The sequence below is a fragment of the Brassica napus genome, chromosome C3 (genome assembly GCF_020379485.1).
Source record: "Brassica napus cultivar Da-Ae chromosome C3, Da-Ae, whole genome shotgun sequence".
Lineage (NCBI taxonomy): Eukaryota > Viridiplantae > Streptophyta > Magnoliopsida > Brassicales > Brassicaceae > Brassica > Brassica napus.
In genome coordinates, this window is record NC_063446.1 from 20998348 (window position 1) to 21121729 (window position 123382).

The window sequence follows — 123382 nt, forward strand, 5'->3', positions numbered from 1 at the left end:
CTTCGACCACCTCGTTCTTCGAAATTTCCCGATCGATCTTTACCGCCCACGATTCGACCACCACAAAGACACTCGACCATTCTCTCTTTCTTTTTTTTTTTAACGGGTTTCTACACCCACGACCCTTCTCCTTGAATGCACCATTGACGACCCACTTGAAGCTCCAGAAACATCACTCATCTTTCAATTTCTCTTATCTCTCCCACAAATCAATTTCCCCAATTCGATTTTGTTAGGGTTCGTTACTGTCAGTGGTTTAGGAATCGGGTTTTTAAAGACTAGGGTCGGGTGAAGATCGGGTTTTCAAGTGGGTTTGGTTATGTTTAAAATGAGTTTATTTTGGTTCCATAATGGTTCACCCAAGTAAACCATTAAATTCGACGGTATGGGGAAAAAGAGTTCGAACTTTCTAATTGGGGGGGGGGATATAGGATTCGAACTTCTATTTTGTGGGAAAATAGAACGGGGTCAAAAGTCTGTGTGTATCGAGTGATATATGATACTTCTCAGGGGGGAATAGATCGTCAACCCATGCATAATCCCATAGAACTAAATGCCATACTAATTATTTCCAAAATATTTTGTATTTTTTATTTCTTGCATTATAAAAAAAAATCCAAAAAAAATTGTTTCATTATAAACCAAAATCCAAAGAATGTTTCATTATAAACCAAAATCCAAAAAAAAAAAAATTGTTTCCAGTATCATCCATGCATGCCTTTTTCTCATCACCTTTTCGGTCTTGGAATTTCAGAGACTAACTTTTATAGTCTTGTTATCCACTCACAAACCAAGAGGTTATACAAAAACTACCTTCACGTTGGATGACACTAAGAAGCAGATAAGAGCTAGTAGATGCTAACTAGTACAAACGCAGTGTTACTTCTGGTTGTGGCAACCCTCGTAGCCACCGTGATATTCGCTGCAGATAGTAAATGATATCACTTAAATTACTCTATAATTGATTTGTACTCTCTGAAATAAGAGGTCGAGTCGTAGTACTTAAGGATCGAATTCACAGGGAGCCAAGGCACGCAATATATTTATCTAGTTATGTAGTTAAACTAGGCAAATAGGTTTTAAAGCAGTAAATAGCATGGGTGAACAAGTAATTGTTTGATTGATTGATTGAAATTTTAAGATTAATATGGGAAACACTAGACTTAGGATTTCTATTCAGACAATCAGGATTACAATGATATAGATTACTAAGCATATATGGATATTCTAGAACTCAAACAATAAGAATAGTCGATCAACTTTCGTATATTTAGACTATCTATCGCCGGATCTAGGACCTCAGTTGTCGCTTGTTGGTTCTGAGAAAGTGTCTACGGATTCCAACAACGGGGTGTCAATCGATACACTTTTCAGCCCGTCGATCGATGCAACTAGTGAGTTGGCGATCGATGAACCTTCCAGGGAGCGTTATTGCACGGGTTTGACGTGTTCACTAGGGTTAACTAAATCAGCTTCCGCTTGTTTTTAGCAATCCTAGCACAATCTAAACTAATCAGACAAAGAACCAAACTTCCGCTTGTGCCCTACTATCTATAGGCAAGGTCCTAGTTAGCTATTCTAGAGCACATGCATTAAGACCAGTCTAGTTGATTAATATCCTGACACTTAGCAATTCTATATTTTGGACTATATCTCTCATGAATATCTGAACCCTAAATCTAACAAGATGAACTACTCAGACATGACTAAGCAATTCATAATAGTAAGATAAGAAAACTGCATAGAATATAATAGAGTAGAAAAACTGGAGTTCCAATCACAAATCTTCTAAAGAAGTTATTGGATCTTCTCTCCAAACCTAAGACTTAAGTATTTTTCTGTATGAAAGTAAGAAAGCGTGTGTTACCTAGAACAATGGCAGAGCACATAGATATTAGGTTAAAACTCGTCAGGGGTAATCTGGTAATTCTTGTGGGACTTGGGCTTAAAGTCGGTTGGAACTCAATCTGGCTTCCGCGCGCTTCGCCGTCGATCGACAACACAAGGTGTGTGTCGATCGATTATTGCCTTTACCCATCGATCGATAGTCATGGTCGATGGTCAGCTTCGGGCATGTGTCATTTTATCTCCAAAATGCACCAAAATTACTACTTTCTTCCAAATCACTCTAAAACCTGAAAACATACTAAAAAAGACTACAAAACAGTTATGTAGTATCTGAAAACACCTATATACCATGGTTAAAAATGGATAAAATCCATGGTATATCAGTACATTACCGGGAAGGTTTAGCAGCTCGGACATAGCGATTTTGGCCAATAACTCCAACTTAGCTTTGCTTCATACATTTTCTGGTCTCATTTGGGACTTGGAGGATTCAGATTTCGTCATTCTAATAATTTATCTGCCTCTGGTCTTGTGGTTTCTCCTCTCTTGCCCCTTACTTTGCACGTATATTCAAGTTTCCACGGTCTTGTAGATTTCAATGGCCAACAAATGCTTATCTCTATATCCTTTTGCGGTTTGTTGATGAGAGAGTGCTGATAATAAACATCTCACCTCTGAATCCGATCAAACCTATATTTGTGCTTCAAGTGGACAAGCAGAAAAGATGTATGCTTTATCTATTTCATTTAGCTAACATATATTTGAGTACTAGATTATCTCTTTGCTTTATTTATGATTGTGATAATAATATATTCGCATCAATAGATGTTTTACTGAAGATATGAAGTCCGCGATCAAGCTCACGTACCGCACATTATTTTTCAATTCCCCTAACAACAATTATATACGACTGCAGTATAAGTAATTGAAATTAGGCTTTAACAAGAACGGGGGTCCATAACAGCCGATTTTTAAATACACTAGTTCGTTTTCCGCGCTACGCGCGGATAATTTACTTTTAAAGTTAACAATTTTACAATTTTTTAACCCCTAACATATACTCTATTTGTTCCAAAAATATAGACTTTTTAATATTTTCACACATATTAAGAAAACACATCAAACTACCATAATAAATGTATTGTTTTATGTAATTTTCAATTTTCAAGTCAATTAATTTTCTTGAAGTTTGCAATTTTTTCATAGAAAACACAAAAAAATACATCTTTGTGAAACAAATTTTTTTTTCTAAAAAGTCTATTTAATGGAACGGATGGAGTAGTATAAAAGGAGGGGGTGGGAGGGTGGGGGGATGACATGGGCTGATTTTGGTTGTTTAAATGTAGCATTTTATTTTATTTTTGTTCTTCTAAATTGTATTTTATAAGTTTTTAAAATATTAAGACTAAGTTTAGAATACAAAAACTGTTTGAAAGACAGATCGAAAAAGTTGCTTTTAGTTGGGTTTTCTTGAAGATCATCCTATGAATTGTATAGGTTTTTTTTGTTTTTTCTCAAATTCATACATTAAACTTGAATTTTATCTTGTCTTAGATGCTTTTGATGATTTTTATTATGTTGTCAAAGTAAAACTGTGTCGCTAGCGATGAAATGAGCATTAGCTTCCCTGTAAATAAGAGATATTAATCATAATGTATTACATTTTGGGTTCTTGTTTTGACAGTTATTTATTGAACATGTAATCTTTTCCACCACAATAATTTTATATTTTTGATTATTTATGCTTTTTAGCTATGTGAACATAGATGCTTAGTTGTTGTGAAAGCTTTACAATCGTTGGTGTATATTATAAGTTTTATATAAGATGGAGGGTATGTTAGAAATGTAAAAATTATATTTCATATATACATGTTTTAACTAATTATAAAATTATGGAAAGTATATATATAATCTTTCATCAATTTACTTTTTACCAATTAGGAATTTATAAATTATACAATTTGTTTTAAAAGAATAAGTTGTGGCAACAAATATAACGACTTTACATTTTATATAAAGCATTATCATAATATACTAATTTTAATAAAATTCATACTTAATATAACTATAATATTATTTATAATTTTTTATAAATTCAATATTAAGATTTATAAAGTCATTTATAAGAATTTTATAAGATTTACAAATTGTTATAAGAGTCTATATATCATTTATTAAAAGTATACAAAATCATTTATAAGAATTTTAAAATTATTTATAAAAATTTAACAAATCATTTATAACAATGTCTGAATAGACTTATAATCAAATAAATATACGTTTTATAAGAAGTTATAAATCATACAAACATGTAATCTCTTCGTTTCATTTTAATTGTGGAGGTTTATGTACACAGAATAAGAAAATATTTAATTTTGCATATTTTTAAAAATAAAAAACACTATTATTTATACACCTAACCATATTTTAACCAATATAAAAATAATCTGGAGAATATTATTAATAAATTTTGCTTTAAATTCTAAAGCAACACTTATTTTGAAACGAAAATTTTACTCTACAACAAAAATTAAACTGAAACGGAGGAAGTATTATTACACATGACTTGATATTTTATGTAAAATTTATTAAAGGTTTCAAATAAAATAATTTTAGATTTATAAACACTTACGCTCATAGAAAACGGAACAAAGTTAACATGCAATGTTTAATAGAATGTTAAAAGCTACTAAATAAAAAAAAAGAATATTTCTACTTTTATGTTCGGACAAAATATCATAAAGAAGTAAAATATGAAAGATGCGGAGAAAATTTCAAAGTTTTACTGCAAATGGTGGTTCAGTTTTGATAAACCTGACCTGGTATTCTTTTACGTTACAAACCGTGTATTATTTTACCCAACCTCACATGCAGTAAAAACTAAAATGAATAAGTCTTCGGTAACTTGTTCATATTCAAAGATTTATTTCTTATTAATTCACAACACAACAAAAAAAATTAAAAAAATACATATTATATATTCTTCAGGTCACCGGGAGACATAATTTACATAGGATATAAAATGTTTCAGATCAAGAAACAAAAAACTTTGTAGTGGCTTTTGCTCATAGATTAAACTGTGTCTCATTCCTTCAAAGAGAACATCGCTTCCTAGACTGATATATATATATATATATATATATGTTTTCTTTTACATTCGTAGAGTGAGAAGAATACTGAACCAATTTTACGGGTAGTTCAATCACAATAATTAGGAGACGTATGCCACTTTACTCCCTTTGTTTATGATTTTTCAGAAGGAAGTAATCGCTGGTTGGCTTCTTAGGTATCTTCTTTAGTAAGTCCCATTGGTTTATTTTTAGATACACAACCTCTTTGTCTGCTGCATTTATGAGATGCTGCTCTGATCTTTCTTCATCATCTACACTGAATATGGCTCATGAAAAACGTACTTAATTAGGACTTAGGAGCCTACCAAAGAATTAAAGGCGTCTGAGAAGAGCTAGCAATGATGAAACTGTAAAAGTGAGTAGGACAATGAAGCATAACCTGTTTGCAAACTAAGTAGTGAAGCTCATATGGGGAAATACCACCTTGCCTCGGCTTAGTGAATACATCATTGCATGACCTCATGAGGTGTGGAAGGTTGCAGTCTCTACTAACTCTGAAAATAGGAAAACAAATTTCTAAATGATAAAACAATCTTCCAAGTGTATGAAAACATAAATTGATTAAATCTTTTTATTTTTGTGACACGGATGTCAAGTGTAGTTAGCTAGCCTATGATGGGTTTTGGCAACGCCTATCATGTTAAGAAAGTGGCTGAAGGCACGAGCCAGTGTCAGTGCTTCCTCTAGCAACATGTTTGATATTTCAAAAGTGTAGTTGCGTCTCCAAAAGCTTCGTCGTGTCTTCCATACCAGCCAGACAAATATTTAACGCACTCTGAAAGGTAACGCCAAACAAAAAATAGTATCAACACAAGGATTTTTACTCTTTATATTATATATATGCAGTGAAAACACTTGGTTGTAAGATTCCACAATCCAGTCTCCAGCTATGAAATAGTAATACACAAACGCATAATTCCATACTCTACAGCTAAAACAAATCCATCCAAAAATCTATCAAACAAACAGTTTTCTTCTAGCCTTCTTATTCCTAAACAATTATTGCTAGTATAAAACAATCACAAACATGCTATACTTTAGGGTGATCATGTATTTTCCTGCAAACGCAAGCAATTAGAGAAAGACTACTATATGTTTTCATTTCCTTTTAGAACATACTGATCACAGACTAAAGATTTCATTTTCCCCATTATTAATTCTACCGAAGGATTAGAGGAGAAAGTTACGGCTTTTCGAACAAAAGACAACATAAAATCACATAGAACATCAAGTAGGCCTGCAATTTAGCAAAAAATATTGTAAGGACTGTTGTGAGATAAGCTTAACTTCTTTGTTGGATCGTGGCCTTTCTGTTGAATTTTTTTAATTAAAATAATTTTATCACTATAAATTATATGCAAATCAAAGAACATTAATACTATATGTGCTTTTGAATTACTCCATCTCAGTCTTAAAAATCTTAAACATGAGATAATCATGTGGACACATTGATACCAAACATTGGCTGTCTTAACAAAAACTACACATCATGGATGGGACAATGTGTTACCTCTTTGGTTAATTGAGATGGAGAATAGCACCATCTGAAGGATATACAATATTACATTGATGAGGCTACAATCGTAAGCTAATTAATAGTACCAAAATCATTAAAATCTGTAGAATCCAATTTAAAATTCTGCTCCAAAAACAATACCTCAGAAGATTCTCATATTCTATTATTGCGGTTCACCCTGTGGAGCAATTTTTTTTGGTGATTCTCCTTGTTCTGTGAAAAACATCAAAAGAAACTAATCATCATTATTTGCATATCTCAATAGATCATGATCATCATCATAATCACCTAGAACAAATTCCAAATATGATCCAATCCGGAGATGAAAACGCAAAATATTACCTTTGAGCAGACCATCTTCGAAAGAGATTTAATGTTCCAACCCAAAGATTAGGAATTTAAGCTGTGTAATGGAAGAGATCAGATCGTCAGAACGCAATCGGGAGATCTTTGCTAATTTTCAATGGAATCGATGAAACTCTTGAGTTCCCGATAAACAGGAGTATCAAAGGAATGCTTCCAAGCAGAGTCCTTCACTGGTAGAGACACCACCCAATAGCTCGAAGTCACTAATTTTCTATCTCTTTGGTGGAGACCATCTTCTTCTCCGATGTATAACTCCTTCAATCAAAAGAGACAACCGACTACTGAGAGAGAGGGGATGTGGAAGACTTAACTGTTTGCGTTTTAGATCTAGATTTCGAAACAGACAAAAAAAAGAATGAGGGTTGATCTTCGACTGTGGAGGATGTAGATTTTGGTAAATTGCTTAACCAACAAAGAATTTATATAGGTGTAAAACAAATGAGAAGTGGAAGGGTACATCTGACATAAATGAAGGAGTTAAGAACATGGATCAATCATTCAGAGTGGGTGTTGGTTATTGCAAAGTAGCTGAGAGCTGAGGAGAGTGGAAACGATCGTGATGGAGAAGAAGAGTCGGAGCCGAAGGAGAGAGGTAGGTTTGATATGGGCCATAACCAAAACTGTAGAGCCCATATAATTCGACCCAATTGCTAGTATCGAGTAATGACATGACATAATAGATGCATATGATTGGCTGATTTTTAATGCCGACGTGGACCTTCTCTTTGTTGAGCTTATTCTCCTTTTATTATTGTTAGATTATCCTACCGACTTTGAATTTAAATCGACTATTTCATCCCTTTATAAATTGTTACTAGATTTTGAAGCACGGGAATATTTTTGTTGACAAATTTATGATATAACTGTTTGTTAACTAATTTATTTCGCTATAAATATTTTTGGTTTTCGTTCGACTCTAATTTGCTTTTATTGGTTTTGATTTCAGTTTGGTTGTGATTTTTGGTTTTGTTGTGGTTTTTGGTTTATAAATATATGAACAATTTTGGTTATATATGAAGTTGAGTTTTGGTTAAAGTGATTGAATATTTTGATATTTTGTGTGGTATGGATATATAAAAATTTCAAATTTTTCTGTTCTGATTACATTTCTGTTTTAAATCATTTCAAATAATTAATGTAAAATAAAAAAAATCCTCATATTGTGAATCACCACACTACAAGAAAACAGCGATATTCTGACGGACATTCCGACGGAAAATGAAATCCTCGGAATATACCGAGGAATTTCCGAGGAAATTCCGAGGAAACACAAAATTGGGTTTCCTCGGAATTTCCTCGGAATATACCGACGGAATTCCGAGGAAACTACAGTCCGTCGGAATATTCCGAGGAAATTCCGAGGAAAACTGTGTTCCTCGGAAAAAACCGATGAATTCCGAGGAAATATTATAGCCGTTGGAGAGCCGTTGGGGGATTTTACAAAATTCCGAGGAAATTCCGACGAACTAGTTTTGTCCGTCGGAATTTCCTCGGTATGTCGGCAGGATTTAAACTATAAATACAAGCACTCCTCTTCCTCTTCATTCACTTCATATCTTCATCCTCCCTCTTACTCTATTTACACACGAATTTGATTCATAAAAAATATGTCTTCTTCAAATTATTTTCGTTCTTGGATCGATCGACCTCATTTGGATCCGAACACGAGATTGCTTACGGAAGAATACCAACGAGGTATAACTGAATTCATGGGGTTAGTTCACCGACAACCGGAAGCAAAAACAGGTATGTTAAGATGTCCTTGCTCTAATTGTAAAAATAGAAAGGTTATTAAAGAGTGGGATGTTTGGACTCATCTATATTTGAGTGGGTTTACACGAAGTTACAAAATTTGGTATCATCATGGGGAAACTGATTATGAACATGGTAGTACTAGTGAACCTCAGCCAGCGGTTAGATTAGAAGAACCAATTAGAACGGATGTAGATTATGGTGTAGGTACTGAGCAGATGGTAAATGATCATTTTAGAGGGGAAGATTTACCCAATGCAGAAGCTAGGAGATTTTATGATATGTTGGATGCTGGAAAGCAACCATTGTACGAAGGTTGCAGAGATGGTCATTCAGCTTTATCATCTGCTACAAGATTGATGGGCATTAAAACAGATTATAATTTGGCTGAAGACTGTGTGGATGCGATTGCTGATTTTGTAAAAGGTATTCTACCCGAGGATAATGTAGCTCCTGGTTCATACTACGAGGTTCAGAAACTCGTAGCTGGTCTTGGTTTATCGTATCAGGTAATAGATGTATGCAGCGACAACTGCATGATTTATTGGAGGGCGGATGAACAGCGGGTTACATGCAAATTTTGTGGAAAGCCTCGTTATAAAGATACGAGTGGAAGAGTTCCAGTGCCATATAAAAGGATGTGGTATTTACCTTTGACGGAAAGGTTGCAGAGGTTGTATCTGTCTGAACGCACAGCGCAACCAATGAGATGGCATGCGGAGCACTCAACAGATGGTGAGATCAGACATCCTTCAGATGCAAAAGCGTGGAAGCATTTCCAATCAAAGTATCCCGACTTTGCGTATGAGAGAAGAAATGTCTACCTTGGATTATGTACTGATGGTTTCAGTCCGTTTGGCAAGAGTGGAAGACAGTATTCTCTATGGCCCGTCATTCTTACACCATACAACCTCCCCCCAAACTTGTGCTTGCGACGAGAGTTTTTGTTTCTCTCGATTCTCGTTCCCGGACCAGAGCATCCTAAGAGATCACTTGATGTGTTTCTTCAGCCACTAATATATGAGTTGCAACAACTATGGGCTCAAGGTGCTGAAACATACGATGTTTCGTGTAAAGAAAACTTTCAAATGCGGGCAGTACTAATGTGGACAATAAGTGATTTTCCAGCATATGGTATGTTGTCTGGATGGACAACGCATGGAAGGCTATCATGTCCATATTGTCAAGATAACACTGATGCTTTCCAACTAAAGCACGGAAGGAAAACGTGTTGGTTTGACTGTCACAGGAGATTCCTACCACCTGATCATCCATATCGTAGGAGTAGGAATTTGTTTACGAAGAACAAGAGGGTGTTTGACAGTCCACCTCCGGAAATTTGTGGGAAAGATTTGAAGATACAACTAAGAGATTTTGGTGCAGAAAGGACGCCAGAAGTCGGTGGACATGAGCGTTTTCCGGTAGATGCTGTTGGAGAACTACATAACTGGCACAAAAAAAGTATTTTCTGGGATCTGCCATACTGGGAGGATCATCTGCTAAGGCATAATTTAGATGTCATGCATATTGAGAAGAACTTTTTTGACAATCTCATGAACACGATCCTTAATGTTCAAGGTAAAACAAAGGATAATTTGAAGTCAAGACTGGATTTAGTCGATATATGTGCTCGTTCAGAACTTCATGTTGATGAGAATGGTAGGGCTCCTTTTCCCATATACCGACTTGATGCAGCGGAAAAGATGCGTTCTTTGATTGGATTTCAAACGATGTGGAATTTCCAGACGGTTACGCATCAAATTTGCGTAACTGTATCGACAGAAAGGAAGGAAAGTTTACTGGCTTGAAAAGCCACGATTGCCATGTAATGATGCAGCGCCTCCTTCCGTTCGCCTTCAAGGAACTATTACCACGAAATGTTCATGAAGCAATTGCAGGGATAAGTGGTTTCTTCCGCGATTTATGCACGAGATCAGTGACTCTTGAAGGTATTGAAAATTTGAAGACTAACATAGCCGTGATTCAGTGCAACCTTGAGAAGATATTTCCTCCCTCATTTTTTGATGTTATGGAGCATCTTGTTATTCACCTGGCAAGAGAATTGGAACTTGGTGGTCCTGTGCAGTATAGATGGATGTATCTGTATGAGCGGTATATGTTCCATTTGAAGAAGATGGTGAAAATTTTAAGTAGGGTGGAAGGTTCTATAGTCGCACAGATGATCAATGAAGAAACTTCAAACTTTGCCGAGTACTACTTTCCAGCAGAAGTTCAGACCAAAAACAGAAGACCTGCTCGGCATGATGATAGAGGCGAACGGGCAACATATCATGTTACGGTTCCAGACATTTTCACAGACGTTGGACGACTTAGCGGAAAACCAAAGGACCGTCGACTTACTGAGCAGGAGCGCAGTCATTTGCAAACATATTTGCTCACCAACTGCGAAGACGTTCTTCAATATGAGAGGTAAATAAATGAGCTTACAAATTTTTATTTTAACAAGTTGAAATTTAAATCTTAATTAATTACATTATTGTCATCATATACAGGATTTTCATGGCAGAAAAGCGGTTCGAGTATAGATACGCCACAGAGGACGAACTAGAAGAAATGAAGCAGAGAGAATTTACTGGATGGATGTTTACTTATGTGAGTGCTTTAAACAAATTAAAATATATTTTATCACATATTTATACTAATTCATTTATTGATATAATATATATATATATATATATATATATATGTGCTATTAATAGGTGTCTGCTGGTTTGGCCAGAGGTGAAACATTTGACGATTGGATACGTGAGATGGTCGTTGGACCAAACTTTGTTGTGAAGTCATATCCGAGATTTTGTACTCGAGGATATGCATTCACAACTCAGAAGAGGAGACGTTCGAGTACGACTTATGATGCTGGCGTTTGTTCTGCATCAGGAGATGATGTATACTACGGACACATACATGAGATTTTGGAAATCAAGTATTTGGGCATGGTTGGATTGCGCTGTACTGTTTTCTATTGTGATTGGCACGACAACACCCCAGATCGAGGTGTGAGAACAGATGCATTTGGTGTTACATCAGTAAATTCGAGGCGAAAGCTGCAATATTATGATCCTTTCATTCTTGCTTCCCAGGCCGATCAGGTAATTAAATGTTAATTATTCAGAATGATTCATCATCATGTGTATTAATTTATAATTTTTCTAAATGTTACAGGTTTGTTATATCAAGTACCCCCGGGTAAGGAACAGAGATGATCCATGGGTTACTGTTACAAGACTCAACCCGAGAGGCCGAGTTCAGGGAAGTTCTGAGCTGGAAGACCCACTACAACCAAGCACATCCGGCAACTGTAGTGCAGCAGAAGATTTAGCTGGAGTTGGCCTTGTAGTCGATTTAACCGACTTTGGAGAGGAAGCCGTCGTTCACGTAGAGGATGAACCAGTGATTGGAGAGTTTCACCAAGATCCAGATTCAGATTCATCTGGTGATGATGACTCGGAAACAGACTACCATTGAACTTATTTTTTTTTTTTTTAAGAAATACCGAGGAAATTCCGAGGAACACTTGATATAACCTCTTTCCTCGGATAATAGTTATTTGGTTTATCTAGCAAGGCAAAGCTGAATACGAATTAAAAGCTACACAAAACACAACCAAATAAAACAAAGAAACCATGTAAAAGAAATACGAACTCATAATTAAGAAACCTAAAAAAAAACTCAGTTCAAAATTAACAGAAAATAAGACCATAAAACGTTAGAATAGAAAAGAAAATAAAATAGCCGGTGATAGCTCCTACTCCTCGTCTCCTGCTCCAGATGTTCCTGCATCGTTGGGTCTCTTGGACCTCTTTCTTACCCTGTGTGTACCACTCGAACCCGAACCAGAGCTGGATGGAGAGTTGTCCCGATGAACTACATCATCCTTTTGGCAACGACACGGCCTGATACGTGAAATGGCAGCCCAGATCTTGTGTAGCATGTCGTTGTTTGTCTTTATGCTCTGATCTCTCCAATGTTGTTGCTGGCGCGAAGTGGCGTTCGGTGGAAGCTCTTGCAGCTTGTACTGGCTGGAGTCTGATGGGAGTAGCTGATGGGGTTGTGAATCATCTGGAATGGCTTGTGCAGCCTCATCTTGTCCTTCTTCATCAACCACGCCCTTGCCTTTGGTCTGATATTTTGGCGTGAAGAAGGATGGCTTGTCTACTAGTGCGGTAGCAGGGGGTAGAACTCAACTGCAGCCTCTGAAAGTAGAGCAGTCAGGCCGATCTGAGGCAGGTGGCAGTAGAGTGTTTTCTTCGCTCGGTCCTGGAATACGTAGACGTAAGGACCATCCCGATGGATCCTCGAGTGGGGACCAGCTATGAACTCCTTACTTACTAGAGAAATGACATCCAGGTAGTTCCAAGCAATGTTGTTCGATCTGTCCAGTGCTACCTGCTGGTTCTCGCAGTCTACACCCACATGTCTAAGGATCCGAGTAATCACTGCACCAAATCCACATGCATTGCTCTTGGATTTGGTTACTTTCCCCTTGTATCCTGCTAAGTTTGCGGCCAGCACCGCTCCCATGTTGAAGGCAGTAGCAGGTGGGAATGTAGAGTTTCCAAATGCCGGTAGCAAATGCCTCACACCTTGGTACAGGAGGCACAACTCCCATTGCGTGACTGATGCGGCTGTGGTTGTCCCGTATAGCAATGAGCCAATGAGGCGTGTCGCATATCTCAGTACTGGGCTCCGGATAAGTGACTCCTTTGCCTGAGAAGATCTATAAACCCCTGTGCCAATCGTTTCCCAGAAGTTCAACAGCTCTGAAGTCCAATAAAGACCAGATGTCCTCTCCCCCGCACTCAATCCAAATAGTCCGCAGAGGTCTGTGAAAGATACCTCATAGTATACTTTCTGCACTACGAATGCCAGAAAACCTTCCTGATGGCTATCATCGGGACGGGTGACGTATGCGGATGCTATGAACTGGCGTACCAACTCCGGATAAGTGGGTTCCTTGAGGTTGCATAGCTGGCCTAGACCCATGTTCTGGAACAGTCCTTCAATGTCTGCTTTGATTCCCAATATTGTCATCGTCTCAGGACATGCTAGTTGTGTAGCCGGAACGGCTACCTTCTTCATGTTGTTGTAGTGGGTGGTATCAGACTTATCCCACTTCTTTGGCCTTTGCTTCTCCAGCTGTGACGAACCCTCTTCTTGTGTGTTTCTCTTTGCTGATGTTTTCGTGCGCTTCATTCTCTACAAAATAGAATCATTGCTATCAACATGGTTATAATCAATTAAGAACTCAAAGCAACATGAAAATGAAAAGCGAAATCAAGTTGTGATAAAAAAAAAACGAAATTGAAAAAAATTCTCTATCCCTAAATCATCTCAAATCATGTTCCAAACTCGTTGATCACAGACAATTGTGTTCTATTCCATGTTTAAACATCTGTTTCATGCATATTTGATCAAGGAATCAACACGGAAATAAGAAATTCACAAAACCCAAAAAATTGCTCAAGAACACGATTTCAGAATGTGGAGATTCGCGGAGTATACCTGTCTTAGGGTGAAGACGAGTGTAGGAATCAGGTAGAGCTCGAAAAATCAAGTGGAATAGAGCCCAAAATTGTTCAAATCGGATGATTATAGAGAGAGAAAGGGGGGGAATTATAGGGGAAATCGGAGGGGATGAGAGTTCTAAGGTTTAGATCCAAAAAAGGTCGGGTTTTGCCTTATAATTCTGTTTTCCGAACACACATCGATCGATGCGTTTTTGTTCTATAACGCATCGATCGATCACATTCTTACGGCCCGGGCCATCTTGGTAATCGATCGATGCGTTTTTGTTCTATAACGCATCGATCGATGCGTTTTTAAAAAAACATACAAGATTTTCCGAGGAAATTTCGAGAAACAATTCAGATTGTCGATCGATCGATGGGATACTCTCATCGATCGATCACAATCTTACGGCCCGGTCCATCCTAGTAATCGATCGATGCGTTTTTGTTCTATAACGCATCGATCGATGCATTTTTTAAAAAAACATACAAGATTTTCCGAGGAAATTCCGAGGAACAATTCAGATTGTCGATAGATCGATGGGATACTCTCATCGATCGATCACAATCTTACGGCCCGGTCCATCCTAGTAATCGATCGATTTGTTTTTGTTCAAAAACGCATCGATCGATGCGTTTTTAAAAAAACATACAAGATTTTCCGAGGAAATTCCGAGGAACAATTCAGATTGTCGATAGATCGATGGGATACTCTCATCGATCGATCACAATCTTACGGCCCGGGCCATCTTAGTAATCGATCGATTTGTTTTTGTTCAAAAACGCATCGATCGATGCGTTTTTTTTAAAAAAAAAATTACGTTTTGAAACCCCAAACACTAGTTCGTCGGAATTTCCTCGGAATATTACGAGTAAATTCCGAGGAAGAAGAGGGTTTCCTCGGAGTTCCCTCGGAATAATCCAAGGAAATTCCGAGGAAATAGGGTTTTTAAACCGAAAACAACGTTTTGCCGTTTGAATAACACCTATATAACCCTTATTAAGTGTCTTACGTTCATTATGAAGTCAAAAATTTGTTCCTTACCGTATAATTAACACTTTTCCGATTGTATGAACGAAATCTCGCAACATAAGAGAAACACTTATACCTTTTAATGAACGGTAAAGGGAATACTTTCAATTAGTTTTGAAATTTGTTATTTCATGGTTTATGCTCATGTATACAAAGAATCCTCAATGGTATGCATTACAATTGTATAAGAAATGAAATACGGCAAAAAAAATTGATGTTTTGAAACCCCAAACACTAGTTCCTCGGTATTTCCTCGGAATATTCCGAGGAAATTCCGACGGATATTTTACTATCCGTCGGAATTTCCTCGGAATATTTTCATTTTACCGGGCAAATATTTCGCGAAAATTGAAATTAGAATTCCGACGGAATTCCGACGGATAATGTCCGTCGGACCCTAGGTTTTATAACCACGAGCCCCTTCTTCTTCCCCATTTCTCTCTTCTTCCTCTGCGCGACTCCTCTCTTTCTCTCCGGCGATTTCCCCCTGAAATCCGACGATATCTCCGGCGATCTCCCTCTTCTCTTACACAAATCATGTAAGGACCCTATCCCACTCTCTTAGGTTCTATTTGTTAGGTTTTTGTGTAGTTTTGATAGATTTTTGTTAGGGTGATTGGTTAGGATTGTGATTTGGTTGTATAATAGGTTTAGAATTGTGATTTGGTTGAATAATTTGTTTTGTTGAATTGATTTAGAATTTTTTATAATTTTTCTATTTTTTGAATTTATAAAATCGATTTTTGTATATAAAATCGATTTTGGTATTTTACAAAACGATTTTTGTATTTTACAAAATGATTTTTCTATATAAATTCGATTTTTTGAATTTTACAAAAAAAAATTTCTATATAAATTCGATTTTTTGGATTTTACAAAACATTTTAAATATCTATAAAACTTTTTTTGTGATTAAATACTATTATTTGGGATTTAAAAATATTTTTCATATATATATATATATATATATATATATATTTTATATATTATTAAAACTATTTTTTGTAATTATTAAACAATTTTTATTTATTAAAACTATTTTTTGTTTATTAGAACTATTTTTATATATTTATTAAAAAAAATTAATATATATAATCTTTTTCTGTGATTAAATTATTTGGGATTTTTTTTTAATAAAAAAATTAATTTATATATTTCTGTATTTATTAAATATATTTTTTTAATTTACAGGTCTCATGATGATCAGACCCGGCCTCGACAGCGTCGTGGTCGTGGTGGTACGGGGAGCCAGTCTCGGGATTCCAGCCATTTTCAGGATTCCCCTTCGCCCCACAGCTCCAACCATACATCTCCCTCTGCTGCACCCGCTCATGCTCCTCTCGCTCCCGCTGCTGCATCCGCTCCTGTTCCTCCGGGTCCTCCGGGAGTGATGAGGGTTGCGGAGTTGGTTCAACAGCCCGGTCGTGACCATCTTCCGTATCTCACTCCGTATCCACATGGACGGGGTCAAACATGGTAATTAAACATTTTTTTTTCTTTAAATTTGGATTCATTATTAACCGTTTGTTCTTTTAATAAGGTTCAACCGATCCGGGAACGGGATCAGCGCATGGATCAACCGTATGATGTACTCGGCCCTCGACAGTGGACATCCGACTTTCACTCACTTCCCAACCGACAAGCAGGTTCTGTGGTTTCGTCAGTTTGCGGTAAGTATTCTAATTTTTTACTTATATTTTAATCTTTAATATAAATTTTCTACTAATTGTGTTTTTTTTTCAGCAAGAGTTCAACTGGAATTCCGATGAGACGCTCTTTATCTATCACCACTTCGTCCATAAAGTAATGGACAACTATGGGAAGCAGATCCACGAGTGGAAGAAGAAGTGGGAAATCAATAAGGTTCGATTTAATTTATTAAACAATTTTTTAATTTATTAAACTATTTTTTAATTTATTAAACTTTTTTTTTTTTTAATTAAAAGGTCCCAAAGTCGATGAACGACACGGTCTGGAAGGAGTTGTGTGCGCATTGGGATAAGGAGGAGACGAAAGAAACTTCTTCCACCAACTCCACCAACCGCAGGAGCGACCGTAAAGGGAAGGGCATCTACAAGCATAACTTGGGTGCTCAATCTATTGCCACTCTCGGAGATCGCATGGTAAGTTCAACCGCTTTTTCTTCAATTATTTGAGTTTCAGAATTTAAATTTATTGTGCATTTCTTCTAATTTCTAATGTTTCTTTAATTTTATGTTTTTTTTCAAGGCGGAAGAAAATGATGGCGAGCCGGTCGATGATCTCGCCCTAATGAGGAGGGCGTATACCAACAAGAAGACCGGCCAGATTGATGACGGTCTTGTGAGGGACGTGGTCGACCTGGTCCAAACTCAGGTGGTAGACGAAGTGTCTCAGCTTCAAACCGAGGATGACGCTTCGACGGCTTCGACCAACTTGTCCCGGTTTCGAATCAACGAAATCGTTGAATCCGTAAGTTCTTTTTTTTTTAAAGTTCAATTCATTTATTTCTTGGTTTAAATTTCTAAATTTGGCTTTTTTCTATTCAGTCGGTTCCAAAGAAGAAGGGACGTTTGTTCGGTTTGGGTCGTCGCACCCGGTCGGTTCCTCCTTCTTCTGCACCACCGCCCTTTGTTGATCCAGAAGTACTTACGGCTCAGTTGAAGGACAAAGATGATCGAATATCTTTGTTGGAGACCCAGATGGCGGCTCAACAGGCGGGCTATGAGGCACAGAGGAGGCTGAACCAGCAAATGATGGAGATGATGCAGAGGATGTACCCGAACGAGGTATTCCCGGACGTGCCAGACCCGTAGTTTTTTTTTTCCCAATCTCGGAATGTTTTATTTTTATTTGTGAAACTTTGAATATTAATTAATATGATTTCAATTTTACTTTTAATTTCATATTTTCGAATTTAAATTTCAGAAATTTTATTTTTTCAAAAAAATTAATATTTTTTACATTCCGAGGAAATTAATTATATTTTTCACTAGATCGATCGATGCGTTTTTGAACAAAAACACATCGATCGATCCGTTTTTTTTTAAATATAGCGAGGGACATTTCCCTCGGAATTTTCCGAGGGACAACTCCCTCGGAATATACCAAGGGAACAGTTCCTCGGAATAAACCGAGGAAAAAGTCTGTCGGTATACTCCTATCGATCGATGTATATATGTCCAAACACGCATCGATCGATGAACTTCCGAGGAATTATCCCGACGAAGTTCTACCTCGGTATATTCCGAGGACTTTTCCGACAAACAAGGGATCCTCGGAATTTCCTCGGAAATTTATTTCCTCGGAATTCCGTCGGAAAATTCCGAGGGATTTCAGAGGAAAAAAGAAATTCCGAGGAATTATTTCTGACGACGTGTTTCGTCGGAATTTCGCCGGAATAACGATATTCCGACGAAATTCCGACGATTTTTTCCTTCAGAATCCTTGATGTTTTCTTGTAGTGCCAATATAATGAAATGGGAGAAATATTTAGAAAATTATTTTATTTACATATCTATTTATTTAAGGTATAAATAATATAGCAAAGAATAACAAATAATTTTAATAACATAAAGTTACTATATTTAGAAAAAAATGTTATAGTTTTTATTAAAAATATAATCTCTAATGTTTATATTATGAAAAAATTATAATGTCGATATTTTATATTTTCAAATATTTTAATTTGCTGAAAATAATTAAAATGAGACGCATTATTACTTGATTTTAAAATCACATGCAAAATGATCAAGTTGGGTCGCAAAAACCAATTCAACCAGAAATCAAAACAAACATATATCTTATTTTACCTTAATAGGTCCAAGCTCACTGCCCTTACAAATATAGTTTATTGTTTTGACCGATAAAATCATGTTTATTATTGGAAAAGTCACAAAATTAATAGAAAATTCTGTAATTAATTGGAAAAATCAGGGGCATAATCATAAGAAGAATTGTGATTTAATATTATATATCTGTATTATTTTCTTGACTGTGAGAATATCGACGTAGACTGACGATGGTGTTTCTCTCGATCCCCAATGGAACGACTCTGTCGATCGACGTAAACCCTAACACAACCACCATCTCCGCCTTCGAACAACTTGTTCACCGACGTACCAACGTTCCTCAGCCTCTCCTTCGCTACTCGATCCGTGCGCAAAACCCTAGCCGTGTGTTCCACGACTCCCTCCTTTTATCCGATCTTGGTGTCTGTCGTTTCTCTACTGTGATTATCCACGTCCCTCTTTTGGGTGGGGACGAGGGAGCGCTTCCGCCGCGGTTCCCCGAGGAACCAGTTATTTGGATCACCGTTGCTAGGCTCGAGGAAGCTGATGGGCACACGGCTATGGTGTGGAACACTATTGAGATGTGTGTAGAGACTCTTCAGAGAGGTGGTGTTGTTATTGACAGAGAATGTTGGATCAATGCGGCTAGGGTTTGTGAGAGAGGTAGGTATGTCGTAACGTGCAAGGCAATCATCAAGAACTTTATCGGTATTGGAGTTGATGAGGAGGATAGAAAGAGAACTTGGCTTGCTGATGCGGAGATGAGCAAGAAGAGAGGTTTCATTGAGACGGCAAGAGCGATATATGAACATTCTCTTACTGTCTTCTTGAACAAGAAAAGTATATGGCTTAAAGCTGCTCTTCTTGAGAAGAGCCATGGGAGTAGGGCATCTCTTGATGCCTTTTTGCGCAAGGCAGTGACAAATGTCCCTCAGGCTGAGATTCTCTGGCTCATGGGTGCTAAAGAGAAGTTGCTTGCTGGAGAGGTTACAGCCGGCCGCGCTATTCTCCAAGAGGCTTGTGGTGTGATTCCAAACTCTGCGGAAATCTGGCTTGCTGCTTTCAAGCTGGAGTATGAGAACAAGGAGATGGAACGGGCGAGGATGCTTCTTGCAAAAGCAAGGGAAAGAGTAGAGAGTGAGAGGGTCTGGATGAAATCAGCCATTGTTGAGAGAGAGCTTGGCAACGTAGAGGAGGAGAGGAGATTGATTGATGAAGGGTTGAAGCAGTTCCCAACATTCTTCAAGCTTTGGTTGATGCTTGTGCAGCTAGAGGAACGGTTTAATAATCTGGAACAGGCCAAGAAAGCTTGTGAATCTGGTTTGAAGCACTGTCCTAACTGCATACCACTGTGGATCTCATACGCCAATCTTGAAGAGAGAGTGAATGAGCTGAACAAAGCTCGTGAGATTCTCATCACGGCAAGGAAGAAGAATCCTTATGTGGCAGACCTATGGTTAGCTGCTGTTCGAGTTGAACTGAGGCATGACAACAGGGGAGAAGCAGAGAACTTGTTGTCAAAGGCTCTTCAAGAGTGTCCCAAGAGTGGTATCCTCTTGGCTGCGGACATTGAGATGGCGACACGTTCTCAACGTAAAACAAAGAGTATGGATGCTATGAAGAAGTGTTTTCGTGACCCGCATGTCACTGCAGCTGTCGCCAAGCTCTTCTGGCAAGAAAAGAAGGTGGAGAAAGCTAGAGGGTGGTTAAAACGGGCTGTGACCTTGAACCAAGACATTGGCGATCACTGGGCCTTGTATTACAAATTTGAACTTCAACATGGAACTGAAGTGAGGCAGAAGGCGATCCTTGCCAAATGTTTAGCTCGTGAGCCGAAGCGTGGTGAGAAGAGGCAAGCTATCTCTAAAGCAGTGGAGAATGCACACCAGCCTACCGAGGTGATCTTGAATAAAGTCTTCATTGCATTGAGCAAGGAAGAGAAAGCTACTTGAAAGTAACAACTAACAAGTTCCTTTGTGTTTTCCATGATCATACTATTCTCATAGCACATTTTTTAGCTCTTGTTTTCTCTTTGCAGGCTCAACTTTTAGCTGTTCATGTTTTTCTTCAGTAGCAAGAACCCTTCAGTAGTCTTCTTTGTGGGTTTCTGTGTGTTTTTATTCAGCTATTAAACTATTATTGTTCGTGTATTGCTGATGTTTCTTTCATGCCTTAGACTTCCTTCTGAAGGAGCTTTGTCTTCCTGATGTCTAATATTGGCGTGTATGTACAACAGTACATGTCATGGACTCCACTCCAAAGTTTCTTTAGACAGTGTAAGCAACTAATAACCCCTCATAGAGTTTCTGGACTTGTTTGTTAACGCTATTGATAACACTGATTGTGATATCAGGTAAATATATTAAACCTCTTGCATGTTTAAATCAACCAACCAGTTTCTTGCTAACCTCCAACAATTTCTTTGGCTTATGTACACACTTGTTTTTTCGGAGAGATGGTTCTCACAAAAATGAAGACGAGCTCTTATACCGGCTGCAGTAGAGCCTAACTTTAAGAGTCGCTCATAACCATGACTGGTCTTGAGATTTTAGAGGCAATAGACAATTTTATTAAAAAAATAATTAAATAATTTTAAACAATTTTGAGACCTATTTATATGTAAATTATTTTTTTTAATCTATGACCATGACGTCTCTGAAACTGCAGATCAACTTTCCCTGTCTTCGTTGAAATCGCAGCCATCTATTTATGAATAAGGTACATGTCCAATTGGGCGAGGTCTCTGAGGTCACCATGGCATTGGTCTTCCTAAGAGTTGTAGTAATGCATGAACATGTTCACAGTCGATTGTTGTGAGATTAAGATGATTAAAAGCATTCATAATTACCTTTAGGACATTATGTCTGCCAAAATCAGGATCAAATCCATCAGAAGACAGCTGACTTTGTGGCGGTTGAGGACTTGCAGATTTATAGAACCACAGGGACCGGAATCTACTAATAATTAGGGGCACAACTCAAAGAAAATCCGCTAGGCCACGTGGTACGAAAACTGGACCAAACTAGGCTGTATTGAGCCCATCACAAGTCTCAACGTATCTAAACCAAACCTGAAAATGAACTTTACTGAAACATGTTGCAGACCCATTGCCGGATTTAAGCTTTTACGGGTCATTGATATTTAGTAAGAATTTTTATAAAATATATTTTCTTAAAAAAATTAGGAGCTTATAATTATGTAAATTACTTCTTATCAATTTAGGAATCAAGCCTAATATTTCATTAACCTGCCCCATAATCAGTCATGGATATACATTTTAAAAATTCCTATTTTATTCTTAAAATTAACAGAATGTCTTAACCTCTGTCAATGATGATGATAAAATTTAAATTGAATATATCAATACACTCACTGATCCAGTTGATACATATTAAAAGAATTGGGACGGACCAAATGTACTGAATCAGATTTTAGATACATAGATAATGTCTTTTATAAGATTTTATAGCTTAATAGATTGGTTCTAGTCTTCTAGATAAGAGTTTCAGGCATGACTGAGAATTAACAAGGGGTTGATTGATTTCCAGGCATAAACCGAAAAATACAGAACAAAAATATTTGACAGTTTGATCTGGTCTGCTTTGGATATGCTTGGTAATATACGAACAGGTTTGGTTTAAACTATTAGAGATTAAGTATTCCACATCGGTAGTGGAAGACATCATAAAAAATATACAAGATAGATATGAGCCAATCTACTTATAACCAATTGGTTTTAGGTTGGAATCTCATATATATCAGAGCCCGATCCAAACAGTCGAACTCGATCCACATAGATTTGATCCAAAGTTGACCAATCAATCCTTATCCGAAAATTCAAAATTGACGCTTAAATAGCCATCATCTCAAGCATACGCATTAGAGACTAAATATTCCACATCGATAGTTGGAAAGAATCATAAGCAATATATAAAATAGATAGGCCAATTCATTTATCACCAATTGGTTTTACATTGGAAACTCATCTAACTTAACATAAACACTGCTACTATGGTATGTTTATTAGATAAGAGACGCGTGATATTATAATCTTAGTTCAGTTCAAATATACTTCTTGTGTTACAAATTTTAAAACCAAAAGAGCATGTAAGATCTAGTGAAAATCAGATTAATTTTTCTTTTGTCAACAAGATATAAAACCTAAAATGATTTAGCTAACTAAACCTAAACTGGAAATATTAATTTTACATGAATAATAATTAACAGCTGTATTTGACCATTTCATGCCAAGTTGTCTGTTTTATATTTTTCACTGGAGATAAAGGTGATATGCTGAAAATTTAAACTTTTTGATCTATAATCCTAATTTCTTTAATTTTTCTCTTAAACATATGCCTACATAACCACATCGTGGTGGCCTAGTGGTTTCCAATAGAGGAGAAGTTGCCATGTTGGTCCAGGCCAGGGATCGACTCCCTTCTATTGTGAAATTATTAGTTCCATATGTGGCCACGCGGATATGGGCCCATGCTTACGGCCCATTTGAATACCCGGAAAAGGATTCATCTGTGGGTTGCACTTCCCACCCGGAAATTAGATATGTGTCTTTAATAGAGCCGAATTTAACCCTTTACCGTTCAAAAAAAAAACATATGCCGACTTCATGTCCAGAATTAAGATGGACCCCAGAAAATGCTACCAAAAGCAGAACCAACAAAATTAAAGTTGAACAACAAATCCATTATTAGGTTTGTGATCATTATATGATGATGGGACGAGAACTTGATCGGTAACATTTTCCAAAAAGATATGAAGAAATAATACAAATAGATAATGATATTGTTTGTCTATGTATAACACGAGTGTGGAGCATAAACAGAAAAAATATTAACTAGTGGATATATATGAAACCGCATATTTGACTTTGATAGTATCAAATGTTCGTGGCTTGTTGGTTGTTGAACTCTTTTATTAAATTTATTTAATATCTTAGGGGTTAGATTTTTGTGATCCTTTCAGTTGATGTGGTATGGTTAGTGGTTTATAGTTGATGTTATCAGATCAGAGTAAGACGTAATGTAAACCACCTTCTTAAATAAATCATATCTCCTCGTGAGTGTTGCCTAAAACTTAGATCAATAGCCAAACAAGATAAGGTATTTTTAATTGGTCCAACAATTCAATACAGTTATGGTGAAAAAGGTAAAATGAAACCTGGGTGTGTTTGGTCTTGTAACATTCGGTATTGGTTCTGTGTTCTATATAATGTATTTTCAACAGTTAATAATAACATGTTCCAGCATATCATTAAATATTAATAACTATTACTATTTATTTTATCCTATATATCTAATTTTAATACTCAATCTATAAGAATTAAAATATTATGTATTTGGTGAGGGTTTTAAAAAAATTGTTTCTTGCATTTGATTAAAGTAGAGTTGCATTTGAATTAAAGTACAGTTCTTTTTATATTAATAAATAAAATATAATTTATTATTTACTTAATAGTAGTGTTAATATAAATTTAATTAATTATTAAAAAATAGATTATTTATTTAGTTCCTTACATTTTGGTTAGAGTATATATTTAATAATAATTAAATATATTAGGTATAAGTACAATAATATGAAAACTAATTAAATGTAATAGTCCAACCTAGACTATTTGTAAGTAGATAAAAATAGGACCATAAATTAATAGATTAGATAACATGTCTTTATATTTTATCAATACATTTAATTTTTTTGAACATTTGATATCTTCTAAAACTGATATTATCTATTATCTAATAAATCAACAATTTTTTTTTTTTAGTTATAGGCTCAAATTTCCCTTTATATTTTATATTTTCATGTCTTAAAATAAACATTGTTTTGACATATCCAGACAGAAGAAAGTTTGATAAGTTTTCATTGTACCTCTAAAATTTGACTTATTAGAGAGTTAAATTACGTTTTTATACCAAAATTTATGTTGTTAACCTAAAAGAAAATTTTTAAAACTAAAAATTAATCTTAACATGATACCTAATCTGAAATGTATGGACTATAGACTATTCAACTAAATTGAATTTAGCTATGTATAAACTAGTCCAACTGTTTCGAACTGGGATTATACACAACTTGAACTTACAAACGGCATGGTGATAATAGTTAATCTGTAGTAGATTTGGTATGTTTCCTAAAATACTAACTGCTTGTATGAATAATTGATTATCATAGGTAATATTGTTACATCAAATCTGTTCATTCATTGATCAATAAAAAAATATGGTGGATGAAGACATTGCAAAGATGATTAGATCGTTATATTTACTGTTACTGAGGTACAAGAACAAGACCCTCTCAATAAATGTTATCAAGAAACAAGAAAACACTCTTTTCGACACATCAACACTTTATAATATACTAGATCTTCCCATAGATAGGAACATAGGACTCAAAAGCTATACTACACCCAAAATGCAACAACCACTTTAATTGCATTAAGAAAACGCTCACTGAGCGGTTTGAGCCTCCTTGCCACAGCCACTGCTGCTCCAACCACTGGTTGTTACGGCCAGGGAAAATGTAATCTCCTATTCACTTAAGAACAAAAAGAAAAACAAAATGATGTGATGTTTTTTTTTAAACATCTAAAGTTGCAAATTATCCGTTTAGTGATGGATTTGTTTAGCCACGGTGAGCCATTCTTGAGAAGTAGTTGAAGTCATGGTGTTGGACTCTTAGCTGTTTCAGCCAAGAATCAGCAACACTAAGAAGAGATATAACTCGCTCTTGATCTTGACCTTGATCATTTTCCGAGAGCCAAACATTTCCTTGCATCTTGTAAGTGGCTAACCCGAAAGGAAGCAAAGTTACACCTTCTCCTTCCTTCCGAGTCCTCTCCTTCTCCCCACCATTTTCTTCTGGCTCCATATCTGTATATCCAGACCATAACAGTTACATTTTTGCCGGATATAACACATCGAAAGACGAATGAGAAGATGAGTTAGTACCTTGGAAAGAAGATGAAAGAGTGTGATAAGTGAGGAAACAAGTAGACAAATCTTTGATGGTTCTTCCCATTGGTATATGGTAAATAGGGTACCACGCTACAGCCATCCAACTTGCCGGGGAAAGATCTACGCTTCTCAGCGACATCAATCCAGGGTACCTTTGAGCCAACTCATTGATCTGAAACCAAAACCAATATGTGTCATTTCAAGTTCTGAGTCTTGACTGATGAGATCATTGAGTTTACCTTATCCATGAGAGGAACGCGAGCATAAGGAGCTGATCTCTCAAAGTGTTGCATATAAAGATAGCCCAAACGATCATTGGGATGCAAAAGAGCGTCATGCTCAAGTCCTTCATCAGAAGCAGCACTTCTTGAAAGCTTATCACTCTCACTCTCCTCACTATATGAGTCACTAAACGAGCTTTCCCCATCTTCAGACTCTTCCCTAATTAACAACATAAAGGACTCAGTTAATTAGATCATTTACAAGAACAAAAGGGTTCGTGATCGATGTTTACCTTAAGTGGATCAAGGAAGAACGAGAGGTGAAGATCTGGATAGCAGAGAGGTAAGGAACATAGTATTGAACAAGAGATTCTCCATTAGTGAGGCGAATGGGAACACCAGCTCCATAAGCGCTCCATTCATCGTAGCAATCCCATAGATCACTCAATCTGAAATACTCTACATTTTCTCTCTCTAAGTGATGCCAAATCATATTCAAACTCCTAATCTCTGTCTGCAAAAAGAAATCATTTTTAAAGTATTGCATCATATTAAAGCATTGCAAGAGAAACAAGGAACGTTTCAAACCTTGGGGAGAGATTGGGGTGGCACTACAGGTGTTGTGCAATGAAGGAACCTGTCAAGGTTCGATTTTTTCATTGACCCTTTTCCAAACACCATGATTCCTTTCTAAGAGAAGAGAGAGATTGGGTTTCTTGATCCTTGTTTGAAATGTCCCAGAAACAGAGCAGAAACAGAGGAAAGGAACAAGGGAGAGAGAGGAATGGGGGAGTTTAAGAGGGAGACACGCAAGGGAGTGTCTGAGCTTTGACGTTAGGACAGCTGAATTTAAGGGCAACGGAAGTTATGGACAATAAATTTTTTATTTCTTAAATTTAAAACAAATGGAAGAAAAAAACGAAATCTGCTCAGTTACTTGCAGAAGAAAGAAAAGTCTTTTTTTTTTTTTTTTTATGTGGAGAGAACTGATTTTCCGTTGTTTGTTTGTTTCTGTGATCGAACAAAAAAGACGAATCCAGAAAACAATGTAATGACCCAACTTGTCAAAACAAAGTTTTTTTCTTGGTGTTTGATGAGGATAACAATTAGGCATGGGCATTTTAACCTGGACCCGAATATCCGAACCGAAACCGACCCAAAAATACCCGACCTGGAACTAGATCGAAAATTTACAAGTATTTTTTGGGTCTAAAATTTTTTTACCCGAAAGAACCGGAACCGAAAAAAACCCAACCCGAATAGACCCGGACCCGAAAAGAACCTACCCGAATAGACCCGACCCGATAAGAACTGATTTGTATCCGACTTAAAAACATGTATATCTAAAACTATGATGTTTTTGTGTTCTATTTTATATATATTATTTTATGATTTAGTTGAAATATCTTTTGTTAACAACATTTGTTATTATTTTTTAACATTTTTAAAGTAATATAAAGCTTTAAAATGTAAAATTTAGAGTTTTAAAACGTTTTATTTTAATTATTAATAGTTTCATTTAAGTCTTTTTTGTAAAATTTTAGATATATATGATAAATATTCAACTAAAGTTGATGGAATTGGGTATATCATGTTTTTTTCAGATCCTAAATACCCGAATCCGACCCGGACCCGATATGGACCCGAAAAATTACGGGTATTTTATGGGTATTTTAATTATAGAACTGAACCGACCCGGACCCGAAAAGAACCGACCAGAACCCGAACCGAAAATTTCTAAGTATCTATTGGATCTAAATATTTAGGACCCGAAAAAATCTGAACCCGAAAAGAACAGGCCCAAACCCGATCCGAAGACCCGAACCTCCATGCGTAATAACAATTTTGCCGGAAAAATGAAAACTTTATCGGAGAACTCTTGAAACAATGGAAAGAAAAAACAGAGGGTATCGGAACATGAAACAGAGACGGGTAATATATAAGTTGAGTCAAAAATTTCTATTCTTCTGGGTTTTATCTTCTTCTTTTTTTAAATTTTAGAAAATGAATATAAAAATAATAAAAAGATTTAGAATTAATTAATAAGATAAAATAAGTAAGAGAAGACTGAAATTAAGGGTAAACAGCTAATCAAAGATTATCTCAAAGTTTGACGATTTTCCTCGTCCACATCTAATGAACCTCACGCGGTTTTTTTTTTTTTTTATTCCCAGATCGACTCTTAGATGTTTCGATTAGTAGATTACAAGAAATAAAAAACCTAAGTAATGGTTAAGTACACTTAACAAATTTCTACATAGAAAAGTATATTAGGCTGCCTAACTTTTTACCCGATGTTTTTCTCTAATACTATGTTCTAATTATGCCATATATTTTGATTGACTGTCGTAATACCATGCCGTCTAGGAAAAACGCAAAGAAAATATGTACTATGTATATATACTCCATAAATACTGGACTTATTTGTTTTTTATATTGGATTGATATATATATATATATATATATTACTTTAAATCCATTGGTTTATATTTTTATATACTTCAATTGAAAACTAGTTTAGAAAATTCCACAAATTAGAAGAAAAACTATATATTGAAAGATTTATTTTTGGGTTCACCCCCTACGATGAACTTCTAGGTTCACCAACCAATAGGATTGTGTTATTTTATATTCGATATTTTTTAAATAATGAAACAAAATATTGTCAAACTATATTATCTTTTTAAAATTAAAAGGTAAAAAGAAATAAATAAAATAGTAGTAATTACAAAAAAAATATTTTTAACATCGTCAGCAAAACATTAAACCCTAAATTCTAATCCCTAAACTCTAAATCTTAAACCCTAAACCCTTAGGTAAACCCTAAACTCTAGGATAAATCTTAAACTCTAGGATAAATCTTAAACTCTAAATCAAAATCACTAAATATTAAAACACTCAAGGGTTTAGGGTTTAGGATTTAGGGTTTAGAGTTTTAGGGTTTAGTGTTTTTATTTAGCGTTTAGAATTTATCAAAGGGTTTAGGGTTTACCCAAGGGTTTAGGGTTTACCCAAAGGTTTAGGGTTTATTATTTAGGGTTTAGGGATTAGGATTTAGGATTTAGTGTTTTGCTGATGACGTTAAGAATATTTTTTTTAATTCTTTTTTTCTGTAACTGCTATTTGTTTTTTTACTTTTTTATTTTAAAAACATAATATAACTTGAAAATATTTTGTTTCCTTTTTTAAAAGATATCGATTTGAAATAATGAAATTATATTGGCTGGTAAACCTCTAGTGGGTGAACCCAAGAATACCTCGTATTGAAAGAGGTAACATTTTCTACTTGTAATTAAGACTAAAAGTTGCTGCTAGTTACAAAAATAGCTAAGATCGGTGAACTCTTTGGTCGTATATCACAAACATATGTTGTACGTTTATTTTCAAACAAATAATTATATTATTTCGTTAAAAAAATTTACAACATATATTATATTTTAAGTCAAAATTCAAAAAAAAAAAAAACTAAAAAAATTGACACTATTTTAAGATAATTATAGTAATCAAGTAGAGCATTTAGATAACTACGGCTGCTAAAAGTATTTGTTTTTAGCGTAAACATGATGGAATTTTATAGCACTGACTTACTACCATTCGATTCGTATCGAAGGTAGTTGCCTTCATGTATTCATAATGGTTTCAGCTGGTAAAAGCATCACTAATTTTAGACTTTTAGTATGAAAATTGTTTTGAACTTTCTAATTGCAAGTGGCATCGTAGACAAAATAGAATATATAAATAAATGTAACTAATATATATATATATATATATCAATAAAATTATGTAAATAATTATATAGAGTAAATAATTTGACTTGAGACTCTTCAAATGATGCTGCTCTTATGTTTAGGTTCTACACTTCTACTTAAACCCGGTTACAATAAACACATCTTTTATAATTTTAGTTTAAAATTATGACTCATATTTGATGTTTCCCTTGTATCTTTGTAAAAACTAAAATCTAATTTTTGTAAATTGGCTTCGTAAGACCTAGGATGTTATACCTAGTTTGAAACTTTGTAATTAGTACTTTTTTTGTTGTCATCAACTATACACATTCATATTAACTCTTCGTAATTAGTATTACTACTTCAAATAATTATAATTAGACTACATGATAAAGATTCGGCTAATTATATTTTAATTCCAAAACATCACGTCATTAGACTACGTGATAGAGGATCCGCTCATCAAATGCCATGTAAATATATGATTTCCCATCCTACAGATGTTGTGAACTAGACACTTGAAGAAATGAAAACTTAATGAGCCAATTAATTAATCAATTAGGAGTCTGGATATAGTTGGGAAAATAATTATGCGTAAATATCACATTATTATAAAAAAAATCACATTACTGAAAATAAAAATAAAAATAAAAGTATCACGTTATTGGACGGTACTACTACGGTAGTCATCACGTGTAAAAAATGTCAATTACGTGGAAATGTACCAACTTGGTTATCCAATCAGAAAAAAATAGAAAACAATTTATTAAATATAAATCACGCAACTAATCTTCTTATTTTATTTTTAATACATAGTTTTTTTTGGAAATCTGTGTTTCTTTTGTCTTTGCCCCATGTGGTAACTTTAGCGATGGCAATATATTACAGAATCCGTGCGACTTCTGGGCTTGTCACTGGGCCCACGAAAGGACTTAAATCACACACCCAATCTTTTAATTTTTTACTGTATTTAGTGCAGTTTTCTTTTTCAAGTTGAGAGATAGAGCTCAAGCCAATCGAAATGAGTCGGTTTATACCGAACTTGCAAGTCGGTAGAGTTTTTAACTTTTTGATAAGTTTTGACAAGGTCTTTTATGGACAAAACCGGAATGTTGGTATTGCTAGATGGCCGGTTAATGCGGCGGCTGGATATGGATGGGTTTAAATGGCTGTGGTGGTGGCTGATGTCATTATCGAGATTTGGGAACTGAAAGCGAAGGTGATGGGAGTGAGTGACGGTGTAGCGTTTGAGTTTTGTCACGTGGCATAATTCACATTGTAGTAGATTTGGGCCTTATTAAAAGTATTCTGCATTCTCTATTTTGTCTTTCAGCCCAATTTGGCCCGATAATTGATTTAGTTCTAATAATACTTCCAATTCCAAATAGGTTGGGCATTTTTCCTCGGGCCAAAGTATCTACCTAAACGAGAACAAAAAAAACGAAGCCGAATCCGAACTGCCATGCAGAAATATCTAAACAAAACTTATGAGCTGATACTTTGAGGTTTGTTTATAATCTGAACCCAACCGAAATCTGAACTAAAATATATATGATAAAGGTAATTTAGATATTTAATAGTACTCTAAATATTTTTGTAGTTTATTTTATTTGTTATTTTGAATACTTTTAGTTAGTTTATACAGTTTAACTAATTTTTAATTGGATTTTTGAATTATTTATATATTTTATTTTTTTTGTCAATTTTGACGATTCAGACATTGGTTACAATCTGATCCGAACCGAAACCAGAAAGAACCGAACCGAACCCAAAACTCAAATGAGACTTACAAGCATGATACTGAAAATTCAAAAATCCAAAAAGCAAACCGAAACTGACAGGTCCCCGAACGCCCAACCCTACTTCTAAAACCTCTTGTGAAAACTTTATATACTTTTAATTAGATGGAATTTGGATTTTGAATTTGATATAGTACGGTGGATTACATTGTATTTCTTTTTTGAATTACAGACTGACAGAGGGATATCATATCATGAGCCTTTAATATGTTATGCGTATACATAAATTGCCAAAGCGACCGGTTTATTTTAGATCGGTTTACAGATGTGACTAGTTAACATTTTGGGGAGAAATAGATGTAGAAGCTGAGACCAGAAGTAGCTGTTTGGCTCTTGCTGGTTGTAGTTTCCGGGAGTGCTTGTTACTCTTGTTAAAAATAAATGTAGAACCTGAGTCCTAAGATGATACAAAGTACAAACGAAAAACAACTTTCACTAAAAATTACATTATATCTTTACAGGTGCGTTGCTCAAAAGAAAAATCTTTACAGGTGCATAATTAAGAGAGTTTATAAAGAGCTACTAAAAGTTAACAGGAGAATTAGTATTACGTAATCACTGTCACTGGTAAACTAAATCGAGACGGCATATGATCAAAGCATTGACACAACCGGAACTTTAAATAAACCCAACAAACTATCGTTAAGCAATGTGTAACATATAGTTTTGAGACTACGATTTTAATGCATACAAAAGACTATACGATAGAGCGTACGATGAAAGTGATCCATCACCACCACATGACATCACTATCATATATACACATGGCCCATGTGACATGGAATTCAGAGTCGGACTACGATGAACATGGCTTCTTTTCAGCCACAAATGCAGTGGAATCAGATGATGGCCAAAGATGAGAGCCGTGTCTCCAAAGAAACTTCACAGTTAGATCATCACCAGACCAAGGAAATGAGACTTATGGTAATGTGAAAACCGAGACGGATGCAGAGAATGAGAAAAACTGTTGGAGATCAAAACTGGTTGGGGCCAGAAGGTGTTACACGAGTTATCTCACTCGTGAAGAAAAGTCCGAAGACTTGAGATGAGCTTCTAATGTTATTTCTGATAAAACTGTACTTTCTTTAGTTCTTATGCCTGAGCATTGTGAGCCGCTCAATCTGTTCTATTTATCGGCTGGTGTTTGTGTTTGATGTATTACACAATATACATGTTCTAAACTTCTATATTTAAATTCCTATCTTATATAAGAGAAAGAAAAAAACTATTCTTGATGTTCTTCATCACTTTTGTGCTTGCAGTCTATAAACTTGAAGCTACATGCAGTATCTCCTAGTCCTGTTAAGTACAAAACAGCTTAGAAAAATTCTCAGCAAAAACATCCAAATGCTCAAGATTGAATTTTCAAGGCAGATTCTTGAAACAAAAAAAGAAACATTTACAAACCTCAGTACTGCTGGAGTTTGTTTCCCCCATAGTTTGCGCCTCTGCTTTTTCATTTGAGTAACTTCAAGAATTCAAAATTGACAATTAGCAAGAAGCTTAACTCATATGTTGAAATAGAATGGAGACAACAGATTAAAGATGAAGGAAGACTCACGTCGACAGTATAGTAACCCAAATGAGTTCAATACAATCCACCCAAAGAAGCCTTTGGTCTACCGGAATTACACCATATGTAACCAAGTGAGCCAATGGCCAAAGCTTCCACCCTGCCTGCACAAAATCAAACCAAATAAAACATTGTCTTATATGATTATTATTAAAACAAAAAGGCAAGGAGAGATTATTACAGTGATCATTGGCCAAAACGTGGTCTTTATTTCGCCGAAAATCTTATCTGGGGACTGGAAACGCAACAGCCCTAAAACAGTATAGTAGATAGTGTTCCAAATCGCTGACCACACGGTTTGATCAAAGGCAACTTTTGCAGGGACAACCCACCAATCTTGGAAAGGAAACAGAGCCTTGTAAACCCAAAAAAAAAATGTTATTACAACCTATGTTAACAGAAAAAAAGAATAGACTTTTTTTTATTGTTTTACCTCGCAGAATTGGTAGTAATAATGAGAGAGCGAACCATGGAGAGTGAAACCAACAAGACCTGATCTAAGAACACGAGTTCTATCAAACTCAAACAGAGGCTTTCCTTCGTAACACTGTACATAGCCAAAAAAAAAATGGTTAAGACAGAACTCGAAAAATGAGAAGTTTTTTTTTAGTTTAGTTTAGTTTATGTAATTTTACTTGTGCAATCCAATCTCCTAGAGAATACACAACTCCGCTGATGGCCATCTTCGCTAAAACAGGGTTTGTTTTGAGGATTTGCTCATACGCAACCCAGTTGTGTTCAGGTGCGTATCTAAGTATCTCGTAGAGAGTCCAACCCTAAAGAAGAAGAGTAACGATTGTTATATAACACAATCACAGAAAAGGAGAAAGCTTTGACACTAAAAGCTTACATGCCAATAGTCATGATCGATGGAGAGAAGCTTGGTGACGGCAACGGTGCCGGCGGCGAGAACTATGGCTGCGTTGATTCCACGGCTCATCAGCCGATCGGTGTCTCTGTCTATTTCTTCTGCATTTGGTTCTTCTTGTGGATCGAAGGTGTCACTCTTCTTCACATCGATTGCTTCTCTGTCTTCAGTGATTGATCTAACAACGATCAAGCTTCTTCGCTCTGTAATCCTCTGTTTCTGAGTCTTTAAACGGTTTAGTCTGAGGGATTGGGTATGGGTTCTGATCGATTGAGGAAACTTCACGGAGAGGATTATGGTGGTGGTGGTGGAGCCGCATAGAGATGCCATGGGCTTTGTACTAAGGAAGAGTCTTTCCCAGTTTAACTCTTCTTGTTGGTTTTGTCGGAACAAAAATGCAGACTTCGGTGACCAAACTCGGCTTTATTGCGATACTGACCGAACCGGAGTTTGATTAAGATAAACCGATAAGCTCAAATGAGAACCGGTTTGCAGGCTAGTAAAGCAAAAAATAAAAAAAGGTCCTACCGAGATTTGAACTCGGGTTACTGGATTCAGAGTCCAATGTCCTGACCACTAGACCATAGGACCAATTGCTTTCAATCACTTTAGGTCTGTTTAAGAAGAAAATGTATTATTCGCCATGGTGGCCACCGAGGCAGCAGTCTTGGGAAAAGCTCCGATCAAAGTAATGGACCAGAGCTGTGACAAGTGACAACTACCAATTTTTTTAAAAAGTTGGCTTCGGGCATATTATTTTTATAACTAATTTAAAAGGCATAATTCCAAAATTATATTCTATATGATCAACTCATAAAAACATTTCGAAAAGTTGTTTTAATTTGAACTTTATTATTATAACATCTAACTTTATTGATTTCAAATCCAATGTAACAGATTACATGAAAAAACATAAGGTACAAAAAATATGTTATTAAGAAAAAAATTGAGAAAAAGACAAAAATAGCACTAAATCAAGTTTATGTTCTCAAACTAGCATTCAAGGTCAAAAGTCACAAAAATAGCACTTAATGTTTTATCAAAAGTCACAAATTTAAGGTTTAGAGTTAAAGGGTATGGTTTAGGGTTTAGAGTTTAGGGTTTAGGGTTTAGATTTTAGGGTTTAGGGTTTAGGGTTTAGAGTTTAGGGTTTAGGGTTTAGGGTTTAGGGTTTAGAGTCTAGGGTTTAGAGTTTAGGGTTTAGGGTTTAGGATTTAGAGTTGAGAAATGAGGTTTTGGGGATAAGATTTCAAATTTTGAAAAATAAAAATATTAGAATTTTCAAAGGATAAACTTAGAAAAGTGCTATTTTGGTCATTTTAGTTTTTGAGTGCTATTTTTGTGATATAAACTTAGAAAGGTGCTATTTTGGAGATTTGCCCAAAAACTGTTCGGGATATTCCGAGGATTTCATTTTTCGTCAGAATATCCGTCAGAATACCGCTGTTTTCTTGTAGTGTTTGATTAAAAGCAAGAAGGGGTATGCAGATATTCATACAGCAAAACGAATGGAAGATATGGATTTATAGGTTTAAAAGCAAAATAATTTCAATGCCATGGACGGTTACAAAGAAGCATGTTATCTCCTGCACCAGTGGGAGTGTGTTGGAGCAGATTATGATGTAACAGATGGATTGCATCAAATGATCTATATAAAAAAGGTATTTACTCACAACAGTTGAGAGCCTCAAAAAAAGATCTTACAAAACCAAGAACGATGTGAAGAAAAACTAGCGGATCAGCATGTCCTACTAATGCGTTAAGAAGCATCGTGTTACTGTTGTTTTTAGTAAATTTTTTTGGTCATCGGTTTTTTCCGAGAAACACATTTTTCCTCGGAATTTCCTCGGAATATACCGACGGAATTCCGAGGAAATATCAATCCGTCGGAATATTCCGAGGAAATTCCGAGGAAAAATGTGTTCCTCGGAAAAAACCGATGAATTCCGAGGAAATATTATAGCCGTTGGGAGATTTTACAAAATTACGAGGAAATTCCGTGGAACACTTAATATTTTCGATCGATCGATGGGATAATCTAATCGATCGATCACATTGTTACGCTTTGGTCCATCCTAGTGATCGATCGATGCGTTTTTGGACATTTATCCATCGATCGATCCGTTTATAAAAAACCGTTCGAGATTTTCCGAGGAAATTCCGAGGAACACTTGAGATTCTCGACCGATCGATTGAATAATCTAATCGATCGATCACATTGTTACGCTTTGCTCCATCTTAGTGATCGATCGATGCGTTTTTGGACATTTATCCATCGATCGATCCGTTTATAAAAAACCGTTCGAGATTTTCCGAGGACATTCCGAGGAAAACTTGAGATTCTCGACCGATCGATGGAATAATCTAATCGATCGATCACATTGTTACGCTTTGGTCCATCTTAGTGATCGATCGATGCGTTTTTGGACATATATCCATCGATCGATCCGTTTATAAAAAAACGTTCGAGATTTTGTTACCCCAAACCCTGTTTCCTAGGAAAAGCCTCGGAATATTCAGAGGAAATTCCGAGGAACACCTGATATACTCTATCGATCGATGCGTTTTTCTACATATATCCATCGATCGATCTGTTAAAAAAAATTGACGTATTGAAACCCCAAACACTAGTTCCTCGGAATTTCCTCGGAATATTCCGACGGAATTCCAAGGAAGCAAAGGGTTTCCTTGGAATGTCCTCGGAATATTCCGAGGAAATAGGGTTTTTAAACCGAAAACAATATTTTGCGGTTTGAATAACACATATATAACCCTTATTAAGTGTCTTACGTTCATTATGAAGTCAAAAATTCATTCAGCTTACCGTATAATTAACACTTTTCCGATTGTATGAACGAAATCCCACAACATAAGAGAAACACTTATACCTTTTAATGAACGGTAAAGAGAATACTTTCAATTAGTTTTGAAATTTGTTATTTCATGGTTTATGCTCATCTATACAAAGAATCCTCAATGGTATGCATTACAATTGTATAAGAAATGAAATACGGCAAAAAAAATTGATGTTTTCAAACCCCAAACACTAGTTCCTCGGTATTTCCTCGGAATATTCCGAGGAAATTCCGAGGAACAATATAAATTAATAGAAATACATGCACACGATATTCTTTTTCCTCGAATTAATGAAAATATTCCGAGGAAATTCCGACGGATATTTAAGTGGCCGTCGGAATTTCCTCGGAATATTTTCATTTAACTGGGCAAACAAGCCGCCAAATATTTCGCGAAAATTGAAATTGAAAATACTGAGGGAATTCCGACGGAAAATATCCGTCGGACCCAAGGTTTTATAAACTCGAAACGCATCTTCTTCCCCATTTCTCTCTTCTTCCTCTCCGGCGATCTCTCTCTCCTTCCGGCGTTCTCCACCTTCTCTCGCGACGATCTCTCCGGCGAATCCTTTCCATTCCCTTACAAATCATGTAAGGACCCTATCTCACTCTCTTAGGTCCTATTTGTTAGGTTTTTAAGTAGATTTGATGATTTTAGAAGTTTTTTGATAGATTTTTGTTAGGGTGATTGGTTAGGATTGTGATTTGTTGTGTAATAAGTTTAGAATTGTGATTTGGTTGTGTTGAATTGATTTAGAACTTTTTTTATAAATTGTTTATTATTTTTGTATTTAAAAAACGTTTTTTCTATATAAATTCGATTTTACAAAACGTTTTTTGTATATAAATTTGATTTTTGGATTTATAAAAGATGATTTCATATTTATAAAATATTTATATTTATTAAAATATTTATATTTATTAAAACTAATTTTGTATTTATAAAACATTTTTTTGATTTATAAACACTATTTTTTTATTTTTGTATTTATAAAAACTATTTTTAAATATACAAACCGTTCTTTGTATATAAATTCGATTTTTGGATTTATAAAAGATGATTTCATATTTTAAAATTAATTTTGTATTTATAAAATATTTTTTTGATTTATAAACACTATTTTATTATTTTTTGTCTTTATAAAAACTATTTTGTATTTATAAAAAGATGATTTCATATCTATAAAAATATTTATATTTATAAAACTAATTTTGTATTTATAAAACATTTTTTGATTTATAAACACTACTTTATTATTTTTGTATTTATAAAAACTATTTTGTATTTATAAAAAGATGATTTCATATTTACAAAAATATTTATATTTATTAAAACTAATTTTGTATTTATAAAATATTTTTTTTTTTATAAAAACTATTTTATTTTTTTTGTATTTTAAATATGTTTTCTATTTCAATTTTAATTTTATATTTTCGAATTTCAATTTAAAAAAATAAATTTATAATTTTTTTTTAATTTTGGAAATATTCTGAGGAAGTTTATCCCTCGGGATATTCCGACGACATCTTCCTCGGAATATTCCGAGGAATTTCCGACGAACTTGTGGTTCTCGGAATTTCCTCTGAAATTCATTTCCTCGGAATTCCGTCAGAAATTTCTGAGGGAAATTCATTTCCTCGGAATTCCGTCGGAAATTTTCGAGGGATTTCCGAGGAAAGATGAATTTCCGAGGAGTTATTTCCGAGGACTTTTTCGTTGGTATGTCGTCGGAATAGCGTTATTCCGACGACATACCGACGATTTTTTCCCTTAGTATGCAGCTGTTTTCTTGTAGTGAAACGCTCTCCCATTCGTTCCTTAGTATCTCGGATGAAGAAAATGTGCCTATCCATTCATCATAGACGTGAAGAACCATTACATCCGAAAGTGACCACATCGTTTGAAAACAAACTCTAGCTTATTCCACCTTGAAAATCAACTCCATGAATGTGGAATAATGAAACTCTTTTAATCTCTTCACCCAAATCATGTGGAAAGTCCGAAGAAATAATGATATAGATCCGACCAGCAACATAGGTTATATACGCCGGTGAAAGCACGAGGAAGAGCACAAATGGTGAGATGGCAACAAGACGTAATTTGGATCTCTCCGAATCGGAATATATGATGTCCAATTCAACATGAACTGGTTTGATTACTTAACTATTACTAACTATAAAGAAATCAAATAAGAAACTCCGACGGCCGAAGCCGCCGTTTTTCCGGTGAAAAACAAGAGTGACGGTTGTTTGAAAAAATCGCCGAACCTTAATTAATATTGTTATTCTTAGAATTTGCTTGCTATAATCACAATTTAAAGTTAAGAATCAATTAATTGCAGTAATATCTCTTTTACACAAAAAAAGATTATAATATTTTCCTCTTATTGTTTATTTTTATAAAATTGACATTGTAATAAAAAAAAACATACTACTCTAAACCCAAATCGATATTGATATCATTGGGATTATTTTCTCTTAGTCTATATTATTTATTCTAAAACTTTAAAGTAAACATTATGACATATAATTTATACTATAAATATTGTGTAATGTTGCAGTTTTATTTATCAAAATAAACATACAAAAACTAGTAAAACATTTTTGACAAATTTGTCTTTCAAAACTTATTTTACAAAACTAATCATATTTTATTATTTTATTGTAACAATATAGATATTTTTGGTCTATTGCTCCAAAAATCCTTAACACGACTTGGTTGTAACGATTTGATCTTGCTTGTTATATTCGGTTTGGTGTTCACTCAGGAGCGCAAGACAACTTCATCTAGTTTACCACTTCTGAACGCTACGTTTGAGGAAAGGTGGCAATCTCAACGATCAATATTAGAAAATAACTAGTATTACACTGAGTCATATTCTTTAGGACATGATTAACTCCGGTCTCTAAACTGGAGTTCTTAACTCATGATTTGACATTTTTTTTTTACACTTTTCGACTAAGAGACGATTCTTATATATCTTATTTAAGAGACGGTTTATCTAAGAAAAGCTAAGAACCGTTTTTTAGCTGAAGCTACGAACCGTCTTTTAGTTGAAGCTAAGAACCGTCTCTTAGCTGAAGCTAAAAATCCCAATTAAAAGAATAAGGTTAATTCGTAATCCTTATTTACATTACCAGATAAACAGCGAGATGCTGCACAGCAGCACAGGTAGTGTGGGAAGTGAGTGACGTCATCTGATAGTGACTGGCACGTGAGACACTCGCCAGCAAGAAAACAGATGTGAGAATCCAATTCCAACTAGACCTTTTCTTCCTTGCGGCCACTTTTGTCTTTTTCACCGTTTCCACTTTTCACCACCCCCTTCTATTCTCCATCCACGCGCCTTGGCAAAGCGCGTGTCTTTCAGCACACCGGTCACACTAACAGAAATACCAATTATTCTCTGTTACTGTCCAAAAAATTGGACAAGTTTGAAACAAGTCGCTGGTCGGATTTGGAATCTTAAACAAAAAAAGACAGTGTTACAAAAAAAAACCAAGAATGCAACTTGATAACAGTTGTACACATCATGGCGTTAAATCATTGATTAATCAATTGAGTTTTCATTTGATTAATTATGTTAAATGGATGTTGTACTGATCTCAAGCAACAGTATCATTGGTCAATTTTTAATTCATATAAAACCATGAGCAGAGTTTCCTGGTTGTTTCAGTAACAAAAAAAAAAGTTTGCATTTTTTTCTGGATTGGGTTTAGTATTTTTTTCTGGATTGGGTTTAGTAATAAAAGAAGACTTATTATTGGGTTCACCCCCTAGGTGAACCTAGAGGTTCACCAACCAATAGGATTATGTTATTTCAAATTTGATATCTTTTATAAAAGGAAACAAAATATTGTCAAATTATATTATATTTTCAAAGTAAAAAGATAAAAAATAAAAAAATAAAAATAGTAGTAATTACAAAAAAAAAATTTAACGTCGTCAAGAAAAAACTAAACCTTAAATCCTAATCCCTAAACCCTAAACCCTAAATCCGAAACCCTAAACCCTTGGGTAAACTCTAAACCCTTGGATAAATCATAAACTCTAAATCAAAAACACTAAACACTAAAACACTCAAGGGTTTAGGATTTTAGTGTTTAGTGTTTTTGATTTAGAGTTTATGATTTATCCAATGGTTTAGGGTTTACCCAAGGGTTTAGGGTTTACCCAAGGGTTTAGGGTTTCAGATTTAGGGTTTAGGGATTAGGATTTAGGGTTTAGTGTTTTGCTGACAACACTAACAATATTTTAGGATTTTTTTTTTTTTTTTGTAACTACTATTTTTTTTTATACTTTTTTTATTTTAAAAACATAACATTACTTGATAATATTTTGTTTCCTTTTTTAAAAGATATCGAATTTGAAATAATGAAATCCTATTGGTTGGTGAACCTAGAGGTTAACCTAGGGGCTGAACCCAAGAATAACTCATAAAAGAATAAAAAAGAAGACTTTCCCACTTTTAGTTTAACACACCAACCATTCGTTGATGACGATTCCTCTACTTTTCCAGTAAGTTTCACTTTATCTTCTCTTCTCGAGATTGGTTAACTTCTCCCTCGATTGGTTATGGATCTTGTCGCTTTATTGATGGTTCTTTGATGGCTGCTTGTTTACAGATCCCTAGACATCGTCTTGTTCGATTAATGTTTGGTTTACTTCATCCTGACTTGGAACAATGAAGAGATCTAAGCTCTACTGTCTTCTTCTTCTTCCTCTGCTCTTGTCTCTGCTGATTTTGTCTCCTTCCTTCTCCTTTGCTGCTACTAATCCTGATGATGGTAAACACTTCTAGATTTACTTTTATGTTTGGTCTTAGTAGATTTGAATTATAATATCCCCAAGTGAGATCTGTTTATATTGCTTGAGAATTAACCAGCATTGTTGTAATTTTGAATCAGTTGCTGCAGTGAACGGCCTGTTCGCTGCACTTGGATCACCTATTCTCCCTGGTTGGATTGCTGCTGCTGGAGACCCATGTGGTGAATCTTGGCAAGGCATTCTCTGCAATGGCTCAGATATAATAAGCATGTTAAGTTCTTTTCACAGAGACTAAACAACTATCATTCATTTCTTTATGTTAATTATGTTTTTTTTTAATGGTTACAGAACCTTAAATGACGCCAGTTTGGGAGGAGAGCTTGGTGACACCAACTTAGTTAGGCTCCATTCTATCAGGACAATGTAAGCATTTTTTTCCACACAACATGTTACAATACTGACAAAGCCATATCTCTTGTAACGTTTTGTATGTTTTACTTTGCTCTCTTTCTCCAGAGACTTCAGCAACAATCATATAGGAGGAAGCATACCTTCTACTTTGCCGGTTACATTGCAGCAATTGTATGTATACAAAACCTTATACCAGTTTGTATGTATATACTATATAGTTTGTTGATTTGAAATGGTCTTTACCATTTTGGCAGTTCTCTTTCATCTAATCAGTTCACCGGAACAATCCCTGAATCTTTAGGAACACTAAGTTCTCTGAGTGACATGTAAGTTCTCTTATTACTACCCAATATCTGTCTGAATATTTCTAATTAATACTATATTCTTTTTCAGATTTTTGAATAATAATAATCTATCAGGAGAGCTACCTGATGTGTTTCAAAACCTTGTTAGCCTGATTAATCTGTATGCTTCTTCTTTTTTTATGAATGGTTTTGTGAACAGTTACTGTTTCTATGGGTTCCTGTAGTGATCTAGTATCTTTGTGCAGAGATATATCAGCTAACAATCTAAGCGGCATGTTGCCTCCTTCAATGGGGAGTTTGTTAGCACTTACAACATTGTAAGTTTTTGTTCTTTTTTAATTTTAGCCTTTTCTTGGTTTCCTTCTTCACCAAAGCTGATATATGTGAGTTTGCTCAGACATGTTCAGAACAATCAGCTCTCAGGAACTCTAGACGTTCTTCAAGACCTCCCTCTTAATGACTTGTAATGTTTCTTTCTCTCACAACAATGGCTCCAACTCTTTAGCAGTGATTGTCTTTGTTGTTTAATGTGTTTCTTGGAAACAGAAATGTAGAGAATAACCTCTTCTCTGGAGCCATACCGGAGAAACTACTAAACATTCAGACATTCCTGTAAGTATTCTCTAAACATTCATGTTTTTTTTTTCTCTCTTTCAATTGCTTTTGTTTATGCTTAAACTTGGTAATGCAGAAAGGAAGGGAACATGTTCAACTCCACCACAGTTGTTGCACCATCATTGTCTCCGTCTATATCTCCAACAAAACCTTCTCCTCCTAGGCGACCATTCTTTGGAGTCCCACCACCTCCTGCACCTGAAAGAAACCGAGGGAAAGCTTCTGATGGACCTTCACCTTCAGAGGAATCCAGCTCTTCACATACTAAACGGATAGTCCTCATATCATTCGGTGGCGTCATCCTCTTCATAATCCTTGTTTTAGCATTACTCTTGCTCTTGCCAAAATGTGCAAGACGAAGAAGAGTCTCTAAACGGCATCAAGTTGGTGCTGACAGAGTACACAGAGAGAATCCTCTGGAGAACATGCCTCCTGTACTGCCACCACCTGTTCGGTCTGAGAAAGGTAAAAAGATTTTGAGATTATGCAATGTTTTTTTGGACATTGCTTACCTAACGTCATTGTCCTTATGAAACAGTGCCCTTCACCAAAGCTGGACAAGAACCAAAGGTTTTTCATGACCTTGAACGGTTGCAAAGACCTCCTCCTCCACCGCCGCCTCCTATAACAAGACAGGAGAGTCAAGATATTGACTTTTCAATGTTAATGCCTCCACCGCCTCCTCCTCCACCTCCACCACCACCTCCTCCTCTGGCTGAGAAGGTCACAGTGATGCCAATCAAGTCTCCGGAGAGACCCTTTAAGAAGCCTTCCCCTAAAACACGCTTACATGTTACTTCCGTGAAGCACTATTCAATCGCATCTCTTCAGCAATACACGGAGAGCTTCTCTCAGGAGAATCTCCTCGGCTCAGGCATGCTTGGGAGTGTTTACAGGGCTCGTCTTCCCAATGGAAAGCTCTTGGCTGTCAAGAAGCTGGACAAGAGGGCTTCTGAGCAGCAGCAGGATCACGAGTTCATCGAGCTAGTGAACGATATAGATATGATACGCCACGCCAACATCGTTGAGCTTGTTGGTTACTGCGCTGAGCATGATCAGAGACTACTGATCTACGAGTACTGCAGTAACGGTACTTTACAAGACGGTTTGCATTCAGACGATGAGTTCAAGAAGAAACTCTCGTGGAGTACACGTGTCAGAATGGCACTTGGAGCTGCTAGAGCCCTTGAGTAAGTTTCCTTGTTTTTTATATTACTTAAAGAAAAAAAGTAAAAGTAAGTTTCTGACTTTTTGGTTAATGTTGATAAGGTACTTGCATGAGGTGTGTGAGCCACCAATCATACACAGAAACTTCAAATCAGCCAATGTTCTACTTGATGATGATCTGAGTGTTCTTGTCTCGGATTGTGGTTTGGCACCATTGATATCATCAGGCTCTGTGAGTCAGGTAAAGTAGTTAAACCCAATGAGCTATTGTGGTTTCTTGAAGCTCTAAAACCAACTTATCTGTTGTATGAATCAGTTATCAGGACAGTTGCTTGCGGCTTATGGTTATGGAGCTCCAGAGTTTGACTCAGGGGTCTATACATGGCAGAGTGATGTATACAGTTTTGGTGTTGTCATGTTAGAACTCTTAACTGGTAGAATGTCCTACGACAGGTATGGGTTCTTCACTTAGTTTTTTTTTGGGGTAAATCTCATAAATAGCATCTTTTTAGTTTATATCACAAAATAGCACTTATTAACGAATAAAAACACTTGATTAACCTACATCCTAAACCCTAATCCCACCCTCTAAATATTAAACCCTAAATTCTAATCACAAAACCTTAAACTCTAATATATAAATACATTTATTTTCACATTTTAATGAATGCTATTTTGAAGATTTTCTCCCTTGTATGCTATTGAAGGGTATTTTTTGTTTGTTTCTTTGGGGTATATGTGTATTCATGTGAGTTGGTTTATAGGGACCGGACTAGAGAAGAGCAGTTCTTGGTGAGGTGGGCAATCCCTCAGCTTCATGATATCGATGCATTGGGCAAAATGGTTGATCCATCTCTTAACAGACAGTACCCTGCAAAGTCATTGTCACACTTTGCTGATATAATTTCCCGATGTGTTCAGGTAAGAAGCACATACTGAACTATGAGAAACTGTAGTTAGACGAGTGTGATTGTGTTTTGCTTGACCAAAAGGGTGTTTTTTTGTGACAGTCCGAACCAGAGTTTAGACCATTGATGTCTGAAGTAGTGCAAGATCTTCTAGAAATGATCAGAAGAGAGCGTCATGGTTCAGGGGAGCCTAGCGTAGACTAGTGAACTGTAAAGAAACATTTTTCTTGATGATCTCTGTGAATTCGCGGAACCAAGAGATGTTCAGTTCTCAGAAACAACCAAGGGGAGTAAAGCAAAGACATAGAATGAGTCATAATCCTGAGGAAGCACATTCTGCAGCTATAAGAGGCTTATTTCATGTAAATTTACTCAAGGGAAAGAACAGTGTGCTTGCTTCCAATCTCAGATGATTTGATTGGTGGGAAGCTTTTTTTTTTTTTCTTTTGTGAATCTAGATTATCCCTGTTTGTTGAAGACCTCTTCTAGTATAAAATTGTGTGTTTACTTGATTCTTTGTACCTGTGTGTACTTTAAAAGATATAATAATCTGCTTTGTGTCTGAATTCTTTTCAGTGCGTGCAACGTGTTCATATGAAACATTGTACTTGTTAATTTGAAACAAACGGATCTGTATTTTGTTAATTACTGAAAGGATTTGCATCATGAGAGAATATCTGTTGTTTTTTGTTGCTGAGTTTATTACAAAGATCAAGGGTTCAAAACTGTCATTATTGAGCAATAGTTGAACTAGAACAGTGAAACAACCAAATGGACATTACAAGAACCCAAGATGAACAAAAAAGGAGTAATAAATGGGCTCCAAGAAGAACAGACAAAAATTGCTCTCTCCACCAAACCAATATCAGCATCATCCATTGCATTATCCAATAGAATATCAGATTATTCACAGGTTGAATCCAATATTTTTTCACCCCCATGCATAGGCCCGACGTTTTTACCCCAAACTGAAGTCCCTACCTTAACACGAACCGGAAATAATGAAATCCAATCCGAACCGATATACAAAAATATCCGAAAGGGACTTAAGGGTTTGGTACTTTGTTGTTTGGTTACAATCCGAACCGAAATCTGAAGTAGGATTAAAAAAATATCTAAAATTAGTTAAATATGTTACTATTTTTATATATGTTAAGTAAGGTAATTTAGATGTTTTAAGGTATTTTTAAAGATTTATGTTTTATTCTTTTAATTTTTATTTGAATACTTTTTAGTTAGTTCAGTTAGTTGAACTAGTTTTTAATTAGATTTGTGAATGTTTTAAATATTTTGAATATTTTTGTCATTTTTTAAGTTCTTAAAAGTATTTTGGGCGATTTCGAACATTGTTTATAATACGACTCGAACCGAACCCGGAAGGAACCGATCTGAAGTGATAATTAGTAAAACCCGAGTAGGACTTATTAACGTAATAGCGAAAATCCAAATATCCAAATCAACCGATCCGAATCCGATGGCCCCCACGTATTCATGCTCATGCACCACCTTTTGAGTTTTCGTTTTTATATTAATGGGATATTGAGGAATAACAGAGAGAAATAATAGTGTAAACAAGAAGTCCACCATTAGGTAGACTTTAAAGGATAACACAGTTCCACACAACAACAAAAATTTTGCTCAAAGAAAAGGGAGAAGAAGAAGCTTTTTTTATATAGCGCGAAGTCAGGAGATGATACATGAAAAATTAACCCTAGATCTCCAATTATTGTTTGGGTTGTTCAAGCTCTGGTTTCATTTTCACTTTGGTGAATCACATTTCCAAAGGGTATTTGAATCGAAGGAAAATGCAAATTCTTATCTGATCTCGGGGGTGAAAGGTGATTCTCATAGGATTTGAGAACATTGTAAGCTGTGCAACTGTTCTACTTTTCCATAATCTGACAGTTCTTGTCTCAGATTATTTGTCAAGCCAATGTAAAAAAGCTGAGTGGCCCTATTCGGAAAAAAAAAATTTGATTTTACCTAAGAATCAAAAGAAAAAATCTCTGGTTTTCTTATGTCCTTGTGTTCACAAAGAAGAAGCTAAAGAGCCAGTTTTGTAGAAGCATCGTTAGAGCATCTTTAATGGAGATGCTTAAATAAGTGATTAGTGGTGGGGCCCACCATAAAAGAGGAAGAAAGGATGCCAAAAACGCCCGATTTAGCATCGATATACTGTTTCGCAGGCCCCACTGACACGTGGTGGCGGTCCGCGATTGGTTCGTTTTTAATTTTTTTTTTAATCAGAGAAAAAACCAAAAAAAAAAAAATTAAGCACCCCACTTGGGGTGCTAGGGTTAATGGTGCTCTTATCCTAACACCCCATAATGGGGTGCTTAAATTTTTTTTTTTTTTTCGGATTAAAAAAAAAATTTAATAAACGAACCAATCGCGGGCCGCCACGTGTCAGTGGAGCCCGAAAACAGTGCAAACATTGGTGCTTAAATAGGCTTCAGAAGTGCTGGTGCTTAAAATTTTTGTGGGACCCACTCACTATTATATTAGTTTTTTGTTAAACAACCCCTCCTAAGCACTTGAGATAATCTATCTATATAAAGTTGGCTTTTCTCCTTCTTATGACATGTGGAAGGGCGATTTGTTGACATGTGTCCTCGTGTTTTTTTTTTAAATCCTTCTTCATTTAAATTATTGCAATTTGCTCGATCAATTTCTAATTATGTACTATCTAATGTTTCTCATATTTATTGGTCCCTAAAATTCAAGAAATAAATAAAAGAATATAAATATATTTTAAATATTTAATTTATTCACAATTCAAAATTGCATAAACTTTCACCATTTTATTATTTACTAATTTTTATTATTTCATTTACAAATTATATATTTATTTCACTATTAATATCATAAGATAATCAAACTAAGAATAAAAAACTAGAGCATCAACGCAAATAACCAAGAAAGCAGGACAAAGAAAGAATAATATTCGAAAGGCCAAAGCCACCAAGAAGCAGGAAGATATATGGCTAAAGCACTGGAATCACAACCAGTAGCTAAAAGGTAAGAAACACCTCACAAACTAAACAAGAACCTACAAGACGGTCATGCAAGTGCAAAACCACAAAGCTCTGGATAGAAGGGACCAAAGCTCCAAGAGACTAACTCTGCACACCTATACCAAGAGAAATATAAAAAGAAAAGAAACAACTTGAGAGAGGGAGAATGAAAGACAACCACTGAGAAATCAGAGACTAAACTTGAGACCAGAAATAACCTTCCAAGCCCACATAGCATACACGAACGAAAACATTATCCAAACCTGAAATGGCAAACATGGTGAAAGGGAGAGCCACCAGAGATGCGATGAAAGCAACAAAGAGATGCGAGAATAGAGAGGGAAAGGGAGACGAAACGAAATCAGCAAAGTATGGAGCCGTCCTCGAGATATAAAAGGGAGCATATAAATCAGAACACCAAAAAATAGATCTTGAAAACCAAGACGAACATAAACACTATTGACGGTAAGCCAACAACGATGAATACAACATCAAAGACGACTAAACTCTGGCCCAACCAAAGAGACGCAGTTCCAAACATCAGTTGAAATCTAAGGAAGAAGAGGACCTGTCAATATTGACTGGAACAGCCTACAATGTCGTGAGAATCAACCAAACAACTGAAAACTCATAAACCTGATCTACAAAAAATACCATATAATCTCACAGGTGAAGAAGGCAATGAAGAACAAGAGAAAGAGGTGAATCTTTTTCCGGTGATGGTGAGAACTATCTCACACCAGAAAGGTAACGAAATACATAGACGATGACAGCTCAAAGTCAAAATATGGGGAGAGGGCAAAAAAACATAGTTATAATTTTCAAAAAATAAAATAAAAAACAATTTTGACTCTGAAACCGTTAATCTTATAATCAACAAATGCGTAGATACAAAGTTATTGAAATTCATTATTCTTTTACGTTAGAGGCTCACTTCACTACTAACAAGTACTATACACACAAAAACAAATTATTCAAAAAAACAAACACAAAATATATTAATATATCACCTACTACTACAAAACACACTAAAAATACCAAGTAATGCTCTTAACAAATAAAAACGACAACAAAATTACATTATCCAAAAATTCATGCTCTTAGCAATAATAAAACAATATTCTGCGCGAAGCGCGGACATCCCCCTAGTGATACTCTAAGAGCATGATTATTGGGAGGTTCTTAGGATGAGGTTCTTAGCGGAATATAAGAACCCGTCTCTTAACTTTTAACTAAAAAAACTAAGAACCGGCTCTTAAATAAGAGTTTTAAGAGAAGGTTCTTAGCTTTTTTAGTTAAAAGTTAAGAGACGAGTTCTTATATTCCGCTAAGAATCTCGCCGAACCTCCCAATAATCATGTTCTAAGTTTCTTCCGGTGAGTTAAAACAATTATTATAATATGTATAAATCATTTAAATGAAAAACAAAATAGAGAAAGTCGAATAACTTACGTGCTAATGTTACAGACGCACATAATATTTTATTATGTACACCACAAACCAAAACTTTGATTTCCAATTTGTCTTGCACGGTTGCACATAAGATTACATATATTAACATTACATAAGCAAAAATTGGGAGTGTGGGCCCCACTAGGTGAGGGCCCATACAAATTTTTCGTGAGCTTTGGTACAAGCCCGGCTCTGTTTAAGCATATGTTAATGACCTCAACTGTAAGCTAGGCTGAATTAAGGAATGGAGGATAAACTCTTCTTCACCTCACAAACAGGTAATAGAATCATTAACAGTTATCTGACCAACAACAAAAGTTTCACTACCAAGAAATTATCTTCTTAATAACTTGTTACTCTGCAAACATTTATCTTTTTGTACAGATAATATTCTTACTATTGTGCTGTGTGGAACGAATGTAGGTCAACGAATTGTACATCAACAAAACCAAGATGGTGATACGGCTGTGCAGTACACAGAGAGGGAAAACAGAGGGCGAGTAAAACAAAGAGATCAGCATAAGTCTTTTCTCGTTTGTAGCCAATAAGAGACCCTTTTTATGTGAATTGAACAATGTGCTTGCTTTTGAATCTAAATGATTTGTTTGGTTTGAAGTTCATTTTAGTTTGTGAATCTTTAATTAGTCTCTCTTTTTCTGATATTTGTCATTCAATAAGCTCTGTGTTGCCTTCGGTATGAAATAATGTACACTTGCTAGTTACTAATCATAAAACTTTCTTAATAGTGTAACATATTCATTGTAACTGTTACCCAACAAAAATGGATATGTAATTGCTAATTGTCATTCATGTAAAAATTTAGTATTTTTAAAAAAAATCTGACACACCACTTTGTTTACAGGTAAACCCGTTACATTTTTACTTGACTAACGAGTAAGCCATGTTAAATGTTTTTACGATACAGAAAGGAAAAAAATGCCAAAAAAAATCCCAAGTCTCAACTCATAAACGTGCCATTTTAATCACCAATTTTCAGTCAAACACAAAAAATCTCATATTTTCGTTGACCAATCTATTTTAGACCCGTTGAAATTCAACCATTAAGTCTGTTAGTAAATAATTAAAATTTTACGGTCCAAAATGATATGGTACGAAAGTATGTGATCTAATTTATTGGTTCCAGTTTAAAAGTTGAAAATTAAAATGTCTTATTTAAATTTGAAAATTTTATGTGTTTTTTACAAAATAATTTACCAAATATAAATTATATATGATTTTGGTAATACACGTTACTTTGAAGGTTATAACTAATCAATCAAAAATTTATTTAAAATAAACACAATGGAAGACAATGTATGTGTTTAGATCTTTTGAATTATATATTTTATATTTTTTTTTGCTAAAGAGGTTTTGTAAAAATAACTTATATTTGCTAAAGAGGTTTTATATATCTTATATTGCTTAGTGTTTTAAACACGCAAACTCAAAGTAAATTCATTTATAACTTTAAAATATTAAAACAATTTTGTAAATATTTTTTTATAAAAAATCATGTCATCTGTAAATGTTTTGAAACAGTTACGAGTATTATGTTTATGTCTGAAATTACTTTAACTTATATACTTTTTTTATTTTAGGTTATATATGAACTTACTTTCAATTATTTTGAATTTGTTAACATCATTATGCATTCTTAAATATAACTGACTAGGTTTTTGGATTGATCAGTTATAATCTTTTATTTAATTTATTTAACCTATTAAACATCAAATTTTTGAGATGAGACTACTACATAGGATCAAAAGCTAATTTGTTTATCAGAATCATAAAATACCATACATATAAAAATTTCAAATTTAGGTAAGTAATTTTAATCTTCAACTTTTAAACGTGAACTAGTAAAATCTCACACTTATGTTGGCCAAGCTATTCTAGACCCGTTAAAAGTCATCCGTTAAATATTTACTACAGTCTTAACGATTTACTTTCAATTGGTCTAAAATGATGATCAATGAAATATGAGATTTATACATGTTTGACTGAAATTTTGGAGACTAAAATGGTATGTTTGTGAGATGAGGTTTTTGGATAATTTTGGTAAATTCATGATTTTTGACGTTTCCCCCCATAAGAGGCCATTTTCATGTGAATTGAACAATGTGCTTGCCTTTGAATCTACAATGATTTGTTAGGTTTGAAGTTTGTTTTCCTTTGTGAATCTTCAATTAGTCTCTCTGTTTCTAATATTTTTTATTAAGTAAGCCCTGTGTTGCCTTCCGGTTGTGAAATAATAATGTACACTACTTTATTTTCCTATCAAATTCACTAACTAACTAAAATCCCCCCTTCTCTATTAATTTCTTTATACAATCTCTCTAAGAAACTAATTTCTCTTTTTTTTTTTTGTTAATTGGCAAATAAGCTCTAAATTTATTCAACCCAGTAAAACTTTTGTACAGAAGCTATAACTATGGATTATATCTATAACCAGCTAGAACTAGAGTAGAAACAAAGAATTAAAATTTGAAAGAAATCTGATCATCATCTTGTGTAAACCATATTTCCATGGTAGACGCCATTCACGCAAGAAACAGCCTCGAGCGACATTTCAAGTTCGTCAACGTCATTTTCTTTTTTTTTTGAATGAATGTTAAATTTATTCATAAAAAAAACCTTATTACATCAAGTGTAAATCTTTATGAATAAAGTCATATCTTCTAAACCCTCCAAAATTCCTATAACAATTTTAAATTCGAGTACTAAACCAAAACTGTAAGCCATTCTCCCACCCTTTCACTCTTTTTGATCTCAAAATACTCAGCTTGTTCCTTATGCCTTTATCCACCATTTTCATAGTAGCCCCAATAGGAGAAGGTTTCTCATTATACTTTATCTTGTCTCTCTCCCACCATAAAGCATGAAGTGCTGCCTGCAATGCATACCGTAGACAGAACCTCTTCTTCTTTTTCATGCCCTCATCGGAGATGATTTCCAATATGCTCAACCAAGCATTTGTATAATCACTGAGTAGAATCCCTTTAGTTAGGTGCTCCCATAGCTGATTAGAGAAAGAGCACTCAAAGAATAAGTGGTTCCTAGACTCCGGCTCCCTTTTGCAAAGAACACAAGTCGCATCAGCTCCAGGATCCCACTGAGTAATTCTATCCATAGTTGACAATCTGTTGCTAGCAGCAAGCCAGGCCACAAACGCAAACTTAGGAGTCGCCTTCGAGAACCATATACTCCTTGACCAATTACATCTCTCCCTGGCCATTCTTAGCAACCACCAAGTTTCATGAGCTGAAAATCTTTGTTTATACCCTGACCCACATCTCCACATATTAACAGCCTCAGCATTCACTCTCAACCTCTCGCTAACAGTCTCCATTTCTGCCTCAATCTCATTTAAAATTCGAGAGCGATACCTTCTTCTTCTTTTATCCCTCATAAGAGCTTCCTCCACTGTAGCCTCTCGTTTAATGCCCATGTCAACAATGCCTCTCTTCTAATAAAGTGATTAAAAGTCCTTTCTCAGACCAATTGTCAAACCAGAATGAGGTCTTTCTTCCATTCCCCAACTTTTTTTTATGAAAATTCCTAGCAACCTCCCTTATTTTTATCATCTTTTTCCACATCCAAGACCCCACTTAAGTGTCCTCTTTTATCTCCCAAAAATTCTTCTGCTTTAGCAAATTACTCTTTATCCACTTCCCCCACAATGAAGATCCCGAAAGCAGTCTCCATATGATCTTTAGAACATTAACTCTATTGACAACCTTGAGGTCTCTAATTCCCAATCCTCCCTCTTCCTTCGGCCCACAGACAGTAGCCCAAGCTACTTTAGCTCCTGTAGCTTTCAGCTTCCGTCAACATCATTTTCACCATTGCTAAACTCTGATAAGTCAGTCCAAAAGCCTATTGTTAAAATCTTAGAATACGAAAGGGATTCAGCGGAAGAATGAGTAAAAGCCAGTGAAAGAAACAAACGATGGTTGGCTTATATACTCATTTCAGATTAAAGTGAGGCCCTTGTTACAAACAAACGATGGTTGGTTTATAAACCTGACTATTTAAACCTAAACCGAAACCGTACCAAATTGTGATCGGCTTTGGTATCAAATCAAACCATAAAAAAAAAGTAAAGGCCGAACAAAAGGCAATGAAAGCCCAGTCCAAAATAAAAGAACCCTAAGACTCGAAATTCAAGAACATCGCCGGTAAACTTAACGACGGCGATGACTAGGCGGTCGAGCTACCTTCGGAAGCGCGTCCAAGAGTTCATTTAGCGTCGCTTCTCTTCCCTCTCCTCTGTTCCATGGCTTGTATTCAACCCCAGTCTTGAACGCCACACGTACCTCGCGGAAAGCTTTACGGATTGTACGATATAGATCTTCTCCGAATGTTTCTTTTACCGCCTCTAGATCATCGACGTTGTAGGGTTTAAACGGCACATCTCCACGTTCCTCTTCTGGCACATCATAGGCTGAGATCATCTTACCAATCCAGAGATTTCTTAGTTGGTGGGCTCTAGCGAGAGTTTCCTCTTCTGTTTCTTCTTCAGATTCCTTGTGACTCAAGCAATTATGATAGAACTTCTGAAAATCCATCCACCCCATGCTTCTTTCAATGCCAGCATACTCATCATCATCAAGGGATGGGTAAATCTAGCAAATACATTGGTCATCATCATCATTACCGTAATAGGATAAATCTATAGGATAAATCTAAAGCGTTGCATGATCAACACACTTACCTTAAGTAGAGAACATGATGCCAATAGTAGTTTTTCTTGTTCTTGATCCAGTTTGTCTTCAAGTGTTATCAAGTAAGAACGCCTGCCATCAACATCCTCTTCTATGATTACACGTTTCTCCACCTCTGGTACCGCTTCTTGATCATCACCCTGGAGCGTGATCACGTAACCACGCCTTTCGTCAGCATTTTGTTCCATAATGACTGCTTTCTCCACCTCTGGTACCGCTTCTTGATCATGATCCATTCTTGAACAGAGTTTAAAACAGAGACAATGGCAGAGCTTTAAAAGGGAGACAGAGACGATGGCAGATTTGAAAAGAGAACGTGATACTTAAAAGAAGAAGGATGAGACTTCTTTGATTAGTCGGTGCCTTATTTGGGCCTTATTCGTATTCGGCCCAAACAGTGAAATAAAAGAATCCTTAAGAAGATTGACAATGGCAAAACTTTATACTTTGTGATGATCAACAACCACAAGTGACTAGAGTTTACGCTTGTCTCTGTTTTTTTGCTCTGTTCTGGTGCTCCAAGTCTTAATCAGATGCAACATAGTGATCAAACGATGTAACGTGGCTTTAAATCGTTTGCATGTGATCAGAACCATCGTCTTACTTATTCCTCCAAATATCCTTGAAGAACAGGTTTAGACCTATTGTCTCTGTTTTGCTCTGCTTCTAGTTCTGTTACTAATGCTGGATTATGTTAGCCTTAGTCTCTTCACTAATAATTCAAATCTTTAATCAATTTCCTAGGAGTGATTATCAAACTGTGAACCGTGGTACACTTTTTCCGACGATGTTGACCACAAAGCAACCAGGATGGTTCACAGCTATGCATCTGGGTCGGGTCCTAACGCTGCAGCTTGGAGACCTCAGATTATAAGACCAACTCACCAGCACAAAATGGCTAACCAGCTGGCTAATATAGAAGGATTACAGAAGCAGACGTTTGTTCCAAGGCCTTTATTTGGTCCAGCTCAGACCTATTTCGTTCAACAACCACATCATCTCAATGCAATAGATTTTTCCATGTACCGTTATTATCCTTACATGAGACCTGAGGCTAATCATTTTTTCAGGAGTGATCAGATGTTTACTCTGACATCACCAAGTGGACAGCCAAGATCCTTTGTGTTAAGTGAGCCAGCCAATATCCTTTGCTTACTGCAATACCCAACGCAGACTCAGAGGCTCGATGATGGACCATCTTCCCACCAAGGTCAACATCAGCAGCAGCAGGCTAAGCCTAGACATGTCAATTAGAGCCGAAACCCACAGTTCGAACCCATCCAGCCCTAAAAATTATCGGACTTAGGCTTAGTTTTAGAAGCCTAAGCCTAAGCCATGGTATAAAAAACGGTTCTTGACATGATTTGTTAAGTTTTTTGTTTTCAATTAATCTCTCTGTCTCTCTCACAGATTGGTTTGGTAAGTTTAAGTGATATTTTAGTGACTTGTTGATAAAGGAAGATTTCTCTTTTGAATAGCTTTAGATGGATTCACTCTAGTCTTCTTAAAGCTTCTTTTATTACAATGCCCACTTTGTATCAATTTCCTAGGGGTGATTTCAAACTGTGAACCATGGCTCAACTCCTCAGAATCGTTTTCGCGTTGGCAGTCTTGTTTCCCAGTGATGTAGGCCTAGGCTGTCAAAGGCTCGCAAATCTATTGGATCAAAGTGATGGTAGATCCAACAAGAGGGGTGGTTCTTCTAATCAATCTGATCGACTATAAAACCGGCTGGATGATGATCTTGGACAGAATAGGTTTTTTGACTGATTCCACAATCAACCACGGAGAAGAACAGCCTGAGCCCACAAGCAGCCTCAATTTCCAATCAAAGAGATTCCACACAAGACTAAATGACCAAATTCACACAAAGACACAAAGACTTTGGAGAATAGAAACTAAGAAGTTTATTATTTCTTGGGTAAAGATTTCGTCCTTACATAGAGGGACCTAATGAGCTTATATAATGCTCAGTACAAAAACTTAGAAAGCTAAACAAAATGGAAACATAATGAAAATATCAAAAACTAGCCGCTAGGCTTAAACGAGGGGATATCGGCCAAAATGGAAAACGTGATCAATGTACCTGGACAACTTTGGGAAGATTCTGGGAGTCTTTGGAGCTTCTTATTGATGGAAAAAATCACCAAATGATTTGCTAGACTGAAGGAATAGAGCCGTTGGGATTTAAAGCAAATCGGCTCCAAAAATGGCAAGTTGAGATGGTGAAGAATCTGACTTATCCAGTGAGTTTTAGTGCATGGTACCAACTCTCCAAGTCATCTTAGATGTAATGAATGATCGTCTGGCTTCCAAACTTGAGTTTTGGTTGCACACTCGTTAGTCAAAGAATTACTTTCCTCAAATAGAACCAGTTCGGATGCAGTGTACGTGGCTTGGCTTGTAAATGGGATATATCTTAAACCATTAATTCTTTTGGGATAAAACCAATTCGCCGCGTGCTCTGGTTGAGTTTAGAATCTATAGCAAGTGTTTTCATTGTTAAACTGCTCATGGTTGCAAAGATATCCTTCTTTGAATGTTGTAAAGTAAAGATATGACTATATATTATTGTGTTGTGTTTGATATGAGAATACAAGATGCATATATATAGCATCAACATTAACATAATGTTAACACTAGATAATGCTAACTTTCCTAAACACTTAGATTAAATATGCTAAGAATATCTTGAAATCAACTTGTTCTTCAAGTCTTTCCTTTTAGTCTTCAGAGTCTTCATGGATTTCAGGGGTTTTATAATATTTGTCCGTAAGATACACATCATGCGGCCCAATATATCTCTAATACTCCCCCGCACGACAAACGTGGGATGCACAACGCACAATCTCCAATTACAAAGCATACCACATATGCCGTGGAAAATACATCGAGGACAGACAACCATGTCAGCAGATCTCAGGGTAAAAACTTCAACTTTGAAAATGAGGGATGAACACTTCAGCTCGTCTTTGGTCTTGATAATGAGAATACATCCCGTGGGCGCAACTGCAACTCCACAAACAATCGTCCTTAACTTGGATAGTCCATAAACAAGACTAAAAACCAACCTAAAACATGAGCATAACTAAAAATCTCCCGTAATGGTTAAACTATAACCAAAGTATCCCAAACTATGGAATATAACACAAGAAATCTCGAGAAATTCTAAACTATAGAATAATCTCTAACAAAAAAATATCCAAACTATGAAAAAAAACACTTTGAGATATTCTAAACTATAAAATAAATATCAAACAAAATTAACCCACGTGAAAGCTACAAACCCTTCTTAAACACCATTAAATCTCTCTGTAACTCTAGCATGCACCCACCAAAACCAAACAATATAAAAAAAATTCTAAGCAAAAACAAAGCATGTAAAGAAAACTATTGCAAACCCCACTAAAGCTTTTAATTAATAAAACCAAACACTTAGTTTAGTTAGAGATCACGTGAACACTAATGCAAACTTATGTTGGTTCATGTCGCATCCCCGTCCCGGGATCTTGACATAGGACCTAGACGTTTCGATAGAAACAAGACTGCCTTGGTTCAGATCAAGAGAATTGATCGTGAACATGGTGGGATGAGTGAAATGATCAGAATGGATCATGGGTCTATGTCAATAAATGGATCAAATGACTTAGATGGATTGAATAGGATGAAGAGAACAAGTTGGGAGAGTTGTACAATAGCTGGACGATGTAGACGGGTAGCTCGATCAGCTGAACAAAGCTCGATCCAGTGCAGTCTAGCTCGGTCCAAGTTATGTCAGCTCAACTAGCTGATCTACTAGCTCACTCAGCTGGGTCAGTTGGGAGTCAGCTCAACTCAGCTGGACTGAGTGTTCAGGTCTCGGGCAGTTGGGCCGGGTTCGGACTATGGTCGGGCCATATGGTCGACCCAAGGTGGCTACGGGCCGGTGGGCTCTTGTGGTCGGGCCATGGGCTTGAGATATCAGTTTGGGCTTGGGTTTGACATGCCTAGATGTTGTTGGACGTGCCTAGATATATCTGGAAACCTCCAAGATCCAACAGGTGCAATCTGGACCGTTGATTGTAATCGATGGCCAAGATCTGTTCCGAAAGGATGCTTGGAAGGGATGTGTTCCTTCGCACATGCCCTTTGGTTTTCTATATAAAGGGAGGACGTCCAGGGATAAATTCATTCAGTCTTATTCAGTCTCATTCTGTCTGAGACAAAGGACACACGTCCTAAACAAAGGGATCTCCCAATGAGAACCGAGGATCCAAATCGGAAGGGCAGGATCCGGGATCAAAGCCATAAGGGCACGATCCGGTTCATGGTGAGTATGGCTTTAGCCATATGAGGCCGTGGCTTTTATAAGTCACTGAGGCCAAGAGGAAGACCTATTCCTGGAGGGATATAGGCGCAAAGGACCAAGGGTCCAAGGGCGGTTAGCCGAGAGACGAACTGACCGATCGGTAAGGGCTATAGCGGTTGTGAGTGGTTCTATCTCTGTTTCTTTATATTATTATGTCTATATGATATATATATGTAACGTGATAGTTAACCATGTTACCACGTCATAGACCCTAGTGTCATGGTTGGTTACGTTGATCGCTAACCATAGCCGAGAGGTTGGATCAAATGGGTACTAGTCGCCAAAGGTTGCGTGTTGCCAAGGGTCATGAGTTACCAAAGGTTGTGAGATACCAAAGGATGCAAGTAACCAAAAGGTACGAGATACCAAGGGTTGCAAGTATCAAAGGGTACGAGGACCAAAGGGTACCAATGACCAAAGGGTGCATCGTGATCCCAAGGATGCAATGTATCGTGATCCAAGATCTGCGATCATATCGTGATCCAAGAGGTACGAATGTGTCGTGATCCAAGAGGTACGAACGTGTCGTGATCCAAGAGGTACGAACGTATCATGATCCATGGGATGTGAACGGGTCGTGGCCGAAAGGGTACGAACGGGTCGGGACTGAAAGGGTACGAACGGATCGGGACCGAAAAGGGTACGAGTGATTCGATGGTTAACAGGACACCACATGCATTATGTTGGGCATGGATCACATGATGGCAATGGGTTGTCAGCTATGTCAATACATGAGTGTAGGGAAATAGCAAAGGCCTTAAGGGCTAGTGCAATCCGTACAACATGATTGATGTATGAACCATAATCCATGGTTAGTGGTTGGATTGTTCTAGCCGCAAAGGCTAAGTGGGATATCTTACAATCAACTTCGGGTTGGTGAGTAGGATAGGCACCATATGCCTTATGTAGGGTGTAGACCCACATGATGGCAATGGAAGGCCGGTTATGTCAATACCTGCTAAGTAGACGATGGCTTATCAAGTCTAGTGGTCGGATCATGTTTCATGACGATGGTTCGATGGCTGAGCACTAGTATGGATAGTCACGTTGCTGGAGTAAGAGTATTGATGTGATGCTTGTAGATATCAACCTTGGTGTTGATAACTTCGAGATTGGCTAAGAGTCATGACGAAGTATATGGCTAGTACTATGTGTCGTAGACCATAAGTATTGAGCCTAAGTATGATTGTTCAAGGAAGACCGTGTAAGATCTGATCATGGTTGAGTATGGACGACCTGACCTCTGGATGATGGTCCAAGGTGTCGGTACTAACCTGATTAATGAATGCACCGGTTGGTATGAACAAATCATATTTGTTGTCTGGGTTAAGTCCCAAGGCCGGTCAGGCCAGATGATGACTCATCAGTTCCAAGTCATGTGAGGATGGTTGGTTGATTGACTTAGGATCTAATAAGCTTTGTCAGTCTAGAAGATGGACTGGGTACTATTGCCTATAAGGCAAAAGGATTTCGGATTGTGCATGAGCCAAGAAAGGCCAGATGTATATCCTTATCCTTTCAAAAACTTCTCAAAGGTTACTTATGTCTGTGGGGATGGTTGGTTGAATGACTAAGTACCTAGGGGAGCTGTTTGATGCAGGATTCAAGATAAGGACCTTAAGTAAGATCATTGAGTGATCGTGGTCCAGCCATCAAGCAAGAGCAATTCGAGTCAATGGAGGAACGATGAGCTAATAAGCTCCGTAGATGTGGCAAAGGTATGATCTAGCATTTACTTATGTAGATCTAGATAGAATGGTTTAGGGGAATGAAACCTCAGAATAGTATGACTTGGTTTGGGTTTAGGATTGACCTTTAAGCTAATCGGTAGTTGTGTAAACTGACCAAAGCTAAGGTAATTCGACCAGACAAGTGTTAGATTGGTTTTAGACCAATGGTTAATTAGAGAATAATCCGCTGCGTATCTGTTGAAAGGATCTAGGCTATAAAGGACTAGGAAAGTCTTTAGCTAAGGTCTAAGTTAGCCCTCGCCTTTAGGCGATATTATAATTAAAGGGCGAAAAATTAAGAGGTTCGGCCAGGAAGTGGACCGAGCGACGTAAGGCTTCGACCGCGGCCTAGTCGGCCGGATCGGGGTGTTACAGTTCACATCATCATTCGGGTCATCTTCATCGTTGCTATCAGCGTCTTCATAGTCAACACCACCAATGAACACCATCAAAGCTGTAAAACTTATAATGCAGAAGTTTTAATTTTGATCCCAAAGAATCGTCGCCTCTGATACCATGTAAAGTACTATATATTATTGTGTTGTGTTTGATATGAGAATACAAGATGCATACATATAACGGTAACATTAACATAATGTTAACACTAGATAATGCTAACTTTTCTAAACATTTAAAATAAATATGCTAAGAATATCTTGAGATCGACTTGTTCTTCAAATCTTTCATTTTAGTCTTCAGAATCTTCGTGGATTTAAGGGGTTTTATAATCTTGGATATATCTTTAATAAATGCACCTATGTCGCTGCTGGCTCCAATGTGGCTTGTATGGTTGATCTCATGAGTTGGTGGTCAAGCTACTGACTTGGAGTCCTCATCACTCAGTCTCCATTTCAGCAGCAGCATCCACTAACATCTGCTCAGAACCATCGCTTGAGATGGATCCTCCACACACGCAGCAGAGACAACATCTTGACTTCCCCATAGATATGATTCACCGCCAAGCTTCTCCCAATGCAGCAGCATCAGCACCATAGCCTCAAATAAATCATCAACACCGTAGTCTTATTCCTCCAAATATCTCTGGCTCTCAAATGTCTCAAGTGATGATGCCTTTGCCTCTTGAAGAACACGTTTAAGCCTATTCTATCTGTTTTGCTCTGCTTCCTGGGTTGAGTTTCTCAGTCTGAGTTTCTTTCTTTAAAATGTTACTTCCCCGTTTTCGTCAAAGAGTAATAAAAAGAGAGTGGTTCGTTCATAATCTGTAATCCAAGAAATATATTCAAATCTGATAAAACCTAATGTCATTGATCAAATCAGGCCAAGATAAACAGAAGGACCAACAAAGGCCCTAACACACAAAAAAACGGAGAAAACCCTACACGAAAGCCAAGATTCAAGAACCGATTCAATCATCCCGGCGAATAACATTTCTCTTCCTCCGATGAGCGATGGTTCGAACTTTATCCACAATTTCTTGTAGACTTGCTTCTCTGCTTGCCTCCGAGTTCCAAGGTTTTACATAGTACCCTATCTTCAAAGCAACTCTAGCCTCGCGGAAACCTTTAAGGATGGTTTCGTAGAGATGATCACCATAGTTTGATTTCACGATCAAAAGCTGCTGCACATCGTGTGGAAGAAGCAGTCTGTCTGTTCCAAAACTTGTGAAGCGTCTTGGCTCTCATCTCGTTGGTTTCGTCTTGAGGGTCTTTGCAAGCTTCAACAAACTTCTCAAAAGGAAGGCAGCCCATGATTGTTTGTACGCCGACACAGTGCTCTAACTCAGGATATAGCTGAAGAAAGAAAACATTTGGTGGAATCAAAACCCTTCTTAGAATCCAAGAAACAAAAAAAAGAAACCATACCTTAATCAAGCGGCAAGAAGCCAAAAGCACTTCTTCCTCTGCACTTTCTATCAGTTCTTCGAGAATACCCACAGCACCTCCATTGAAAATCTTGCCTTCCATGGATAAGAGAAAGTGTGGAGTCGTTGTCGTTGTCGATGTCGAGTGGAAGAGAAATAAACCGATAACTTCTATTAGCTTTTTTGACTTCTTTGTTAGAGAAAGCAATAAGATAGATCTCTCTCTCTCTCTCTCGCTCGGCTGATAATAAATAGAAGTTAAATGCCACTGTTCCACGTCACAGATGATTTGTTACGCGGGGCCCATTGTAAGCATCATGAAAGATTCTGTTTTAAGTATAGTCTCTTCCAACATTTTTCAGTTCTTGTATATATATGCATGCATCATTGCGGTCTTCATAATCCAAATAAAATACTCTTTCTTATAATAATGATGATTCAGTTACGAGGACAACTTCTAGCCTTTTTTTTTCCTTTTCTTTTTATTATAAGTAGGGCTGTTAAATATGGTAAAACCGTACCGAACCGAATCGAAATAGACAATATGGTTTGGTTTTGGTATATACCATATAAACCGAATGGATATAATTTTATAAAAACCGTAGGATTTGGATATAACCGATTAAACCAAATAAACCAAACAAAACCGATTAAAAGTAGAAACATGTAAATATGTATCTATTTTATAACAATACATGAAAATCTATTTGTTATATAAGTTAAATTTGTTTTAATAACTATTACCATAATGTTATAGTAATAAAGAACCTTATATAATTTGTAAAACACTTGAATACATCGCAATTCAGACATCTTATTTTCTAAGTCTTTTTTTTATCTTTTTGCTTTATTTTAGTATTCACTAAATTAATATGAAGATGATAAATTTGATGGAAAATAATTAATGGAAAATTTTCACAACTTTTTTCTTATCTATAAACAAACAGAGTTTCGTGTTCAATCGAAAAAGAATGACTTTAATGAACACTAAATATGGAAGAGTGGAAAAACTTTTCTTTCATGTTTCTGTTTTGTTTCATATTTTTATTTTCAAAATTTCAGGCTTTGATTTTAATTATAGATTTGATGGTTTTATTTGATGGTAGAAGCATTTTTACGTTTTTGTTCATTTATTTGAACATGTGATATTCCGTGTTTTTAACGGTTTTAAACTCGTTTTGGAGCAATTAAATGGTCGGTTTTAATTAATGTTTTGGTCTATTTGATGCGTTTTGGTGTTCTTAAGTGTAATATGCAGGTTACTAGATAGCTTGAAAGAAAAGAACGCATTCGGGATTTATTCAGAAGCAAGATGGACCGAACAATGGACCGAACGAGAAGTATTGATCGCACAGAGCCACAGATCGACCGATCCGTTCCATGTGGATCGACCGATCCACGGTTTCAGCCACAGATCGACCGATCCGGTCTATGTGGATCGACCGATCTCAGGCGCTACGGGCTCCACACGCACAAACGAGCTTTTCACTCCTTTTTACCCACTCCCCTCAATAATTCAAGGGAGCACTCGACTTTGGAGACTCAGAAAAGACCAGGGGGCGACCAAGGAGGAGATTTACAAGTTCTAGAGAGAGATTTGAGTGTTTTGTACTTGTTTTGGTGTGATTTGTGAAGATTTGTAAAGGAGTTCATCTCAAAACCATTTGGAGAAGATCTTCTGAACCTTTACTCTGTTTTAATACAATCTTATCATGTTTTCTTCATCAAAATCGTTTTGTTCTTGCTTAGTTATGTGTGAGTAGTCATCTAGTTGGGTTTAGGGGTTCTCATAGGGGATTTCTTGATGTTTTGATCCATAAAACGTGTGTAGACTAAGGGATTACGTTTTGGTTCTTCATCTAATGGATTTCTTACTGCTTGAACTGAATTGATCACTTAGTTCATGATATTAGATTGTTTGATGCACCGAAAGTGATTGTTTGAACTTCCGAAAATACTTTAGATGAGCAAAGTGTCCTTAACCCTCGGAAGTTGATGTTATTGCGCTTTGTGAACATATTGAACCTGTTCTTAATGCTTGTTTAGAAATTGAAACTCAGCGGAAGTTAGTGTGGAGATTTCTATAACATAGAGAATTAGCGCTACGGAAGTAGGTTAATTCTAATATCGTGTTTGAGTTCTAGACGGTTCTTAATATATCCCTGTGTCTTCCATTAATTGTATCTTGATTAAAAAGAAATCCCTGAGAATTCCCAATGCCCAACGTTTGTTTTAAAATAGTTTTCAAATCGTTTAAATCATCTTTTTACAACTTGTTTATGCTTTGTGACACTAGAGAAAATTAAATAAAAACCAACAAAAATATATCTTGTTTCGCTGTAGCTATTAACTTGTCTGCAACTCTACGTGTGATCATCGGTCCCTGTGGATTCGATCCCGTATTACTACTGCGTACTTTACTGTGCACTTGCAGTTAGATAATCGGGTTAAAACTCGAGACATCAAGTTTTTGGCGCCGTTGCCGGGGACCATTTGGTCACCCTAGAGTTAATGATCAGTTTAAGACTATAGCATTTTTTTTATTTTGTCTAATGTTTCTGTCTTTCTCTTTTTGTTTGTGTTTTCAGGTGAATGAGCGGATTTCATACTAGAAGCAAAGGATCATCGAATTTAATACCTTTGGAGTTAGAGCTCGGCCGCCTAGAGAGACAAGTGAAAAAGAAAAGACTTGAGTCCGCTGAAGAGGTTGAAATGGCTGAACACCAAGAAGACCAATTTCAGGACAACCCGCAAAATCCAATTCCTGTAAATGAACGAGAAGGCAACAATGCTGGTGATAATCAGCAGGCTGGTGTAGCTGCAAGACAACAAGCTGGAGACTATGGCATGCCTAGGATGACGCTTGCACATTATGATACACCAGATGCATTCTATGCCGATCGTTCTGGGATTCGCCCACCTCCCATTGAGAGAAGAGACTTTGAGATCAAGACTGGTCTCATTAATTTGGTGGAGAAAAATCCGTTTCATGGAAACCCGTCTGAGGACCCGATGTATCACTTGGAGCATTTTGAGCGAGTCTGTGACACCAGCAGACATAATGGAGTTCCTCAAGGCGCTTTGAAATGCAGGTTGTTCCCGTTTTCCTTAGCTGATAAAGCTATCAGATGGTTAAAGTCCATCCCTCCAGGATCTCTTACTACATGGGAAGAGACAAGAGCTGCTTTTCTACAGCATTTCTTCACCAAGTCAAGGTCCACATATCTGAGAAGCAGAATTGGAAGCTTTCAGCAACTTGATTCAGAAAGCTTTCATGAGGCTTGGGAGCGTTTCAAGGAGTACACACAGGACTGCCCTCACCATGGTTACACCGATGTGAGTTTGCTGAACATTTTCTATAATGGAGTTCATGAAGAGAGTCAAGATGCCATGGACACAGCAAGTAATGGTGATTTCATGACCAAGACTGTTGAAGAAGCTTACACCTTGTTGAACAACCTGTCATCCAGCAAAGCAAACCGCAAGTCAAGGTTTGATACCAGCCAGAAGGGTGTTGGTTATGAATCCAAGAAGATAGATGAGCTGAATGCCAAGATTGAGATGCTTCTCAAGAGAGATCAGAAATCTGTGAAATTTGTGGAGGAGCAAGGCTATCGTTCCTCACAAGAAGCTGTTGGTGATGATTCAAGTGATATGCAGGCTGATGTGAACTACATTGGTGGTCAAGGAAACTACAACAGAGGCTACAATCAGAACCTTGGGTGGAATCAAAATCAGCAAAATAATCTGTCTTACCGGAGCAACAATGTGGAGAATCCACAACATCAGTCCTACCCTCAGGCAGGAAACAGGCAGAACCAGAATCAGAACCAGAGTGTGTTCAACCAAGGATTTCAGAACAGAAATCAATATCAGGGGAACAACTCGGGCAACTCAGGATTTCAGCAAAGGCAGCAGTACAACAACTATCAGAATCAAGGAAATGCCTCTTCGTCACAGCCTTCTCAGGATAACGAAATTAAGAAGATGCTGCAAATGGTGCTAGAAGGTCAGAAGAATAGCACTGCAGAGATAAACACCAAGGTGGATAACATGTATGGAGAGCTTAATGGGAAGTTCGAAGCTTTGAACACCCATTTGAAAGTTTTGGAAAAGCAAGTTGCTCAAACCGCCTCCAGCAGCAGAACAGCACCTGGATTTCTACCAGGGAAGTCAGAGACGAATCCAAGGAGTTTGTGAATGCTATAACACTTAGGAGTGGAAAAACGATTGAGGAATCGAAAGAGAAAGAGATCGACCGATCTCAAGAACAGATCGACCGATCCAAGGGGAAGGAGATCGACCGATCCAAGGTCGACCGATCGGATCGACCGATCCGGTCCTTCCGGATCGACCGATCCCGTGTCGACAGAGCCAAATTCCTCTGAGCCTGAAGAGGTGTATGTGGCGCCTCCTGCTTATGTTCCTAAGGCTCCATACCCATCCAGACCAAGGCAGAAGATCAAAGAACGTGAGTACGAGAAGCTAAAGAACCTTGTTGGGGAGTTACATGTGAGATTGCCATTTGTTGAAGCGGTGAAGATGGTACCTTCTCTTAAAAGGTACATGAAGGAGATTCTTACCGATAAGATGAGCCTAGAGCGGGGTGTGTTGATGCTCAATGAGGAGTGTAGCGCAGTTCTACAAAATGTCATGCCTAAAAAGCGTGAAGATCCCGGAGCATTTGTTCTACCATGCCGCATTGGATCACTTACTTTTGAGAAGAGTCTCTGCGATCTGGGTTCAGGAGTGAGCCTAATGCCTTTCTCTGTCTCTGAGAGGCTAGGCATGACGAACTACAAACCTACAAGGATCTCCTTGGTCCTTGCTGACCGATCAGTGCGAAGACCAGTCGGTGTACTAGAGAACATCCCTGTTGGTGTTGGAAAGGGATACGTGCTTACCGATTTTGTAGTTCTGGAGCTGGAAGAGGAACCTAAAGATCCTCTCATTTTGGGCAGACCATTTTTAGCTACTGCTGGAGCCATGATTGATGTACAGAATGGGCATATAGACTTACGTCTAGGAGACATGGCGATGAGATACAATGTGGAGAAGGTGCTGAAAAATCCGACTATTGATGGACAGACTTTCTGGGTTGATACATTGACTGAACTGGTGGAGGAAATGGATGAAGAGTTGCACACTGATGATCCTCTACAAGTCGCATTGACCCAAAAGGAGAGTGAGTTCGGGTTCATGAACCAAGAAGTGGTTGGATTTTCTGAGATTTTGGATTCAGCCCCACCGATTGAGAAGCATGTCGCCTATGTCAGCCTTGAAGACTCAGGCACCGATAAAACCGTCAAACCGTCATCCTCCCAACCAGATTGGAGTGAGGAGAATGCTCCAAAGGTGGAACTTAAAGCCCTCCCAGCTGGGCTGAGGTATGCATTCTTGGGACCGAATTCCACATATCCTGTTATTATTTGTGCTAACCTGAATAATGTGGAGACCGCTTTGCTTCTTTCAAAATTGCGAAAGTATAGAAAAGCATTGGGGTACTCTTTGGATGATATTACAGGTATTTCTCCAGATCTTTGCATGCACAAGATTCACTTGGAGGATGAGTCAAAGACGTCCATAGAGCACCAGCGAAGACTGAATCCCAAACTGATGGAAGTTGTGAAAAAGGAGATTCTAAAGCTGTTGAGTGCAGGGGTGATCTACCCAATTTCAGACAGCACTTGGGTGAGCCCGGTTCATGTGGTTCCTAAGAAGGGTGGCATCACTGTCATCACAAATGAGAAGGATGAGCTGATTCCTACCAGAACAGTCACAGGGCATAGGATGTGCATTGACTACAGGAAGCTAAACTCAGCCACAAGGAAGGACCACTTCCCACTTCCTTTCATTGACCAGATGCTGGAAAGACTAGCCAACCACCCCTACTACTGTTTTCTCGATGGCTACTCTGGGTTCTTTCAGATACCCATTCATCCAGACGACCAAGAGAAGACAACATTCACCTGCCCATACGGTACTTTTGCCTACAGGAGAATGCCTTTCGGATTGTGCAATGCTCCTGCCACTTTCCAGAGATGCATGATGTCGATCTTTACTGATCTTATTGAGGACATTATGGAGGTTTTTATGGACGATTTCTCAGTCTACGGTTCTTCATTTAGCGACTGCCTTGCTAATCTGTGCAAGGTGCTGGAAAGATGTGAGGAGAAGAACTTGGTGTTAAATTGGGAGAAGTGTCATTTCATGGTGAAAGATGGCATTGTTTTGGGTCACAGGATATCAGAGCAGGGTATCGAGGTTGACAAAGCAAAGATTGAAGTTATGACCAGCCTACAGCCTCCCAGGACAGTGAGGGATATTCGGAGTTTTCTGGGACATGCCGGTTTCTACAGGAGGTTTATCAAAGACTTCTCTATGATAGCGAGGCCACTCACCCGTCTGCTGTGCAAAGAAGCGAAGTTTGTTTTTGATGCTGACTGCCTCGCTGCGTTTCAGATTCTCAAGAAGTCTCTAGTCAGTGCTCCCATTGTGCAGCCACCAGATTGGGACTTGCCATTTGAAATAATGTGTGACGCAAGTGATTACGCGATTGGAGCTGTTTTGGGGCAGAGAAAGGACAAGAAACTCCATGTGATCTATTATGCCAGCCGAACGCTTGATGATGCTCAAATCAAGTATGCTACCACTGAGAAGGAGTTGCTGGCAGTAGTTTATGCTTTCGAGAAGTTCAGGTCCTATTTGGTGGGCTCGAAAGTAATTGTGCACACAGACCATGCAGCCTTGAAGTACTTGATGACGAAAAAAGATGCTAAACCGAGACTCTTAAGGTGGATCTTACTGCTACAGGAGTTTGATATTGAGATCAGAGACAAGAGAGGAGCAGAAAATGGAGTGGCAGATCATCTTTCCCGAATGAGAGTGGAAGCTGAAACACCACTGGATGATACATTACCCGAGGAGAATGTCTATGTGATCACCTTGCTGGAGGATGAGTATTTAGATCAGGCTGATTGTTGTGTCATGAGACAAATTCAGGATGATCTCCCATGGTTTGCAGACTTTGCAAACTACCTATGTGCTGGAATTGAACCACCGAACCTGAAGGGGTATGAGAGGAAGAAGTTCATGAGAGATGTGAACCACTATTACTGGGATGATCCCTTCCTCTACAAGAGATGCTCAGATGGTTTATTCAGGAGATGCGTTCTGGAGAATGAGATGCAAGGGATTCTTTTCCACTGCCACAGCTCAGAATACGCAGGCCATTTTGCAACATTCAAGACGGTTTCTAAGGTCCTGCAGGCTGGTTACTGGTGGCCTACACTTTTCAGAGACGCCCATGAGTTTGTCTCAAAGTGTGATGCATGTCAGCGGAAGGGTAACATCAGTAAGAGAAATGAGATGCCCCAAAATTTCATCCTTGAAGTTGAAGTTTTTGATGTATGGGGAATTGATTTTATGGGCCCTTTCCCATCTTCTTATGGAAATGAGTACATCTTGGTTGCGGTTGATTATGTCTCCAAGTGGGTGGAAGCAGTAGCCAGCAAGACAAATGACTCTAGTGTTGTCAAGAAAATGTTCAAGACAGTCATTTTTCCAAGATTCGGGATCCCGAGAGTGGTTATTAGTGATGGAGGCTCTCACTTCATCAACAAGACGTTCGATAAACTGCTGAAGAAACATGGAGTAAAGCATAAGGTAGCTACACCTTATCATCCTCAAACAAGTGGGCAGGTTGAAATATCGAACCGAGAAATCAAAGGGATTTTGGAGAAGGCTGTAGGCAAAACAAGGGAAAGACTGGGCTGTGAAGCTTGATGACGCCTTATGGGCGTATAGAACCGCCTACAAGACTCCCTTGGGCACCACTCCTTTTAATCTGGTCTATGGAAAGTCTTGTCACCTACCTGTGGAATTGGAGTACAGTGGTTTTTGGGCAACAAAGTTGATGAACTTCGACATTAAAACCGCTGCAGAAAGGAGGATGGTTCAGTTGAACGAGCTGGACGAGATTCGGTTGAACGCCTATGAGAACACCAAAATCTACAAGGAAAGAACTAAGGCGTGGCATGACAGAAAGATAATCCCGAGAGACTTCGCTGCTGGAGACAAAGTCCTTCTGTTCAACTCTAGACTCAAGCTATTTCCTGGAAAGCTTAAGTCTCGTTGGTCCGGACCTTTCACCATCACAGAGGTTAGACCTTATGGAGCTGTTGTCTTGGAAGACAATGGGAGGAAATTCACCGTCAATGGGCAGAGGCTAAAACCTTACTTCACAGATGCAAAACCCGAAGAAGGAACCAACATTCCTTTAACGGAACCCGATCTCGCCTAAGGACAACAAAATAGTCAGGCTCGCGACTTTAAACAAGCGCTGACTGGGAGGCAACCCACATGGTTTGATTTTCTTTCTCTTTTTGTGATTATGTTTTCTTGTGTGAATTGATTTTTGGTTGTGTTTTTAGATGATTTTCAGGCATGTATCACGATCAGGCAGAGATCGATCGATCCTAAAGAAACAGAACGGGCGATCCCTGTAAGAGATCGGTCGATCCTACACGTATGGATCGGTCGATCTAAGGCGCTCACGACACCGCTGCTGGACCTGAGGCAGCGGAGGACTCTGACGATGATGGAGCCTTGGAGAGGCGCTCCAAGAGGCGCACTGACCGCAACGCCTGATCGGTAATCTCTCTTGGAATTATTTTCACACCGAGACGGTGTGAAGTAAGTCTGGGGGAGGATGCTACTTATGTACCATATTGCTTTTATTTCTTTTATTTTCTTTGTGTTTTAAAAAAAAAAACTCTCTACGTATTTTTCTCAGACCCTGTGATGATTATTAGACTATTTCCTTGTGTGTTGTGCATTACATTTCATATTGACCATTTTTCAGGACTGTTAGCGCAGACAAACCGAGGAACCACTTGACCAAGCAACCTCTCTTTAAATCTTTTATCAAGTCTCGGTGAATTGTAATCGATCAACTATTTTTGACCATTAATGAATTTAATTTCTTTTGACCAGGAATCAACATCAGGAAACGGTATACAATATACACATTCAGGATTTTCTTTACCACATTTTACCATTCTTTACTAATCCTGAATGGCCAGACTCATCAATAGTTTGGTACCTCACCTACACCTTACCCTTTTATTTCATCTCCATGCATTCTTACACACTGATCATATGTGCATACATGTGCAAAAACAATGGAGAGATTAGGGTAGACATGGTTCATCCGACTGCTTAGGTAGGATCGGAACATTTAGGTGGTTAGACACGGACCTGTGTGTCTAGAGGTGTAAATAGAAAAATTGGGTGTTGTAAGTGTGTGATTGCATCGCAGTGTATATATTCGATTTCGGTTTGTATAAGTTTTCGTTCTAAAAAAAAAAAAAAAAAAAAAAAAAAAAATGAAAAAAAAAAAAAAAAAAAAAAAGAGTTCATGTTTATATCTCATTCAGTAGATTTGATTTAGACATTTTTTTTTTATTTTGTGTACTAGAGATGATGCTTTGTTTTAATTTGGGGTTAGAGTTTGAGATTTGTTGGGTTTTGATCATTTGAGACTTGAGCAGTTCGAAAACATGGTTATCAATATACTCGGTCTCTCCAGCGATTTTGCATAATGTTTTGCATTTTTTTTTGATATCGCTGATACCCACAAACACTTGAGCCTCACCTAATTAAACACTAAAACAGCCTCCCAAACACCGAGCCCGTTAAACCTGATGGAGATATCTTTGGTGGAAAGGTCACGCACTTTTTAATGAATGTAAAGAGTTGATTACTTGAAACTGAGACTTGCAGGTCTGAAATATGGAAAGGTTTGCGCGGTCTTGGTGGGGATTTGGAATGAATGCCTTGACAGTCTCTGATTTAAGTGGTTAGCGAAATCACAAGGTAAGGTCTACTGAGGGTTAGTGAGCTCCCAAATTTTAATCCTCTTTACTTGAGGACAAGCAAAGATTCAAGTCTGGGGGAGTTGATATTCCGTGTTTTTAACGGTTTTAAACTCGTTTTGGAGCAATTAAATGGTCGGTTTTAATTAATGTTTTGGTCTATTTGATGCGTTTTGGTGTTCTTAAGTGTAATATGCAGGTTACTAGATAGCTTGAAAGAAAAGAACGCATTCGGGATTTATTCAGAAGCAAGATGGACCGAACAATGGACCGAACGAGAAGTATTGATCGCACAGAGCCACAGATCGACCGATCCGTTCCATGTGGATCGACCGATCCACGGTTTCAGCCACAGATCGACCGATCCGGTCTATGTGGATCGACCGATCTCAGGCGCTACGGGCTCCACACGCACAAACGAGCTTTTCACTCCTTTTTACCCACTCCCCTCAATAATTCAAGGGAGCACTCGACTTTGGAGACTCAGAAAAGACCAGGGGCGACCAAGGAGGAGATTTACAAGTTCTAGAGAGAGATTTGAGTGTTTTGTACTTGTTTTGGTGTGATTTGTGAAGATTTGTAAAGGAGTTCATCTCAAAACCATTTGGAGAAGATCTTCTGAACCTTTACTCTGTTTTAATACAATCTTATCATGTTTTCTTCATCAAAATCGTTTTGTTCTTGCTTAGTTATGCGTGAGTAGTCATCTAGTTGGGTTTAGGGGTTCTCATAAGGGATTTCTTGATGTTTTGATCCATAAAACGTGTGTAGACTAAGGGATTACGTTTTGGTTCTTCATCTAATGGATTTCTTACTGCTTGAACTGAATTGATCACTTAGTTCATGATATTAGATTGTTTGATGCACCGAAAGTGATTGTTTGAACTTCCGAAAATACTTTAGATGAGCAAAGTGTCCTTAACCCTCGGAAGTTGATGTTATTGCGCTTTGTGAACATATTGAACCTGTTCTTAATGCTTGTTTAGAAATTGAAACTCAGCGGAAGTTAGTGTGGAGATTTCTATAACATAGAGAATTAGCGCTACGGAAGTAGGTTAATTCTAATATCGTGTTTGAGTTCTAGACGGTTCTTAATATATCCCTGTGTCTTCCATTAATTGTATCTTGATTAAAAAGAAATCCCTGAGAATTCCCAATGCCCAACGTTTGTTTTAAAATAGTTTTCAAATCATTTAAATCATCTTTTTACAACTTGTTTATGCTTTGTGACACTAGAGAAAATTAAATAAAAACCAACAAAAATATATCTTGTTTCGCTGTAGCTATTAACTTGTCTGCAACTCTACGTGTGATCATCGGTCCCTGTGGATTCGATCCCGTATTACTACTGCGTACTTTACTGTGCACTTGCAGTTAGATAATCGGGTTAAAACTCGAGACATCAACATGTAATATATTTTTAATAAATGACTGTGTTGACAATATGACTCTAAAATTCATTTTCTATGATCTCAAACTAAATAATTATGTTTTTTGGTATAAAACCGAATAAACCGAAAACCGACGGCATATAAACCGAACCGAACCGAAGTAAATATGGATTTAGAATGGTAGTTATATTTTACTAACCGAAATACCGAAAACCGAAAAAAAACCGAACCTAAACCTATCCGGATTGAACACCCCTAATTATAAGAGTCTTATGAATATGAAGCCAGATCAATATTCATGAGCGTAATGTTTTAGCCGAGCCTAAGCACAGACAATTGAATTATATAAATCGTTCAGCCTTCATCTCTATAGGAACGTGGCATCACATCGTTTGCATGTGATCAGAACCATCGTCTTACTTATTCCTCCAAATAGCTCTGGCGCTCAAATGTCATGCCTCTTGAAGAACAGGTTTAAGCCTATTGTATCTGTTTTGCTCTGCTTCTTGTTCTGTTATTAATGTTGGATTGGGTTAGCCTTAGTCTCTTCCACACCATGGAAGTCTTCTCAATCTTCTCACCAGTGTCAAGATCAGCAGCAACCTTAGCCTAAGCCGTAGTAAGAAAAAAGATTCTTGACATTGCAACAACAAACTCACATTGATTTTGATAACTGCAAAGTCATATGTTAGTCACTTATTGGTCAAGGAAGAGTTCTCTCGTCCTTCTGAATAGCATTAGATGGATTCAGTTTCAATACTCACCTCTATGAAAGACTGAAAGTTCACTCTAAATCTAGTCCCCTTAAAGCTTCCCTTTTTACATTACCCATTTCATGTAACACGCGCTGGTCAAATAATGAACATCTGTAACGCGTCTTCTCGTCCATGTCGCGCGAGTCGGTGTGAGAGAGACCTTCAGTTTCAACGTATTGTCTCAAATCTTTTTCTTCCACTTTGAGACAATTTCCAAGTGCTGGTTTCTTCTTAGCATACACCAAGAACATACGATTCATGGTCATGTGTGTTTCCACAATCAGACCTTTCTGTTGATGAAAGATCTTGCACACATTGTTCTTAATCAGGATTGTCAGATGCTTCTCCTGAAACTGTCCAATGCTCAGCAGGTTATTGGTCAGGTTCGACACATAGTATACGTCAATTACCACTTTGAGTTATCTCTTCTACTTCGAACCTAACATTTCCTTTTCCTTGTACCATCATTTTTGCACTATTTCCCAACCGAACTGAGTGTTTGAACCCTTCATCCAGTTCGTAGAACCATGACTTCTCTCCTGTCATGTGGTTAGAGCATCCAGAGTCTAGAAACCAAACCCCTTTGCCCTCAGCATTACTCAAATCAGCGTGTGCCATTAAGAGTAACTCTTCCTCCTCGTCAAACTCCATATAGTTTGCTTTCTTCTCCAGGCTAGTGCACTCAAACTGGTAATGACCCAGTTTACGACATCTAAAGCAGTTGATGGCTGATCGCTTCACAAATGATCGACCTCTTCCTCGTCCACGATAACTGCTTCCTCCTCTCTGAGGATTCCATTTTCATCTTCCTCTACCATACCTTGGCTCATTATCCACTTGAAGAACCTGTTCTTCACTTCGTTGCTCAGTCACTTTGCCCTCATGAATCTGTAGAGACGCCTGCAGTTCATCCACCGAGAGACGATCAATGTCCTTGGATTCCTCAATTGAACATATCACAAAGTTGAAGTTTTCTGTGAGGCTCTGGAGTATCTTCTCAACAATCTTGACATCTTCAATGATCTCTCCACAGTTTCTCATATCATTGGTTGTCTCCATAACTATAGCAAAGTATCCAGATACCTTCTCACCAATCTTTATCTCCAGTGTCTCAAAGGTTTTCCTCAGCCTCTGCAATTGAGCTCGCTTCACCCTAGCATTCCCTTGGTGTTTAACCTTCATCGAGTCCCACAGCTGTTTGGCCGTCTCCTTTTGGGTTATTGTCTTCAGCGTGGTCTTGTCGATTGACTGAAAGAGGTAGTTCTTTGCTTTGAGATCCTTGAGTTTTGCTTCATTGAGGGATTGTTGTTGCACAGGGCTCGGCGCTTCAATTCTTCTCAGATCTTCAAATCCTGGATCGATAATACTCCAGTATTCCCTGGATCGGAGAAGATTCTCCATGATCAAACTCCAGTGATCGTAGTCTCCATCAAATTTAGGAACAGCTGGTGTCGAAAAGCTTCCAGCGTCTGTCATCTTCTTTGTGATGTTTTTCCTCTCAAACACTCACGTTTTGTTTCGCTCTGATACGAGATAAAGGAAATATAGTCTGAATAATGCGTTGTATTTCACAAAGAAGAGTACACAAGCTTTTATAGAAGCTTGGCAACATAACAAGTAAAGCAACTAAACGGAGAAAGTAGGAAATAAGATAAGAGTAGGCCATTACACAACTACTCAACTACAAAACATAAACAACTTCCTAAAAGCTAGCTAGACTTATTCAACTTCAGACTTAGTCAAACTAACATCTAGCATTAGCCACTAGGTCATAGTTTTATTTTTTTGAATTAAATGTTAAATTAATTCGAAAACAAAAAAAATGTTTTTTACAAGGTGTTTTGAGTTATAGTGGGTGTTATATGATAGTTACGAGGGAAAATAGACAGTCTTCTTAAACTTCTTTTTATTACAGTACCCACTTTGTATTACAGGCACTTGGTCAAATGGACATCAATCAGACAGTCACGGGCCTTCTTGTTCATGTCGCGCGTGTCGGTGTAAGAGAACTTCCGTTCCAACGTATTACTTTAACGAGGTCGTAGTCGGCTGTCTTATTTGGGCCTTATTATGATTTGGCCCAAGACATTGAAATAAAAGGAGAAAAAGTTGTACGAAACAAATAAATTTCTTTTTTTTTTGTTTTCTATCGTCTGAGAATCTTAAGTTTTGAAACAGGTAAAGCTACAGGCTTCAAAACTGTGAATATTCACATATGGAGAGATCATCATCTGCTCAGGTAATATTTGATTGGATTAGCAACTTTTCTCGACATATTTGAGTGATATCGTTTTCTTCGATTTTAATAGGAAAAAAAACACGTATTACGCATAATGAAATTAAAACTGACATCATCAAAAGTATTCTCATAACCAATTAGTTCGTCTACTGTTATAATCTGATCAGGTGAAAGATGTTGATAATATCAGCAAACTCCCGAATGATGTATTGCTCTTGATATTATCAAGACTTTCCACAGAAGAAGCCATAAGGACGAGTGTTGTTTCGAAACGATGGGAACATGTTTGGAAGCAATTGTCTCATCTTGTCTTCGACATTCCACGGATTATCAATTCCACAGAGCTGCGTGATAGTTTGAATCGAGTTGATATATTGATTACTAAGGTTGCTTTTCTTTTTTGTAATCAGTTTTTTTCTGTTTATCAGTATCTTACATGCTTTTTAATGCTTTTTATGGTTTCAGGTTATAAACAATCACCGTGGACATCTAGAGAGTTGTGTAATCAACCACTTCCCATACCACGGTGTAACTGGAATTCTTAATACTTGGATCCAATCAGTGACTTGCGTGAAACACACAAAGGTTCTTACACTTACCAACGATTTTCTTTGTCGGAATCCAACAAATAAAATCTTTGACATTCCCACAAACTCCTTCTCTCACCCGAGCCTTATGTCACTCTCTCTAAGTTCATACATTCTCAGAAGCTCACATCCTTTGATAAACTGCTCGAATCTTAAGACCCTCAAACTTGTATTAGTCACTGCCCCCGAGGTTGGAGTCTTTAACCGGGTACTCACATCTTGCCCCTCTCTGGAGGTGCTTGTACTAGACATCGTTTGCGTCGACAACAAAAGTGGGGTTCCTTTGAAGATTGAGAACAACACATTGAAAGTTTTGCATGTGCAGGCTATGCATTACATTGATGGTATCCAAGTGTCAGCTACTAGTCTAGATATTCTCATCATCGAAGATGCCTCTTTTGGGAGGGATGGATTTTTCCTCCGGTCCCCCAAACTCCAATTTGATAGGAACTTTTGGGCTCCAGGGAGGTTTGTGCCTCACATGAGCTACAACATATCAAAGGTATGAGTTTAGACTAACTAAGTTGAATATATGTACATTGTTAAGGTATTTGATTTTGAGTTTGACATAGTTTTTATTCAGGAGGAAAACAGCACTGTGCATGAAGAATATATGAACAACATACCTCGTCCGTTTTTTAGATCGGTTGCAATTATGGCTGCATCCATGTCGGTGAGTGTAGATTTAAGGAATCAGACACAAGTGGAGAGATTACGACAAGTCCTACGTCTGTGGACTCGTAAAATGATGGGGCTTGAGATCATATTTAAGGTATGTATATATATATGTACATTGATTCATGCTTGTTTGCTTGCTTTAAAGTTGAAGAAGACACCAGTGCCTTGACTACCAAGTCTAAATTTGCTTTAATGGAACGTTATTTGGTATGTTGTGCAGCAAGATTACAACGATGCTACTACCACAGAAGAAAACAGTGAGTCTTGGCATAAGAAGTTTTGGAAGGATAATATTAACAAAGATGCCTTCCCCAGTGCCAAATTCCTTGTGAAAACTGTGTGGATGAATAACTTCAACGGTTCAGAGGAAGAGTTTGCCTTTGCGTCGTGTTTGATCAGACAAGGGACGGTAGTAGATAAGATGATGATCAAAACGTCTTCCTTGCCTGCAAGGAAGAAGTTGGAGATAGAAGCAGCAGTGGTCAAGCTTGAAGCACTTCAAACAGAAGATGAAAGGGAGCTTACCATTCATTGTTTCTGATAGAGTTTAATTTGGGTCAAACCTGTTCAACCTAATTTTGAAGATTTGTTACACTTTTTTTTTTGTGAATTCTACGAACTTATTCTTCTTTCGCTATAATTCAGATTGTGAACTGCAATGCATCAAAATTGATTCTTCTTAGTGAAATCTTCTTCTTTGAGCCATTTTTTGGAACTGATTCTTTTGTTTGAAGATCAGTAGCACACACTCTTCGAGAGAACCCAACTAGAAATCTTAGAACTTATTGTTGGTGACATAGGATACCAAAGGGATTCATCAGAAGAATCAAACTAGTGAAAACTTGTGGAACAAGAAACAAGAATAACAAAACACAGAGTGATGGCTCTAAGAACTGGTCATGCAGTAACACAAAGGATCTTGGCTGTCACTTGGTGATGTCAGAGTAAAACACCTGATCACTCTTGAACAAATGATTAGCCTCAGGTCTCATGGAAGGATAATAACGGTACATGGAAAAAGCTATTGCATTGAGATGAGGTTGTTGAACGAAATAGGTCTGAGCTGGACCAAATAAAGGCCTTGGAACAAACGTCTGGTTCTGTAATCCTTCTATATTAGCCAGCTGGTTAGCCATTGTGTGCTGGTGAGTTGGTCTTATAATCTGAGGTCTCCAAGCTGCAGCGTTAGGACCCGACCCATATGCATAGCTGTGAACCATCCTGGTTGCTTTGTGGTCAACATCGTTGGAAAAAGTGTACCACGGTTCACAGTTTGATAATCACTCCTAGGAAATTGATTAAAGATTTGAATTATTAGTGAAGAGACTAAGGCTAACATAATCTAACATTAGTAACAGGACTAGAAGCAGAGCAAAACAGAGACAATAGGCCTAAACCTGTTCTTCAAGAGCGCCAGGGCTATTTGGTTCAAATCTGTTCAATCTAATTTTGAAGATTTATTTACGAACTACGTTCTTCTTTTTGTTACAAGAATTGGTCAAGAAATTAATTATACATGGAACCTGTATTAATTAATTGGCAGATCCTCACTGCCAAACCCAGAGTATAAGCCGTCCCAAACACCTATATTTTTTTTTTCTGAAATCCCTTAATAACTGTCTATAAGTAGATTCCAGAGGAGTGACTGATAGTGGAGAGCTTAGAATCATTTTCTCTGGATCAACAGAGTAAAGATCAGAGTATAAACCATCTGAAAATAATTCAGATTGTGACTGCAATGGATCTTTTGATTCATTTTCTGCATCAGTGTCATCTTCTTAGTTAATTCTTATGCTTTGAGCCATTTTTTTTGAACTGGTTCTTTTGTTAGAAGATCAGTAGCACACACTCTTTCAGAGAAGCAAACTAGAAATCTTAAGAATTTTTTTGTTGGTGACATAGGATACCAAATGGATTCATCAGAAGAAACAAGAAGAACAAAACACAGAGTGATGAATGGCTCCAAGAAGAACAGAAACACAAGTAATAGCCAAATGTGAATCAGATGCCTCCTGCAATAGAAGTATATTAAGAGCATCTTGCATTTTCACTGTTGCAATTGACTCTGTTACGCATAACAATTCTGTCTTGTGAACCATTTCATGTAGTGATCCTTCTTCTGAGAATCGAACAACAAAGGTTCACTCCGCGCTACGAACGGATTTTATATTTCAATTTGATATATATATTATTTATATCATATTTTTGTTTATGTCTTACTTACATGTTATTTAATGTTTATAACATATTTTTTTACAACTATAATATATTTTATTACAATTATAATAGGTGAAGCTAACCCTATAATATAAGTACTCATTGTTTTAAGTAAAGCTACATTATATCTCTTCAAAATAAAATTTCATAAAAAGTAAATAAAACAACTATTTAAAATGTTCTATTAGTTAAATGCACTGAAACTTCTATGAAAGTATTGATATTAACTATATTATTTGATAAACTATAAACAGAAAACAATATATTACAATCTAACTATAGTTAAAATATAATTTGGGATTAAAACTCAGTGTAAAATGATAATCAAGATATTCTAAATATATATGCACAATTAATTTAATTAATATTCTTTAATATTATTTTGTTCCAATCAAAGAAAAATATTATTTTGGTTTACAATTACTTTTTAAAATACCAATCACGGTATTAAATTGTTATTAAAACACACATTTTATATACTTTCTATCTTAAGAGTCAATTTTGAATACCTAGATAAAAACACTATTTTATTATAAAAAGATAAAAAAAACTAACAACAGTATTTTTGAAATAAATTTTTCTTTTGCGATGAGTTGATATTCAAAGGGTATTCATACATAATCCAAATTTAGTTGCTTTTAGTTTTGGTCTTGGAATGTATAAATTTACATGCTCTTGCTTCCTCCAACTTGAAAAGGCATGGTGCAGACTTGGACGTCCTATGTTCCCCACACTGTTGAAATGCTCAATGTTTTTGAAAAGGCAAGATTCAGATCATGTTGTTGTCGCTCCTTTGATGCCGAGCAGGTGCAACTAGGCCGATTGAGACGGAAGCTGTGTTCCTCCTCCCACTGTCCCAACCTGAAAATGTTACCATTATAAATAAATATGTTTAATCAAACTGAAGAACTTAAAAGTGAGATTTGATCAATGAACTCAATAGTTGGCGTAATGATAGAGATATGGATATCTTTCCCATTAATGGCTTCCATCATTGTGATGTGATGAACTCAGAGCTCTCCACGTTTTGAGCTGAATCTTGGAAAATAGCTATGAAGAAATCAAGGACTATATTGCTGGCGTGATAGTTGAATGCACCTAGATGATATGTGACTATGGTTAGAAAGATTAGGATATTTTACATTAAGAGTTTTGGTAATTTTTTATTTAATAATTGGTTTTGAAGTTTTCCTTTTTATATTAGTTTAAGAGTTTTCCATATTCTACAAAGTTGTATCCCTATATAAAGGTTTTATATTATTAATAATAAAAAAGCTTCCAAGAATTAACTTAATCTCTAAGAGAGATTAGTTAAAAGTAAGTAAGCTTTTTGGTTCATATCAACTTGGTATCAGAGTCAGGTTCCGATGGGAGACAAGGATTTCTAGAAATCCATATCTGTGAGTTGTGACAAGATGATTGCACAACTTGGTGAGATAATGGAGATTGCGAAGAACATTCAAGCGATGTTGAAGCAAGAGAGGATGAAAAAACAAGCAGAGTTGGAGACGATTATTTTGAAGGAAAGCCTAAAGCTACTTGTAATTTCGGAGCCAGAGGAGTATAACCTCACAGAGTCAGAGACATTATTGCAGCAAGATCCATTGTTGGTTGTATTAGAATCTAACAACATACTCGTGTTAGAATCTGAACGATCTCTGAATTCCAAAAAATCAACGATAGCACCAGCTGTGGTAAAATATAGCTTTCTAATGGAATCAAACAACAGAGAGTCAGAAAAGTGGTTGCTACCATATGGCTGTCTAGATACCATTAGTTGGAGCTTGAGGACAAGCACCGAATGGAAGAGGGGAATAATGATATGTGACTATGGTTAGATAGATTAGGATATTTTACATTAAGAGTTTTGGTAATTTTCTATTTAATAATTGGTTTTGAAGTTTTCCTTTTTATATTAGTTTAAGAATTTTCCATATTTTACAAAGTTGTATCCCTATATAAGGGTTTCATATTATTAATAATAAAGAAGCTTCCAAGAATTAACTTAATCTTTAAGAGAGATTAGGTTAAAAGGAAGTAAGCTTTTTGGTTCATATCACTAGAGAGCCTGCAACAACAGAGAGCCCGTGAGGTTCTTGAGCATTTTGAGTTCCACAAAAGCAGCAGCACTCGTTTTCAACACCTTGTTCATGATCTCTCCTCTGATTACTGCCTCACAAACTACTGATTTGCCACGTCCCTCGATTAGTTCACAGCAGCAGATTTGTTGCCACGTCCCTCAACCCTCAATTTACAAAATCTCAATGCAAAAGTTAAAAATATACCATGGATTAAGCTACAATTCAAATAAATAAAAAAACAAAAGAAGAAAAAGTAGATGAACTCCAAAGCATTTGAGATGGGTCTTACATCTTTCTCGGGCTTGGGAAGACAACATTTGACTAAGAATCATTTGTTAATGTTTATAAGTTTCCCTAAACATATGTTCCAATCAGAAAATAGATTAGTTCCAAACTGGAAAAACAAATCAATTTCTTTTCCACTATTGACAACAACGACACACACCTTTTAGCATCTTCTGGTGTTCTCTCTTGTTCTGGACTATGATGATTGTCATGGTTTCCCTGGTAATTAGGTTGGTTCACGATGAGCCAAACATTCCAAAAATTCAATTTTCCCAATTGGAAAAATTAAAACTGACATAGGTGAAGGTTATAAGAAATATAATGCCCTGTCGAACCATCAGATCTTGCTTTCTACTATGTCTAATAGCTTCTGTTTCAGGATCAGTCTACACAGAAAAAGTATAAGAGACAAATTAGTAAAATATTAAATTGAAAAATCCTTACTTTCAAATAAGATTTATGTTTGGCTTAACTTGATACAATGCTTTGATTGTTGGAATCTAATTCATCAACTGCAACAAAAGATCTAGTGAGCTTAGCCCGAAAAACCTATTCAACAAACTGAACTGAAAGTATTAAAACTAAAAAAACACAAATTTGTAGATTTTAAGCCGGGATCTGTTTAAAAAAACTATTGATCATGTGTTCGAAGAGCGGAACAACCTTAGTTCGCAGAATCTGAGCAACCGCAACCCCACCGTGGAAGAACAATGCCCAGCCTTCAAATCAGAGAGAAATATAGATGACGCAGCCATTAGACAGAAATAAAATTTTCTCTCAATATATTAGGAATTGTGAGGATGATGCTATAGGGCTAAATCCTTACCTTTTTATAAGTGAGAATCTGAGAATCACCTCTTTGATGAAGGATAAGAATCACTGAATGCAACAAAGTGGTTGTAGTGGGCATGAAGAATTAAGCTTTCATTAATGATGTTCAATCAATTCGATTTGTAACGGTTCCGAGGTTAATGGTTCCGAGGTTAAGAATAGAGACCGACATGAACAGACACCATCGACTTGTAGATTACTGATGAAACGTCTACGCACACGCAATTTCAGAATCACAATTGATGGTATACAGATTTAGACCTTTGATGACCAGATGAACCCTAGAAATGTGAGTTGAGAAGAATATACCTGCCTCTGGAGTGAATAAACACTATTATATATCCCCTATATATTATTATTCCCTGTATATTATTTGTGAAACATTACAACTTCTTTTTGTAGCCACGTGTCATCATTATTAGGATGATTCTTAGAATTATTAGAGAAATATGTTGGTCCATCTAATTATATAATAAGTTTTTTATTAAACTAATCATAAATTCATTATTAATGTCATTTATTATTTCCTTAAATAAAGATTACGGAATTGCCTAATGTGGCTAAAGTATATATGACAATTAATGATTTTGAATAATAAAGATCTGATAAAAAAATAATATATCTTCTATCAAATTTGTTTAATTTTAAACTATTAAAATAATTTAAAAAAATCACAATAACCATATTATAAAAAATTTAGATTTTTCTGTATATGTTATATTTTGAATTTTAAAAAATGACTATAAATTACTAAAACTGTTAAAAGTCTCACATTCAAATTTTGCGATCCATGGTTTAAAATTTTTGTTATGACAAAATAAAAATGATTACAAAATCATATAAATAAAAGTCTAACTTAATTAATCATTAAAATTTAAAATATAAATGTATATATATCATTCTAAATTAAACTATAAATCATATTGAATAAATAAATATTTTAATTTCAAAATTTACTTTGAAAAATTATTTTTGATAAAAGTTTTGAACTAACATTGATAATTTTTTTTAAATTATAAATTACTAAAATTATTAATCCCACAATAAAAATTTTGTTATCAGTAATTTAAAGTTTTTGCTATTAAAGATACACATGATCAAAAAAACATATGAGTAGAAAACATCATTTAATAGACATTAATATTAAAAATATAATACGTATGTTAATATCATTTAAATTTAATTACATATCCTATCAAATTTTTTAAAAAATTGTTTGGATTAATAAATTTGATTTATACATTTGCACTAATTTAATTATATATGTAATAGTTACTGAATTTTAATTATTCAATATATATTTATTATTTCATAATATGTAAGAACATATAATACATAAAATAATTTTTATATATAATGTTTATCCCGCGCAAGGCGCGGATCTTAATCTAGTATACTAACTATTTGTCTGCCCTACGCGCATGATCTATGGTATAGCATAATATTTGATATATGTCTAAATATTTCATTTTTTATATTGTAAATTAACACTTGAACGTCATGTGTGGAAAATGTTATTTGGTTTTTCATTAGTAGGGTGACTTTTTGGTTAGAAATACTTATGATGTTAATATTTGTCTAGAATGGGGAGTTGTTTATGAGAAAGTTGTAATAATATTGATGATTAGCTATTTTTAATCATTCGGATAAACTTTTTGTTTGTGGAGATGCATGGTTCATATGTGTTTACTGCAGGTATTATATATTTTTTGAAGCATACATATAATAAATGTTTTACATGTAAACATAAAGGGAGCTAGGCTAAAAACTTCTTGATTAAATACAAAAAATTGTTCAAGTATGTTTTTCTGACATCATCATTTCCTTGCATAACATGATTATGCCATATATGTAAATGACATTGAAATAAAAATGTCTCCCAACTATTGGTTGGACCCCTATGTAAGAGTTTTTTTTTTTTTTTTGGTAAAACCCTATGTAAGAGTTGTTTTAACGAAGATACTCTTATATACCTTTAACATAGTAAGCATGGTCGTTACCAGCGGAAAGACGTCTCATCATTAATTTTTTGTATCTTGTTTGTAATGCTAGTGAATGGTTTGTCAAAATCTTGATGTTTATAGTTTTTTACACCCATTTGACTTGAGCGGCCTTGGCTAAAACCGTTGATGAATTCGTGATATTATAGATGTTTCCCCTCAAAGATTGGCTAACACATGTGATGATTGGATTTTAAGAAATTTTTAAATGCTTGATAGTGGATGATTTAATTCATTTTTGAATTTTTATGATGGGTAATGTAGAAGAAGTGTAGCTATATTAAGTTGGTATTATTTACACATGACTAATAATGCCAAAAACCTATAAGTAAAGTTTAAATTGAATTTTTTTTATTATATGTCAAGGTGGACTCATTAAGCTTAAAATGCTATTTATGTAAACTCAACTCATTATGGGAGAGTGTGTGATTTCTTAAACATTTTTAATTTATAAGTTTTCCAGAAAAATTCATTTATACTTTGAGACAAAAAGATAAATAATTCTGTTCTAAAAAAATATTAACATGTAACTCTTACGGAGATTGTATCATGCTGTAATTTTCAATTAGTTCTAATTAATTTCATTTTGCTAACTTAGAATATAAGCTGAAATATTAGTTAAGGCAATAATTTATAATATTTCTGAAATGAGAAAGACGTAATTTACTAATCGACTTATCTAATTATATTAATTTTATACCGCTGATTATACATTTATAATAACGCAAAATTAGTTTTTATTTCATAAACTGTAGAAATAAATGAATGACATATTCATATATAGTCATTTATTTGTAATTTATCTCCAGCTCTAAAATATACAATAACTAGGGCCGACCCGCCCGTAAAATTAACAAATAATTAAAGTAGTTAAAGTAAATATTTAATATAAACTTTTATTATTTAAAATATACATATTAGTTAAATTTTGTACATGTTATTTTATTTGAAGTCTAAATAAAACATGGTATCTGAAAATTAGTTATAATTTTTTTAAATAAATATACTTGTTATTTTTTACAATATGATCTCTTTTTTTCATGTTAAAAGGTTTATAATGGTTTTATTTTGTTAAGTAATATATTTTTTAATTATATATAAAGAATTGGATGTTATCTGAAAATTAGTTCGATTTTTTAAAAAAATATATATACTTGTTATTTTTTACAATATGATTTCTTTTTTCATGTTAAAAGGTTTAAGATGATTTTTTTGTTAAGTAATCTATGTTTTAATTATATGCAAAGAATTGGATGTGGTATTACATCATTTCTTGTGATTTTACAGCATTATATATATAAAAAAAAATTCATGTTAAAAGGGGATATATTTCTTTCCACCAGCGCTTTTTCTGTGGTTTTTCTCTTATATCAACCATATTGATCATGCTTTATTTTTCTCTCATCGTGACATCCACATTTCTTTCCAGAAAACATGCAAACCTTCTGAGTTCATGGTCGCGACTGACTTTATTAATTTACCAAAAATATGAAAACAGACAAGCAATAAAATATTATTATCAGTTTACTGGCCATACTAACGATGAGAGAAAAATAAAACCTTACTAATTAAACATCGTACATGGCAAGCCCTTTTACAAAAAAAAAAAAACATCGTACATGGCCAGATTGTTTTATTCTGCTGACAAACTTAAACATAGATGTAAAATCGTAATAAAAATTAATTAGTTATTAAAAAGATCATCCGGGTCAAACATAGATGTCTACCTATAAACATGGGAAAAACACAAAAACAAAATATCAAACTCGTCCACGAAAACTGATGCGATAGCATTATTTAAAAAGGGAAAAACAGCGTCCATAGATCTTATTATCACAACTTATGCCATGACATGAGTGCCTTCTTGACCATCTTCAAAGATGCATTCTCGGGAGGGGTCTTCTGCTCATCACCAGTCGGGGCTGTTCCCGTATTCATTGCTGACTGCTCGCTACTTCCGCCAGTTTCAACCTTAGCAACGACTGTGTCGTCACCTGCAGGTCCATTGTTGTTGTCGCCTCCCTGATCACATCGAATAAACTATAGTTATTTGTATGACATATAAGAAACATAACAAAACTTACATTATTAACAAAGTCAGGGTGTGGTACGCATTCACGTTCGTTAAGGATGCGAGTGACGGTGAAAGTCTGATGATTAGACGTGAAGTTGTAAGGAGAATGTTTTTCCTTCCATGTTTTCCCTTCCATGTCGACAACGGCGCACTGCTTTTTTTTGGTACAATCGGAGCAAGCAACAGAACACCATCCTTTTTTCTATCTTGATGCTGGTCACTTTCCCAGTGCATATGAAATCAATATCCTACATGTAGGATAACCAGAATCATATCTACGGTGCCACACATGCAATTTTAAAATTATTAAGGGAAGATGTATTACCTGAGTTAGAGCTGTGTTGATAAACTCATTAAGCTCAGATATGGTCACAGTCTCAACCTTTGCATATCCCCTCAGCAGTGGAGCGGCTGAGGGAAGCCCAGTGTCTGCATACGTATATGGTTTGTCTTACTTTCTCTGTGAAAACTTGGCAGTGGTTAATACAGGGGAGTCTTCTGGGACATGGAGGACTGTCCCATCTCTGAGGGTCTTGATCCTGCTATTGTTTTTGACGACATCAAAGCAACTTTAAGAAAAACATCGATATCATGGTGAACTAAAGAAAAGTCAGGGCTTATTGTGAGAATGATAGTACTGAGTTGTTTAATTACTATAACGTTGCCAACATCTTCTTAGAAAAGAGAGGTGAATTATTATACTCATTTTTTCGTTCTTATTAGTTTAGTTTGTATCTAATTCAGTTCTTATAACGTTGCCAACATCTTCTAATTACTATAACGTTGCCAACATCTTCTTACAAAAGAGAGGTGAATTATTATACTCATTTTTTCGTTCTTATTAGTTTAGTTTGTATCTAATTCAGTCTAATCTATGTTATAGTGTGCAAAGCTGGATTTACAGAAGTTGATAAAATGTTAGTAGATATTCTTACATGTGGATTATACTATCCGGCACCATCACACTTGATGATATTCTCAAAAAAACATTGTAGAAGTAATGGAGCGATTTGGTGCGTGTTCTTGAAGAATTAAAATCAGATTATTTCAATATTCTTGTTTCACGTCTTGACGGCTTATGTTTTTCCATCAGCATGCTTGTTATCTACCAAAGCGCTATTGTCCCCAATAAGCGGATGAAGTTGGCACATAGTAAGCTTTTTGATCTAATAAATTGATGTTTGCTTTATGTACATTTTCTGATATTGTAATTTGATTTTGAGTTCTCTGTTGGCAGGTGTCTTCTGTTAGGAAATATGCGGTCAAATTTTTGCGGAAAACCGAATTTATGGGAGCGGGAAAACACACACAAAATTGTTAACGGAGTTCGGCCAATCTTGCCTACGTCTCCGGACCTGCTACAGATCTTTTATTATCAACCCAAAATTTTTTTACAAACTCTCAACTCACACCCGACCCTAAATACACTCAAGAAATTACACTTAATTTCTTATAGAGAAAGATTTTTTCACAAGAAAGATTTTTTTTTCTCTCTTATTTTCTCTCTCGCGCACTCTCTTCTTCTCTTGTTCTCTCTTTCTATGTTTTTTGGATGCCCTTCTTCTTCTCCTTGTGTGGTTATTTGTAGGAGATTATGGGGGGAGTTGGTGAAACTTCTTGTTGCACCTACCAAAAAACACAAAAGAAATGTGTTGTTGAATTAATCAACAAACATGTTCTTGATACAACTTCTTGTTGTACCTAAAAAAAACGTGTTCTTTACATCTTCTGGAACAATTGGAAGACTGTCGAAGCCCTGAAGGTCTTGATCCTCATAGCAACTATCAGATTATCAAATCAGCTCTTGCAAAACAGGGTTGTCGTGGTGAAGTGTCAATCTGGGCTTATTGTGAGAAGAACGATTTTTCCCCGGTTGATATCACCTTAGTACCTGCAGGTGACACTACGAGAAATATGTACATTCTTAGCTCACGAAAAACGCTATATTAGGCCTTTCATAGCCTGATTTTAAGCTTCTGTTTATTAAAAATTTTTCATAGTGTTTATATAATGCTATTATAAAGTTTCAAAATTTTAAACTCATCTACAATACCACTTCTCCTTAGGCAAATCTGCTAACTCCGGTAAACCCACTTGTTATGCAATGCCTTTTTCTCCTTAGGCAAATCTGCTAACTCCCACGTGTGATTAGATAACAACGAGTCCATCTCGTCGTTCATTGCAAGCTCCCACTTGATCGACTCATCAACTTGCATAGCTTCCTCATAACATTCAGGCTCGCCTCTGTTTGTGAGCAGAATGTAGTTGAGCGATGGAGAAAACCTTACTGGCTTTCTGATGATTCTGCTTGACCGTCGTAACTCCGTGACTGGTGTATATGGGACCACTTCAGAATCATCACTTTCTTCAGCTTCACCACTCTCGTCTTGAGAGATTTATTCTTCTGCTGTTGCGGTATCCTGTGGCAACTCCGGTATCAGGATATCTTCTAAGTCAACAGCTCCAGGCTCTTTCCTCTCCGAGCCTTCTCTTAGCTTATCCTTGTACAACGCTTCTTCGTTGAACACAACATTCTTGCTGCAGATGATCTTTCGATTTTCATCATCCCAAAACCGGTAACCAAACTCCGTGTTACCATAGCCGATGAAGTAACACTTCTTAGACTTCGAGTCAAGTTTACTTCTTGCAGCATCATCAATATGAACATAAGCTAAGCATCCGAACACCTTTAGATAAGAAATATTTACTTTCTTTCCGCTCCAAACTTCTTCAGGGATCTTAAATCCCAATGGTACAGACGGTCCTCTGTTTATTAAGAAGGTTGTGGTATTGATTGCATCTGCCCAAAACGTCTTTGGCAATCAATCCACAGTGCAATTTCATGCTCTTTGCACACTCATTCAAGGTTCGGTTCATCCTTTCCGTTATTCCATTCTGTTGAGGCGTTCCAGGAATAGTCTTCTCCATCTTGATCCCATTATCAGCGCAATATCTCTTGAACTCGTCGCTGATGTACTCTCCACCATTATCAGACCTTAAACACTTCAACTTGAGATTCCTCTCAATCTCAACCATGGCTTTCCATATTTTGAAAACCAAAAACACTTCATGCTTGTTTTTCATGAAGTAAACCCACACCTTTCTTGTGGAGTCGTGGATAAAGGTCACATAGTAGTATGAACCTCCCAGCGATGCAACAGGAGCAGGTCCCTACATGTCAGTGTGCACCAGTTCTAACTTCTCAGATTTTGGCTCTCTTCCTCCTTTAGAGAAACTAACTCGTTTCTGTTTCCCAAGGATGCAACTTTCACACATCTGATGATCCACCGTCTTCAGATCCGGAAGATCGCCATTTTCCACCACGAGTTTCATCCCTTTCTCACTCATGTGTCCCAACCTACAATGCCACAACTTGGTCTGTTTGGCATTCTCAACAACATCAACAGTGTCTTGATAACTCGTCGTCATATAAAGAGTGCCTCTTTTATGACCTCTAGCCACCACCATGGAACCTTTCTTGACTCTCCAGGCTCCACCACCAAAATTAACATCGTGCCCCGTATCATCATGTTGACCTACTGAGATCAGATTTCGCATCAACTTTGGCACATGTCTGACCTTCGTAATCTTCCACACACATCCGTCTGACATCTTCAGGTTGATATCTCCAATACCAACTATGTCCAAAGGTAATCCATCAGCAAGATATACCTTTCTGTAATTTCCCGCAACATAATTTTCCATGATGTTATGATGCAGTGTGGTGTGGAACGACGCTCCTGAGTCAAGCACCCATGAATCGACTGGGCTATCGACATAGGAGATTGACGCTTTGGTGGTATTTGCAGTTGCATCACGAGCTTCAATTTTCCTCGGGGAATCAACAGACACTACCAATGCATCAGCGATTTCACGTGTCACTACATTGGCTCCGCCTCTAGTGTTGTCTTCCTTCTTCGGTGGTGCTTGGCAATTTTTCTTAATGTGACCTGTCTTTCCACAATTCCAGCACTCTGCAGACTGTCTGAATTTGGATTGACCCCGTCCATTCCTTGACTTTGATCTGCCATTACTCCGGTTATTTCTATCTAGGTTTCTTCCTCTGTTTTCCACGTTGAAAGCAGAGCTCGTTGATGCCTCCCCAGAGTCTATCCTTCGAACTTCCTCAGCAAGGATACGATCTCTAACATCATTGAATTTGAGTTTTTGAGTACCCACAGAATTACTAACCGCTGCCCTCATCGGCTCCCAACTATTTGGCAGAGACGCCAACAGAATCAGTGCTCACACTTCATTGTCAAACTCGATTTCAACTGATGACAGTTGGTTGACAATCGTGTTGAACTCGTTCACATGTGCGGAAACCATGCCACCTTCTTCCATCTTCAAATGGAAGAGTTTCTTCATGAGAAACACCTTATTGTTTGCCGAAGGTTTCTCATACAAATCCGAGAGAACTTTCATGAGTCCTTCTGTGGTCTTCTCCTTCGCCACGTTGTGAGCAACGTTTTTCGACAGTGTTAACCTTATAACACCCAGAACTTGTCTGTCAAGGAGCTCCCACTCATCCCGATCCATCTTCTCAGGCTTCTTGCTCAGCGGTTGATGAAGCTTCTTTCCGTACAAATAATCTTCAATTTGCATTCTCCAAAATGCATAATCTGTACCGTCAAATTTCCCAATACTGTACACCGAACCGTCTTCGCCTCCCATCGTTTCTGGAACCACCGTGTATTAGAACACCTACATCGACAAACCGATGTTACCGACAAAATTCACTATTCACGAATTACTGTTCATGTGAATAGTAACTCCACAAAAAATTTGACCGATCACCGTAACTCAAGCTCTGATACCAGTTGTTAGGAAATATGCGGTCAAATATTTGCGGAAAACCAAATTTATGGGTGCGGGAAAACACACACAAAATTGTTAACGGAGTTCGGCCAATCTTGCCTACGTCTCCGGACCTGCTACAGATCTTTTATTATCAACCCAAAAATTTTTTACAAACTCCAACTCACACCCGAACCTAAATACACTCAAGAAATTACACTTAATTTCTTACAGAGAAAGATTTTCTCACAAGAAAGATTTTTTTTTCTCTCTTATTTTCTCTCTTGCGCACTCTCTTCTTCTCTTGTTCTCTCTTTCTTTGTTTTTTGGATGCCCTTCTTCTTCTCTTTGTGTGGTTATTTGTAGGAGATTATGGGGGGAGTTGGTGAAACTTCTTGTTGCACCTACCAAAAAACACAAAAGAAATGTGTTGTTGAATTAATCAACAAACATGTTCTTGATACAACTTCTTGTTGTACCTAAAAAAAAACGTGTTCTTTACATCTTCTGGAACAATTGGAAGACTGTCGAAGCCCTGAAGGTCTTGAACCTCATAACAACTATCAGATTATCAAATCAGCTCTTGCAAAACAGGGTTGTCGTGGTGAAGTGTCAATCTGGGCTTATTGTGAGAAGAACGATTTTTCCCCGGTTGATATCACCTTAGTACCTGCAGGTGACACTACGAGAAATATGTACATTCTTAGCTCACGAAAAACGCTATATTAGGCCTTTCATAGCCTGATTTTAAGCTTCTGTTTATTAAAAAATTTTCATAGTGTTTATATAATTCTATTATAAAGTTCCAAAATTTTAAACTCATCTATTATAGTATTGTGCTATGAATGTGGATTTTTTTTGTAGTGTGAGTTTCCTCTCGGGTACATTTGTATTTTCTTTCATTTATGTATGTAATATAAAGATCTATGTGGTTTCAGGAGATCAAACTGCGAGATTCAAGGAAATGCTAAGGGACATTCTTTTATGGGCGCTGCGAAATCCTGTGCACTATCAGGAAACAGAAAGTTTGCCGGGGTTCTTCAGACTTTGGTTTCAAGTTCTTCTAACAGTGCCTGATGAGACCGAATATGTAGGCTCTGTATGGATGTATCCAAATCTAGCAAGAAGCCTAACAGAATCTCCCATCAGGACAAGATCGAAAAAGCTCCCAACCAAAATTAAGCTTGCATGGTAAGATCTAATCTCCCTCTTGTTTCTCTTTATTTTGTTTTGTTGTTTGTATTGTAATTTACTTATTACACCTTAGACCTTGATCAGCGCAACCGCGCGGATGCTTGTTTTTATTTTTATATACGTAAAAGTTTTTTTCTACATCGTTAATGGTAAATATTCTTAACATTAACCAATATTTTCAACCGTTTATGGTTTTTTGAACAAAAAAATGTTATAGTCAACATGTATGGTCTTGCTCTTCCTTTACTTCTTCTACCATTTTTGTAGATAATTTCATAATTTTTTTAAGTCGTATATTTGTTTGCTCTTACTCTATAAAGCTTTGTAGTATATATGTTTTAAATTATTTTTTTACAAAAAATATGTATATAAAAAAATAAAGTTACACATTCTATTCATAAAATTAGATTGAAAAGTAAACTATGCAGTTATAACAAAAATTTAAATTAAAATTTTAATAAAATATTATGATATAAATTTCAATTATTCATACTAAAACATTATAGGGTTGGATCATAAATCTTTCTAATTCCAAAATTTCAGCAGTCTTTAAAATAAATTTAAAAAATTTGGAATTATAATTTCTATTAAAATAAATTTGTTAAAAAAAATTATCCCGTGTTGTTATTGTTTATTCCTAGAGTTTGACATGTGACAGTTTGAATATATATTTTCACTTTAATTTTTTTTGTACTAATATAATATATATTCGTAAATTAAAATGTATTAACTAATTGTTAGTATAACATTTTAAACATAACAATTTTATTTATTACTTTGGATTATTATATTTTTGTTATTTTAATCGTTTATTCACAGTGTTTCCTAAATTATTGGTATAACGTTTTCATATACAAAAGTCCAATTAAAAATTATATATATGAAAACATTATACTAATAATTTATGAATAGATTAATTTACATTTTATTTATATATTATATAAATTGATTATGATATGTGGTTTTTACTTTATTATTTATTCCTAATAAATATCGGAAAACATTTAATACGTTAATACAAAATATATTAGGAAATCTATTGGAAAATCTAGTTTGATTAAGATTCAATTAAAAACATCTATAATTTAAATTATGAATAGAAAAATATACTTAAATATAGGTTCAATAAATATTTCAATGGCATGCCATTGTAAATAAATGGTAAAAAGGTAGAATAATTTTGTATTTTCTTTTAATAGATTAGATATCCTTTGTTTCTCTATCTTTGGTTTATTACCATACCGTCGGTTTCTCATTCCCCTCTTTAGACCCCCAGCGAATCTAAATACAAAAGATCATGGGAAATTGCTACAAATATCACATTCATAGTACCACTTTTCATGTCTACAAAAATCACTTTTACCCTCACCTTTAATGAATGGTAAAAGACACTTATACCCCTAAGATTAACTAATATAGACTTAGGGTTTACAGTTGAGGGGTGGGGTAGGGTTTTTGGAATGTGAAATTTAGGATTCTAATAAATATATAAATAAATACTTAAAAAATATAAAAAAATTATAAAAAATAGTTTCAAACATAATTTTTGATTTTCAAAAAAAAAATTTGAAAAAAAATTCAAAAAAACTTATAAAAAAGTTCGAATTTGAAAATATATAATTCGAAAACATAAAAAAAGTTAGGGCTTTTTGCAAGATTGACTCAAAACTCAAAGTCAAACCTAAAACTAACACATGCTTTTCTTGGATTTTTCTTTTGTCCTATTCACCCCACAAGTTCATGATATTCACGAAAATGCCATCAAATTTTTTTTTCCGGAAAATGACATTTTTACTCTCTCACCCTCATCATCTTCAAGTAATTACAAGATTGTCATTGTCATCAATACCCCAACCACCATGAACAACCAATTTGAAGCTTTTAATGCACCTAAAATCGATTTACACTCTCTCTTTCTCACTTGTTATGAACTAAAAACAACATCTCTTTCACTTTGCCTCCATATTCATCCAAAAAACTCAAGCTTTTGATTCAAATTTTTTTTATGGTTTATAGAGCCATTCAAGCATACTATTCTTGGTGGGTTACTTTCGTTTGAGATTCTGGGTGGTTGGAGAAGACTCTGTGTGCTAAGGAAGTCATCTCACTAGTTTAAGGTATGAAATTAAAATTTTTTCCAGATCTGTTTGTGTAGAAGACTTACTCGTAAGTAGTCTGGCTGTAGAAGACTTACGGGTAAGTCTTCTGGTCAAACGGACGACTTACTGATAAGTCGTCTAGGATAAATGGGTTAGTTTTGCATTTGACCGAATTGTATCAGATATTTGACTTTTCCTGGACGACTTACGAGTAAGTCGTCTTCGGGAAAACAAAAATTTCAATATTTTATTAAATCTGGACGACTTATCTGTAAGTCGTCTCAGGTTACTTTTGCAATTGGAAAATAAAACTTAAATATTTAACTTTTCCCAGACGACTTACGCAGAAGTCGTCAAGTAAGACGACTTACCTGAAAGTAGTCCAGGATAAGCAAAGTCGTCCAGATTTATTTTCTAGATTATTGGCAAACCTTGCTTATCTGGGACGACTTTCTTGTACGTCGTCTGCCTGGACGACTTTCAAGTAAGTCGTCTGGGTAAAGTTAAATATATAAGTTTCTTTTTCGAATTGCAAACTAACCTGAGAAGACTTACAAATAAGTCGTCTACCTTTAATAAAATATTGAAATTTTTGTTTTTCCTGAGACGTCGTCCAAGAAAAGTCAAATATCTGATACAATTTGGTCAAATGCAAAACTAACCCATTTATCCTAGACGACTTACCAGTAAGTCGTCTAGTTTTTTTTTAACAAACAAAGCTGGACGGCTTACTTGTAAGTCGTCCTATTTAAAATTCAATTACAAAAATGACCTGTTTGGACGACTTATTGGTAAGTCTTCCAGACGACTTACTGGTATGTCGTCTGCGTCAATGTTTAGTAAACTTTCATTTTCTCTATGTTTACTAATGGGTTTTATTTTGAATTTTTGTAGATGATGCGTCAGTTACATGCAGTGTATGGAGAATGATTGTTGAATGATTATCGTTGGGATTTTGTGGTTGATAATGTCAAAGGAGCGAGAATCATTTTTTTGGGGGAAGGTTCGACACATGCTGAACTTCTTGCAATGGCTCAAGAAGATTATAACCTGGACATGAGCACAGAGTCTGTGGAGATAACCTACTCATTACCAGAAAAAATGATGCACGCTCCAGACACCCCTCCTATTGATGTTACAAGTGATAGACAAGTTCGAAACTTGCTCGAGATAACCAAAACGCATGGAGTACGGCTTTGTGTATCAAGCCGTAGCAAGGTGGAAACGGTTTCAGAGTTCAGGGAAGATGATGAAGCTGATGAAGCTGATGAATGTTTTGAAGATGATGATGATGATTTGGTTGAAGATGAAAATCATGATGGGGAGGAGGACGATGGGGAGGAGGATGCTGGTATCTCTATTGTTGTTGAAGCGGACGAGAATGGTGAGGATTACAGTGTTTATGGAAAGGTTGAAGATGAGGATGAGGAAGATGATGATATGTGTTTCGAAGATATCGAAAATATTGAAGAAGGAAGATCGAATGGTAACAGTATCTATGTCAACCAGAGTTTTGTTAGCAAGGATGCACTGCTTTCAGAGCTGCGGTTGACAGCAGTGGGGTTTAAGTTCTCTTTCAGAATATACAAGTCAACGAAAACTCTCCTTGTGACAACATGTCCGGTTAGTGGTTGTCAATGGAAGGTCAGAGCGAGTGTGAAACATGGGACAAACACGTTTTGGGTAACAAAGTATGTGGAAAAACATACATGCTCAGCAGGAGACCGACTCGCTCAGCGGAGACACTGTACTCCGAAGTATGTTGGTAGGCTTTTCATTGATCGTGTTGGAATCATTGATGGGTTGAATCCACAGCGGAGACACTGTACTACCTTTTTCTTCGCTGGACTCACAACCGCCGGCTTTGTATTGACCCAAGTACCGGTGACTTCCCAGCAATCCATGGTCCACTTCTACGGTTTCTTCACAAACATAAGTTTAATTATGTTCTCCGCGAGCGTGTCCTCAACATCAAACTCCCATTTTGGAAACATTTCAGCAGTGTCCTTTTCAACAAAGTTGATCACCCTAGTCTGCAGTAAATAGAAGATATGAACTTAGATATTTGACGGATTAAGAAAGATGGAAAGAAAAGACTTCACAGACGACTTATAATTAAGTCGTCTGGAAAGTCTTCCAGCTGGACGACTCAGTAGACGACTTATAATTAAGTCGTCTGTAAAGTCTTCCAGCTGGATGACTTAGTAGAAGACTTGTAATTAAGTAGTCTGGATAGTCTTCCCAGACGACTTAATTATAAGGCTTCTACTAAGTCATCCAGCTGGAAGACTTTCCAGACGACTTAATTATAAGTCTTCTACTAAGTCGTCTAATTGGAAGACTTATCAGACGACTTAATTATAAGTTTTCTGCGAAGTCGTCCAGATTGAAGTAAATACCTAACTGAGGATAGCCTCTTTAAACTGTATGCGTCCTTTGCGACCCTTGTAAGCCAGTATCGGTGGAGACGGATTGTTTGGGAGAGGATTACCAAAAGTAGCACCCAATTCCGCAAGAGCTGTGTACACCCAGACCTGGAGAGCTTGCGCAAATCCATTAATAGTGTAACAACCCGAAATATCTCTGCCCTTCATAGAGTCCATCAGCACCTTAAACGCGACTCTCCCCCATGGATAATTCTCAAGCCGTTCTAGCTCCATCACTAGCCTTGCCAGACTAACCCGTGTAGGGGTTGAATACTTTCTCCCTTCAATGTATCCAGTGAAGATGGCAAGGTACGCGAGCCGCTTGCGATCATCCCGAGACCACCCTTCGCATCTCTCAAGTGATGCTATTATCTCCTGAGTATATGGCCCAGCTTCGACATGAACTCCAGCATCTCCCAAAAAGAAGTCAACTCCTTTGTAACAGCAGAGTGAGGTCTCTCAAGGTCCTCGATGTACTCGCAGTTTAGACCAGTGAGGTTTTCAAACTCTAATAGTGAAAACCTCACAGGTTCTGGACCAACGAGACTCCACAGCTCATACTTCTTCTTTATGTCCAGCTGGAAACCGAGCATGTAGTGAACCAGCCTTGAAGCCCAATCAAATCCCAGCTCTTGGAACTTGATGAAAACTCCCAACTTCGACTCCTTCAGCTCTTCATATTCGTCATCATGAAGAGCTTTCTTTAAAGCAGCATGCAACGTCCAACAAGTATGATACGAAATGCTATGCACTGCGGGGGGCTCTTCCCCTAATGTATATATCCTACGGGGGAGTTCTGGCATCTCCATTTTTTTGCCTGCAAAACAATCAAAGACAACCATCTCAAACAATCAAAGACTTATAATTAAGTCGTCTGGCAAGTTTTCCAGCTGAAAGACTTATAATTAAGTCGTCTGGAAAGTCTTCCAGCTGGAAGACTTTCCAGACGACTTAATTATAAGTCTTCCAAGACTTCCAGTTTTATGTTCACCTTTTCCTCAATCAATCAATCGACAGTAAGAGATATAACTTACCGGCGGTGGAGTTCAACGAGACGCCTCTGGGAGAATGCGCGCTAGGGTTTCCTCTCGGATCTTAAATAGAGGAAGCGACTGTGAGAACAGTGGTGAGAACGACGGTGATAACGGCGGAGAGATAACCGGCGGTGAGAATGATGAGAACGATGGATTAGAGAGAATCGACGGAAATCGCCTTCGAAATCGCCTTTGAGAGAAACGGCTTTAGGGTTTTCTGATTTTCGATAAACAGTGAAAAAAAACACCTTATATATGGCCGGTAAATAATCCGGTTAGGTTTAAAAGTACATTGTAGAATTAAAGGTTTGGTCCGGTTTGGACGACTTACTAGTAAGTCGTCTGTTGAATACTGTACATCAGACGACTTACTAGTAAGTCGTCCCAGACCCTAAATTTAACCCCTAAACTAAATTGACTAAATTAACTAACTAACCACGTTATAAACCCGTAGTTATACTTAAATAGTGTTTACTATACACAGAAATAAAAACACTTAGGTAAATTTTAAAGTTTTCAAAAAAAATATTTATGCATTCCAAAATCTAACCCTAAGAACACATACAATACTGCAACATATGTTGGCAAAACCTAAACCAAAGAATATCATGACTCACTACTTTCACTCATCTATGTTGAAAACAATTAACTTTTGTTATATCTTAATTTATATCTCTTAAAACATATGTTAATTACATGATTTCAATTTTTCACTTATCAAAATATTTTTTACAAAATTTTTAAATTATTTCTAAGTAAAACTAGTCCAGACGACTTACAGAGGTTAGAAACGTAAAAAAATTTCGGTTTTTTTGTTTGTTCACAAGGGGTTGGTTGTAATTTCAATGGTCTTTTAGGTTACTTTTGCATTTGATTCAAGTTTGGGTTAACTTTTGTGTTTGAAATCAAGTTATGAGTCATATTTGGCAATTTTCCCAAAAAAATATTTTTTAAATTTTTATTTTATTTTTTATTTATTTAAATAATGATTTATTATATATATAGAGAACAAGTGTATAAGAGTCTTTTGCCACTTAATGAAGAATGTATTTTTGAAAATGTCTCTTTGCTGGTGGTACCAATTAAAAGTGGTATCATGAGAATGACAAACATGAAATTTCCCCAAAGATCATCTCTTTACATAAGCTTTTCTTGACTTGTTCAGAAGATTTAATGTCTTCCCTAGCTATAAAGCAGTTAGAAGAAGATTCTCCCCTAGTTTTCATCTGCAGCATCAGTCTTTGTCTTGTTATGTTTTCTTAAAGGATGCAAGACTTAAAACTTTAAGCATTGTTTGGGTTTTTGAACTCGATTTAGTCATTAGATCTGAGTCAACGTAGAACTAAATAATCTTTTCACTCTTTCCATGCCAAAAGCAATCAACATTACTAAAAACCCTTTTCTTATTGTTCGGTTGGTGCATTGGTTGTTGGTGTTCTTATCAACTTCTCCGTCTTCTATTAATTAGCTATTGAGTCGCTTTGGACATAAAACTCGCCAGCTGAATCTCTATTGGCTTTGTGTTCTTCTGGTAATTTATATCAACCCTTGTCTCTATATATAGAGTATGAATTGCGACATGTCGAACAACTGCGCAGGAACTGCAATGCAGTCTTAATAAAAACATAAAAATACATATATATGTTTGCTCAAAAAAAATACATATATATGTAGAAAGTTTTGGTATTATTAACTGCGGTCATGTGGTTCGTAAACATTCGGACCGATAGTAGATGAGCCCTACAAGCTACAAAAACATACATTTACAGGTTTTCTTGTTATCACCTGAGAACAAAGATCCTTAAAGATGGAGAGTAATGGCATTTGTACTGGTGGAGTTCTCGAAGAGTCTCTTTTAATTTTTTCTTTTAAAATAGAAAACAATGAAAAAGTAGAAAAGTAAAGAGAAAGAGTGAGACAGTCTTTTCTTTGAGAGGCTCCCTTCATATTTGTCAATTTGTGGATAGCTTATATTCTAAAGGGTCTCTAACCAATGTGGATGACCTAACAAAATCTTTGAAGAGTTTTGAGGAAGTTCAAGTTTATTAGAAAATTGAACAAAATGGGAAAACATAGTAGAAACAGAAAATCATAGTTTAAAAGACAAATAGAAATCGGAAGATAGAGTACAAAAAGAACAAGTAATCCATAATCATTTTGATAGTGACCGTTATTTGGCACAACTTTAGTTAAACATAAGAGGTTCAGAGGATACTGCAATGACCCCCACGTAATGGCTTCATGGGTACCGACACTGATACCGTTGGCATACCGTCAGGTAAGAAGCCCACTGTAGCGCTTAGCGCAGATGACATATTGTCCTGCTCCTTCAAAGCAGTTTTCAGCTTCTTCTCCATCTTATCCATAGATCAAGAGGTTAATAATTGGACAACAAATATCCATTAACAACTATTCATCCGGATTAGTAATTGTTTTTTTTTACCGTGCTTGACATCTGGTCCATTTTCTCTTGATACGATGCTTGTAACTTATCTTTCATCAGCGACACCAAATCTACTGGATGGTTTTTCGATTCCAGTTCCTCATGCTGCTTACGTAATTTATGTTGCTCTGCCTGAGATAGCTCACAGGTAAAAGTAGGTATGCAAATATCCTCTGAGGCAATCATTTTAGTGCAAGAGATGAAGATGCCGTAATATAAACTTTACCTTTATCTCATGGTACATGTCGTCGGTATATGCCTCTCCATGGTGGGTCTTTCGGATTTTATCTACTAGGGAGAGAAGTTTATGGACTTGCTCTGCCTTCTTGCCTTCATCATGAGTCCTGTTGTTAAACAGAACCATTCGGTTGCCGGACAGTTTTATAACTTCCTATAATTCACAAGTTTGCATAACTGAGAATCTTTAGTCTTTACCCTTTCTTTTCAAGAATCATATATGTTCAATGCACTGACCCTTATGAAGGCAGGGCAATCTCTACCCAAATACTCTTCCAGTGTTTCATTGTTCTCTTTCAGCACATCACCCCCGGTGAAAACGACAATAACATAAGCAAGGATTTGACTTCCAAATAAAGCCTGCAATGTACTAAGTGTGCTCTCTTCCTCTTGAGTCATTCGAGTCCTCGCCGATAAAACTAGGATTACAGCATGTATTCCTCCTTCCGCTAGAGTGAGGCATCTAACGATTTCTTTACTTATAAACTCAGCAGATAGCGCTATGTCAAACAGACCTATCCCAGACCATCGACATTAAGCAAGCAATACATACAATTAACAAAATAAGGCTGCTAAATCAATCTAAGTTACTTACTATATACCTGGTGTATCAATCACATTGATTCTGTGACCATCTTTTGTCACGGCTTCATGTGTCTGGCATTTCGTGGTAACACCAGATGCATGTGCTTTGGACACGAAAACCCTCTTTCCGATCAGGCTGTTTCCGGTGGCGCTTTTTCCATTCCCTGTACGACCTACTAAGACTATGTTTTCGACTTGCTTTGAAGAATGACCTCCCTGTTCAGCTCCACCCTTGTTCATCTTCACAAAAATTTTACTTTGATATATATTAGCTAATCGATGTAAAGCTTACAAAAAAGAACAAGAAAAAAAACAATACTCCTGATTTTCCATAAATAAGACTGAAAACAGGGGATAATATACGAGGATGAGGACGGAACTTACTTTGAATGCAGAATGTCAGAGTCGAAGACGATGAACAACCAAGATATTTGACAAGTAAACCATCTTAGCAAGTCGAGTTTAAATAGAAGCCTTGGTCTCCTTTTTTTATTATATTTTTCCGTTTGACAGGGGAATTGGCATGTAAAACTTAAAAACTAATAATTAATCAACTAACCAAAAACTTTTACTACAATATTCACAATATCTTCCTCATTGTATTCCAGCATTTCAAACAATGGAAACCAGGTGATTTTCCGTGCTCATGCACGGGGTATAAATATTTACAAAATAAATACATTATAATAATTTATTTACATTATATTAATTTATCAGTTTTTTTTTAATTTTTCATTATTTTGTTATTTATATTGTAATCAATATGCATGTTTTTTTTTAAATAACTTTATGTTATTTTAATTAGACGTATAATTTTGGATATATAATATCTCGATTGTTTGGTTATTATTTGGATATATTATATAACATTTACGTTTTAGATTCAACTAAGATATTTTTGTTATACAGATTAAAATTTTGATTACTTTTGTTATTTGTTATTTTCATGTAGTTTGATTCTTGTCTTAGATTTGTATATATATTTTTAGTAAAATTATGTATAATTTAATATATGTTGTTTTGAGAATCAAATAGTAAAAGTAAACTAAAGTGTTGATCGATTCAAAGTTACATAAATAAATATAACAATGATATATATATATATATATATATATATATTTAGTAATACGTTGACTCGTTCTATAATTTATATGTATAAAAATATTATTATAAATGATATTATTTTTAATTTAATAATTGATTTTATATAAAAAATTGGATTGGTCTAGTTACTCATTTTTGGATATATTTTGTTACATATATTCCGTCAAATTCAAGTATAACTATTTCTTATCTAATTCAAACAATATATATTTATTATATTTGTTGCATTAGTTTGGTTTTCATTTTAGATGGGTATATATATATTTATGGATTGGCTAGTTGTAAATAGCCCCATGACAATGTTAATTTTATACGACTTAGTAATTTAGTATATGTTAATTTTCAAAAATAAAATTGTAAAAATAAAGTGATGATGGATACAAAATTGCATAAAAACATAATCAATACATTCTAAGAGAAGATTAATTCTTAACTTTAATATCAAAATTACTCTTCTAAACTTTCTTTTTTATGAGATCACATTATGTATAAAAAATATTTTTGTTTTAAGTTTTATAAATATTTTCTTTATCATATATGTTATTTGAAAAATATAAAAGGGAACATAAAAAATTTAACTAAATTGTATTCATTAAAGATATCTTAGTTTATGTGATTTAATTTATTTTGTAATAATTTGTGAAATAGATTGATTTAAATAAAATGCATAATACTTTTAAAATATATATTATGTTGCTTAAGATTATTTTTTTAAAAGGGAATATTATTTTTAACTTCAAAAATTTTTAACTTCAAAATGAAGATTATTTTGTGAACTTTACTTATTATTAATTACACTATATATAAAAGATATTTTCCTTTTTAAAATTTATAAAAAAAATTATTATATAGTTTATTTGAAAAAGGGAAATCTAAATAAATAAATAAATTAACATAAAATAAATATTTAATAATGATAATTAGATATATTTGATTCAATAAGGGTATCATCGTAATCAACCAGCGTGAGAGTTAACGTGAGCGCGACACTTAAGAAACTGACTTCTCAAATAATATTATAGAGATTAACATAATGTGAACAATAGGTGTTTTAGTATAAAACTAAAGAAAAAAAGTTAATTATAGTTAACATAAAAGAAAGACTTCAAAAAATAGTTCCAACTAATAAGGAACATGAGATATTAACTTTGTTAAAATAAATATTTTATATAATGAATCTTAATAATAACAAAAAACAAGATGATAAATTTGCTTTGATCACGGTAGTTTTTTCTTTCATCTAGAACTTCTTTTATTCAACATAGTTTACTACAGACAATAACGTAGAAGTTGATAAAATATATGGTCTCAAGAAAGCTAAACGAAGTTCTTAAGAAACACATCTAAATCATTAAATAATGTGATATATACTATTTCAAGAGAAATTAATGATGAATTCTACACCAAATTATGTTGGATTTTGCCAATACGTTGATACAAACATGATCTTGTTTCGTTTTTCTTTTAACAACCGAAGTACTTTTCTGTAATTGGACTGCAGTCACGTTCATTACATACACGATAAAAAAAATTCTGATGAAAAATATATATTTTCTCTGGTTAGGTCTTCTTTGGAAGGGATTCTTTCAAAGAAGTTTTTTTTAGAACTCGTCGAATAACCTGCAATAATCATAACAACGAAAATCAGAGTAAAAAAAAATATATCTCTGATTATAAAAACCATAAAAACGAAAAATATCCTCAAAAACTTTAAAAAACAATCAAATAAAAACCACCGGCGCTGACACAAAAAAAATCCTTATTTTTCCCCCGCGGTAGTTGAGGTAGCATGTTGACATATAATAATTAACTATTCAGAATATAATTTTAAATAAAACTTTATAAATTAGAGTATGTCTTTCATAATTTCACATGCATCACATCGAAGAATAATTCATTTTTCGTATAGTATTACATAAAAACTTCATGAACATAAAGTTTTTTTTAATGCAACAACGATTAATATTCCATTTGTCCGAAGTTTGATAAAACTTTATTAATGACATTTTTCGTAAAAGAAATACTTACAATTAGAATCTTGTTCGCACTTGCGGGTATTATAATTTTACAAAATTTTGTAAATAGATATATTATCAATTTAAGACCATTAGAATAAATTATTATCAAGCTAATAAATATTTAATAATTAATTAAATATTTTAAAAATTATATACGTGAAAAAATTCATATATACATAAAGCTATATACAGGGATTTATATTTATGTAAAATCATTGTAAAAAAATATTTATGTAAAATATTGTTGGATAATATAATATAAAATATTCTTATTTAATGATAATTATCAAATTCATGAATATTGTTTTTAATTTATGGGTAATTATATATTAACAAATATAATCTTACTCCCTATGTTTTGTTATCCCTATGTTTTGTTATATATGACGTTTTGGAACTTTTATTTTGTGTCTAAATATACGACGTTTTCCAAAATCCTATGCATAATATAATGACTTTGGACTTCATTTACCCTTGCATTTGACTAATTAATGATTTACGATTGAAAGTAAATTACATATTACAACAATTAAAGAAGGATATAATAGACATCGGCATAAATTTCTTAAATTGTGTGAAATCATCCAAAATGTCAACTAAAAGAAAACGGAGGGAGTATTATTTATTAAAAGTAATAAAGATTTTAAACATTCTAGCTTTTAACGTATGAGCAAAAAAATTGCTTTGCAATTAATAGACTAAAATATTTTTGAATTTTGCTAATGTTTTTCAGAAATTTATCTTAAAAATAGATGATTCATTATATCTTATGTGATATATATATATATATATTAAAATAGAGTTGATTTAATATTACTAAATCAAATAATATATATATATAAATATATAAAACATATTTTAACATTACTAAAGTAAATATAATATAAATTTAACTATGATATTATTGTTATAATTTTATATTTATTCTCAATATAATGATAAAATATTAGCTAAATAACTAAGATTATTTATATAAATTAATAATTGAGCACAAAATATGACAAATCAACATGATTTCGATGCATCTCGAATAATAGTATAGATAGATAGATAATACACATGAATTCTGAAATTATGTTGCATCTCGAAACTAACGTAAATATACACTATCTTCAAATATACAAGATTTAGGCAAACTTAAAATTTAATTGATGGTTTACAAACCTTAATACATATAAATTATTAAAAAAATAATATTCTAGACAATAAAAATTTGATAGAAACTTCTAATAATGCGATGTGAAAAAGATTTATTTTACAAAAATTAAATAAGTTTCATAATAGTATTTAACTCAAAATAAAATTTATAGAATGAATCTAAATAACACAGATTTTGGGATAATAACTTTTTTAAATAAAAATAGGTGATATTATTTATTATAATGCCAGAATCGTTCATTCCTATGACATATTATAAATGACCACAGAAGAGAAAACTTCTAATGTAACAAAGAAAAAACTTTTAATTTGGTGAAAAAAGAGATAAACTTTTTATTGATATTCGACATAAAAAAGATTTCATACAATATATATATATATATATATATAAATTTAGAATTTAATGGATCTAAAAATTAACTTAGACCTAAACTATATACAAATATGCATTATAATATTTTTTAAGTCTAAAATTAAGAGAAAAAAACATGATGATATATTTTTTTGACGAAATTTTTTTAAAAATAAATTGCACCAGCCGGTAATGATATTTAACATAATGATATTTAACATGATAGAATAGAATACCTCTATATAATGAATCTAAATAATAATGGAACATGATATAACAATTTTGCTTTAATCATTGTAGTTGTTTGTTATATGAATATATTATGAATGTCCATTTAGAAAATTAATTTTAATTAAGATCATCCTAAATTAAAATCAAAAATCTATTTTAATTATTCCATATAATGTGGATCTAAGAATAAAGGCATATTCTGCATATTTAAGACAATACCTTAAAATAGAGACTACTTGTAATATAACAAGGTAAAAATATTTTTTTGTCCAAAATTCGTGAAAACATATTTCAGTAATATTTTACATAAAAGAAATACTTTATATAATAGATCTAAAAGTCCATGTTATAATATAACTAACTGTATAAATATTTGTTTTGTCCGCAATGAAGAAAATAACTTATTGATATTCAATATAAAAGTAAGACTTCTTAGAATAGGCCTGGGACTTATTATCCGAGATCCAGATTCGATCCAAGATCCGCTCTGAAAATAGGATATCCGGGGTGCCCGGATCCGAATCCGGATAGTAAAATCTTGGATCCGTGCAAACCGAATCCGGATCCGGATATCTTAATTTTTAGGTCCGGATATCCGGATCCGGATCCGTATTTTTAAAATACATTAAATTTTTATATTTTATTAATATTTATATTTGATATATTAATATTTATACATGAATTAATCTTATAATATTATATTTTAGTTTTTACAATATTATAAACATATATAAATATATTTATAAATATTTAATTTATGTATTATATTAAAAAAAATTGTATTTTTTGTTAAAAAAATTATTTTTTATTTATTTTGACGGATCCGGATCCGGATCCGGATATCCGCGGATAATAGAATATCGAGACGGATATCCGCAACCCGGATATCCGGAAACCACGAATCCGGATCCGGATATTAAATCCACGGATCCGATGTATCCGGATCCGGATACCTTAAATTTCCCGGATATCCGGATCCGTCCCAGGGCTATCATAGAATACATATAAAAGTAGATCAACGTGAGATAATAATTCATTTTGATTTTAGTATAAGAAATGACATATGCATAGATGATGTATGCACAGATGATGATTGACATTTGACAATCTAGCCAATGAACTTAAAGAATTCATAACCATAGTAGCAAGTCGAGTTAAATAGAAGTCTTGGTCTCCTTTTTTATTATAACTTTCGTTTGACATGGAAGAAATTGGCGTGTAAAACCTAAAAACTAATAAGAAATCAACTAACCAAATTTTTTTACTACAATATTCACAATATCTTCCTCATTATATTCTAGAATTTCAATTAATAGAAATTAACAGAATGTGAAAATAGTTGTTTTAGTATTAAACTAAAGAAAAAAAGTTAATAATATTTAACACAAAAGAAAGACTTCAGAAAATAGTTCCAACTAATAAGAAACAAGAGATATTAACTTTGTTTTAATTGTGACCAATAAAATTAAATAAAAGACATAATTTTTATGTCAAAAAATAAAAGTTAATACAGATTAAAATATGAGTTCTTATTATAATATTATATATTTCACATCTAAGTATGTTTTATTTTTTATGCTTAAATAATAAACGAAATAGTCACGTTAAGTTGAATCTATAGCTTTTTAGAATCTAATATATAAAACACACAAAATACTTATCCAAAATTCGTACCACTTTGACTTCACGAAGTCTTCTAGAAGAAAATGCATTAGAAGACTTCGCAAAAAGTCTTATGAGATATCTTTCAAAATTTGCCTCAGATCTCAAAATATCTGCAAATTCAAAAACATTTAAACGGCTTCAAAATAGAAAAAAACTTCAAAAATGAAAATTTTATGCTTAAAAATAAACACAAGAGTCACATTAGGTTGAATCTATAATTTTTTAGAATCTAACATATAAAACACGCAAAAATACATATCTAAAATTTATAGGTTTACCTTTGAATGAGAGAAATATGAGAACCATTTAATGAAAAATCTTCAAAAAAAAAAAAAAAATTAGTGAGAAGTTATAAGAAAAAAAGGAGAAAAGAATATAAAGTTTGATGTTTTGATGTTCAGAGAGATTAGAGAGGTTAGAGAGTTTTAGAGTGAGAAATATTACGTTTTTTCAATCTTTTGAGAGAAAGAAAGAGAATGTGTAAATTTTATTTATATATAGAGACAAAAATTCTAATTAGGTTAAATATTTTTGATAAATAAAAAATTTCAAGAAGTCTTGTAAGAAAAGACTGTCCAATAAGTCTTTTAAGAAAAGACTTCCCAAGAAGTCTTTTTGATCATAAAATCAATAAAATAACTAAATAGCAAAAGAACCACTTCCTTAAACCTAAAAAAAATTAGAAAGTGTTTAAATCAAGTTATAAGTCAAATTTTTAAAAAATTAAAAATATAAGATTTCAAACATTCATTCATCTGTGTTAAAATAATTCAATTTTAGTAAAACTAAATTTTCATCATTTAGAAATGTTTATTAATACATGATTTTTTTCCCTTTCAAAATTTTTTTTATAAAATTTATTAATTTCTTTTGAGACCCAATACATGAGAAGACTTCCTCTGACAGATTTCTGGAAGACTTCGATTTAGGCGGAAAACCTAAATTCTTCTAAAATTTAGGCGGGAACCCTAAATTCTACTAAAATTTTGGTGGAATATTTCAGAAGATGTTTTGGGAAGACTTATGTGAGTCTTCAGGACCCTAAAATAAAATAAATAAGCAAAAAACACTCCCTTAAACTTTTAAAGATACTTAGAAAGTGTTTAAATCAAGTTATTAGATAGTCACTAAATACATATGGGTTAAATTAAAAAAAAAGATAAGATTTCAAAATCTAACCCTAAATATACCAACAATACCATCACATATGTTACCACACACCCTAAACCAAAGATTATCATGACTCAATCCACATTCACTCATCTATGTTGAAAATAATTCAATGTTAGTAAAATTAAATTTTCATCGTTTAGAAATGTTTATTATTATATGATTTCAAATTTTTTTACAACAAAATATTTTTTATAAAAGTTTTAAATTATTTTAAAGACTAATGAACAAGAATATTTTTTGTAAGTCTTTTCATGTGGAGAGTTATAATGGTAAAACTCAATATATGTTTTTTGTTTAGTCATTGTAATTTTACTAGCCTTTTAGGTTAGAGACATTTGCTAAAAACAACCTAAATATTCAAGTCAAACTGTTGCAGACTGGAAGCTGGGTCGCCCAAATGGTTGTTGGAGGTTCAAATCGGATCAACCAAAGATGAGACCGGTTGGTCGATATGGTCTGAAATCGATTGTAAAACCTGAAACAAATGAAAGATGAATGAGATGCGAATGCTATGAAGAATAAACTAAGATAAATAAACAAAGAAAAATGATAGATATGGCGGAATCAAGCTGCTGGATGTGTATCACTCTCAGCTTGATCAAAAGATGGATTGAAGTGGATTTGCGGAGGAGGTTTTGATTGAATCTCTCAATCGGATTGAATGGTGGGACGATGTGATTGACTCTCTCAATCTGTGTACTGAGCTTATTTGATTTGCACAAATAAACTAGACTCACGAAATCAATAGAACAACAAAGAATCTCTCTTTGAATCCTAAGACCGATATTTTATACAAAGAACAATCTTTGATAAAAACTGAATAACTTTTTATTCACTTGGTGATTAAGGGTGCTCTTTACAATGGACGTCTAGGAGCTTATATAAGGCTCAGAGACAAAGGTCCTAACATTCTAAAAAAAATAGAAAAGGAAACAAATCAAAACTAAGAAAGAAATCGAAAACTAGCCGTTGGAGCCTTTTGTGGGATTTTGGCTCCAAGTAAAGAATCTGATCTTTCTTGAACCTGGATGGTTTAAGGGGATAAGAGAGCTTTCTTGGGACCTTCTTGAATGCTTGATAGATGCTTATCTCGTTCTTGCCTTGGTAGAAAAAGAGCTGTTGGAGTTTGAATGCAAGAGACTCCAAATAAGGCAGTTCGGTGATAATGGGGATCTTCTTATTCCTATGTGGGCTGGTGCATGGGATGAAGTTGTAGAACTCTTCTGGCTCGTGTATAATGTCTCCTGGATGTCTTGGTTTAGTCTGGATGTCATCTGGTTCTCCTGGTTGGATTGGAATTGCTTGGAAGGGATCAAACCGAAAGATTGTCCAATCTTTCCATAAATAGCTCCGGTTTGATTTAAGTGATTCTCCATTGAACCGACTGATCTCCTGGGTTCTGGTGCAGCTAAGGACTTCTGGAATACCTCCTGATTGGTTAATATGATCTCCTGGTTCCCATAAATAGCTCTGGGTCGAACCAAGTTGAATTGGTTGAAGACTTTCCATAGATGACGTCGGTTTGGCCGGTTCTGGGGAATTGATCATAACTCCTAATTTCCGTGGCCATTTCTCCTGATCTTGAGCTTTCTGGAAATCTGATAAACTCCTCTTGACTCCTATGATGGGCTTTGCTTCAGGACGCTCCTTAATTGAGCTTGAATCTTCTTCTAAAATCGGATACTCGCAGATGGACGGGCTGGAAAACCTCTGACTTGTGAAATTCATAACTTCTTGCTCCGTGAATATTTTGGCTCTATTCCAATTGGGCTGGACTCCTTCTTGAGTGTAGAATCCAATAAAATAATTTTCATGTTGAAAGTCCTTCTGGTTGTAGATATATACGCCTTGGACTGAACCTCGGTCGCTGGTACCTCCTAGATGGCCGGTTTGGACGGTTTGGCGAGTCTCTGGTTGAACCATGGATTTCGTGACCACAACATCCCCTCCCTCTTGACAAGGTTTCGACCTCGAAACTATGTAACCTGCACCAAGATAGAGCAAGTCAGCTTTCATCCTCTTTTGAAATTCTAAAACCTTACCTTGGAACTGTTTCGGTTTGGGAATGAAATTTGTATCAGGTGGTTCTCCTTTGAGAAAATAGGAATGGATCACGCCTCTGCTCTGGACATGGTCATTTCTTATCTTCTGGAGTGGATGATCCTTCAAATTTTTGGTGCCACGTTTCTGATCATCTTTGGAGTTGATCCTCCTAGCAACATAAGATAATCTGGTGGGATTTCTTTGAAGCTTTCTTCTTTGCAACCTGAAAAATTCTCAACATTCTGGGCAAAAAGCAAGTGCATTATATCTGTCATGGAAATATTAAGAACATGCTTATCTAAAAGGAATCTTACCATAGGTTTTGGAACTTGAACAATGGATTGTTCAGATTTCGGTTTCCACTTAGAAGTGGGTTCATGGCTGAGCTTAGGGTCTGGTTCTTTCTTTGGAACTACAATAAGCTTATAGCTTTCATTTTTTCTACCTGTACCAAGAACACACACGTCAGTACTAGTATCCAAAGGTGGTGTTTGAAACTTACCTTGGTGGGATACTTTTATGACCGGTTTTACTTCTTTAAGCAACATGGACTGCATTGTGTCTTGAACCATCTTCTGGTCCGTCACAGGTGTGGCGCCTGGTGGCTCCTCTCCTTTGAATTCATGCTCCTTAGTTCCTGTTACATCACCCTTTGACAAAGACAAGTGCATCATACAAGAATTTTGAGCTAATAAATCAGATTGAATAAAACTATCACTCTTCATAGATAAATCAGTTTTCTTTTCTAGTGATGCTTCTATCAATGCTTGTTTAGTAGGACAAAATACAGCATAGTGTCCTTTCTTATGACATCTATAACATGTCTGATATTTTAAATCCTCAGAGTTAGAAGACTTACATTGGCTTGATGGCTCCTCTTTCTTTGGGTTTAAAATCTCCTTGTCTCTTAGACTTAAATCATGGACAACTTTTGATTCCAACAAAGATGTGGAGATCGTGTCTTTCTCAATCTCAGGACCTGTCTTAACATCCTTGGACAAAGACAAGTGACTCATACCAGTGGGAGATGATTTATAAACAAATTTATCAAGTATAGGACTTACCTTGGCCTTCTCTTGAAAAATCGGTTTGTCTGATTTTTCTTTGGAACCATGAGTTAGATACGTCCTTGGGTATATCTTTTGGATCTTAGATCTTGTGAGTTCTGGTGAAAATTCATCCCTCATGACTTTCTTAAGATCTCTCCACGTTTTGATAGCTGGCTCCTTGTAAAACCATCTATCATCTTCTTCTTGTACCCATTTAAAGGCATTACCTCTTAGCTGATCAATGGCATAAGATAGTCTCTCTTCTTTCAGAATGTTGTTGTAGTGAAACCATTCATCAAGGTTCCTCTCCCAAAATAGGTAACTTCTTCCTCCTGAAAATGTAAAGAGTTCAATTTTATCAGCAAAAGATTTATGATCAAACCGAGAATTAGCAACATGATGAGTATGGGTTTGAGAAGTTGGATGTTGATTGATCCTTGAAGGATTTGGTGGCTTGGGCTCGACATAGACAGCCTCTGGTGAGTCTCCAAATCTCCTTTCTCCTTGCTGTGGACGTTGGACTCGGGCCTTGTTTCTTTTCCTCAACTGAGCAATCCGATCATTGATCTCTTGCAAAGTTGTCAACTGTTGGTTCTGTTTGACCATCTGACATTGGCCGTGTGTTTTTCCTACCATGGCTTCCTGAAATAAATCTCAAAGAGCAAGTGAAAGTATGGGAAGTTTTGGTAGAACCAAAATAAAACAAATGCAATGATGCAATTTAACTAAACCAAGAAAATATGCAAATATGAACCGATATGAAATAACTATGCAATAAATAATTTTTTTTTCTTTTGGTTTTCTGAATGTAAACTCGAAATTAAACTATATGGTATGATAAGAACCACAAATGGAAAGAAAATATGTAAAAAAACTAACAAGGATATTTTTTTTTGAATTTTCTTAGGATGAAATGCAAAAAAAACAAAACCGGAAATGTAAACTAAAATGTATGCTTGGACCAAAATGATATAAACTAAGCTGAATGATTTTTTTTTAATGAACATAAGAGACTTATGAAACAACTATGGTATGCACGAAATTAAAAAAAATGCTATGCCTTTTTATTTTTATTTTTATGCAAGATTCAAGGAAGAAACAAATATGGAATGTAGATTTTTTTTTAAATGAATGCACAAAATCTAAAAATGGAAAGTGGAGCTGGGGAATGAATGCAAACACAATATGCGATTTCTTTTTAAAATTTTCGTGAATAAAATGCAAGAAACTTTTTCTCTTTTGTTTTTTTCTTTTTTTAAGAACAATAACAATGCAAAAACTGTTTTTATGGCTTTTCGATTTATGATGAAAACAAATGCAAACAAATATGAATGATGCAAGGATAGAGTGACCTGATTCAGGAGCTTCAGCTCTGATACCAAATGTTGCAGGCTGGAAGCTGGGTAGCCCAAATGGTTGTTGGAGGTTCAAATCGTACCAACCAAAGATGAGACCGGTTGGTCGATATGGTCTGAAATCGATTGTAAGACCTGAAACAAATGAAAGATGAATGAGATGCGAATGCTATGAAGAATAAACTAAGATAAATAAACAAAGAAAAATGATAGATATGGCGGAATCAAGCTGCTGGATGTGTATCACTCTCTGCTTGATCAAAAGATGGATTGAAATGGATTTGCGGAGGAGGTTTTGATTGAATCTCTCAATCGGATGGAATGGTGGGACGATGTGATTGACTCTCTCAATCTGTGTACTGAGCTTATTTGATTTACACAAATAAACTAGACTCACGAAATCAATAGAACAACAAAGAAACTCTCTTTGAATCCTAAAGACCGATATTTTATACAAAGAACAATCGTTGATAAAAACTGAATAACTTTTTATTAACTTGGTGATTAAGGGTGCTCTTTACAATGGACGTCTAGGAGCTTATATAAGGCTCAGAGACAAAGGTCCTAACGTTCTAAAACAAATAGAAAAGGAAACAAATCAAAACTAAGAAAGAAATCGAAAACTAGCCGTTGGAGCCTTTTGTGGGATTTTGGCTCCAAGTAAAGAATCTGATCTTTCTTGAACCTGGATGGTTTAAGGGGATAAAAGAGATTTCTTGGGACCTTCTTGAATGCTTGATAGATGCTTATCTCGTTCTTGCCTTGGTAGAAAAAGAGCTGTTGGAGTTTGAATGCAAGAGACTCCAAATAAGGGAGTTCGGTGATAATGGGGATCTTCTTATTCCTATGTGGGTTGGTGCATGGGATGAAGTTGTAGAACTCTTCTGGCTCGTGTATAATGTCTCCTGGATGTCTTGGTTTAGTCTGGATGTCGTCTGGTTCTCCTGGTTGGATTGGAATTGCTTGGAAGGGATCAAACCGAAAGATTGTCCAATCTTTCCATAAATAGCTCCGGTTTGATTTAAGTGATTCTCCATTGAACCGACTGATCTCCTGGGTTCTGGTGCAGCTAAGGACTTCTGGAATATCTCCTGATTGGTTAAGATGATCTCCTGGTTCCCATAAATAGCTCTGGGTCGAACCAAGTTGAATTGGTTGAAGACTTTCCATAGATGACGTCGGTTTGGCCGGTTCTGGGGAATTGATCATAACTCCTAATTTCCGTGGCCATTTCTCCTGATCTTGGGCTTTCTGGAAATCTGATAACCTCCTCTTGACTCCTATGATGGGCTTTGCTTCAGGCCGCTCCTTAATTGAGCTTGAATCTTCTTCTAAAGTCGGATACTCGCAGATGGACGGTCTGGAAAACCTCTGACTTGTGAAATTCATAACTTCTTGCTCCGTGAATATTTTGGCTCGATTCAAATTGGTCTGGACTCCGTCTTGAGTGTAGAATCCAATAAAATTGGTTTCATGTTGAAAGTCCTTCTGGTTGTAGAGATATACGCCTTGGACTGAACCTCGGTCGCTGGTACCTCCAAGATGGCCGGTTTGGACGGTTTGGTGAGTCTCTGGTTGAACCATGGATTTCGTGACCCCAACACAAACCTAAAAGTGTACCCCACTTTCAGTCAAATGAAAAGCCAACCTAAAGGGATAATGAAAGTACTATTTAACCCTTATGACCAAATAAAAAAACAGAAATATATTTTACGTTTTTATCCTTCGGAAGTCTACACGTAATAAAAGAAGTCTACATATATATAGACTTCCTACGAAGTCTACCTTTTAGACTTATTTTGGAGTCTACACTCCAATTTGATCTAATAATTTAATTTTGAAAATGTATAAAAATAATTATTGTGATATTTTTAACTAATCATCAATATAATGGATAATATGAAGTAAATAAATTAAAATTTCATATAATTGAACAATTTTGAAGAATATATACTAATTTGGTTATCATGTGTTAGACAATGTTCATAGTTTAGAAACAAAAGGTTCTAACATGTTATGTCTTTTAGTGGTTGATTTCATAGGGTTAGATTTTAGATTTTGTTTTGATTTTGTTTTATTAACTTAAATCTGCATATTAATGTTTAGTAGTTTATATTTTGTATAATTGAGACTTTTTGATTATCAAGCAAAACATTTAGGGTTTGAAATTTGTGGTTTAGGGTATCGTAGATCTACAATAAAGTCTATTTATTTGAAGACATCTTTTTAGTCTATATTTTTCAATTTTTTTTACAAAAAAATCATTATATTTAAACTAAGTTAAGTTCCTTAAAAATAAGAAAATGAAATCATAAACTATAACTATTAAAAAATAAAGAAATAAATTTAGTAAATCATATATTAAAATTATTAAAATAATAAAGAATAAGCAACAATAATGAAATTATTATAGTAGACTTCTAAAAAAGTCTACTATGTTATAGTAAAATCAACTCCAAAATTTTAATTTTATTAGGCTTCACGTAAATTTTAACCTAGTTACATTTTTGTCTCCCTATATAAACAGAATTAATACAGTCTCTCTCTAAAGTGGCTGCACAAGTTTTTAAAACTCTCTCCCTTCTCTCTAAAACTCTCTTTCTTCTCCCTAAAATTCTCTCAATTCTTTCAAAAACTCTTTCATTTCTCTTCTGTCTCTCTAAAATTTTCCCAAGTCTTTCTCACAATGTTAACTTGTTATTTTAGATATTATGATTCATGGTTTTCATCTTCTCCTTTAAAAAATGTAAGTTTTAGATCTACAAATTTTAAAAGTGTATTTTTATGTTATTTATTTCTAACAATATTATTTTTTTTGTAGGTATTATCACTCATGAATTTCATTTCTCCTCTAAAAATGTAAGTTTTAGATTTAAATATGTATTTATATGTTTATATTCAAATAAATTTATAGATCAAGCTCTGTGCATTAATTTGCTATTAGTTTATCTTATAAATTCTATTTTGAAAAGTATTTTCAGATTTAAAATTATTTTCAAATTTCAAAATGTATAGATCTGAAAATTATCAGACAGTGTAGACTTCCAAAGAAATTTACTAAAGCTAGTAAACTTCATATGAAGTTTACTAAACCACAAAGTTTAAGCAGACTTCATTGGAAGCCTACAAAAATATGACTTTAATTCTTTTCTATGTTTTTTAATAATTTTATCTTGTTTTGCAGTTATTTTTTTTCATAGTTGTTTTTTTTCTCCTCCCAAAAATGTAAGGTTTACATCTATAGATTTTAAATATGTGTTCTAGTATTTATATTAAAATAAAGTTACATATTCAAATTATATGTCTTTAATAATTACTATTTTATCTATTAAATTATATTTTTAAAAGTTTTTTAGAATTTAACTTATTTCAGATCTAATTTTTTTTTTGATAGAGTAGACTTCAAATGAAGTCTACTTAAAAGTTAGGGTTCGTAGACTTGAAAAGAAGTCTACAAGCCTTGAATTTTAAGCATATTTCATTAGAAGCTTATTCAAAATATGATTTTAATTTTTAATCTTTTTTTTGCAGGTATTCTCTTCCAAAGTTTTAAAATCATCTTTCCAAAAATGTAAGCTTTACATATATTCATTATAAGATATTTTATGTTTATAATAAACTAAATTTAAAGATTCATACTTTATGTTTTTGCTTTGTTACAAGGACGACAAAAAAAACTATTTTTGAAATATCTTCCAGAACATAATATTTTCAAATTTTCTAAATGTACACTTTTAGATATGAAAATTTTATGTCAGTGTAGACTTCAACTAAAGTCTACTAAACAATAACTTTACGTTGGCTTAATAAAAAGTCTACTAAAATATGATTTATTTTTTTATCTTATGTTTTTCTCATAACTCTATCTTATTTTGCAGGTACTTTTTTTAAGACTTTATTTGAGGCATCAAGATTATGAAAAATCAAACATACTCAAGAATATTTTTTAATATATTGCACTGTAATAATTTCTCATAATAAAATATTAATTTTTAAATAATTGTTTAATGCATAATCTATAAAGATTGTATTCATTTTTAGTTGTGTTTCACTTGTATGATATTATTCATTTTTTGTTAGATATCAATTTTTTCACAAGATCTAATCAACCAAACAAGTAAAACCACCATAGGCTAAAATAATAACTAACACACATGTGAGAAGAAGAAAATCTATACAAAATTCTCAAAAAGTTTCAAGAGTAAAACTAATCAATTTTTTTTTGCAATAAGTTCCATGTGTATAATTATAACACATTAACTTTTGAAATTCACCCAAGACCATTAAATTACTAACATACACTGTAAAATAATTAAATCATGAAAAAATATGATGAATAATACACAATTGCACTTTTAATAGAATTTACGACGTAGACTTCAACTGCAGTCTACCTTTGTAGATTTACAAAGACGTCTACACTTATTATCTAACACCAAAAAGTTCTAGTTGGCTCTGACTTGATACACAAAGGCGTACAAAGTGTGTCTTAGCTAACTCGATCACGTTCCGCACTTGTCTATCATTTGTGACATGCATAGGAGGAGTATCCGGAGCCATTTGTTGTAAAATGACGTCTGATAAGGAATATGTTAGCACCACCTTCTCGATTTTCTTGTCCAGACCATAATCTTCTAGTGCCATTTCAAGAAGTTCACCATGTGTAAAACCACCCGACATAAGAAACATTCTCCCTCATTTCCGATTATTGACCACAAACTCCCACAAAGAGCCTTTCACCACCCATTCGCCGTATACAACAGGTATCTGAGCCATTTCCTGCAAAAAAATACAGGTTTACATAATCAGCAAAAAAATATTTCATGTTTCATAAAACTATAGACGAATACTTACAAATACGTCTACAATTATTAGCTAACAGTATTGTCAAATCAAATGAATTACACTTTCATAATTATAAAACTTTTTCTTTTCAAAATCACTCAAACCCATTAGGATTAACTAACACACACTGTCAAACAAAAAAAAACTAAAAAAAACTTAATGAATAATACACAAATTCACATTTTTATAGATTTTTTTATGCAGACTTAATATCCAGTCTCTGAAGATCTAGACGTTCGTTTCAGTTTACAGACGTAGACTGTCAAATAGGTCTACTCTTTGGGTTGGTTTTTGCAATTGACCATTTTACGGGTTGCTTTCTATAGTTGAAAAAAAGCTGTGATTTTGTACATGTAGACTTTCATTTCAGTCTACAATTTAAAAAGGTTAGTTTTTGCAATTGACTAGAATTCATCCAAGATTTGACTTTCAGAACCAGACTTCATATGCAGTCTACATGTTTGAATTTTTTTGAAAGATGTTAGTTTTGCAATTGACCAAGTTTGACTTCCAATCAGTAGATTGAAATGAACGTCTACGGGTGTGTAGACTTCTTGTGAAGTCTACTCTCAAATCCGACGGGTTGGTTTTGCATTTGACCAAAATAAAAAAAGTAGACTTTATACGCAATCTACATTTTTTTCTAAGATAAGAAGACTGCATAGTCTACAATTTAATAAATTTTTGATTGCTTTTTAAACTTTTTGGTCAAACACAAAACTAACCTATTCAACGAAGTCAAAGTTTTGGTCAAATGCAGAACTGACCTTTTATAGACTTTGTTGGCAGTCTACATTTTGTAGACTTCCGTTGAAGTCTATTTTGAAAAGTCAAAAGTTCGGTCAAATGAAAACTAACCTCTTTTAGGTAGACATCTTAGTAAGTCTACTGAAAGTTTTATTTTTGTTGTCAAAGGTAAAGACAGAGACTACTGGGGAAATCTGCGTTAGAAAAAAAATTTGTTTAGTCAATTGCAAAACTAACCCGTGCGTTGACAAATAGACTGCATCGTAAGTCTCCACGGAGGCGTAGACATACAAAACAGTCTACCGTCGTGACACAGATCTGAAAAAGAATGAAAACCATGTAAATAGTTACTTTTTTCCTGTGTAAAGCTCGTTTCCAACCTTTTCAACCGTCCAAACTCCAAATATGAGCAAAACGAAACATCTTTGACTATTCACCAATGAAGAAACTCGAAAATATGAAGTTTGTGATTATGAAAATGAAAGTTATGAGAGTTTTTTAGATGGAAATGTAGAGGAAATGAGAGGAAATGAAGTTTTTTGGGTTAGAATGAGAAAAAAGTGGTTGAAAATTGAATTCTTGAGCTTTAGAGCTCAAAAATGGTGGTTGGAAAAATTGATGATGACGGCATTTTTGTAAATAAAAAGAAATGGTTAGTGTGAATTTGGTTTTTTGTTAATTTCGAAATTAATAAAAAATTAAATAAAAATGGCAATTTTGTGAATAATTCAAAAATATAGGGATAGTATGAAAATTTTATTGATGAATAGTAATGACAAAAAAAAAGAGGTTTGTTTTGGGTTTGACTAGAAATTGTGGGTTGGTTTTGAAAAACACCCTTTAGGTTACTTGTGCGATTGATTGAAATTTGGGTAAACTTTTGCATTCAAAATCAAGTTTTAAGCCATTTTTTGGTAATTTCCCCATTAAAATACGTCATATATAGAGACTACTTATAATACAACATATAAAGTTGACGGGAAAATACGTCATATATAGAGACTACTTATAATACAACATCTTACAAGTATCCGACATAAAGGAAATAATTTGTATAAATACATCTAAAATTATAATTTATAATAAATTTAAAATCCAATTTAAACATATTATCTGCAAAGAAATATTGTTTTGTTAATTTTTTATTATTATCAGATATTGTGTTATTTTTGATTATATTATTCTAGATATATATATATATGTATTTTTTTTTCTTTAGTTAGATCTGCTTCGGAAAAATTTTCTTCAGAGAAACTTCCGCAAGAATCCGTCAAACAATATACGATAACTATTACAACGAAGAATGCGTTTGCATTCCACGCGTCCCAAATTTGCGACATAAAGGCGAAACCTAACAAATATCTGTCTTGAAATGCGGCAAGACCGTGGTGTATCATCGTCGATAGGGAAGCTCCAACGTCCTCTCTTCTCCATTCCACCAACCTCTCTCTTGTTCTCTCCAAGGAGTCAGGGATTGATGCTCCTCTGCCTTCATCAATGAACGTGATAGACTATAGATTTGACTCATTTTCATCCATAGTTTATAGGTGTTTTTACTAATAATTATTATAATCTAGAGTCTATTTATTATATTTATAAGATCATGAGTGTTTTGCAGATAAGTGATGATTTTGGAGCATTTTGGAGATATTTGGAGCAAGCAACCGAGATGACCATCGAGCTCGACCATCGATCGATATTGGAGAGGAATAATCGATCGATACTCACATATGTGTATCGATCGACAGCGAAGCGCGCAGAAAGCCCGTTTGGTCGCAGCCCACTTAAAGCCCAAGTCTTCACCATTTTACAAGATTACCCCTGACGAGTTTTACCCTAATTATATAAGCTTTCCCTCCATGTTAGAGGAAAAATGTGCTTTTCTAGTTTTATTATTTTCACAGCAAATCTTTTTAGGATTTTGATAGATTAGAGAGAAGATCCAAAGTTATATTTTGTGATTGGAACTCCATTAATATCTATTTACTATTCTAATGAAGTTTTCATACTTAACTGCCGTTATGAATTGCTTAGCCATGTCTGAGTAGGGTTTAAATATGTTAGGAGAGATTAGCCCCAACTATAGATTGTTGAGTTGTGGTAATGCATGTGTCTAGATTAGCTACCTAGAACCTGCCCTTGGATTGATTGATAAAAGCGAGAGCTTTATTTTCATCCTGAAAACATTCTAATAGAACTATGTTTCTTGCTATGAGCAAGGCGAGAGCTGATCTAGTGAGCTTAGTAAGCGATTATTCAACCCGCGCATAAAGCATGACTAGAGTGCGTCGATGTCACACTTGAATAATCGATCGATGGAGAAAAAGGTGTATCGATCGATATCCCTATAGGATTATCGATCGAAACTTTCTATTGATAAAAATACGACAGTCGAGATCAATAGATCTAGTTAATAGACAAGTCCAAACATTACGAACGCTGATGGATTTGTTGACTAAGTAGTCGAGCTTTACATTATCATGAATGCAACTCATTAGGCATCTGTAGGATTATAATCCCAAGTTTCCTGAATAAAAACCATAAGTCTAGCTATTTCCATTTTAAGCACCAAAACCTAAACCAAGCTATTGAACAAACTCTTGTTCAATATAAAACTGCAATTACATTTAAAAGCTCTAAAATCATCTTGCTTAACAAATCATATTAGATTCCTAAGTACTTCAACTCGACCTCTTATTTGAGAGAGTATAAATCACTTCTTAGGGTAATTTGAGTGGTATCAAATTTGGTGCCATTGCCGGGGAGCTTTGACCGCCTATTTATCTAATTTTTGTTAAGTTTCTGACATAAAAAATTTCTTGGATTTTCAGGTACATGCCCAGCAGTGCCAGAAGCAACAAGGAAACTCAACTGCTATTCTCACCAGATCTTGCAAGTTTGGAACGTTCGATCCGCAAGGAAGTGCGCTCCTCATCGACCGACAACACCACTTGTGTATCGCTCGATTCTGCTCAACCACTGTCGACCCAAACACTAGTTCTGTCGACCGATACTCGTCCACCACTGTCGACCGACAACACTCACCTTCCGTCGACCAACATCCTTCATCCGACATCGATCGATACTCCATCCCAGACATCTATCGATACTGAGTTGCGAGACATGGTTGCGCCTTTGATACTTGTACGAGACAACAATGGAAACCTGCATGACCAGGAGGGTCATCTGCATAATGCAGCAGGTCAGAGGATAGATGCTCAGAGGGCTGCAATCCCCGAGCCTGATGCTAATGCTACATGTACTACTTTACCTGTGGATGAGGCTGCGCAACCCAAAACGTTGGCTGACTATAACCGTCCAGATCGATACTACACCAACAGATCAGCCATCCTTCCTCCCACTATTGAGAGGGATTTTGAGTTGAAAGTGCGGTACTACACACTTGTGGGACAGCTACCCTACCATGGATTATCCCACGAGCATCCTATGGACCATATGGAGAGGTTCGAGGATCTGATTTCTGCTATTAGAGTCGAGGGAGTCTCTGAGGACTACATGTTATGCAAGCTCTTCAGGTATTCACTTGCTGGAGAAGCTCTGCATTGGCTCAAGCAGTTACAACTAGGATCTCTT

The 123382-nt window shown here is 35.4% G+C and overlaps 10 protein-coding genes, 2 long non-coding RNA genes and 2 other non-coding genes across 18 annotated transcripts; 4 read left to right on the forward strand and 10 right to left on the reverse strand.

Moving 5' to 3' along the window:
• Window positions 1-18794: 18794 nt before the first annotated feature.
• On the forward strand, window positions 18795-24184 carry LOC106436234 (protein STABILIZED1-like). Its single transcript, XM_048751032.1, has one exon. It carries the CDS (start codon window positions 19175-19177, stop codon window positions 20894-20896), a length of 1722 nt encoding a protein of 573 aa, XP_048606989.1. The 5' UTR covers window positions 18795-19174; the 3' UTR covers window positions 20897-24184.
• A 1002-nt stretch (window positions 24185-25186) lies between these two features.
• On the reverse strand, window positions 25187-27222 carry LOC106436231. Its single transcript, XM_013877190.3, has 5 exons — window positions 26722-27222; window positions 26427-26647; window positions 26152-26353; window positions 25907-26084; window positions 25187-25828 (listed from the first exon to the last, which is right to left on the reverse strand). Exons 1-5 carry the CDS (start codon window positions 26812-26814, stop codon window positions 25581-25583), a joined length of 942 nt encoding a protein of 313 aa, XP_013732644.2. The 5' UTR covers window positions 26815-27222; the 3' UTR covers window positions 25187-25580.
• Window positions 27223-32700: 5478 nt separating this feature from the next.
• On the reverse strand, window positions 32701-34506 carry LOC106436240 (protein SYM1). The gene is made up of 7 exons (XM_013877199.2): window positions 34084-34506; window positions 33869-34009; window positions 33667-33780; window positions 33415-33588; window positions 33222-33337; window positions 33068-33128; window positions 32701-32959 (listed from the first exon to the last, which is right to left on the reverse strand). The coding sequence occupies exons 1-7, from the start codon at window positions 34429-34431 to the stop codon at window positions 32954-32956; spliced, it is 960 nt and encodes a 319-aa protein (XP_013732653.1). The 5' UTR covers window positions 34432-34506; the 3' UTR covers window positions 32701-32953.
• A 114-nt stretch (window positions 34507-34620) lies between these two features.
• TRNAQ-CUG lies at window positions 34621-34692 on the reverse strand. Its single transcript has one exon. It is a non-coding gene; the product is annotated as a tRNA-Gln (tRNA).
• A 6662-nt stretch (window positions 34693-41354) lies between these two features.
• LOC106436237 (protein STRUBBELIG-RECEPTOR FAMILY 3) lies at window positions 41355-45698 on the forward strand. 2 transcript variants are annotated; one of them, XM_022699341.2, is made up of 16 exons: window positions 41355-41475; window positions 41583-41744; window positions 41865-41994; window positions 42073-42147; window positions 42241-42306; window positions 42390-42461; window positions 42529-42600; window positions 42686-42757; window positions 42838-42903; window positions 42987-43052; window positions 43132-43520; window positions 43594-44245; window positions 44325-44463; window positions 44539-44675; window positions 44987-45143; window positions 45233-45698. In XM_022699341.2, the coding sequence occupies exons 2-16, from the start codon at window positions 41642-41644 to the stop codon at window positions 45332-45334; spliced, it is 2298 nt and encodes a 765-aa protein (XP_022555062.2). In that variant the 5' UTR covers window positions 41355-41475; window positions 41583-41641; the 3' UTR covers window positions 45335-45698. The 2 variants fall into 2 exon arrangements, with proteins under 2 accessions (XP_022555062.2, XP_048606991.1); XM_048751034.1 differs by lacking the exon at window positions 42529-42600.
• A 6605-nt stretch (window positions 45699-52303) lies between these two features.
• LOC106431516 lies at window positions 52304-53044 on the reverse strand. Its single transcript, XM_013872312.1, has one exon. It carries the CDS (start codon window positions 53042-53044, stop codon window positions 52304-52306), a length of 741 nt encoding a protein of 246 aa, XP_013727766.1.
• Window positions 53045-53545: 501 nt separating this feature from the next.
• Window positions 53546-54759, reverse strand: BNACNNG15930D. Its single transcript, XM_013872311.3, has 2 exons — window positions 54311-54759; window positions 53546-54221 (listed from the first exon to the last, which is right to left on the reverse strand). The coding sequence occupies exons 1-2, from the start codon at window positions 54554-54556 to the stop codon at window positions 53781-53783; spliced, it is 687 nt and encodes a 228-aa protein (XP_013727765.1). The 5' UTR covers window positions 54557-54759; the 3' UTR covers window positions 53546-53780.
• Window positions 54760-54777: 18 nt separating this feature from the next.
• Window positions 54778-55797, forward strand: LOC111203976. Its single transcript, XR_002656388.2, has 2 exons — window positions 54778-54953; window positions 55065-55797. It is a non-coding gene; the product is annotated as an uncharacterized LOC111203976 (long non-coding RNA).
• A 5817-nt stretch (window positions 55798-61614) lies between these two features.
• On the reverse strand, window positions 61615-62473 carry LOC106431518. The gene is made up of 2 exons (XM_013872313.3): window positions 62222-62473; window positions 61615-62149 (listed from the first exon to the last, which is right to left on the reverse strand). Exons 1-2 carry the CDS (start codon window positions 62321-62323, stop codon window positions 61946-61948), a joined length of 306 nt encoding a protein of 101 aa, XP_013727767.1. The 5' UTR covers window positions 62324-62473; the 3' UTR covers window positions 61615-61945.
• A 2969-nt stretch (window positions 62474-65442) lies between these two features.
• Window positions 65443-65549, reverse strand: LOC125584766. The gene has a single exon (XR_007321675.1). It is a non-coding gene; the product is annotated as a small nucleolar RNA R71 (small nucleolar RNA).
• Window positions 65550-74106: 8557 nt separating this feature from the next.
• On the reverse strand, window positions 74107-76109 carry LOC111204480. The gene is made up of 2 exons (XM_022699342.2): window positions 74251-76109; window positions 74107-74159 (listed from the first exon to the last, which is right to left on the reverse strand). Exon 1 carries the CDS (start codon window positions 75715-75717, stop codon window positions 75043-75045), a length of 675 nt encoding a protein of 224 aa, XP_022555063.2. The 5' UTR covers window positions 75718-76109; the 3' UTR covers window positions 74107-74159; window positions 74251-75042.
• A 247-nt stretch (window positions 76110-76356) lies between these two features.
• On the forward strand, window positions 76357-78450 carry LOC111202949 (F-box protein At1g80960-like). Its single transcript, XM_048751035.1, has 5 exons — window positions 76357-76480; window positions 76648-76866; window positions 76946-77569; window positions 77651-77839; window positions 77966-78450. The coding sequence occupies exons 1-5, from the start codon at window positions 76457-76459 to the stop codon at window positions 78284-78286; spliced, it is 1377 nt and encodes a 458-aa protein (XP_048606992.1). The 5' UTR covers window positions 76357-76456; the 3' UTR covers window positions 78287-78450.
• Window positions 78451-82017: 3567 nt separating this feature from the next.
• Window positions 82018-83516, reverse strand: LOC106431519. Of its 3 annotated transcripts, none has more exons than XR_007320712.1 (5): window positions 83155-83516; window positions 82802-83047; window positions 82625-82714; window positions 82489-82547; window positions 82018-82397 (listed from the first exon to the last, which is right to left on the reverse strand). It is a non-coding gene; the product is annotated as an uncharacterized LOC106431519 (long non-coding RNA). The 3 variants fall into 3 exon arrangements; XR_007320711.1 differs by having other exon boundaries at window positions 82664-82714; window positions 83155-83514; XR_007320710.1 differs by having other exon boundaries at window positions 82489-82714; window positions 83155-83513.
• A 17282-nt stretch (window positions 83517-100798) lies between these two features.
• Window positions 100799-102516, reverse strand: LOC125583674 (immune-associated nucleotide-binding protein 7). Of its 2 annotated transcripts, XM_048751036.1 has the most exons (6): window positions 102433-102516; window positions 102066-102288; window positions 101701-101978; window positions 101453-101617; window positions 101227-101358; window positions 100799-101140 (listed from the first exon to the last, which is right to left on the reverse strand). In XM_048751036.1, exons 2-6 carry the CDS (start codon window positions 102286-102288, stop codon window positions 100988-100990), a joined length of 951 nt encoding a protein of 316 aa, XP_048606993.1. In that variant the 5' UTR covers window positions 102433-102516; the 3' UTR covers window positions 100799-100987. The 2 variants fall into 2 exon arrangements, with proteins under 2 accessions (XP_048606993.1, XP_048606994.1); XM_048751037.1 differs by lacking the exon at window positions 102433-102516 and having other exon boundaries at window positions 102066-102389.
• Window positions 102517-123382: the final 20866 nt, after the last annotated feature.

What these genes read in the sequence shown, in the direction of transcription:
- LOC111202949 (XM_048751035.1), top strand. Translation starts at nt 76,457, where the DNA reads ATGGAGAGATCATCATCTGCTCAG. An exon ending in AGAGATCATCATCTGCTCAG is followed by an intron (nt 76,481 to 76,647) that starts GTAATATTTGAT and finishes TAATCTGATCAG; the next exon opens with GTGAAAGATGTTGATAATAT. An exon ending in TTGATATATTGATTACTAAG is followed by an intron (nt 76,867 to 76,945) that starts GTTGCTTTTCTT and finishes TTATGGTTTCAG; the next exon opens with GTTATAAACAATCACCGTGG.
- LOC106431518 (XM_013872313.3), bottom strand. Translation starts at nt 62,323, where the DNA reads ATGGAAGGCAAGATTTTCAATGGAGGTGCTGTGGGTATTCTCGAAGAA. An exon ending in CTTCTTGCCGCTTGATTAAG is followed by an intron (nt 62,150 to 62,221) that starts GTATGGTTTCTT and finishes TTCTTTCTTCAG; the next exon opens with CTATATCCTGAGTTAGAGCA.
- LOC106436231 (XM_013877190.3), bottom strand. Translation starts at nt 26,814, where the DNA reads ATGGTGTTTGGAAAAGGGTCAATGAAAAAATCGAACCTTGACAGGTTC. An exon ending in CACCCCAATCTCTCCCCAAG is followed by an intron (nt 26,648 to 26,721) that starts GTTTGAAACGTT and finishes TTCTTTTTGCAG; the next exon opens with ACAGAGATTAGGAGTTTGAA. An exon ending in TCTTTCATCTTCTTTCCAAG is followed by an intron (nt 25,829 to 25,906) that starts GTACTAACTCAT and finishes CTGGATATACAG; the next exon opens with ATATGGAGCCAGAAGAAAAT.
- LOC106436240 (XM_013877199.2), bottom strand. Translation starts at nt 34,431, where the DNA reads ATGGCATCTCTATGCGGCTCCACCACCACCACCATAATCCTCTCCGTG. An exon ending in TCGATCATGACTATTGGCAT is followed by an intron (nt 34,010 to 34,083) that starts GTAAGCTTTTAG and finishes CTTCTTCTTTAG; the next exon opens with GGTTGGACTCTCTACGAGAT. An exon ending in TGGGTTACTATACTGTCGAC is followed by an intron (nt 33,129 to 33,221) that starts GTGAGTCTTCCT and finishes GAATTCTTGAAG; the next exon opens with TTACTCAAATGAAAAAGCAG.
- LOC106436234 (XM_048751032.1), top strand. Translation starts at nt 19,175, where the DNA reads ATGGTGTTTCTCTCGATCCCCAATGGAACGACTCTGTCGATCGACGTA.
- LOC106436237 (XM_022699341.2), top strand. Translation starts at nt 41,642, where the DNA reads ATGAAGAGATCTAAGCTCTACTGTCTTCTTCTTCTTCCTCTGCTCTTG. An exon ending in GGCTCAGATATAATAAGCAT is followed by an intron (nt 41,995 to 42,072) that starts GTTAAGTTCTTT and finishes TAATGGTTACAG; the next exon opens with AACCTTAAATGACGCCAGTT. An exon ending in TTGTTAGCACTTACAACATT is followed by an intron (nt 42,758 to 42,837) that starts GTAAGTTTTTGT and finishes GAGTTTGCTCAG; the next exon opens with ACATGTTCAGAACAATCAGC.
- BNACNNG15930D (XM_013872311.3), bottom strand. Translation starts at nt 54,556, where the DNA reads ATGGATCATGATCAAGAAGCGGTACCAGAGGTGGAGAAAGCAGTCATT. An exon ending in CATCATGTTCTCTACTTAAG is followed by an intron (nt 54,222 to 54,310) that starts GTAAGTGTGTTG and finishes TGTATTTGCTAG; the next exon opens with ATTTACCCATCCCTTGATGA.
- LOC106431516 (XM_013872312.1), bottom strand. Translation starts at nt 53,044, where the DNA reads ATGGGCATTAAACGAGAGGCTACAGTGGAGGAAGCTCTTATGAGGGAT.
- LOC111204480 (XM_022699342.2), bottom strand. Translation starts at nt 75,717, where the DNA reads ATGACAGACGCTGGAAGCTTTTCGACACCAGCTGTTCCTAAATTTGAT.
- LOC125583674 (XM_048751036.1), bottom strand. Translation starts at nt 102,288, where the DNA reads ATGAACAAGGGTGGAGCTGAACAGGGAGGTCATTCTTCAAAGCAAGTC. An exon ending in CAATGTGATTGATACACCAG is followed by an intron (nt 101,979 to 102,065) that starts GTATATAGTAAG and finishes GGTCTGGGATAG; the next exon opens with GTCTGTTTGACATAGCGCTA. An exon ending in ACATGTACCATGAGATAAAG is followed by an intron (nt 101,359 to 101,452) that starts GTAAAGTTTATA and finishes GAGCTATCTCAG; the next exon opens with GCAGAGCAACATAAATTACG.